Raw genomic sequence first — 108,177 nt, forward strand, 5'->3', positions numbered from 1 at the left:
TCAAGAGTGTCAATTGGTTGACATCATATAGTTTGTAGCCTTTTCAAATTGGCTTCTTTCATTTAGTAATATGTGTCTAAGCTTCTTCCATGTCTTTTCACGGCTTGATAGCTCATTTCTTTTTAGTGCTGAATAATATTCCATTGTCTGGATGAACCACAGTTTATTTATCTATTCACCTACTAAAGAACATCTTGGTTGCTTCCCAAGTTTTGGCAATTATGATAGAGCTGCTATAAACATTCACATGCAGGGACTTCCCTGGCAGTCCATTGGTTAAGACTCTGCACTGTCAATGCAGAAGGCCTCGGGTTCCATCCCTGGTCGGGGAACTAGGATCCTGCATGCTGCCTGGCGTGGCCAAAACAAACCAACCAACCAATGGACAATAAAAAAAATTCATGTGCAGGTTATTGTATGGACATACGTTTTCAACTCTTTCGGGTAAAAACCAAGGAACACAATTGCTAGGTCATATGGTAAGAGTATGTTTAGTTTTGTAAGAAACCACCAAACTATCTTCCCGTTTTGCATTCCCACCAGCAATGAATGGGAGTTCCTGTTGCTCCACATCCTCGCCAGCATTTGGTGGTATCAGTGTTTCAGATTTTAGCCATTCTAATAAATGCATAATAGTATCTCATTGTTGTTTTAATTTGGAATTCCCTGATAACATATGATGTTGAGCATCTTTTCCTATGTTTATTTACCATCTTCTTTGGTGAGATGTCTATCAGATCTTTTGCCCATTTTAAAATTGAGTTGTTCATTTTCTTCTTGTTGAGTTTTAAGAGTTCTTTGTATATTTTGGATTACAGTCCTTTTATCAGATATGTCTTTTGCAAATATTTTCTCTCTGTCTGTGGTTTGTCCAAATACTACTGTTTAATCAGAAAAAAAGAGCTCTTCAGATCCAACACAATACACATCACCCAGGCGAGTGCCTCAACACCTTAAACACCTCCATCACCCAAGAATCCTATGATCTCCCTGAGTCCCACACTAGGATCCCCCTCACCTGCTCCCAGTGGCCTGGCTAACATCTTCCCTCAGCCACTGCCCTGTCTAGCCTTCCTGAGCTCAGCTGTTCTCTCTCACTTCCTCTCAACCATGCTCTGAGGCTTCTTGCCCCTTCTCCCAGGTCTGAGAATGAGGCCATATTCCAGTGATACTCCTAGCAGCCAAGAACCAGCCACCTGAGAGTGGAGTTTGGTTTGGTCCTGAGAGGCAGAGGGAGGGGGAATGGCAGCGTGGAAGGGCCACGGCAAGAATCAATGAGAAGAGTCAGGTGTCAGGTCTGGGATGAGGGCTCCTCAGTCCAGCTGTGTGGGGCTGCCCTCTCCCATGAGGTCAGAACACATCCCCAGCACCCAGAAGGCCAGTGCCTACCGGTGACTGCCTGCTCTCTCCAAAAGAGATGAAGAAAAATGGGGGTGAATGAGAAGCAGAGTGGTGAGAGGAAGGAGTCTAGAGGAACGGAGATGGGGACCCTCCTGCTGATGGCTCCTGGGGTGCGGGAACTGGGGCAGGCTGGCAGAGGGTCCCTCCAGGGAGTCCCTGTGTTTCATCTCTTTGTGTCTTTAGCTCCAAGACACAAAGCTTTAGCTCAAAGATTAGGAGTGAATAGGGCAAGGGTCAGGGAGGTCTGCTGCACACACTGCTGTGTAATTTTTTAAAAAAAGAAGAACGGTGCTTTAATCTTTTGACAAGGCAGCTGTTCCCAAATGTCTGCTTTGTGGGCCTCTATCTCCTTGTTTTCTGCAGTCCTTAGACTTAACTCTACCTTACTGTTTTCCAGTGTATCCGATTCCTCATTTGCAAAATGGGGATAATAACAATCCTTCCTCGAAAGAGTCACTGGGACCACTAGATGAGCCCATATAAACAAAATGCTTTGAATATGTAGAAAGGGCACATTGAAATACTTATGGAAGTGTTTGCTACCGTATTACTATGGTATTATGGTTCCAGGAGTGACAAATAAGGCCTCTGGGGTGAGTGGAGGAGGTGAAGTTTGGGGGCAGTGTATAGAAGAGGCTGGTAGGAGATGCGGTACCAGGAGGGGGTGGGGATAAGTAAGAGACGGAAGTGGCTAGGAGAGGAGGATTCCTACCCGGGGATGGGCTACGAGGTGCACTCTAGCCAGCAGGTAGAGGTAAAGAGGTTGCGGCTGGTAGGAGCTGTGATACCATCTGCAAGGCTGATCTGTTTAAGTTTTATAGGACAGAGTCGGCCCCAGGGAAAAGTGTCCTGGTTCTCACATCCCGGTGAAAAAGCACATGCCCTGCTTAGAGCAGAGGTCCCTGCTCTGCCCCTCCCATCCTGCCCAGACCCTTGGACCACCCAGGCTCAGGATAAGAGGGGAATGGGGCAAAAGGTTGAGGGCTGCACTGGGGGCCCTGCCCCTCCTCCCACACAAAGCTCGGCTGGGCTTTGGCTTTTGACAACCTGACGTCTTCCCACAAGTGCCCAGAGAACCCAGCTGTTTCCCGCAGCAGCCGAGCAGGGACCCGCGGCCCACGACCCTCCCCCTCCTGGTGATGCCCCCAGCCCTCAGGTGCTGGGAGGACAGACTGGAGCAGCTGAGGGACCTGCGGGGCTGAGGGAGGATGACAAGAGCCACCTCAGCAGCACCCATGAGCGGCCTGGTCAGGGTGTAGGTGGTGGTAGGCACCCCCCTCTCCGTCTATCGCCAGAGGAGAAGCCAGCAGCCCGAACGAGGGGCCGGCTCCCCCAGCTACCCGTGCAGGCCTCCCTCCTCCTGTGGCTGGGGAGGAACCTCACAGCAATCTCCGGTCCTCATCTCAGCCCTCTTCCCAGTTTCCTGAGACTTGATGCCTTCGTTATGTAAATGGCAAAGTTGATGCTGGGGACACGCTTCTACCTCCCCTACCACAGCACCTGGGCTGGGCGGGGAATGAGGGAGGGGACGGGCTCTGTTGCCTGGGCTGCCCTTCTGGATGCCCTCAGGTCCTATCCCTCGCCCTCACATCCCCTCCCCCTGGAGCGCAGGCCGTGGGTACCAGTGGCTTGTGTTCTACACGTTTCTGCGCTCTGGGCCCTACTCCCACCTGATCTGGTTGCCCGTAGGAGGGGGGTTGGCGGAGCCCCTTGTAAAACTTTTCTAGGAGGAAGGGCACGGGTGAGGGAGCGAACCAGGAACACTATTGCCTCAGGCGGTTGGAGCAGATTGCTTATAACACGCTTCTTGTTTTACTACGTGAAATAAGCCATTCATCAAACTCTACCAATAACAGTAATAGTAATAATAATAATGTGTCTGAAGCAGCCTCACTTGGGAAGCGGGAGACCTGTGTCCCAGTCCTGTCTGGGGCAGAGCTGAGAAGAAAGTTCACCCTTCTTCTTTCAGGGCCTGACCGCTGCCCATAGGAGGGTGAAGTCACGTCTGCAGGGCAAGAACAGGAAAAGCTTGGAGGGCGGAGACCCCCGGGAGATTCAGGGCAGGCAGGCGCTTGGGAGGTGATCAGGGAAGGCAGAGGTGGGCAGTGAGTTGCTGAGGGGAGGAGAGCCCACTTCATCCCGGCCCCTGGGCAAGGCCGTGCTCTGCCCTGAGGGGAGGGCAGCTCCCACTCAGACCCTCACAGCCAGTGGGAGGGAGGGGCAGGGGGTGACATGGGAGGAGGGCAGAGAGTGACCTGCTGTGAGAGCTCAAAAAATACTGAATCACTGACAACGCCAGGGAGAAGGGACCGCAGGTGGATCCTCTAAACCCATGCCGTTCACGGTGTGCACCGTGGACCAGCCCCTCGTCCCAGCGACTCCTCACAGCCTTCTTGGCCTTGGCCCCTGGTGCCTAGTGTGCCAGCAACAGGCCGGTTCAGAGAAGGGAGCCCCGGAAAGGAAGGGTGAGGGCTAGCCCCAGAGCAGGGTTTCTTGATTCTTGGAGGTCGAACTCCTTCTGAGAATCTGGTGGAAATTCTGCTCCCGCTGCCCAGAAAAATAGACACACAACCTGGCACGCATGGTAGGGGGTCCGCCAGAGCCCATCCATGAACCCCAGCCCACAAAATTCTCTCTCTTCTTCCCATCCTGATACTGCCCACATAACTACTCCTCCATACCCCATGCCAGGGCCCCAGGAGCTAAGACACAAGCCCTGCCTCTGGGAGCTTGCAGGCCAGACCAAGATGCACACCCAAGGGACTCAAAGCAAAAGCAGAGGGGCCCATGTGGGAGTTCCCAGGAGGGAGGGGCTCACTTCCAATCTGAGGAGGCAGCCTTGGGATCACAGCAAACAGGCTCTGGAGTTGGCCAAGATCTTCATTTATACAGTGGAGATCAATGACCACCTCACAGGGATGGCGTGGGATAGTGTCAACGGTATTTAGCACGGAGCGAGGCTCAGGTAAACGTGCCATAAACACTCCCTCTAGCACTGGCCCAGCTGGGCATGGTAAGTTGAATAATGGCCCTCCAAAACTGCCCATATCCTAAGCACTGGAACCTGTGACTCTCTTACCTTAGATAGCAAAAGGGACTTTGCTGATGAGACCACATTAAGGGTTTCGAGGTGGGGCCGTTATTAAGGATTATCCAGGTGGACCCGATGATTACAAGAGCCCTTACTAGACAGAGGCAGGAGTGTCAGAGTCAGAGCAGATGTGACAATGGAAGCAGAGGTCAGAAAGGCAGGGAGATTTGAAGATGATGCACTGCTGGATTTGAAGATGCAGGAAGGGGTCCAGAGCCAAAGAATTCAGATGGCCTCTAGAAGCTGGGAAAAGCAAGAGAAAAGATTCTCCTCTAGGGCCTCCAGAAGGAACACAGCCTGGAGGATCCATTTTCATCTTCTTTTTTTGTTTTTGTTTTTTGTTTTTGTTTGGTTTTTTTTTTTTTTTTTTTTTTGGCCACACTGCGTGGCATGCGGGATCTTAGTTCCCCAACCAGGGATCTAACCCGCACCCCGCCCCCAGTGGAAGCACCGATTCTTAACCACCAGACCACCAGGGAAGTCCCCATTTTCATCTTCTGACTTCCAGACTATAAGATAATAAATTCGTGTTTTTTTTTTTTTTTTTTTAAATTTTTATTATTTATTTATTATGTTTATTTTTGGCTGTGTTGGGTCTTCGTTTCTGTGTGAGGGCTTTCTCCAGTTGCGGCGAGTGGGGGCCACTCTTCATCGCAGTGCGCGGGCCTCTCACTATCGCGGCCTCTCTTGTTGCGGAGCAGAGGCTCCAGACGCTCAGGCTCAGTAGTTGTGGCTCACGGGCCCAGTTGCTCCGCGGCATGTGGGATCTTCCCAGACCAGGGCTCGAACCCGTGTCCCCTGCATTGGCAGGCAGATTCTCAACCACTGCGCCACCAGGGAAGCCCATTCGTGTTGTTTTAAGAGGCTAAATTTGTGGTAATTTGTTACAGCATCCGCAGTAAACTAATACACCAGGCCTCGCCAGGGGAGGCCAGAGCCTGCTGGGGCGAGGCTGTGGTGCAGGAGGGAGGCCGGAGGGGGAGTTTTGTAGCCGGCAGGGCAAGGAGTGAGACTGCGTTGGGAGGGAGGAGGGGCTGGGCATGGAGTGCTCAGCCCGTGACCTCACCCTTGGCCAGCCAAGCTGCCCTGGCATCCGGACGCCTGTCAACCCGAGGTTATATGCCTCACTGGGCCAGAAAGGGATCCCCGTGTAGCCAGGCCCCGGGCAAGGGTGGGGTTGTGGCAAAGAAGGCTGGTGCCAGGGGAGGGAGCCCAGTCAGCCCCTGGGGCTGCAGAGGCCACATGAGTGGAGGGGGAGGCCAGCAGGGGTTGGCAAGGTGCCCTGTCACCCAGGGCCCCCTGCCAGCTCGTCCTGGTCTACCTCTCTCCTGTGGGGCACGAAGCACTCCCTTCCTCTCTTCTTTTTCCCTCTCCACCCCTGGGCTCCCCTAGGAAAGTGGGAGGAGGAGGGACTTGGGGGCTAGAGAGCAAGTGACGGGGTCACAATCTCAGCTCAGTGGCTGAGAAGCTGGGTGACCTTGGGCAAATCACGTTGTCTCTCTGAGCCTGTTATCTCCTCTGGAATTGAGGAAAGAGTCTCCACTTCATGGGGCTATATTAAATGACACAATACAGTTCCCAGCATAGAGTAAACCCTCCAAGTGCAGCTGGTCTTTTTCTTATCACATGTATACACGCCACTGCCCACAGATAGAACATCAAGTTTATCTGCCCTGCTACGTGCCTAGTTCCTCCAGGGAACATGGTGTCCTACCTATCTTTGCATCTCAGCATTGCTACAATTATTGGTGTGTATTAGGTGATGAATATGTGTTTTACCTATTCCTTCACTCATTCAACAAGTACTTATGTGTAACACTGCTTTCGATGACGAAGACATATGAGGGAAAACAGACCGTATGCATATAAACAGAGAGTATGTTTGTGATGTGTTATGAAAAACAACAAAGCAGGAAGAGGGAGTGCCAGCGGAGGGGGAAAGGGAGCGGTTTGCTATTTTGTACAGGATGTCAGGGAAGGTCTGTCTCACAAGATGCTGCTAGAGCAGAGACCCAAGGGAAGTGAAGGAGTGAGCCCTGTGGATTTCTGGGGAAGTGGAGGGTTCAGGCCTGGTGGAAGCATTCAAGGACAGCAAGGCTGGTGTGGTGGGATCAGAATGGGTGAGGGGAGAGGGATAGAAAACAAGGTCTGACATAGTTGGGGCCAGATCACACAGGGCCTTGCAGGCCATAGTAAAGCCTGGGTTTTACCAGGATTTAATATGGAAATTTACTATAGAATGGAATTGCTATTCTCCAGACAGGGTAGATTTAAGGAAGAAAGGTCTGGGAGGATAGTGAGGGAGTGTGATGGTTAATTTTATGTGTCAACCTGACTGGGCCATGGGGTGCCCAGATATTTGGTCAAACATTCTGGGTATTCGTGCTGGTGTTTTTGGATGAGATTAACATCTGAATCTGTAAGACTGGGTAAAGTGGATTGCCCTCCCGAATGTGGGCAATCTGCTGAAGGCCTGAATAGAACAAAAAAAGGCTAAGAGAGAATTTGCTCTCTTTGTCTAAGTCTTTGATCTGGGACATGGATCTTCTGCCTTCAGACTTGGACTCAGACTGGACGGCTCTCCTGTTCTCAGGCAGAAATAAATATTGTGTGCCTACCTCCTACTGGTTCTGTTTCTCTGGAGGACTAACACAGGGAGCCAGAAGTCGGGTGCTGGTTATGTTCAGCACGAGATCCTACTCAGTATCCTGGTGGAGACATGGAATAGGCAGAGATATGAGATCACAAGGGACTGAGAGCAGATTCGATCACTGAACTGAATTTGAATCCTCCCGATCTCTGTCCCTTGACCCAGTTGAAGCCAGTTTTCTCCTCTGCACAACTGCTGAAGTGGAATCCTTTCCTGCTTCTTCTCCCCACAATAGCCCCGGGCTCCAGCTTTGTGTCCTGCTTGGAGAGCTCTCCTGTCCTTGGCTTCTCCAGAGGGTTCACATAACCTCCAGAAGCCCTAAATCCCTTCCCCCTCCCCAACTCTGTGGTCTTCTGACAGAGGAGAGCCCCTGCAAGGTGAGGGCAGCCCTGAGCAGAGGGGTGCCCCACCCAGGCCAGGAAAGGACAGCCGGGCTAGCAGGGGTGGATCTGTCTTCACTGCTGCTCTCCTGGTCTCCCAACAAGTGCTGGCCCCCAGCACCCCCCATGCCAGCTTCCCTTGGGGGCTTGGACACTTCACACCCACCAGGAGGTGCAGTGGAGTGGAGGGGGACATCCAGGCTGGCCCAGCTTCCTAACTGGGTGTACCTCTTATCAGCTGGTGACCTGGGCAGGACACTTTGTCTCTCTGAGCCTCATTTTCCCCATCCATAACAAAGGGATATGTGTGACTGCCTTATAGGGTTGCTGAGGGTAAGATGCACCTACCACAGTGGCTGTTGCTTAGTAATAAATGACAGCAGATGGCGGGTCTTTCAGACGCCTTTCCCCACCCCCAGCCAGCCTCTCTCCTTTCTGAGAGATTAGATTATATTACCCCCATCCTGTCCTTCAGAAGCCAAATTTTACTGTGGACGCGGGCAACCAGGGAATGGTTGCCAAGGGCAGGGCTTTCAGAAAGGCTGCCGGTCGCCCAGGAAACTACCCCACTCGGGGTTCCCTGGGGTCCCACAGGTCGTTGGGTTCTTGCGCCACCTGCTGGATGCAGTGCCGCACTGCTCCTAAAGCACCCAGACCCGGGAGTCCTGCATCCCCTAGCAGAGAACACTCTCTGCCCCGGCCCTCTTCTCCTCACAGCATCTCCACCATAAAAGGTCCTTCTTACTGTTTGTCCCTAGATTTTCCCAGAGACCAGAGGCATGGAAAGGAGTTGGAAGCACTGTGAACCACAGGGAGGAGTGGGAGCAACGTCCTTCCCGGAGAACGACGAGGACGGGGGAGGGCTCTGGTAGTGTGGGGTCCGAAGGAAGTCCCTCCCCTCAATTGATTTCCTGAAGCTCGGACTCCGCAGTGCAGACACACGTTTTGTTTCTCATTAGTCCACTTTCCACCAAGAGGGAGCAGTGGGGAGGAAGAGGTTAAAATTGGGGGTGGGAGAGTGACGTGCAGGGTCACAGCCAGGTCCTTACGCAACATCCCCTCCTGGCTCCCTCTTCCTTTCCAGCGGCTCAGCCCCTGATGCCCTAGTCCTGACTTCTCTTTTCTTCTCGGGGGAGAACCTCCCTACCTACCTTGATAGCCTGTCAGACAAACCCCTTGGAGCCTCAGATCATCCTGCCTCCAAGGGAACTCCCGGGGGCGAGGGGCAGAAGAGGGAGAAGCAAAAAGCCCTCTGTTATGAAAGACAAGGTCTCCTGGGTTGGATTCCTGCCTGAGGCAGCCCCTGTGCTTGGCCATCCTGAGGTCATCCTGCCCTGAAAGGTGAAGGGTGAGGTGGAGCAGCTGACGTGTGGGGTCAAAAGACAGGAAGCTGTTGGGGTGCCTGGGGGGGCGGGGTGCTCCTCTTTCCCCGGTTAGGATCACAAGTAGAGAAACCGAGGAAGAGGCACACGGAGAGGGAAAGGTTGGTCTCTACCCGTCCCAGGGTAATACTGCACCTTGCAACCCACATGCCTCCTCCCAGACTTCAACTGCGCTGAGGATGTGGATGCCTTGGGAGCCAGACACCCTGGCTCCCAGCCCAGAAGCTGAGGTCGCCAATGGGCTTAAGAGGCCGTGGAGCTGCAGGCTGGGGACCAAGGTCTCCCTGACCCCGCCCATCTTCCCTCCTGAGCTGAGCTGCAAGGAAGGTAAAGGAGGAGGCTGATGGAGGTGAGTCCAAACCCTGCAGGTGAGGGGCACTGCCCTGAAGACAACAGGTACAGCGAGCGGGGTGGTAGGGCAGGGGCCCGGGAGAGGTTGCATCCTTTGACCCTGGCACTACCCTCTGACCAGATGCCCTGACTCCAAACTCCCCTCAGCTGCAGGCAGAAGGGCGTCTGGGGGTGCACTGGGGTGGATAGAACTAGCCCCTTAACCTCCAGATGGGGGGCAGCCTGTGGGTAAAGCAGAGGGGGGACCAGAGATGCTGGAGTTGGGGCATGTGTAGCCCTACAAGCCTGGAGCAAAGCCTGAAGGAGCAAAAAGCTCTTCATAAGAGTGGAGCGGGGCGCTGCCTCCCCACCAGCCCCCGGGGCTGGTCCCGCCTCCTCTCCAGACTGCACTTCCGGTGTGAGCGGAGCGGGTGGAGGGAAAGGTTGAGGGCAGCTGAGTCGCACGCAGCTGGGGTGCTGACCCCTCCTCTCTGGGCTGGCTGCCCAGTTCCCGATTGGCATTAGAACCACAGAAGCTTAAAGGGCCCTCAGAGGGCTAATCCGACCTCTCCTGAGCTACCCAGTCGTGCCATCTGAGAGCGGATGTGTGGGGAAAGGTGGTTGAGGGCCACCCACCACTCTTCATCTGTCCTCCCGGGTGCACCAGCCACGGCCCCACTGCTCCCCACCGATGTCACGGCGACCCAGCTCTCCGCTCCATCCACCTGTACTGCAAGCCGGGCCCCCCAGGGTCCCCGGGGCCCTGCCCGATGCTCCTGCTCCTGCTATGGCTGGGGGCGCAGCCAGCTGCCCAGGCCAAATACCTGCAGCTCTACCTGGCCTGCGGCTTCGACGTGCTGGCCGTGGAGAGCGTGCTGAGCCGCTTCCTGTGCCCACACCGGGGCCTGGGGCAAGCTGCCCGAGTGCTGGCGCTGCTGTGAGGGCCTGGGCCACTGGCCAGCTGCCCACTGGTGATGCACACGCTCTCCCTGGGTGGCTATACCTTTGCACAGACGCTCCTGCTCAGGGGCCAGGACCTGGGGCGCCACAGCAGCGTGGCCCAGTGCCTGAGGTGCCGTATTTCCGACAGCCTGGTGGTGGGCAGCCTGGACCACGTGGCGCTGGGTGAGTGTGCGGGGCAAGGGTGAGGGGGCACCTGGGCCACACAAACCAGGCTGGACTCCAGGCGGACAGGCAGTTCTGCCGACCAAGGGGTCTGCAATCTGCATCTGTCCCAAATGTGGCTCTGGGTTTCCTCTGACCGTCCACCTGATGTGGCCTTCCTACCCGGAGCATCTGTTGTTTTGTCCCATCTGGGCCTCCCCCACTGTGGCTGAATTTACAACCCAGAGTGATCGTGTTGTCTGGGTCCAGCCTGGCATGCCTTTATCTGCAGCCTCTATTAAGGCTAATTTACTAAGCGCCTATAACTTTCCAAACTCACTCACATAATCGCCACAGTGAGGCCATGAAGTAGGTGCTGTGCCTTCTGAAATTCTTTTCTTAGGACACATGCTTTGCAGAGTCTCAGAAATCATGTACAGTTGACTCTTGAACAACACAGGTTTGAACTGTTGCGCAGGTCCACTTATATGGGGATTTTTTCAGTAAATACGTACTATAGCACTACAGGATCTGAGGCTGGTTGAATCTGCAGATGTGTAACAGATATGCAGATATGGAGAGCCAACTATAAAGTTATATGCGATTTTCGACGGCGTGGAAGGTCAACACCCCTAACCCCCGCGTTGTTCAAGGGCCAACTGTAACTGGATGCACAGGTTTCCTCTAAAACAGTGATTTTCGAACTTTGGTAAATATCAGAATCACCTGGTGCTGAGTGATGATTCAGAGGCCCAGACCCTATCCTATTTCAGTGAGCCTGGGCCTCTGGGTTTTTAAGCTCTCTAGGTGATTCTGATACCCACCACAATTTGAGGACCACTGTGCTCTAACTTCCTCTAGAAGGACCAAACTAATGCTAACATACCTCAAGTAACAGTAAGGTCATTGTTACAAAGTAACCCATTCTATTCCTCAGCTCTAATTGACCAACTACATCTAGTTCAAAAGGAAAACTCATGCAGAGTGACTTGGCATTTCTCTAAAAATCCTTAGATCTTTTCCATCTCAGTTGCTGGTCAAATTGCTTCCTGTACGGTTTTTGTAAAGCAGTGTGCAAGACAAACCATGAAACATGGCCTCGTTCTGGTCCATCCCTTCTCATCTTTTACAATCCCCTGGTATCCAGACATCCTTCTCCCACCCAGCTGGGTCACCTCAGACTCCTAGGTGCTCACCAAGGCCACAGATCCCAGGGCACAAGGCCTCTGGGGACTCTCGATGACCCAGTCACTTGGCAACAACTCCTGGAGCCATTGTTGAACCAGTTCTGAACCCACCCAACAGTCCAGCACTTTCCTCTCATCCCTGAAGATGCCACAAAGCTGGAAAATGCCACAGAGAGAGGCTGACTCCAGACCACGTGGTTCTTTTAGGAAGGGCCTGGGAGAGGGCAGTTACAGGCCCAGGATGCCAAGAGTGGGCTGAGGGAGCCCCTCCCTGGCAGTCACGGGGGTGTTTCCAGCTCTTCACTACCCACAACTAGGGCCTTCTGCCCCCTCTGCTTCCTGCCACCAGAGCATTCCCAGGCCATCTTCCTTGCTTCTGCCCCGAATGGTGTCTGTACCTGGTGGGACAGCTGGGTGCCCGCTGCCCAACTACAACAGAGGCAGAGAAGGCAATGTGAACATCCCAGGACCCCCAACTCTAGGGATACACAGCAGCCCATGTGTCAGTGCTGTCCCCACCAGGAGGCGGGTCCCGAGCCACACATGACAATGGCCGCTAGCCCCCTCTCCCTGGTACCCACAGGTGTGTCTCAGCTGATGAGACCGCAGGCCCTGGGCCTGGTGGTCAGGGCCACAGCCATGCTCTACTTCCACCTGTGCGCGAGCTGCACCATTCAGCATCACGAGGCTGCAGTGAGCGCTTTCTGGCAGCCGCCCGTGAGGCTAGTCTTCTACGCTAGTCTTCTACAGCCACGATGACCCCCTCTGCGACAGGGCCTGCCTGCAGGAGCTGCTGGCCAGCTGGCAGCAGCTGGGCAAGCCGGTGTGGGCGCAGGCCTGGGAGACCTCGCGCCACGCGGCCCACCTGCGCCAGCACCCCCTGGAGTGCCGCAGCACTCTCACCACCTTCCCGGGGAGGCTCGGCCTGGCGAGCCCCGCGGCCCGGCTCTGATGGGGCTCTGGGCTCCAGCTTACCACCAGGAGAGGGTCTAGCCGTCCAGTGGACAAGGGACAGAGACAGGATGGCAGAGGCGTTGAAACCTCTTGATTTATTCAGATTATTTAACATACAATGACGCAACTGTGACCCCAAAGTGTGCAAAGTTAAAGCCTTCAACTGCAGCTGAGAGGAGAGGGCAGGAACGGTACACCTGGGGATGGGGGTGAGTCAGGAATGATGGGCAGCCTCCTCCCCAGGGCCAGGGATGGGGCGGCCTGAGGAGCAGGGCCTGGATAGTCCAGGGCCAGGGGTAGGGGGCAGAGACCTCCCTCTGGCCTAGGTCAGGAGCCCAGAAGTGCCACATGGCTGAGGGGGCAGCAGCCCGGGAAGGGGCCAGAGGCAGAGCCAGGAGAGCACCAATTCTGGGATGGGGGTTAGGGAGGGAGGTGCCCTACAGGAGAAGCCAGGAGGGGCCACCTGTCCCAGGGGTGAGAGCCGGGCCGGAGCAGGCTGCAGCAAGAAAGACCTGAGGCAGGCGCAGGGCCTGAGAGCCCAGGCTGGCTGGGCTCAGGGGGACTGAAGAAGGGGGAACCCGGGGGGCTCCCAGGGCAGCCCGGCCTGGGAGCAGTCCTGACTCTGCGGGGGAAGCCCAGGGAGGGGCCGCAGACCCTCAGGGCCTCCCCTCCTCTCTCCCTGGAAAGGAGCTGGGGAACCAGTAGTGCAAATCTGTGGACCACTCAGTTATGGAGGGAGGCTGTACCCAAAGGGGGACCCTGGGGCATGACCCCTCCGCCGCCTCGGCCTCCACCACCATCCTCAGTACAGCCGCTTCTCATAACTGTGGGCACAAGGCAAGAGGGAAACTGAGAGTGGGTATGTGGGAAGGTGGCCTCACCTCCCCAGACCCCCTTGCCCAGGCCAGCCCTGGGCCGCCGGGCGGCCCCCAGATTCAGGAGAGGCAGTGAGCTGCAGAAGCCTCTGCCTCTCAGCCACAGGGGGCGGGACGGAATGAGAAGCAGGCCACGTGCCTCTGTCTGCCTCAGGCCAAGGCTCCCGGAAGAACCATGCCAGGCCCAGGGACAGCCATGCTCCTTCTGGCCACAGCCGCAGCTGGTGGACTGTCCTCAGTGCCGGGGTGGAGAGACAGCTCAGGAAGGCACGGCCCATCCTCACAGAGCAAGGTCAGGCCAATCTGAGCCTCTGCTTCCCACGTCTCCACCCCACCCCTGAAGGCACTGTGGCCTAGGTCCCTTGTGGTCACTGGGTCCAGTCCAAGACAGGACAGCCTCAGGCCTGTGGTCAGGGACATCTCTCTGCACCCCGGGAGGGGATGGTTCCTCTGGAGGAGGGGCCACCGCCAGCTGCCCCAAGCATGATGCTAGTACTAGGGCCCATGTCCCATGATTACACCCCAGCACGCCCCCAACCCAACGCCCCGCCCCAGCCCAGGCCCCACCCAGACTGCCCCTGCTCTACTCTACGCCTGGCCCGGGCAGCGCGGTTACTTACACGGCAGAAAGGTATAGCTACGGGAGGATGGGGCAGAAAGAGACACAGGTTAGATGCCCGCCTATGCCTGGGGGGACAGGCCCTCTCGACCAGGGCGGGGCCGCATGCCTGCAACTACTGCTGCCAACTAGCACTGCCCCCGCCCACGGTCGCCCCAGCGCCGGCCCTGGCATCTGTCTCTCTGCCCTTCTCCCCGCCAAGGGCTCATGCCCCCAGCCTCCACCTGCCTGCCTGGTGCCGCCACCAGCCAGAGCCCAGCACCGCCAGCCCCTGCGACCAGCCACCAAGCTTCTGAGCAAGCAAGGGCTGGGGAGCCCAGGAGGGGCTAGAGGCCGCATCTCCCATGCCTGGCTCGGGGGAGATGCCCGAGGGGATGGGAGGGCCTGCCTGGGTGGGGACTAAAGGACAGGGTTCAAGGGTGGGCTGGGCCCTGTAGGAGAGGGTGATGGGGGTCATCCTGCAGCAGCCTCCATCCCTGGTGCAGATGGTCCTTGGGGTCCATGAGACCTCGGCTCAGCCTCTGAACCATGGCCCCACCTGCCTGACCCAGTGCCAGCCAGCTGGGGCAAGGAGGCTGCCACACTTACGAGTGCAGGCCGTGGACACCACCCTCGATCTGAGCTGACATGGTCCGCTTCTCAAACTTGAGCTCCCCTGAGTACATCATGGACCTGCAGGCAGGGAAGTGGTGCAGGTCAGGGGCACCAAGGGTGGAGGAGAGAGAGAGAGACAGAGAGAGAGAGAAAGGAAATGGGAAATATGGGGGCGCCAGGAGCCTCCCTGCTGCCCCCCACCTGCTGCCCCTCTAGTCACAGCACTCACCGCAGGACAGACAGGCTACGGGCACCGATATCCTGGCAGCCATGCTGGATCCCCGCTATGAGGTAGGGCACGAACTTCTGAATGGAGCCTTTGTCCTGGATGGAGCCCGAGACACCCTGCGCGATCTTCACCTTATCTCCCTCGCTGCACGGAAGGCGGGAAGACTGAGCCCTGCCACCCATGGCTCAGGGGACCCCACCCCACCTCTCAAGGGTACCAGCAGAGGGGCTACCACCCAGAAGTACCCCCAAAGCCGCCACCCCCTGGACTACAGCATAAATAAGCATGGATTCCGAGTCAGGTGGCCCCGGCACCATCCCAGGTCTGCAACTTGGGCCCTGTGCCTTGGGTTCCAGAACTGTAATGTGGAGACTGGGTGCCACCTTGGGCAGTCAAAGGCTCGGGTGGACCTGAGGGGCTGGGAGCTGCTCTGCCTGGGGCCAGGGCTGGGGGCAGGCACCTGAAGTAGCGCTTCTGGCTGCTGCTGCTCTTCTCCATGGCGTCCAGCGAGCCCATGCCGCGGTACTTCTTGAGCCTCACACCATCCGAGAAGAAGTACTCGCCGGGGGCCTCCGTGGTGGCGGCGAGCAGGGAGCCCATCATCACTGCAGTGGTCGGGGGGGGTCAGTGCCTCTAGCCCCATGGCCCTCCCACCGCCCCCCACCGGCCTGCTTGATCGCCGGCAGACCTGCCCCCTCACCTGTGGAGGCACCAAGGGCCAGGGCCTTGACCACATGCCCCACGGTCTGGATGCCACCATCGGCTATGACTGGCACCCCGAAGCGCCGGGCGTACTCGGCCACCTTGTACACGGCAGTGCCCTGGGGCCGACCACAGGCCATCACTGGGGACAGTACACAAGATAAAGGCGTCAACAGCAACGGGAGCCAGGTGCAGTACAGGCCCCTTTCTCCTTGTGCCCTACCTCCACTTGGGAAAAGGGACAGGGCTGGATGTTAATGCGGCAAAAAAATAAGTGGCAGCAAATAACACTAGGTGAACGCGCTCCAGGAACCTGGACCACCCCACCTACAAGAGCACTACGGGGACCCCGGGGGCAGCATCAGTACTGGCCTCAGCCTCACCTCTCTCCAGGCACTAGTTCCCTTACAAAGTTACTAGAGTTAGGTACTCACAGCCTCCTTTGGGATACTGGCTTGTATTTCTTTAAGTTTAATTGTCCAAGGTCCTTAAGTGTTACATTTCTAAGTGAGAATTCTAAGGAACCAGCACTTATCTAAGGATGGATGCAAGGCTGGATAAAGGAGAAAAAAAAACTTCTCTGGCGGTACCTTTGTTTGTTTTGTTCTTATTGCACCCCAAGGTTTAGAACAACACCTGACACACAGTAGGTCCTCAATTAACATTTGTTAATTTGTGGAGAAGGCCCACATCTCACCTCAGGGGTCAGCTAATGCGAAGGTAGACAGTTAAAAGCAGAGGCTTAGAGACCAAACTGGGAAGATGTTTTGGGCAGAGAAGACCAAATGGGTCATTCAGCGTTTGGGAGACATGACCAGACATGACCAAGGGGCCAGATGCACCAGTCTTGGGCCTGCAGATTAGACTTCCTTGACCAGAATCTGAGAAGCAGACTGGCACACACCCCAAACTCACGGTGACCTCATCTTACACCTGCCTCCCCCCAAGTCAGTGGGCTAGACAGGCCGAGTCTGAGCCTGGGTCACCCCTGAACCCACCATCCCAGAAAGGGGCCTGGCTGAGTGAGCACTCTGCATGCATCTGTGGAGCGAGACTGAGGCCCCAGGGCCTGTGGAGGGCGACTGGGGCGTTCTAAGTGGCAGTCACTCACTCTCCTACTGACACCCACCTTCTTGGGTGATGCAGATGGAGCCGCAGCCCATGCCCACACGTAGCCCGTCCACACCAGCGTCAATCAGGTTCTTGGCCTGAGCTGCTGTCACCACTGGGGGGGAGGGGGAGTGGGAGAGGAGGAACAGTGTGAGGATGGGTTGCCCCTGCCCCGCCCGGGGGCTTCCTGGGACCCCAGTCTACACCTCCCCTTCACCTGCTGTGACCAAAGCCCATTCATTCAGCTCCCTGCCCCTCCATGCCAAGAGCGATGCCATCACCAGGGAATGCCAAAGGACGTAGAAAGGTTACACAGTGAGGGGGCAAGGGCCAGCACTCACCATTCCCCCCAATCACCTGGAGGCGGGGGTACTTCTGCTTGATGTAGTGTACCATGGCGATCTGATACACAGAGTTCCCTTGGGATGAGTCCTGTGAAAAGGGCGACAGGAAAGCTTAGGCTTGGAGGCTGAGAATCCTCACTGAGGGAGGGGGTCTTAAGTGGACAAATCCTGAAATTGTATCAAAGATGTACGAGGATACACCTTTGTCTTTTTCTGGGAAGACACTGGACAGTTCTCGGCAGAGTCTCAAAGGGGCCTGCCTTCCCCCAAAGGTTAAGCACCACTAACACAGAGTCTCAGAGCAGACAAAGCCCTTTCATACCCACAATATGGACTGGTTCTCACAGCAAAGAGATGGTGCCTGTGGTCGTATCCACTTCCCACCAACTCACGAACCAAACAGAATTACTTAACCTCTTGAGCCTCGGTTTCCCCCTCTGACAAGTGGGCATGGAGATTGTACCTCAGGGGGCTGCTGTGAGGGCTGAGTTCATCTGCATGAACGCCTTAGTGCAGCGCCTGGCAAGTGGGAGGTGCTCACTGCACGTGAGTGGTAACTGTTAGGGTCAAGTTATGAGTGCGAAGGGCCCCCAGAGGGGTCCACAGTTTGTTCTGAGCTGTCAGAGTACCAGTGACCCTCCCAATTCTGACCCCGGGCTTAATTAGAGGTGAAGCTGGTCTTCATAAGCCTCAACTCTACTGAGCCGCCCCTGCTCCAGGGCAGTGTCCGTACCAGCACTATGACGTCGGCGCCCGCCTGGGTGAGCAGGTCCAGGCGGTACTTGTCATCCTCACGGGTGCCCACGGCCGCCCCGCACAGCAGCTGCTTGTGGGAATCCTTGGAGGCCAGAGGGTAGTCCCGGTTCTTCTTCAGGTCAGTGCGGGCAATGATGGCCACTAACTCATCTCGATCATTGACAATGGGCAGCTTCCCTGACAAGGAACGCAGGGGTGAATTGAAGGAGCAGGCTTCTGAGAGTGGGGTAGGGGGGTAGTGAGAATGAAAATGGACCAGGCCAGATTTCACTGCAGTACCCAAACCAACCACTAGGTGACAGCACCCACCCAGGAAGCGCTCCTAGGGACCTGGCTCTCTGCCCAAGGAACAGGAAGCAAAGAAACCCAGTTCCTGGAGCTCTTCCTGCCCTGTGGCCTGGCCAGGCTCGGTGGGCAGCCCCTGAGCACTGGCAGCCTTTCCCCTGAAGGGCCACAGGCCACAGTGGTCAAAAAACTCACAGCTAGGGCACAAACACGAGGCTATCCTGCAGGGCGAAACATGTGTCCTGCCCAACACCACCCCAGAGAACGATCCAGTATGGGCCAGGGGAGCATTTCCCAGTGGGTCCCACAGGGACCTAATGGATATTATGTCAACAGCCTCAATGTCAAATAAATTTAACCGCAAGACTTCTCAGAGCCTTTGATAAAGTAACATACAATTCCTTATGCAAGATGGGGAATACAGAAAGCAGCGTTTTTCAGACTTGTAAGAACACGGAGCCCTTTTTTCATGATGAGTGTTTCACAGGACTAGTCGTTTTGGGAAATATCCTGTGAAGATGCCAAATAAGGGATGGGCTTTCCTGAGTCAGGAAAAAGACCTCAGAAGTCATGCTCCAGCCTGACGTTATTCAAGCCTTCCCTGAGGCCCAGACTAGTTGCAGGGACAACCTGCAAGGCTGTGAAGGAACAGGGGGCTCTGGGGGTACAGGGAGCCGGGCTGGGGGAGGGGGAGTTCTTGCATTTTCCACCTCCTCCCTGGTACCTTTCTTGCTGCGCTGCAGGATCTCGTTTGCCTCTTTCAGTGTCACACCCGCTGGAGCCACCACCAGCTCATTCCGCGGTGTCATCACCTGTGGGGCCAGGAACATTTGCCTGCAGGTTGGCAGGTGAGAGAGAAGGGAGCCAGGCCTCCCTCTGGTCCCTGGTCACAGGCACCGGCCTGAGGCCCCGGGACGTGCGGTCCTCTCTGCCCCAGCCATGCTCTCCCTGCCCCGCGGGTACCTCACTGAGGAGGGTGGTGTGGTCCTTCTCGGCGAGGAAATCGATGTCTCGGGAGGTGACGATGCCCACCAGCTTGCTGCCCATGGTGCCCGTCTCAGTGATGGGGATGCCAGAGAAGCCATGCCGGATCTTGGCCTCTAGCACGTCACCCACGGTGTGCGAGGGGCTCAGCACCACAGGGTCCGTGATGAAGCCCTGTTCAAACTTCTGCGGGCAGAGACAGGGGAAGGAAAAGGCTGGAAGAAAGCTGGAGGTGTGTACAGTCTGGCCACAGGGGGCCGAGGGTCTCCTGGCTGTGCCACAGGGGAGCCAGGGCCCGCCACGGGGCAAGAGGCCAGTGGGGAAACGAGGGCTGCCCTGCGCTCCCACTGTGGAGAAGGGCAGACAAGACCCCACAGCCACCAGCCAGGGAGCGCACCGGCCCGCAGAGCTGGCAATGGGAGGTTGGGAGGGCCTGTGAGGCGGAGGCTGCCAGAGGGCATCTTCTTTCTCAGGACGGGCCTGGTACTCGCCTTGACCTTTCGCACCTCGTTGGCCTGGAACTCTGGAGTGCAGTTGTGGTGAATGAAACCGATACCGCCCATCAGCTGGGGTTGAAGGGAAGAATGGTCAGAGCCAGGGGGCCAGCCCTCCTCACTCTGCAAACCCCGCCTCTGATTCCAATTCCTCCTGACGCCCACCCCACTCGGTCCTCTTGGCCCTGGGGTCCCCACCCAGGTGCTCAACTCACAGCCATCGCGATGGCCATGTCAGCCTCTGTCACAGTGTCCATGGGGGAGGAGATGAGTGGCGTCTTCAGCGTGATCTTCCGAGTCAGGGCTGAAGTCAGGTCCTGAAGATGGAGACACAGGCTATGTGAAAAGTTTTATCATTCATTCGACAAACATTTACTGAGCTGCTACATGTACCTAGCACCAGGACAGGCCCTGGGGATACAGCAGTGAGCGAGGTGGATGAGTCTCTGCTACCTCTTCCAGAGCTTATACTCGGAAGGAAAAACGACACACACGAAACGTGCACAAGGTGATTCCAGTTGGGATGACGGCTCCAAAGGAAACCAACGAGGCAAAGTGACCACTGGAGAAAGAATGTGGGGATTAGGGAAACCTCTTTCTTGGGAGGCGACAAATGAAAACTTATCAAGTTAAAGTCCCCAAAGAGGGACTGTTGTTCCAGGCTGAGGGAGCTGTGTGTGAAACCCCGCCTCTGATTCCAATTCTCCCTGAGGTGCGTTTAAGAAAGAAAAAGCTAGTAGAGTGGAGGGGAGGGAAAGAGGCAGCAGCTGAGGGCTGAGAGGCAGGGGGCGGGTCAAGGATATGCAGCCTTGAAAGGAGCTTGCATTCAATTTTCAGATGAGAATCCACTGGAGGACCTCAGGCGGAGGAGAGACATGATCTGATTTAAAGAGGTCACTCGGGTTCCGATGTGGAGGTGGGATTCCAGGTGACAAGGCGTGAAACAGAGAGACCACCAGGGAGGCTGCTGACAGGTCCAGGTGGGAGATGCTGGGCACTGGGAACGTGGAGGCGTGGGAAGCAGTCTATTAGACATCCAATCCACGGGAGTAGGTGACTAAGGGTCTGCAGCTCAAGGGAGAGCTCAGGACTGCAAGGATATTCAGGAAGCATTTGCCTGTGAGTGGCGGCCAAGGCCAGATCACAGATTCCTCTGAGATTCAGGCCAACAGCTGTGGATCCTAGCCCACAAAACCCTCAGACACAGACTTTGCTATATAATTTTTTGGAGACACAAAGGCCCCTGCAGTCCATTCCCAGACTCTGGCTGAGAACCCTGGCCCTGCAGTCTAGAAAACTCCCCCTTCTCCTCTCTGATCCTAGCACAGGAGAAGAGCCACAGCCTCCTGACATAGGCCACAGGACAGGGAGACCCTTGACGGCCAGGGGGGCTTCTCCCAGCCCTCTTTTCCTTGCACCCTGCCCAGGATCTGGCACAAAGCCAGGGTGCTCAGAAACTGAACAGCCAAACCAAGAAGGCTTCCTGGTTGCTGTCACAAGGGGAATATCCAGAATAGTCCTAATTTCCCCCTGAAAAATCTGTCTGGGTCAGCACTGGCTACACAGGCTGGACATGAGCTTCCCCAACGTATAAGTGATCCAGGGACACTCGGGCCCTCTGGCATTTCATGACAATCAGACCTGAATACATATCAATGATAACAGCAACAGAAAAAAATTTTTTTTAATGTGTATTAATTCATGATAGAATAACCTAACTTTTCCATGAAATGACTTACACCCATCAGCATTAGCTCCTGGGCTCCTGTAGGTTTGTCATATGTTAATTGTGTAAAGGACATTGGTCATTCACCTGGTTTATTGCTGAGCCCCTCCAGTTAAGGGAGGCACTGTTTCCTTGTATTTGTCCACAATCTAACTTCTTTTTTTTTTTTTTAAACCTCATCTCTTTTTCTTTTTTTTTTTTTTTTAATATTTATTTATTTATTTATTTTTGGCTGTGTTGGGTCTTTGTTGCTGCACGGGCTTTCTCTAGTTGCAGTGAGCGGGGGCTACTCTTCGTTGTGGTGTGCGGGCTTCTCACTGTGGTGGCTTCTCTTGGTGAAGAGCATGGGCTGTAGGTGTGCAAGCTTCAGTAGTTGTGGCACGTGGGCACAGTAGTTGTGGCTCGCGGGCTCTAGAGCACAGGCTCAGTAGTTGCGGCGCACAGGCTTAGTTGCTCCGCAGCATGTGGGATCTTCCCAGACCAGGGCTCGAACCCGTGTCCCCTGCATTGGCAGGCGGATTCTTAACCACTGTGCCACCAGGGAAGTCCTTTTTCTTTTTTTTAATGTTTTTTATTTTATTTATTTATTTTTGGCTGTGTTGGGTCTTCGCTGCTGCGCGCGGGCTTTCTCTAGTTGTGGTGAGCAGGGGCTGCTCTTTGTTGCAGTGTGCGGGCTTCTCATTGCGGTGGCTTCTCTTGTTGCGGAGCACGGGCTCTAGGCACATGGGCCTCAGCAGTTGTGGCGCGCAGGCTCAGTAGTTGTGATGCACGGGCTCAGTAGCTGTGGCGCAGGGGCTTAGTTGCTCCGTGGCATGTGGGATCCTCTCGGACCAGGGCTCGAATCTGTGTCCCCTGCATTGGCAGGCAGATTCTTAACCACTGTACCACCAGGGAACCCCCATAATCTAACTTCTTCAAACCCTCTTGCCAGTTCTTATATATCATGGATCCACAAACAAGTCTGTCCACCTCTTCCAAAGTCTCCATAATCTTACTGGCTTCTATGATGTCTTTGCTTAGCACTTCAGACAAAATCCAGTAAGTAATAAAGCAGCCACACCCACGTGCCTGCCCACCCCCTCCCTGGGCCTTTCTGAACCTCACCTCAGGCTCTGTCAGTGAGCCCTCTGGCCTCAGGCGAGGCCCCACTCTCAGGATACCCCCAAATCCCCATAGCTGTCTCTAACCCATTAGGCATAATCCACTGACTGTGCCAGTTTCTCTGACAGCACTAAAGGTTACATCCACCACATTCCCAAGAAAAGTCTCTCCCGGGAATTCCCTGGTGGTCCAGTGGTTAGGACTCTGCACTCTCACTGCTGAGGGTCCGGGTTCAATCCCTGGTTGGGGAACTAAGATCCCACAAGCTGCAAAAGAGGCAAGGTGTAGCTTTTAAAAAAAAAAGAAAAGTTGGGCTTCCCTGGTGGCGCAGTGGTTAAGAATCTGCCTGCCAGTGCAGGAGACATGGGTTCAAGCCCTGGTCCGGGAAGATCCCACATGCCACGGAGCAACTAAGCCCGTGAGCCACAACTACTGAGCCTGCGTTCTAGAGCCCGCGAGCCACAACTACTGAAGCCCGCGTGCCACAACTACTGAAGCCCGCGCGCCTAGAGCCTGTACTCCGCAACAAGAGAAGCCACCACAACGAGAAGCCCTTGCACTGCAAGTAGCCCCTGCTAGCCGCAATTAGGGAAAGGCTGCGCGCACAGCAATGAAGGCCCAACACAGGAAGAAAGGAAGAAAGAAAGAAAGGAAAGGGGAGGGAAGGAAGGAAGGAAGGAAGGAAGGAAGGAAGGAAGAAAGAAAGAAAGAAAGAAAGAAAGAAAGAGTCTCTACCACACCCTGCCCTTGAGCAAGAGATCAGCCTCTGGCACCACAAACACATCCCCTCTACCCCATCAGTGGAAGAGATACTCACCACCTCATCAGCTGTGAAGTCTATGAATCCTGGGAGAATCAGGAAATCGCTGTGAAGAGAGGAAAGTGACTGTTCCTGGGTGAGGAGGGGTCCCTGAAAAGGGCAGGGCCTGCCACACCAGGGGAAGCAGCACGGGGGTGGGGAGATGGGCAGAGCCTCCGAGCCCTGTGCCATGTCAGGACTGAACCACCCTCATGCCCCTCACTAGCATCTTGTCGACTTTAGCCCAGAGAGCTAGAGCCAAAGGTGGCGTAAGCTCTGTGGTCCTAGGGCGCCACCAAGGCAGTTGGCCCCAAATGTCCATTGTCTTCAGGGCTCAGAGTTCATCTAGGAACCTAGACGTTCCCATAATGCAGCACACAGCAGATAAGGTGCCTGCCCTTGAAAACTTCTCGATCTTGAGAGGGGGAGACAATAAATAAACACAGAATACACCTGAGAACAGTTTAGTAGGGCAGCATGGCATGAACACCACACAGCACAGGGCAAGCTGCACAGCCCAGTGCCAGGGCTGCTGAGTCACACAGGGTTCAGAACAGCACAGAGGGACCCCAGGGGGCTGAGTGCGGGGCATGTTCTGACAGAGCAGGCATTGGTAAAGGTTTGCCCAGTTGGACGGGAGCAGCCAACAGACATGGCCTGGGATGGGAAAGGGGAGGAAGGGGCCTTATAGTTAGGACCAGGACACTGGGGGCCCAGCCAAAGCACAGTAGTGGCCAACACTAGCGTGGAAAGGGAATGCAGGCCTGCATGCGTAAGGCAAAGCACAGTGCCACTGCCCAGGAGCCCCGACGGGTTCAATCTCCCTGAAATCACAGGGCCTAGACAGACACAACCAAAAGCACATGCCCCATGGTGTTCAGGAACACCCCCAACCAGACTAAGCAAAGCCATCGGGCACCCCAGGGCAGGAAGGAAAAGCTACAGGGTGGATGGGAGGGGTGGGGTCTTTAATTTGCCCCAAGGCCTAGAACAATTTCCCTAGGAAGTTTCCCTGGGAGACTCCACGGAAACTATATCATAGATACTCTATCCCCCCTCATCAAAGACCACCAAAGAAATAAAGAATCTTCACTGCCCCTGTCCCTAGGCAGCCCTTCTTCTGTACAGTGAAGAGGCCTCTGTGGCTCACTTAGAGGCAGGGAAGAAACGCTGGAGTCTGGGCCCCTTGGCATTTTCTAGGGATTATATACACCCCTCACCTGGCCCACACCCCAGCTACTCTGACAAGGAAGAGGAGACACTCCTCAGGACTGACTGGGTATCTTGGTGTCCAGGGAAACCGCCTGCCAAGCAGGAGTGCTTACAGGCAAAGGCAGGAACTAGCAGGAGACAGGGCAGGGATGCTCCTGGCTCACCAGCATCCTCACTCCACCCCAGTCCCAGGTCCTGATGCTCTTTCCTGGCATGGACACAGTCCTGCAGGCACAAGAAGAGCCAGTGCCCGGCCTGCAGCCCACAGGACAACTGGCCCAGGGCCCACGGAAAAGCACGTTAAGCCAGAGGCAAACGGATAGGTCTTGCCCTCCTCAAAACTCCTGGGCGAGGTGGGCTTGGGTGGGTGATAGTCAAAGAATACTCATGCCCGGGGGGCACCAGTACTAACTTGTAGGCAGCCAGGGGCACAAGTGGAAAGAAGACTGGACTGGACGGTGGAAAAAAAGAGCCATCCCATCTGCCCAGCTGGGCATCTCCTGGGGGCAACACCCAAGCAGCTGCCTTAGCTGGGCTCCAGGGCCCCCTCTGCCCTCGTGGTGACGCTGGGAGTTGAGAGGGTGTCGTGGACCAAGGTCTGGAAAGTCTCCATTACTCCCACATCTCGCGTTCCCACACGCCCCAAGGCCCCTCCATGCGGCCAAGATGCCCGTGAGAGGAGGAAGGGGGCAGGCAGGACCCGGATCTAGCCAGAAACGGGGCATGGCACCGAGGGCCGCGATGTCGCTGTGCCACGTCCGTCTGCTCTCGGCGCGGGCCGCCTTCCTTCCCTTGCCCAGCCCTCCCCCACCCCGCCCCCCGCCCAAGTCGCTCGAATCGGGCCGGGGACGCGGGCGTCACCAAGGGGGGAGCTGTGCACGTGCAGGGCCGGGGCCGGGAGTCGGGGGGGGGGGGTCACGGCGCGTTAGTGCGCGCACCCAGGTAGGGCCGAGGCCCCCAGCGCTTACTTGTAGGTGAGGCCGTCGGCGTTGGCGAACAGCTGCTGCGCAGTGAGCCCATCCTCGGGCACGTAACCGGTGCCGCCGCTGATCAGATAGTCCGCCATGCTGCCAGGAGACACCGCGGCCCGACATAAACACCCGCGCGGGCCGCCCCGCTACCGCTGCTGCCGCTGCTGCTACTGCTGACGCCGCGCCACGGCCACGCTGCCGCCGCGGGCTGGGAGGGCCGGGGGCGGGGGCTGCGGCAGCGGCGGGGCGGGCCCAGGGCGCCGCCCTCCCCCGGGAGCCCGCCGCCTCCGCCCGGAACAGCACAAAGAGCCCCGCGGAGCCCGGCCCAGCCGCCGCCGCCGCGCGCACGCCCAGGGCCGCCTGCAATGGCACAGCGGCCACTCGGGACCGGGGCGGGGGAGGACGTGTGGATCCAACGCGAGGAGGGGGCTGAGCCAGGCCGGGACACGCCCCCTCCGCCGCTCCACGTCCCGCCTCCTAGGCTCCCCGCAGCGCCTCCCCCAGGCCCGCCAGCATCCTGGGCCACCCCAAGCCATCCGACCCCGCCGGCCTGAGTCTCCCCTGGCCCTACTCCCCAGCCCCAGGGTTACCTCTCACATGGTTTACCTTTCCCAAGACTAAGGCTCAGACTTTAACCAGGGCCTGGAGCCCTGAGGAACTGGTTTGGGCTGACAGCTCCCCAACACAGCAGTTTGAGGTTGTGCCCTCCCGGCAGTGCACCCGCCCGCGCTCCCCACAACTGGGCATCAGTCCTAGGGGTCAGGCATCCTTAACAATGACAATCCCTGACCTTTGGGTGGCCTTGGAGCCCTCTGCAGTTTACAGGCGTTTTTCATAAATGATCACATTTACTCTACAATCTAGTAATTGCCAATTATTAGGTGTCCCACCCCACCCCTGCTTTACAGATGCAAAACCTACAGTTCAGGGGGGGTTGGAGACAGGTACTACACCTGACTCCTGATCCAATGCTTCAGTCTTACATCCTGTCTCATCCCCAGCTCAAAAAGTAGTGTGGATACCGTGGGTTTTAACCCCAGAGGGGAAAGTTTGCTTTTATTTGGGAGGGTAGCATGGTGGGAAGGTGAGGGAGGATCACAGGCCTGGCCTAGGCAAGTATGTATACATATAAATTAGGGCAGAGGCTAGGGAAGTTTTGAGAATTTCCCAAAGCAGACATTTGGTGGCCCTGGATGCCCAGCAAGACCCAGATTTCTACATGAAGGTAGTAAGATTAGGTAGCAAGTTGACTCACATGGGAGGAGGTGGGGTGTCAGGGGGCAGACCCTCCCCCTTTGCGTGACCAGAACTACTAACGCTACTGCCTGACCAGAAGCCAGAAAGCGGATTTCCACCCCTCCCCCACACCCTCTGCCCCAGGCCCAAATGCCACGCTCTCCTCCCTCTGTCCTCCTATGGTCCCTACGGCTCATTTCTTGGTGAAGTGAGGGAAAGCTGGGCCAGGGACACAGTCCTCTCCCTGGCAAGGTGGCTGTCTGTGGTACTCCCTCCATCCCCAGCCCTCGAGGCTGGGTTTGTTTACCTCTCCCCAGTGTGGTGGCAGCCAGGCCCAAGGGAAACTCCCTGGGATGCCCAGCCCCCCCAGTGACGCCCCGGGACCCTGCCAGGAAAACACAGCCTGTTCCATCTATGTGCAGAGGGGAGGGGAGGCTTCCCACAGAGCTGGGGTGATGAGGCCCATGAGGCTGAGAGTGCTGCAGGGGGCTCACAGATGTCCACAGTGCCCTCTTTCTTACTGTGGGGGGACCAGAAAAATCACAGGCGCCCAAGCTTCCCTCTCTACCCAGGGAGCCCCAAGGAGGCTCCTGATGGGGGCCTCTGGAGGCCCTCTGGTGTTGAGAAGTGGGGGAGAGGGCCTGCTGGGGTTCTTTGCTGAGTGGGGATTGGGGCCAACTTGCTAGGGATGCCTGGGACGTACTTGATCCCTCTGCACTCACAGACTCATCCAGAGGGCCTGAGCCATATGGGGAGGAGGGTCATCCTGAGGCGACCAGCACTAGGACCTCCTACTGGCCACCTGGAGGCAGAGCAGTGAGACCAGCCACAGAAAGCACCTGGCCACTCAGGGCTGTCCTGGGCACCTTTCTAGCCATAGAAGGATGGGGCTAGGATAGCATTGCAGGCACAGCACCCGGGCTGCCCCTGTGGTCTCCCTGGGTCTCTGAGGGACCTGCTCTGGGTCACTATCTCCTGCAACTAGGGTACTATTCAAGGTTCCACCAGGGCTGGGGCCCAGGACAGCAGCTGGGTTCTGCCATCTCAGTTGACCTTAGTATGACACCTGCCCCAGCGTAGAACTCAGAACCAGAGGAGGAGGCTGCCAGGCTGAGTTGTGGGGAGAGTCCTCTTCCCGGTGGCCACAGACCTCACAGCCCCACTCCCGTCTCCTGCTGCTCCACACCTCCTCCTGCTTTGACCTGTGTCAGGGCTCCTCGTTACTCTAAGCTGCTGAGCTCAGCCCTGCGTTAGGCTGTCCTCTTCCAGAAACTGTTAATCCCCCCCCAGCTTTCCTCCTCCCTCTTCCTGATCTTCCCCCCACTGCTTCCTCCATGGGGAGGAGACACCAGGCAACCAGCAGCTTCCTCAGCTCGAGGAAGGGCTGTTGGTCCCCTGAGGCTCCACACCTAGCAGCTGCGAGGGCAACGGAACAGAACAGACCCAAGCCCCTTCCTTAGGACGGGGGGGGGGGGGGCACCCATATCCAGGCAGGGAGCCCAGAGGTCTCTTTCTAGTCTGGGGCTATTTGAAAGGACAAGATTTCAAAACACTTCCGAGGGGAGAGGTGGGGTGGGGGAGTGCTAATAACATTGTTGACCTGGGTTAGGGGACATAGTTTGCCCAAGTTCAAACCAGAGAGCAATAACTCTGGCCTCAGACCTAGACTTCTCATGGAACCCTGTCCTCTTCCCACAGCTTTAAGCTAGTGATGGCAGATGGAGGTCTAGCCAGTAGGTTTTGAATCTCATTACACCACCTGGCTGGGTCTCAGGTTTTACACAGGCTCTTCAGAGTCTGGTGGGGGTGTGGGGATAGTACAGGTGCAGAAGTACAATCTGGAGAAGGGATGTTCCTGGTGTTCTGAAATGATACTTTTGCAATACCTTCTCCAACCAAGGCACTGCTTCCATCAAGGCCCCGTGTGCCCCAGCACACTCCCTCACCTCCTGTAGCTTCTCTCTATTGCCCTGGACCTTGAGCCCCAGTAGCTGGATTTCTAGGATGGGAGGAAGGATACAGTTGCCAGAACCACAGTCAATTCTAGAGAGCCAGCCTGCGGGGGCAGGAGGGGCCAGCCTTCACCCAGCAGCCCCTTAAGCCGTTAAAAGTTCTTACATAAGAGGCCAACCCCTGGGCAGAGCTGCAGGGCTAATTCCCCCAGACCACCGCCCACCCCACCCCCCTCAAACCCAGCTTCCAGGTCACCTCCCCAAGCTGCTGAGCACCAACAGATGGGACAGGGAAAGAAGTCCAAATCCTCTGGACCGGAAGGACAGTGGGATTGCATTTCAAGCTGCGATACAATCCAGAGATTAGCCACTGTCTCCTTTTCAGTCAGTCCCCTGGGACCCAGATCAACACCTCCACTCTTCCTCCAGGGACCCTAACAGACCCCAGCAGGGTAAGGGCAGAGGGGGTTTTGAATCTTAGGAGAGACCCTTGGGTGAGCTGCACTGGCCGCCTCATCAGACCTCAGTGAATGGTGAGGAGGGGACGGTGTCCTCACTCGACTCCGAGGAGGCCCTCCATCTGGTCACCTACACCTGCCAGGAAGACTCTGAAGATAGTTCTAGGAGGAAACGGCTAAGGAGGAGTAAGCAAAGTTGGACATGGACTTCAATAGGCTCGGTCTGAACCCCGGGAGTTGGAGCCACTTGGCTCGGGTGTGTAGTTGAGGTCAGATCCAGGACTAAAATTTTAGGGATCGTTCTTCCGACCTGCTCCCCGGTGCAACACAGCACTGAACCTTTTTCCACAGTGCCCGCCTGCATCCCCCAACCAAAGCTGGGTGCGCGGAGCGTCTGAGCCCGGTTTCAGGAAGTTAGAGCTTAAGGTGGTAAGAAGGCATGGGTGGTGGGACCTACCCTTCCCCTCCCCCGCAGCGCTGCCTGGTTCCCAGAGCCGCCGCGCCCGCCCCGGATGCGCCCCGCGCGCTCTGCCCTGGGCGTCACCTCTCAGGCTCGTAGCCGGCCTGCAGCAGGCGGGCGCTGTACCGCTGTGCCGCCGTCTCGTGTCCCGGGTGTTGCCGGGCTCCGGGCTCCGGAACATCGGCGGCTCCGCCTCCCTGCAGCGGCGGTGGGAGCGGCCCCGACCCGGCTGGCGGAGCGCGCGGCTCCTCCATGAGGACGCCGCGGCTCAGGGAGGGTGGGCGGGAGCCTCTCCGCCTAGAGGCTCCCCGGCCCGGGCTAGGGAGTGAGCGCAGCCCAGTCTGGTCTGGGGAAGGGGCGGGGCCGCCGAGGCGGGGCCTGCGTGCCGGGGGCGGGACTCGAGTCCCGGGGACCGGGTCGCTCGGGGGAGGGAGTCCGCTGGGCTTTCCGCGCTGGCAACGCTCTCCCACCGGCCACTCTACGCGGCTGCCCAGATTCAGCCCGTCTCTCCCATCCCCGGATCAGCCACAGGATACTGGGAGACGGAAGTGGAACTACAGAGGACCTCCACCCTTTCCCGCCGTCCGGACCTTCCAGTTTCTCCTGGCCCCTTCTAAGGAAAACCAGAAAAGAGCGCAGAGTATTATCAGCGGCCGCAGTTTTCTTCGCGTCTTGTGTGGGCGCCTCTGCCTCTTGCAAACGAAGGCACGGTCCTTTGAATCGCCTCCTACCGGCCAGCGGCAGACCTACCTTGCTAGGGCAAGATAGGCGGGGAGATTATCCATCTTCCTTTGCCTACTGCCCCCTTTGCCTGCTCAACACACTCCTTTAGACAGGAGGAAAACAGATTTTCCTTAGCCCTTACCTGCCACTACCTGAGGAAGGAACAAATAAGACTGCAGGCTCCTTAAGGAAAAGGGCCTTGTCTTCCCTTGCCTGGGGTACCCCATAACCAGGGAGTGGGGTTGAGCACACAGGTGCTCAAACTTCTTCATCTGCTGACCAGAAAGCATACTTTTTCCTCTTTCATAATTGTTATGACTAGCAACAGTGATTGAGCACCTAGCAGAGTTGGCAAGTAAGAGTCCTTGCCCTCAGGCAATTTCTTTAAGGAAACAGAATAGATAGAAAATAAACAGTTGACAATTCTCATACTATATATATATTTTTTTTTTTCACAAAAATCTGACAATCTGAGGGAGCAAATGGTAAACACTAAACGACTGTGGGCTAAGATGCATTTTAAGGAGGCAGAGTTAAGGGTCAGACTTTTCAGCAACTATTTCACAAAGGAAATTGAATTTACGCAATGGTAAGATCTTGGATTTTATCCTGCCTGGTACCTTTTCCTATACATGTACACACCCACTCCCCAGATTCGAGATCAAAACAATTTCTCTGACAGCTCAGCCACGTGAATGCCATTATAGACAATCATTTTTGCTACAGACTGAATGTTTGTGTTTCCTCAAAAGTCATATATTGAGGCCACTGTCACTTTCTGAGATGGCCCACACTCTGTCTGTGGAGTGTGTTTCTCTCTAAATAAATCCACTTCTAAAAAAAAAAAAAAAGTCATATATTGAAACCTAATCCCCAATGTGATGGTATTTGGAGGTGGAACCTTTGGGAGGTGATTAGGTCATGAGGGTGGAGCCCTCATAAATGGGATCAGTGTCCTTATTAAAGAGACCCCAGAGAGTTCCCTCACTCTTTCCACCATGAAAGGACACAGCGCCTATGAACCAGGAAGTGAGCTCTCACTAGACATCAAATCTGCCAGTGCCTTGATCTTGGACTTAGCCTCCAGACTGTGAGGAAAAAATGCTTGTTGTTTCAGCCACCCAGTCTAAGGTATTTTTATTATAGCAGCCTGAATGGACTAAGACAATTTTGTAGAGCAAGATTATTACCATGTTCCTGCAGGTATCGCAAAGAGGCAAGGGCAGACTAATCGAAATTATACGCAGTGATGAAGTCATTTTTCTGATCCCTATTTGTGAACTGATCATTCTAGACACAGAAAGAGCCAAAACACAGGTTTATGACTGTAAACAGGAGGCGTAGTATATCAAAGAGGACTGGGACTGGCAGTTAGGTGGGCCTTGGTCCAAATCTGTGCTTCTTACATATATTATATTATATATAATTCTTATATAATTACCCAAGTCACAATCTCTCTCTGAGCCTCAGTTTCCTCATCTTTCAAATGGAGTTACAATAGGTATCTCATAAGGTTGCTTTGCCATTAGTGAGATAACACAGGTAAACTTCCTGGCTCATGGTAGGCTCTTAATAAACAGAAGTAATGATTATTTTAAGCTAAGTAAGCTGTGGCTAAGTTCTACGCTTTTGACCCACAACTAAATGCAATATATTATAATTTCTATTACATATTCATTCAATAAATGCTTATTGGGCACCTCCTATGTGCCAACTGGGAGTGCATGGTGAACAAGATGGTGATTGTCTCTGCTGCCGTGGGCCTTAACGTCCCCTGGGGCAGAAAGACAAACAGGCAGTGAGAGTACAATGTGAAAAGGGCTCTGACAGGGGAGGACCACTCTCCACACAGCCCAGACTCCTGGGCAACGCACAGAACACAGCCAGTTGTTCTGAGAAAGAAATGAGTCAGGGTCCACTTCAAAGGTCCCTGGAGGTAGGCAGAATATGAAAAATAAATGACACACACATACATGGTAAGTGGGTCCCAGCAGTGACTGAGACCTGGTCTCACTTACAGAGTGGCTCTGTCTTTTCTCCAGAGTTTGTTGGCTACAAATGAGATTTACCAGCAAACTATTCATTAAAACAATCACATAACCTGAGGGCCTCAGTGTGTCATATGAAGGGATTTTACCTGTAGTAATTTCTATACCGTGGTTCTCAGGACATTTGTGATGTCTGGGGACATTTTTGAATGTCATAACTAAGGGGGGAGGGACTATATTACTGGTGTCTGGTGAGTAGAGGCCAGAGATGCTGCTAAACTCCTACAGTGCATGGGACAGCCCTTCACAACAAAGAATTATCCAGTCCCAATGTCAGTAGTTGATATTGAGAGACTCTGGTCCAGAGGAACTATTTGAAGAAACGGGAACTAAAGAAAAACTACTTAATTTTCCTAAAGCCACAGGACAATGGACTGTTTTGGTTTTTTGTACGTGAAAGAGTTATGTATCCTCACGGGGCCTCCTCATCTGAGAAATGAGAGTATTGGATTTGATCTTGTAGAAAGTCCTTTCCAGTTTGAAAGTTTATGAATCAAATACATTTATAGGATTAGGATGCAATTAACATGGGGCTATAAGACTGAGGGATGGTGGTCAGTCCAGGTGCTAGTGTGTCTGCATTTCTTTACCTTCCAGACTTCCTGAAGTCAGGTGCATAGTCCATTCATCAAAAACGTATGGAATGAGGGCTTCCCTGGTGGAGCAGTGGTTAAGAATCCGCCTGCCAATGCAGGAGACACGGGTTCGAGCCCTGGTCCAGGAAGATCCCACATGCCGCGGAGCAACTAACCGTGTGCCACAACTACCGAGCCTGCACTCTAGAGCCCGTGAGCCACAACTACTGAGCCCCTGTGCCACAACTACTGAAGCCCACACGCCTAGAGCCCGTGCTCCCAACAAGAGAGGCCACCACAATGAGAAGCCTGCACACAGCAATGAAAACCCAACACAGCCAAATATAAATAAAATAAATAAATTTTTTAAAATTACATTAAAAAAAATGTATGGAACGAGGGATTTCCCTGGCGGTCCAGTGGTTAAGACTTTGCCTTCCAATGCAAGGGGTGCGGGTTCAATCCCTGGTCGATCCCACATGCCTCACGGCCAAAACACTAAAACATAAATAGAAGCAATATTGTAACAAATTCAATAAAGACTTTAAAAACGGTCCGCATAAAAAAAAAACCTTTAAAAAAAAATGTATGGAATGTGACTTCCCTGGCGGTCCAGTGGTAAGACTCTGTGCTTCCACTACAAGGGGCATGAGTTCAATCCCTGGTCAGGGAACTAAGGTCCCGCATGCCAGTGCGGTGTGGCCAAAAAAATAAAAAATGTATGGAACACCTATGGGCAAGGTGCTGTGCTTGGGTGTTAGAGGGGTGCAAAGAGGAATTAGATACAGCTCTTGCCCTAGAGTTACCTACAATGTAGGAGGGGGGGAAAAGCAAGGATAACTATAAGACCAAATCAAAGACCAAAATTAATTGAGTATATATGCATCAGATACTAGGATAGACACTTGGCATACTTTTCTCATTAATCCTACTTCCCATTATTTATTATTTTTCAGGCAGGGAAACTGAGGCTCAGGCAGGGTAAGCAGCCTGTCCACAGGCAGGGAGCGATGATTGGTGGGGCCCAGGAAAGGCCCTGGGCCTGTTTCCTTCAACACCTGAGTCTTTAAATATCTTCCTAGTAACTCTCATCTTCTCTTCCCGCGTACAGAACCTGACACCATCAGGGGAGAATCTAATACAAGGTATATAGCCCATCGCAGGGAACTTCAAAAGATAGTTCAGATTATTTTGTGATTCAGATTTTGATCTAAGTATCACTTGAAATAAGTGGAGTTTAGCTTGGAAATATTTTTATTGTGGGTTCCATTTATTATAACAAAGTTTCTGCAGTTGATAGAGCAAAGTTCCTTGCCAACAATTGTTCCTCAAGATCTGATGGTGGGAAGAAAGTAGACTGACCTTTTAGAAGCAAATATGAATATCTCCAACCCATAAAAGCGTAACTTAGGCCCAAAGGTAGCTATCATAATAACTTCTACTTGCACTTCTAACATTTGTAAAGTGTGCATTGATTTGTTCAACAGATAATTATGGAGCACTTGACGTGTATAATAGTGTGCTAGGCACATTAGGGCACACAAAGGAATCTAGCCTGGAAAATGAAATATTAAAAGCTAAATAACAATATAAAGTAATGGTTCCCAGCTGGGGACAATTCTGCCCCCAGGGTTCATTTTGAGATGTCTGAAGACATTTTTTGGTTAGGGATGCTCCTGCGTGTTCTGAAATGATACTTTTGCAATTGGTTTTTTTGGTTGTCACAACCAGAGGGGTGCTGCGGGCATCTAGTGGGTACGGACCAGGGATGCTGCTGAAATCCTAAAATGCACAGGCTAACCCCTTACAACAAAGAATTATCCAGCTCAAAATGTCCATAGCACTGAGGTTGAGAATCCCCAATATAAAGCAATTACGTTCTCGTTGGTAATGCCAACTATGTTTATAGAAGTTGCAAGAAGAGACCCAATGCTATAGCTGGAGTAATCAGGGACAATTTCACAGAGGAAAAAGGACCTGCCTGGGTCTCTGAAGGAGTTAGGATTTAGGAAGCGAGGGGGCCTAGAGGGGACATTCCGAGGAGGGAATATTGCATGGGCGAAAGTGCTGAGGTGAGGTGGACTAGGAGGTTTCTGGAACAGTGAGCGGGCCATCCTGGATGGAGCATTATTTCCACTCCACATTCTGTGGGTTGGGTCAGGCTGGTGGTGTCACATCTCCAGGTGACAGATGAGGAAACCAAAGCACAGAAAGCTTCAGAGCACATCCTGTGATGGTCTCTGAGCTGGAGAAGAAGCCAGTCCTCCTGTTGCCCGGGCCCTGGGCTTTCACCACCGTAGTCCCCCTCACCTGAGCCATGGTCCCACCCTGGACCGGTATCTGCCATGAGACGCATCACCCAAACAAAAGCTTCCTTCTGTCCTGAATCCAGCTGTCCTACTCTGGAAGATCACTATTTCTTTATTTGAAAGGACACCCTGTAGAAATCTAAACACACACACACACTCACACACTTCTCAAGCCAGAAATGGAGAGAAAGGCTGGTAGAAAATGGAATCACGTTCTAAAGAACACTAACTCAAAATTAATAGTCAGTCAACAGGCTAGCTGGGGGAAGAGCAGCCAGTTGCTCAATAGAAACAGAGCAGCTTCTGGCTGGCTGTGGTGCTGTCACATGGTCACCATGCCCGGGAGGAGGGGGACGGGGGAGGGGGGGCGAGGAGCGGGGACAGGTAGGTCTTAGGTAGGTCTCCAGAACAGATGAAATGGGGAGAAAATCTCACCTGGTGGAGGGAAAGGGAGAACCAGGAGTTTCCCACTCAGACACTCTGAGGAGACTAGACCAAGGCGCTGTGAGGACAAAGGCCGATGCTGATCTGAGGAGGAAGGGTCCAGGGTCCTGGGGAACCATCACAAACCCCCCTTCCTGAGTCTGTTCTGACCACGTGGAGTCTTTCCTCTCCAGTGTACATTTAGGGAAGAAAAGACCCGGAGGCAAAGCATTTGGGAACAGGGTCAGAAAAGGGTGAAAAGGAGAACAAAGGGCAGGTGTTCTAGGCTGGTTGAGATGATGCGGGGCCTGGGACTTGGGAGAAGCACCAAGTGGATTGCCAGGGGCAGCTGCAGGCTTCACAGAGTCAAGGAATCATTCACCTGTGCCCTAAACATTGAGGAGGAGGGGTGAGCTCAGAGGAGGAGGAGCATCCTGGAGATTAGCTTCGAGGCCCTGCGGGAGGCAGAGCCCCAAACCTGGGTCTCACTCCCACGCCTGCCGGCCATCCACACCCAAGGATGGGGTCCATGGGAGGAAGTGGGACCCCGGTGCCGGCCTCATGACTCTTCTCCCTCACCCCTCCTTATCCCAGGGCTTAAATAGATTGATAGCTTTGCCATGTGTTACCCAGTTATTGATTGCTTTTGCATCTCCAGTGAGGATGAGGCTCTGGTCATGTAGGGTTGGTGCATGGGGGTGAGCGTGGAGCGTGGATTGGGGCGGTGGGTGGAGATCACTGGTCCAGGAAACATCTATGCCAAGACCACAGCAACTCCTTGTGCCCACGCCCACAGCATCCTCTGCACTGGATCCCCACGGAGATGCCCTTCCCCTCACCCCCAGGGGCACAGGTGGCACCAAAATCCTGTCTTTGAGGACAGTTTGTCCACCCTCCCACTCTTTTAGTTCCAACCATTTCCCAGCCTGGCTGCATAAGAAAAATGTAAGCAATGTGCAGACTGCACTTTTCTCCTGCCTGGGAGGCCCTGACATTATCACAGCCACAACAAACCCCGGCCTTCACCCCAACCCACTCCTGCCTCTTGCCCGGGGCTTGAGCAGAGGGACGCAGGGCACCGGTGGGGCCAGTTTGGGCCCAGGGTGTCAGGGCAGGCCCCCCACCCTGGTCACTGCATGGTGTGGCCTGGGGAGTGGCTACGGTGGGTGCTTCTCAGTCCCCAGGGTGCCCCGAGGGAACTGAAGGCGGGAAGGGGATGATGTGCCCATCCAGGGAGGGAGGGTCATTGGGGATCAACTTTCCCAAGTCTGGAAAGAGCCCCCCTCTCTCCCTGCCTGCCAGCCCCTGCCTCTTGCCTCCTGCCAGGTCACAGTGGGCAGTGGGACAGAGGGCAGTGGAGAGAGGTGAATGGGGCCTCCACCTCCTCCTTGGACTGGAGGCCTGGATGTTGGGAGGGAGGGAGACAAGGGGGAGGGCCCAGTCACAGGAGTGGTAGCCCCATGCCCACCTCACCTCCCCAAGCCTCCCTCCACCCCCAGGCATAGCCTCCCACTTGCCTAATCCGTCCAAGGGTACCACTGGGAGTGTCACCTCCCCCCTGCTCCCAGGCCTTGAGACCCTGCTGGTTCCCACAGGCTGTACTCCCTCCTGCCCCACCCACTCAGTCTGTGACTATGAGGGGATGCTTGGAGAGGAATCATCTGCTCTCCTGTTTCCACCCCTGCCCCCAAGTCCTCCAGCTCCGACCCCAACTCCGTCCTCAGGGTGAGGGCTGCCCAGGCTCCCTGCTGGAGACTTGGGCCTCTTGGCAAATCCCCAGGGCCCCTTGCAGGCTTCAGCCTCACCTGGTTACCTGCAGGCAGGCCCTGTACCCACAGCACCGGCTTCCCCTCCCTTAGGTGCAGCTGGACCTCAGCCCAGAGCCGCTGGGGGAGGCTAAGGCACCAAAGTACCCGAAAGGGCAGCTTGGGGGTGAGGTGGGGAGGCAACAGTTCTCCCCCTCAAAGGTACAGAGGTGGGCCTGAGGACCCCAGGCCAGGGTGAGATCGCGCTGGGATGCCCTAGGCTCCTTCTCCCTACATACACTGAAGAAAGGAGAAAGGGCGTTATATCTGCAGTCCTAAAATGCTGGGAGATACTGCCCTGTTTAGCTTACAGCTAACAAAAAGAACTCTCCCAAGACCGAGAGCATATTTAGGAAGTGGTTCAGAAAGCTTACATCACCACTGACCTTCAGCCTAGAAACCTGAGCCAGCTGGGGGAGGGACCCTGGAGCGGGGTGTCTTTGAGAAGACCACCGAGCTCACTGGCAGTTCTGCCATTGCCGCCCTGGCATGGGGCTGGTGTGGGGAGTGAGTTCCTGGCACCTGGCCCCAGCCCTGGGCAGTGTGTCCCTAACATCGCGAGCAGGTGGGAGTTGCTGCGGCCACGCTGAACCGGGGCCTCTCTGCACGTGTGTGTCCACTCCCCGGCCCATCACACCTTGGCTTCTGCTTCCGGTAATTCATCATTTGTTTTTCTGAAGCTTGATTGTCATTGTGACGGAAGATATTAAACAAAAGGTGAGGTAACTAATGAAGTAAGTTACTTGAAAGAGCTTTGACAAATGTCAAGAGCTGCACATACACATTATTATTCTTAGTGCTTCCAACCATCAAGGAGTGTTGTTAAGTCCTTGCCAGACTCAGAGGGATCTGAGAGTTCATCTGATCCAGCTCTTTCATTTTGCAGACGAAAAATGTGAGGGGTGAAGTGGTCTTCCCAAGACCACATGGAGCGGTTCAGCCAGATCTAGTGTCCTGGCAGGAGCTAACTGTCCACTGAGCGTCCAACACTATGCTATACTCTACTTATATTAAATCATTCCACACGACAAACTATCAGGTAGAAATATTAATTTTATAGATGAGGAAACTGGCTGAGGAAGTGTTTTTTTTAAATAAATTTGTTTATTTTATTTGTTTATTTTTGGCTGCGTTGGGTCTTCACTGCTTCGTGCGGGCTTTTCTCTAGTTGCGGTGAGCGGGGGCTACTCTACGTTGCGGTGTGTGGGCTTCTCACTGTGGTGGTTTCTCTTGTTGCGGAGCACGGGCTCTAGGTGCTCAGGCTTCATTAGTTGTGGCTCGCGGGCTTAGTTGCCCTGTGGCATGTAGGATCTTCCCGGACCAGGGATTGAATCCGTGTCGCCTGCATTGGCAGGCAGATTCTAAACCACTGCACCACCAGGGAAGTCCCCGCATTACTTTATGCTGCCCCTTTGTAGCCAGCTGTACCCCTGCCACCCCTGGTCCCTGGCAGCCCCTAATCTGTTTTCTGTTTCTATAACTTTGCTTTTTCCAGAGTGTCCTATAAGTGGAATCATACGATATGTAGCCCTTCAAGTCTGACCTTTTTCACTTAGCATAATGCAGTTGAGATTCATCCAGACTGCTGCCTATATCAGTAGTTCCTTCAACCACAGGTTGTTAATCCACTTATCATCTGAAGGACGTTTGGTAGTTATGAATAAAACCTCTAAAAACATTCACGGGCAGTTGGCCCTCTGTATCCACAGTATTCAACCAACGGTAGATAGCTTGGTTGGAAAAAAAAAACTCCAGAAAGTTCCCAAAAGCAAAACTTGAATTTGCCATGTGGAGTCTATTTACATGGCATTTACATTGTATTTATAACTATTTACATTGTATTCCGTAACATAAGTAATCTAGAGATGATTTAAAGTATATGGGAGGATGTGTTTTAGGTTACATGTAAGTACTATGCCATTTTACATAAGGGATTTGAGCATCTGTGGATTTTGGTATCTGCTGAGGGTCCTGGAACCAATCACCTGAGGATACTGAGGGACGAGGGTTACAGGTTTTTATGTAAACATAAGGTTTCATATCCCTTGGGCAAATAGGAGTGGGATACACAGCGAGTGTTGTTTAATTTTATAAGAAACTGCTAAACTATTTTCCAAAGTAGCCATACCATTTTGCATCCCCAGTTCTAGTTGCTCTGTATCCTTGCCAATATTTGGTATGGTCAGGGGTTTTTGCTTGCTTGCTTTTTTTGCCATTCTAATAAGTATGTATGAAGAGGGTTTTAAAATTTGCTTAAAATCATACGTATAGTGAGTGGCAGAGATGATATTTAATTGTAATCTCTCTGTCTCCAAAATCCATTCCCCTTCCTCTACACATACTGCTCCTTAAATAATCCAGTTCCTCTACCTTGACTCAGAGCAAGTAGCTGGTAAACCCACTCTGCCAGTCAGAATAGCCTAGGTCACATTGCAGTAAGAACAACAACAAAACCCAAACCCCAGTGACTTCAAATAACAAAGGTTTCTTTCTCATTTATTCTGCATATCCTCTGTGAGTCAGATGGGACCTCTACTCCATGCTCTCCTCACTCCAAACTCAGGCTGATGGAGCAGCCGCTAGCTGGGGCTTTACCACTTGCTCTGCAGAGGGGAAGAGAGCTCGGAAGGGCTCACAGAGATGATTAAATGCTTCAATCTGGAAGTGATAGCATCACTTCCACTTCCACCAGATTGGCCATACCTAGTCTATGGCCACCCCCAATCACTAGGGACCAGGGACCAGTCAATGCCATCCTAGCATGTGGCCAGAAGGCAGAGAAGAGGAAAAATTTGGTGAACAGCTTTAATACCTACTATATGTATTGTAGATAATTGTTGATCATTCAGAAGATGCAAGGTAACGCTAAATGAAAAGTGGTTCATATAAAGCATCGCATTATTCTAAAGGTTAGTCTTATCCAAGATTTTCAACATGCTTTTCACAGTTGCCTCAGAAAGCCTTGGCTGGGTGCAGAGGCCCTGCCACTACACAGGCAGGCCCTCCTGCTAATATTTTCCCTGGATTCAGGAAGAGCCCACATGGCTTCTAAACATAGTTTCCATTAAGGCCCAGCAATGCACTGAAAATCCAACCCTTCGGCCCCTTACTCTGTTTCTCAGATTCATATTGTTATTCCAGCCACTCCCTAATTCCCCTTGATTTGTGACTATGGGCAAAGCCCTTCATTCTGGGAGTAGCTGCCAGGTACCCTCTGAGCCTCAGGGTCATAAAGCTATAGGGCAGCTCAGGTGTGCTAGAGCAGGGAGCTGTGGGGAAGGATACCTCCTCTACATGGTCCTGCCTAAGTTCTTGGACCAGACCTCAGACAGTCTCCAAGCCAAAGCTACCGGGATTAGAACAGCTGAGTATGAGTACTAGAACAGCTCACGTGAATTACGGTGAGCTGGGCAGACAGAAGGCCTCCCTCATTCCCCCCACATCAGCTGTGTGCCCATGAGCAGAAATTCTCTGAGTTGTTTCTTCATCTGGAAAATGAGGAAGATCATGACCTCTGTTAACATGCTATGAGGAATAGTTTGTAAATGAAGCATCTGGCACATAGTACTTGCTTAATAAATGGTAGCTATTATCACCGTGATACTTAGAGCTAAATAGAAGCTCTGTGCATTTTCAGTCAAACTCTGCAGTGAGTGAGTTCTAGGGGCCTGGGACTTGATTTCCCTTGACCTTGGGGTATGCTTAGAGTGAAAGGATGGAGTATTATTGTTAATTGGTTAAAACTAGTGCTTTGGGGCTTTCCTGGTGGTGCAGTGGTTGAGAATCTGCCTGCCAATGCAGGGGACACGGGTTCGAGCCCTGGTCTGGGAATATCCCACATGCCGCGGAGCAACTGGGCCCGTGAGCCACAACTACTGAGCCTGCGTGTCTGGAGCCTGTGCTCCGCAACAAGAGAGGCCACGATAGTGAAAGGCCCGCGCACCGCGATGAAGAGTGGCCCCCGCTTGCCGCAACTAGAGAAAGCCCTCGCACGAAACGAAGACCCAACACAGCCAAAAATAAATAAATTAATTTAAAAAAAAAAAAGTCCTTAAAAAAAAAAAAACTAGTGCTTTGTCTCCTATTGAAATAACTATTTCAGTTGTTGTTTTCATTACATGTGCACACCTAATTTGCATGGCTGATATATAAGCCCAGTATGAATAGAGATGTAGTTAGCAAAAGTCCAAATGGTGATTAAAAAGAAATCTAGAGAAACTTTTTCTAAGATCTACTGCCAAAGAGCCTTAAGCAAGTAAAAATAAGCTTTCATGTCTTTTACAGTTTTTACATTGCTGTTCAGGTTTTAATTTTCGAGTTTGTAATTATTGAAACTTTATGTATTATGGTATAGAGGCTAATACAAATAAATAAAATCTGTGAACATTCACTTCAACTTTTCCAAAACAAAATGGGTCTGTCTGATGGTTATACTCAAACCTGTCTGGGGCTGAGACAAGGCTGCCCCCTTCTGGAAGTTTCCAGTACTGTAATGATTCCTTAAAGAGGCAGGCTGTGGGCCTTCCACCCCAGCTGAGAAGGGGCCCATGTGTTTCCATCATTTCAGCTGTGGGTCTAAAGGTCTCTCCATGCTGCACAGAACAGCAGACACGGTGGCCTTCAAGTTTCCTGGGGTTTTGTTACTCGTTGAGGAAAGCGATTACATTTTCTACTTCCCCACGATACGTTGGTAGAGTGCTGTACAGTTTAAAGAGCAGTTTCACGCACTTTACTTCACACGTCATGATAACCCTGTGAATTAAGACTGGACAAAAGTTTTTGTCATTTTACATGGAAGAACAGAGGTTAAGAGACGGCAAGTGATTTACCTAAGACCACACTACCCCTAAATGGGAAAAAGTTCTAGAATCCAGGACTTTGGTTACCTAGGTTTGTGTTCTTTCTGCCAAACCATAATAAAAATATTACTTTTATTTTTAAAATAGCCTGTTTACGATGTGACAGGTCAGTGATTCTCAGCTTTGACTGAACATTAAAATCCCCCGGGCTACTTTAAAAAGTAATTCCCATGCCTGGGCACCACCCCAACCAAATACATCAGACTCTGTGGGTAGGGTTCCAGGCATCCATGAGTTTCATTAACTCTCCCAGGTGACTCCAGTGTAGAGTGTCACGCGTCATTGTGTAGGTACTTTATAAACACCTCATTTAAACCTCATTACAATCCCATCAGCTAGGCATTGTTACCCACATCACAGGTGAGGAAACCAAGGCACAGAAAGGATAAGTCAATTGTCCAACTCACCTTGGATAGTCCCTATTACCACAATTCCCAAACTGTGTGTCACGGTGCTCCAAGTTGCCAAAGTGAGGTTCCACAGGATATTTGAAAAATTTCAGGGATAAATACTCGTCATCTGTCAGGCATCATGTGCACTACTAGCTCAAGGCAACTCACCGCTTCTACAGTAGATGGCGCTACATGCCTTCCAATGACGTCACTTTTTTTTGCAAAACTGGATTTTTCAACATGAAATCAGTGTGGAACAGGAAATGAGTCTGGTGGTGTTCACTCTGATTCCAAAGTTAGAGAAGCAAGGCAATGCCCAAGAGTCATAGATATCCCATTAGTAACTGTGGTAATTTAAGAATGAATTAAAATATTTTCTCTTTCAACTTCTGTGTCGTTTTTTCAAATGGCTATGCTGTTAGGACAAAAATATGTATTAAGTTGTTCAGACCTGACTACTTAATAAAGGAAAATTTGCGGCATTTTGGGAAAAAAGGCACTGACACACCAAGGGCATCCACTCTAATGTCAAAGTCACACAGTGAAGATGCAGAGGGAGGATTTGAATTTGGTCAGTCTGAACTGACCCAGAGCCTGAACAGTTAACCTCTCCTCTTTTTTAACAAAATATTTATTTATTTATTTGGTTTCGCCAAGTCTTAGTTGTGGCACGTGGGCTCCTTAGTTGTGACATGCTAACTCTTAGTTGCGGCATGCATGTGGGATCTAGTTCCTTTGACCAGGGATTGAACCCAGGCCCCCTGCATTGGGAGCGTGGAGCCTTAACCACTGCGCAACCAGAGAAGTCCATAACCTCTCCTCTTAACTGGGCTCAGTCAGTGCTTTACTTCTGTGTCCTGTCCTAGATGCCAAACCTTAAACACTGAGTTAGGAGTCAGCCTGGAAATGGTAGAACAGACATAAATTGAACATTACTATCAGGACCACAAATTATTACCATGTCCTTTGGCAAGTTACAGAATGTCCTGAGCCTCAGTTTTCTCATCTGTAAAATGGGGATAGCAACATCTACACTACGGAGTTGTGAGGATTAAACAAGATAAAAATCATAAAGCATCTGGTATAGAACAGGTACTCAATAAATGTTCTTTCCCTTTCTTCCCTCCTCACTTCCATGACAGACCTGGAGGCAGAGGGACACACCAGTGTCCACAGAGGTGTGAAACACACACATGTAATCTAACCATCTGCCTGTGCCCAGTCGTCAACCTCAAGCACATTGTATATACATACAAGCACATTGTATATACATACATATATACCTATAATCACAGCACCTTGGCGATTAAATCAGCACAAAATAAACTGACAGAACAATGAAGCAAATAAAGTTCTTGAACTCACTCCCCTTTCTCCACATGGCCTCCATGGATAGCTACTGCTATGGAGAGATCCTCTGCCAGCCCCACGGTATCATGCAGACTCAGTTGGATCCACGCCACCCTGCCTCTCCAGTTGCCCAGTATATCACTGCATGTGACGCTGGACCAAAGGGCTGCTCAGGACCTAAAAACATCCTCCATTTCATCTCAACACACACACCCTCCCGCCACTGGTTCTTAGCAGCGTCAGCCCCAGAACAGATGACCACCTTCCCAACATGTTCCTCACAGGAGGAAACCCCTACAACCAGCCAAGGTACCTGAGCTTTCACCTTTAGATATTATTTCTTTGGGCTTGAAGGCTTTTTATAAAATAGAACGCTCTCTGTAAGAGGTAAATCTTATGTCTCACCTGGCAGGTGGTTAAACTTCAGGTCAGCTTCTGGGGAGGAAGTGAAAGAAGAATCAGTGTCCCTAACACATTCATCTCATAAATATCTAGTGAGCATCTACTATGTGGTAGGCACAGGGGCATGGGCATGAACAAAGTGCAGTCACTGCCCTCAAGGCTTATGGTCTAAAGGACACAAACTAGGAAACAGGTAATTACAAATCCCATGTGTTATACGCTAATACAGGAAGGAAGTATAGGCATATAGGGGCACATAAGAGGGAGAGAATCCAGACTTAGAGAATCAGCAAACACTTCCTGGAAGAAGTGAGATCTAGATTGAAACTTAAAGGATGAAAAGGAGTTAGCCAAGTGAAAAAGGTGGGGAGCATTCCAGGTAGAGAAAGCAGGAGTACACAGGATAAGGTCCAGGGATAGAAAAGCGTAGTGGGAATTAGGTGCCTACAATTGTGCAAAGGGTTGGGACATGGTTATGACCTGCTTTTGAGTCTTTTCAAGTCCAAACCCAGGCAAAATTTTCATGTAACAACTATTTACTGAACTCCCACCACTTGCAAAGAGTCTCCGCTGATGTGGGGAGGGTGTGTGTATGTGAGGAAACCTACATAGCACAACAGTAGGAGCCCCACATTAACCTTCCCTATCTTGCCATGTCTGGACACCACCTCCTTATGACTCTCATGATCCCAGACTGGCATCTTACGTTGATGGCAGGCCTGGTTTGAGTCTTGGTTCTCATGTGTCCTAGCTATGGACATGCTTTGCATTCTGGCAGCCCTGATGAGAGAGTTCTAGGCTCAGGCAGGGCTTGTATTATTCACCCCTCAGCTTCCAGAGGCAGTGGGTCAGAAGTGAGGGGACAAAGCAAGGTGGCACTGCACCCATTCTGAGCTTGAGAGACCTGGAGACATCTCATTGCTCCTATCAGAAACTTAAACACAGGGAAAGGTGGCAAAGGTGATATTTACAAAAGTAGCTGAGGGTTGGATGCCAGCATTCTGACCACAGCTGAGGAGAGGACTTGGCGTATTCTATTTAAAACTTTGGAGTTCCCAGGTTGTGCAAGGCAGAAGGTCGGGGTGTTGTCAGAACAGCCAATCTCAACATGCTTGCTAACTCATGTCCACGTGGTAGCTTCTGGCATGATGTCCTGGGCCAGTCCTGATGTCCACCCCACCCTCGACTCCAAGTACCTAAAACACACACCTCACCACTTTTGTAAAACACCAAACTCACCATCTTTAAAAAGAAAAAAATTATAAGTAAAATCAGTCAGGCTAGAAATGGTCCCCAAGGAGACAGTGCTTCTGAGAAGCCACTGAAGGCTTCAGGCCTGGCTGCTCAGTCCTTGACCTACTTGTAGGCAGGCAAGACCTATGCCCTTCCCAGCTTTTGGAAAGGCTCAGTCACTCTGGCCTTGCCTGCCTAGCCCAGCTTTGCTGACCTCATGGGTGCAGGTGGAAGCTTAGAAGGACCTTTCACCTCCTTCCTGCCCACTCATTTCCCTGCTGCAGCCAGGTCCCTACAGAGTGCAGGCAGACACCTGTCACACACAGCCTGACTCCTCTGATGTGTGTTAGAGACGGGGAGGGGAGGATGGTGTGCTGGACCGGGGACAGGAGTTTGACAGGACTCTGCCACCCTACAGGGATTTATGATTCTGGCCCACCCAGGTTTGGGGGGCTCCCTAGGGCACGGGTAGCTGTGTGACCATCCTCAGGAAGGTGGAGCAGCTGCCTCACTGGGTTCTGGGACCATTGCCTGCTGGAGGCCCCTCCACGAGAAGGACGGTCTAAGACTGGACCCAAAGGCACTCACAGACAGACCCCTCTGCTAAGACCCAGAAGAGGGTGGCCTCTGAGGTGCCTTGGAGTCCCTGTCTACAGGACCCGGGCAGACCTGGTGCCCCCAAACCACCTCCAAACCCTCCTACCCTACCCCGCCCAGCGAGCAGGAATACTGGTTCCTGCGGTAGGTGGGTAGATCGGTGACGGAGGGACTCTCCCCGCCTCGACGTCTCTGTTCAGGGTAAAGGTGAGGACAGGCTCCTTCCCCTTAGGGCAGCCCAGAGCAGTTTCCGGCTGAGTCAGTTTCGCGGGAAGAGCGGCTCAGGCCAGCTCAGGGCTCGGCTCGCCAACAGGGATTTGTCCACTCCCCTCCTCCGGCGCTGGGCAGCCCCTGGCGCGCCCCTGGGCCCCTGGCCGGTGGATGGGCGGATGGACAGACGGCCGCGGGGGAGCCCCAAGCACCAGCCTGCTAGAGGGGAGCCGGGAGCAGGTGGGTGAGTGCGGGGTCCTGGGCCCCTCGGGTTGTCGGAAGCCGGCGCTGTCCAGCCAGAGAAGGGACTCCTTGACGCCAGCAAGTCGGGGCCCTGCTTAGATTTCCCTTCCCATCTGGGACAAACTTAGTATCCTCCAGGCGCTTGCATTAAAGAGTGATATTTCCCCGATCAGGACTTTCCTAGTAAAGTAACTATTGTTGCTAGAAGGAAGAAGTTGTTGCCTCTGATGGCCCCTTCCACTCTCAAGAAGCACGAGGAAAAGATATCTAGACACCTGAGGCTTAAGTATGAAAGGGAGTGTAAGGAATAGTTAAGAGTATGGATTCTAGCATCCTGACCTGGGTTTTAGTCCTGACTTTGCCATTTTTTTTTTTAATTTTTATTTATTTATTTATTTATTTTTAATTTATGGCTATGTTGGGTCTTCGTTTCTGTGCGAGGGCTTTCACTAGTTGTGGCAGGTGGGGGCCACTCTTCATCGCTGTGCGCGGGCCTCTCACTATCGCGGCCTCTCTTGTTGCGGAGCACAGGCTCCAGACACGCAGGCTCAGTAATTGTGGCTCACGGGCCCAGCCGCTCCGCGGCATGTGGGATCCTCCCAGACCAGGGCTCGAACCCGTGTTCCCTGCATTAGCAGGCAGATTCTCAACCACTGCGCCACCAGGGAAGCCCCCTGACTTTGCCATTTTTTGAGCCGTGTCACCCAAGGTGAGTTTCTGTTGTTTCTCAGAGGCGAGTTTTTTTCATCTGCAAAATGTATAATAATTCTTACTGCACCTGTTTCTTAGGATTGCCATGAGGACTGAATGAGACAAACGTGGAACACGCTTAACACGGTGCCTGGCACATAGTGCCAACTCAGTATGTGGTTGTAAAATGTGCCTTTTATTGGACAGCACTTCATCCCAAAGAGTGGGGATTTCACACAAAAGGAAAATATATTTGAGCAGGCGTGTTGTGTATGGCCGCCCAAATCACAGAGTAGACTACAGAATGTTTCCCACCAGCCACTTCAGTTTCCCTCCTGGATAAAATGTAAGCTAGCAGGACCCTATGGGGCCTTCCCAGAACAGGACTCCCCCTCTTTCCCCCCATGTCCTCTGCCTGACTTTCGTCTGTAGAAAAACTAGTCAAAGAATAAATCTAATCAGAGAGGTGAGAAAATGCAGAAAGAAAGAAAAACAGTCAAGCAAGACAACGTCAAGGACCTTTAGTTCCTCCTCAAGGGCAATAGGTAATATTCTGAGCCAGGTCCTTTGAGCTGTTTTGCAGATACTGAAACTTCTTTGTGGAAGAAGTTAACTGTATGCCACCCACAAGAATAGAGACCCCAGACCAGCTGGAATCAGAAGGCTGAAGATATCCACTCCCACCAACCCATCAGAGGAATGTCCATGAGCTGATCACACACACCGCAATCCCCCTCCCTCACACTGTCTTTAAAAACCTTTCCCTGAAAGCCTTCAGGGAGTTCAGGTCTTTTAAGCACTAGCGACCCTGGATTCCTTGCTTGGTGCCCTGCAATAAAAGCTGCACTTTCCTACACCACCAACCGGGGTCAGTAGATTGGCTTTACTGCACGCGGGCAAGCAAACCTGTTTGGTTCGGTAACAAAAACAGTCCTAACTAAAGGCATCTAGGAACTAGGAAGCAAAGAGTGCTTCCTAAAACTCCTAAAACGACCAATCCTCCCATCTGCCACTCCCCACCCCTACCCCCCGCCCTCCGCCCCCCACAAGGTCTCAGCCCAGTCCCCCAGAGCCACAAGCCAAGAGGCAACGTAGATGTCTCCATGTTGGCTTCATACAATGTCTATTATTTGTTTTGTTTTGCCACTCCGCTTGCGGGATCTGAGTTCCCCAACCAGGGATTGAATCTGGGCCATGGCAGTGAAAGCCTGGAATCCTAACCACTAGGCCAACAGAGAACTTGATATTTGGTTTTTTAATCATAGAGTATAGATTCTTCCCCTCCCATTTGTCCTTGTAACTTACCGTTGTCTAATCTAGAGTTGGTTTCTGGAGGCATGAAAAATCTCAGCTGAGTCTGAAAAGATAAATAAGAGTTCATCAGATCAAGAAAGAATAGGGCATTTCAAGTATTGAGACGAGCACGGGCAAGACTCAGAGGCTTCCCAGGACATGTTCTGTGGAATAACATGCGGCTCTGTGTAAAGGAGTCTAGGTCCCGGCTGAGGCACTATGGCATAAGAGCTTAGCACGTGAACTCATGGGCTATACTGCCTGGGTTTGAATTCCAGCTCTATTACTTATTAGCAAGTTACTTAAGTTCTTTGTGCCTCATCTATAAAATAGAATCATAGTAATAATACCCAGCTCCTATTGTTGTTGGGATGGTGAAATAAGTTGGTATATGGAGAGAACTTAGAACAGTGATGGTGCATAGTAGGTGTTTCATAAATGTTAGATGTTACTATTCCCAATTCATATGTAAGCTTTGGAGCAGCCCACCTTTTTCTTTCACCATTCAACCCAAGTACACCCTATACAAGAAACTTTCTTTGATTAATCTGAAATGCCTATATGTTGCATACCAGCCAAATGCACTTCATGTCTGGATATCAACATTTTAACAAACTCATTCTCTAACACTACCCTGGGGAATTGGTCACATCAATAGAGAAGGAAGTTTACTGCAGGAAATCAATGAGCTGTCTTGTGACACAATGACTCAGTTATACATTCAACATTCTGTCAGCAAGTATTTATCGAGCACTTATTACGTGCCAGGCATCATGCTTCACGCGCCTTCCCCTAGAGTTCCACACAGGAGAATTAGGTGGAGGGTGATTGATTTAAGAGTCTCAGAAAGACCAACCTTTGCCTCCAATCTTTCTCCTCCTGACTGCTTGAAAGATTTAGCACTGATTTCACTTCTTCAAACCCTGCTTAAGGGTGATGCATTCTGGTGGGTCAAAGTTCTAGGTTACCCAGAGAGATCATACATTAGATATTTAATAGCAGTGAGAATTCCATTATCTGATTAACCCATTTTCTGGAGCAAATGGATCCATAAAGGGCTTTGGTGGAGCTGTGAACACTGGAAATCACGTGTTTGTCAATTTGTGCATTTTTCCCTAGGAGTTCTATGTCAGAAAACATAAGAATTAGATAACAGGACAATCTTCCCAATACAAAACACCTAAAACATAGCAAAGATTCTTTTACATGCATAGCAGAGCTTGAAGAAAAAAAAAGGTGGGGGGAATCTATAGGGGCAAAAGACAAACAAACATACAAAGCAAAGAACAAAACGAGTGCTGTTGCAGGTGTTGTCAGTGAAGCTGTGGCTGTCCTGAGGGTGCTGACCAATCCTGATAACCGAAAGGCTACAGCAGGGCCCTCAAGGCTATGCTTTCCAGGAAGGGTGGGCCCGGAGGAATCTGGCCACCAGCAAAGGGAGGGGTCAGTGATAAGTGTTTGTCTCTACCTGCATTCTTGACTTGAATAAACAGTTTCCTGTGAGAATTTGCGATTCTGTACTTCCGGTGAATTTGAGAGTAAAATGTATACTACGCGTGGTCTGGGAAGACACAAGAGGGAACATTAACAAAAATTGGAAATGGATTGGTGGTTCTTTGAAGGAGCTTTGTACAAAGCTTCTCTGGAGGAGTTCCCCCTCACCCCAGGCTACATAGGATTCCCACACAAAAAGTTTGGACAAGTAGAGCTCAAATTAAAAAAAAATCTAGGGAATTTCCTGGAGATCCAGTGGTTAGGACTCTGCGCTCAGGGTTCAATCCCTGGTTGGGAAACTAAGATCCCTAAGATCCCGCGCAAGCTGCAAGGCACGGCCAAAAAAAAACAAAAAAAAATCTATAAAAACATAGAAAAAATCTCCATGAGCAAATGTCAGCAGACCCAATAAATAGCTGCATAAGAGCCTTTCCAACTCTGATAATAGAATTATTAGGTACAGAGTAAAAAAAAAAAACAAACTTTTTTTTAATGTTTAAAGAAAACTAAGAAGAAACTGAAAACATGAGAAAAGGACCATATGCTACCAAAAAAAGATGAAGGAAGTTTGAAAAACAAATCAAATTGAACATCTAAAAATGAAAGCCATAATAATCACAATTAAAAACTAAATGGGCAAGTTAAACAGAAGATTTAGATAGAATGGAAGACAAAATTGGTGAACTAAAAAAAAAAAAAATCTAAAAAATTACACAGAATGTAGTAGAGAGAGACAGAAATAGGGAAAATATGAAGGAAAAATTAAGGGACATGATGATCAGAATGAGTAAGACTAATATTCATCGAACTGGCATTCTGTAAGGAGAAAATAGAATAAAAAGAGGCCAAGAGATAGTGGCTGAGGATTGTCCAGAAGCAATGAATGACATGAATCCTTACCTTCTATGATTAATGTAAGCTAGATGACAAAGGAATAATATATATATATATATATATATATTATTTTTCACCGTGGTCTCCAGGGCCTTTATTCAGGAAGGTACAGAGCACCTGCAGTCTGTTTGACAGGCACTGTGCAGGGGTTTGTAACAGCTCAGTTTTCTCCAAAGGTGTAGTGGGGAGAGGGGTGCAGAAGGAAGGAGGACGCTCAGGGCAGTTCTCTCCTCCAGAAAAAGGCACTGGCAGGGCGTGCGCACCCTGCTTCTTCCCAAGCAGTGGCCCGGGTTATATACACACGGGGCTTGACCAGACGCCGAGAAACGCGAAGCTAAATACAGCGAAGCGTGGAAAGAGTCCCTGGAGCGGGGTGGAGAGGAGGGGAGGCGGGGTGGCAGTGGCCAGGGCTGCATTTGGGCTCTTTCCATTGGGTGGAAAAGGAAGTTCAGAAAGAAGGCAAAGCTTTAAAGGAGAAACAGAATGCAGCCTCTCAGACTTAGTGTTCCGTGCAATTAAAAAACCCGACAAAATAAATACAACCTAAAAACTTCTTACATGACACTAAAGGCACATCTGGGACAAGCAGTTGAGAAACCTCCTCCACTGCTGAGCAGTGTTGAACCCCAAGAGCCCCGGGGCCCCACGGGGACAGGGCGGAAAGGACGCCCACTCACCTGTGCGCAGCTGTGCACACCTCGTCCCACCCTCCTGGCACCTGCACAGCCAGGACCCAAGGAGTCCCTGCCTGGACCAGGCTGGCTGGGGAAGGTTTTCAGACCGCCTGGGCAGAGGCTCTGGGAAATCCCATTCCAGGATCCATCTATCCCGCTCCGTCAAGGGAGTGGGGGACAGAAGGGAGAATGGGTTGAGAGAGAGGGTAGGTGTGCAGGAGAACTAGCATGGGAACTACAAAACCCCCAAACACCTAATAGAATAACCCTAGAAGATGCCACTTTCTACCATTCACATATATACTGTAACTCAAAGCAAAGGATTGCCAGTAAGAGGCCCTATGGGTCTCCTTTAATAAACAAGTCACTCGCATATTAGCACACTGTTTGCAAACAACTGGTGCCTACTTAAAGTACTTGGAATGTTTGTCCTCTTAAGTTGGTTAAGCTGGTTCCCTCTAATTTTTGTTCATAGCATTAATTTGCTTTCGCAAATTTTTTTCATAGATAGAATGAGGGTAACTTGGCCAGCCGAGAGTTGTAGAACTTTTACATCTGAATTAATGATGTCCCTTCCCCACAGACAGCTGCAGCACAGACCCCGGGGTCCCTTCTGACCGAGCTGACTACAGCTCCCAAGACCCCAAGCTGACTTTGGCGCTTCTGCCTTCTAGGGTCATAAAAATATGGAACGTTTCACGAATTTGCGTGTCATCCTTGCACAGGGGCCATGCTAATCTTCTCTGTATCAAGGAATAATATTTTTAAATGTCTGAGAGTAAATATCTAGCAAACTAGAATTTATACTTAGCCAAATTAGCATTTAAAAGTAAGAGGGCTTCCCTGGTGGCACAGTGGTTGAGAATCTGCCTGCCAATGCAGGGGACGCGGGTTCGGGCCCTGGTCTGGGAAGATCCCACATGCCGCGGAGCGACTGAGCCCATGAGCCACAACTACTGAGCCTGCGCGTCTGGAGCCTGTGCTCCGCAACAAGAGAGGCCGCGATAGTGAGAGGCCCGCGCACCGCGATGAAGGGTGGCCCCCACTCGCCGCAACTGGAGAAAGCCCTCACACAGAAACGAAGACCCAACACAGCCAAAAATAAAAATAATAAATAAGTAATAAATTTTAAAAAAAAATTAAAAAAAAAAAGTAAGAACATACATGGAATGGGAGAAAATATTTGCAAACCATGTATCTGATAAGGGACTTGTATAAACAATATATAAAGAACTCTTACAACTCAGCAATAAAAAGACAAATAACCCAATTTAAAAGTGGGTAGAGGAGTTGAATGGACATTTCTCCAAAGAAGATATACAAATAAACAATATACATATGAAAAGATGCTCAACATCGTTAGTCATTAGGGAACTCAAAATCATGATGAGATACCACTTCACAACCAGTAGGGCAATGGAAATAAAAAAGGAAGACAATAAAAAGTGTTGACAAGAATATGGAGAAACCCTTATACATTGCTAGTAGGGTTGTAAAATGATGCAGCCACTTTGGAAAACAGTTTGGCAGTTCCAGGAAATAGTAAATATAGAGTTACCACTCTTAGTTATACACTCAAGAGAATTGAAAACATATGTCCATATAAAAACCTGTACACAAATATTCATATCAGCATCATTCATAACAGCAAAAGAGTGGAAATAACCCAAATGTCTATCAGCTGATGAATGAATGAGCAAAATGTTGTATATCCATAAAATGGAATATTATTTGAACATTAAAAGAAATATGAAATTCTAATTTTTAAAAATTGTGAATCACTATATTGTGCACCTGTAACTTATATAATATTGTACATCAACTATACTTCAGTTAAAAAAAGATATGAAATTCTGATACATGCTATAGCATAGATGAACCTTGAAGGCATTATGCTAAATAAAAGAAGCCAGACACAAAAGATCACCAACTGCAGGATTCATTTATATGAAATATCCAGAATAATATTCCTTTGAATAGAATTTTTAAATTACACCTTTGCAAATCTATGTACCTATACATCTATATCTATAGATATCTATATATCCATAGATATCTAGGTTTTTGGGGAAGGATGCACAAGAGACTGTTCAAAGTGGTTGCCTTTGGAGATGGGAGATTCATGGATAGAGCACAGAGATGGGTTGGAAACCTTGTTTTTATTATTGAGGTACAACAACATACAAAAATTCACCCTTTTGAAGTATACATTTGCTGGGTCATACAGTAACTCTTCTTTTTTTTAATTTTTATTTTGTATTGGAGTATAGTTAACAATGTTATCTTAGTTTCAGATGTACAGCAACTGTGTTTAATTTCTTGAGGAACTAGCAAACTTTTTTCCAAAGAAGCAACATCACTTACATTCCCACCAGCAGTTTATGAAGGTTCCTATTTCTCCAAATCCTTGTCAACACTTGCTATCCTCTTTTTTGTTTTGTTTTGTTTTGTTTTGTTATTGCCTCTGGGTCTGAAGGTCTATGAGAAGTGGCATAAATCTTGCTTTTATTTTATTTGTATTATAGGGTCTGTGATCTTTGTGTAGGGGTCACAAGGTTAGAAAAAAAATTTGCTCTCTGTTCACCCTTCAGAATTAGGAAATCAGCCTTATCCACACTAAAAATTTCCCCAGGGCTATTTTTAATATTTCAAAAACCCTGATATAGGACTTCCCTGGTGGCACAGTGGTTAAGAATCCGCCTGCCAATGCAGGCGACACGTGTTTGATCCCTGGTCCGGGAAGATCCCACATGCCGCGGAGCAACTAGGACTATGTGCCACAACTACTGAGCCTGAGCTCTAGAGCCTGCGAGCCAAAACTACTGAGCCTGCGTGCCACAATTACTGAGCCTGTGTGCCACAACTACTGAAGCCCACATGCCTAGAGCCCGTGCTCTGCAACAAAAGAAGCCACCACAATGAGAAGTCCACACACCGCAACAAAGAGTAGCCCCCGCTCGCCGCAACTAGAGAAAGCCTGCACGCAGCAACAAAGACCCAATGCAGCCAAAAATAAATAAATAAAATAAATAAATTTTTTTAAAAAATTAAAAAAAAGAAAAAAGAAAGTGCTTTGACAACTAACAGTCCTCTGCATATGTAAGGGATGATTACAATTCATTAATTTTCCAAACATATATTGTTGTGCTCTTCAGTGGAACAAGTAATTTAAATTTCTGCCCTCAAAGAACTTATAATTCAAGACTTTACTTGATTTAAAGTTACTTTTCTCAACAAGGCAGTTCAGGAAGGGATACGAGGCCATGTGTATAATTGAAACTATCTGAGTTTGGTGTGGAAAACTCAAATCTCATTTGATCAAGTGTGGCAGTGGGAGTTGAATCAGGGTATTAGATCCCTGTGGGTAGAATGGGGCAAGGACCCTGTCTTGTTCATTGCTGCATCCCCAGCACCCAGTACAGCCTCAGGCACATAACATAAGGATAATAATAACAAAATATAACTAACATCAGTTGAGCACATCAGTGCCAAACACTGTACCAAATGCTTTGCCTGCATAATTTCATTTATTCTTCAAAACATGGGACTTCCCTGGCGGTCCAGTGCTTAAGACTCCGTACTCCCAACGCAGGGGGCACAGGTTCAATCCCTGGTTGGGGAACTAAGTTCCCACATGACGCATGGTGCGGCCTAAAAAAAAAAGAAAAACAAAAAAAAACAGTCTTATTGGAGTAGGCATCATTAATCCCACTGAGAGAAAACTGATGAGAAAACTGAGCCTCAGAAAGATTAAGGAGCTTGTCCAACGTCACCTAGTCACTGAGTAGTGGAGCTGAGTTTCAACTCAGGTCCAGTTTTCCTGGAGGCCACTGCTCTTAACCCTGAAACACCTACATGAGAAATCCAGTCCTGTTGTATCTCTTCGTGGAGGCACAGTGAGGACAGCAGGCTGGTGGAGCTTGGCGATGCTCACCTCCGAGATGCCCCACCAGCTCCCCCAGCTCTGATTCTACTGCTCCGAGCTACCATCTGTCATGTTTTGGATCCCCAAATGGACTTCCGTACAGAGGAAAGAAAGCACTCCTCACTGTGAGTTAATAAATGGAAGTCAATCAATAAGTATTTTTATGTCAATTTCGTGTGAGTTTTACTAATACTGAGTTATAATAACTAACTCTATATTTTAAGTTAATTTTCCAAAATTTTATTAATGATATAAGTGAGCTATATATAAATTTAAGTGATAAACCTTAAAGAAAATCAGAGCTTTATCAACTAAAAGTATGCCTATACTATTAAACTTCTAGATCTATAAGTTGAATAATTGGGGTAGGAGGGAGGAAGAGTCCTAAAGGCAAGTAGTTTAGTCTCCAAAATGCTTCACCTAATGTTTATTCGTAGTGACATTTAATAAATAGTTGTTGAATAAATGCGTGTAAAAAGGAGGAAATAATCATAAACAAAATTAAAAGCAAATAGATGGGGAAATATTTTCATAAATACAATAAGAAAGGGCTCAATATATGAAGAAGGGCTCAAATATATCAAGAACTTGGAAAATATATCAAGAACTTGGAAAACTGATACAAAAAATATGAAATCTTTAATAGAAAAATGAAAACACCAAATAAATGAAGAATGAATTAATGGTTGGCTTGGAGCTACCGGAGAGATGCCTCTCTTGGAGGTTAGCACCTTAATTTTGCAAGACAGCATTGGGGACCATATGCGGACAAGTGGACTTCAGGAATGTGAGAAGAGGGAAGTAATCCGAAAATGCATGGCGTTTAGCAGGGGAGCTGGGTTAGACCTCTTTCAGACAAGCGAGAGAGCAGGAGAGGGATTGCTCTGGGGACTGACTGGGTGATCAGATGTCCCAAATTGGGGAAAGCAGCCAGAAAAATCAGAGATATTTGGAAGCAGGAATGTAGCTTTACTGGGAAGGGGTTGGAGGGTGAGCTCACCCTCTGGGGACGAAATTCAACTCTAGCAGGTGGACAGCAGTCTTGGGGAGAGTGCTTGGGGAGGGGCAGGGCCAGCTCTGTCCTGCCCTGACAGGTCACAGGAGCCCAGCCTTGGGAGCAGGGTGAGTTGGAACCTGGGCTCTGATGATAGTAGCAACGTGTCTGGCATGTGAAAATGTCTTTTCCTTGTGAGAAACCAGGTGAAGCGATGTGACTCAGGGGCTTAGCAAGTGCAGGACTGGTTACTGAGCTTGCTTCCAGGCCCTAGTCCTGTCTCCAGATCCTGGAATGACTTTGACTTTATGCCCTTCCCATTAGGGGTCTCATAACTGAGAACTCATCCCCAGGAGATAAGGGTGACTTTCACAGTGCACACCCTTTGTGGGAAAGGGGCTGTTCAGGTGTGCTGGCCTCTGGAGCTTGGGGGACTTCCCTCCTTTCCTGGCTTGGAAGAAGTAAGGGAGCTTCAGGCAGCCCATGTCCACTATTTATCAGGTGATTCACTAATCCAACTAAAGAACCTCAACTTCCTGCAGTGATGAGCCCAGCACATAGTTTCAGGTACACATATCACCAATAGTCACATTCCCCTTGACTAAGTGACCTGCACAAGGAGGCTGCGAAAGCTACACGCCCAGGCACTTCGGGCATCAGGAGTCACACTGACAATGAGAACATCCACAGGCTTGGAGCCACTGACAGTGCAAAGGTTCCTAGTGTGCACACGCTTGCCCTGAAGCACACACACCCATCTTGGTGTGCACACTCAGAGCCCCCTGAGCTCTACATCCCGCTACACACCAAGCTCATTCTTTTGGGTGGCCCCCATTTTGAGCAAGTCCCAAAGCTGCTTGGTTCTTTTGCTGTGAAAGGAGATTCTCCACAACCCTCTACTCTTCTTTCTTCTTGACTTCTCCCTGTTTAGCAGAGAGCGAAGAGGCAGGGGACAGCTATGAATTCATTCCAGAAGGCTGAGAATGGGAGGCTGCCAGGACCTCATAAAAGCACTGAGTTATAGAATCTCATCAGCTGGAAGGAACATTACAGAGCTCGGTCCATTTGTTTTATTGGTGAGGACCCTGAGGCTGAAAGGAGAAAGAGACTGGCCCATTGCTCTGGGCTGGGCAGGGCTGAGCCTGAGTTTGGTGATGTGCGTGGGATGGGCAGAGAGAGTACAGGTTCAGTCTAGCTAAAGGGTTTGGTGAGCTCAGGGGGCTTACTGATCTTCAGTGCTTGCATGTGATAGGAGATTGATCAACAGATAACCCCTGAGCATCCGGTTTGCACAAGGCATAGACTAAGGCGATAATACATCTTTAAGTCTTAAAATAACTCTTCCTCTCAAAGTGTTTACAATCTAACAGTGGAGAGAAATGAATAAGCAAAATGCTTGTGATAATTTTTAGGAACAGTACAAGAGGTTCTCTAGACAGAACATGCTTATCAATTGAGAGGCATAAACACTGAATGCTATGACATCAGGAAGCAACACTTGAATATGTAAAAGAACCACTGGTGACGGTCTGGGGAGGTTTCCAGGGCCAAAGAAGAGAGCTGGGAGCCTAAGATACTGAGTAGTTTTAGTTGCCTTTCAGGATCTGTCAGGCCAGGGGGTTGGTGGGGGCAGGCTCAGGAGGGACCGGGCCATCCTGGTTGAGGGGAATGGAGGCGCAGATTCTGGCTGGACAGTGTTTCCCCACAGCAGCTTCTGCCCTTCTTGGCTGGGATAAGAGGCAGCAGGGCAGCCCGCATGTTCACTAGCCGACTTGGAACAGAGCCAAGGAGTTAGTCAGCTGGCAGCAGAAATGGCTGGGCATCTGTGTCTGGGGGAAAGGTGCCAGCCAGCCAGGAAGAGGAAGAATGCGCCCATGGGTGCACATATATGTCAATACAGGGGATGTATGTGTAGCCACACCCAGAAGAGGGGGAAGTGTTATTGTAACTATGAATGAAAACAGCACAGAAATCAGGAGAACCCCATTGCCTCCCAAGTTCTCTATCCCAACTGCCAGCTCCCTGATAAGATGGCAGGACACCTGCCACCTCCTGTAGCTCCCGCAGCCACTTGCCAGGTGGCATGAAGCTCCCTCCATGCCTGGCTTGGTCACAGCTGGCCTGGGCTCCCCTGCTCTCAGAGAGCCCACCTTGATCACAAGACAAGAGGACAGGAGGGGGAAAGACTTCGTCTTAACGCGTAATAATTTTATGATTCCATGAAGGAAGGAGAGAGCAGAGTGGCAACACACAGATTTACCCCAAACTCTTGGATGGACATAATTTGGTAGATAGCACAGAAAGAGAAAACACTTTTAAATACATGTTTTGAGTGAGTTTCCCCTTTGATGCTTATTACCTACAGAAGAGAAGACTAGACCATCCACAAGCTTTTACTGAGATGGGGAAACAGGGTTTCTTCACCCCAAATCCTTCCTAAGCTTTTTCTTTCTTTTTTTTTTTTTAATTTATTTTATTTATTTATTTTGGCTGTATTGGGTCTTCATTGCTGCGCGCGGGCTTTCCCTAGTTGCAGCGAGCGGGGGCTACTCTTCGTTGCGGTGCGCAGGCTTCTCATTGCGGTGGCCTCTCTTTGTTGCGGAGCATGGGCTCTAGGCACGTGGGCTTCAGTAGTTGTGGCATGCGGGCTCAGTAGTTGTGGCGCACAGGCTTAGTTGCTCCGCGGCATGTGGGATCCTCTGGTACCAGGGCTCGAACTCGTGTCCCCTGCATTGGCAGGCGGATTCTTAACCACTGTGCCACCAGGGAAGTCCCCTTCCTAAGCTTTTTCATTAACATTTTTTCAAAACATTCATTGATTTTTTTCTTATTATTATACAATATATGCTTATAGTAGAAAATTGGAAACTATAGGAAAGTATAAAATGAATCCATAATCTACCATCCACTCACTTTAAGAACTTCCACAGGCCCTCGACATGCCTATCATATGATGCCCCCCATCACATTAAAATACACCCACATCCCACATTGATGGTTATCGAGATGAGTTGAAATTGTCTAGTTGAGATAATGTCATATTTTGCAGACTTTTGATTAAATGTTTTTTCATTTTAATTTTGCCTTCTTAAAAATTTTGAAGCCAATATATTGTGTTTTCCACATCTGAAATACTTTTTTCTTCTTTTTTTAAATTTTATTTTATTATTTTTTTATACAGCAGGTTCTTATTAGTCATCTATTTTATACATATTAGTGTATATATGTCAATCCCAATCTCCCAATTCATCCCACCTCCACCTCCCCAACTCCCCCCGCTTTCCCCCCTTGGTGTCCATACGTTTGTTCTCTACATCTGTGTCTCTATTTCTGCCTTGCAAACTGGTTCATCTGTACCATTTTTCTAGATTCCACATATATGCGTTAATATAAGATATTTGTTTTTCTCTCTCTGACTTACTTCACTCTGTATGACAGTCTCTAGGTGCATCAGCATCACTGCAAATGACCCAATTTCGTTCCTTTTTATGGCTGAGTAATATTCCACTGTATATATGTACCACATCTTCTTTATCCATTCGTCTGTCGATGGGAATTTAGGTTGCTTGCATGACCCAGCTATTGTAAATAGTGCTGCAATGAACATTGGGTGCATGTGTCTTTTTGAATTATGGTTTTCTCTGGGTATATGCCCAGGAGTGGGATTGCTGGGTCATATGGTAATTCTATTTTTAGTTTTTTAAGGAATCTCCATACTGCTGTCCACAGTGGCTGTATCAATTTACATTCTCACCAAAGCGCAAGAAGGTTCCCATTTCTCCACACCCTCTCCAGCATTTGTTATTTGTAGATTTTCTGATGATGCCCATTCTCACCGCTGTGAGGTGATACCTCGTTGTAGTTTTGATTTGCATTTCTCTAATAGTTAGTGATGTTGGGCAGCTTTTCATGTGCCTCTTGGCCATCTGTATGTCTTCTATGGAGAAATGTCTATTTAGGTCTTCTGCCCATTTTTTGATTGGGTTGTTTGTTTTTTTAATATTGAGCTGCATGAGCTGTTTATATATTTTGGAGATTAATCATTTGTCTGTTGATTCGTTTGCAAATATTTTCCAACATTCTGAGGGTGGTCTTTTTGTCTTGTTTATAGTTTCCTTTGCTGTGCAAAAGCTTTTAAGTTTCATTAGGTCTCATTTGTTTATTTTTGTTTTTATTTCCACTTCTCTAGGAGGTGGGTCAAAAAGGATCTTGCTATGATTTATGTCACAGAGTGTTCTGCCTATGTTTTCCTCTAAGAGTTTTAGAGTATCTGGCCTTAAATTTAGGTCTCTAATCCATTTTGAGTTTATTTTTGTGTATGGTGTTAGGGAGTGTTCTAATTTCATTCTTTTACATGTAGCTGTCCAGTTTTCCCAGCACCACTTATTGAAGAGGCTGTCTTTTCTCCATTGTATATTCTTGTCTCCTTTGTCATAGATTAGTTTACCATAGGTGTGTGGGTTTATCTCTGGGATTTCTATCCTGTTCCATTGATCTATATTTCTGTTTTTGTGCCAGTATCATATTGTCTTGATTACTGTAGCTTTGCAGTATAGTCTGAAGTCAGGGAGTCTGATTCCTCCAGCTCCGCTTTTTTCCCTCAAGATTGCTTTGGCTATTCAGGGTCTTTTATATCTCCATATAAATTTTAAGATTTTTTGTTCTAGTTCTGTAAAAAATGCCATTGGTAGTTTCATAGGGATTGCATTGAATCTGTAGATTGCTTTGGGTAGTATAGTCATTTTCACAATGTTGATCCTTCCAATCCAAGAACATGGTATGGCTCTCCATCTGTTTGTGTCATCTTTGATTTCTTTCATCAGTGTCTTATAGTTTTCTGAGTACAGGTCTTTTACCTCCTTAGGTAGGTTTATTCCTAGGTATTTTATTCTTTTTGTTGCAGTGGTGAGTGGGATTGTTTCCTTAATTTCTCTTTCTGATCTTTCATTGTTAGTGTATAGGAATGCCAGAGATTTCTGTGCATTAATTTTGTATCCTGCAATTTTACCAGATTCATTGATTAGCTCTAGTAGTTTTCTGGTGGCATCTTTAGGATTCTCTATGTATAGTATCATGTCATCTGCAAACAGTGACAGTTTTACTTCTTCTTTTCCAATTTGTATTCCTTTTATTTCTTTTTCTTCTCTGATTGCTGTGGCTAGGACTTCCAGAAGTATGTTGAATAACAGTGGCAAGAGTGGACAGCCTTGTCTTGTTCCTGATCTTAGAGGATATGCTTTCAGTTTTTCGCCATTGAGAACGGTGCTTGCTGTGGGTTTGTCATATATGGCCTTTACAATGTTGAGGTAGGTTCCCTCTATGCCCACTTCCTGGAGAGTTTTTATCATAAATGGGTGTTGAATTTTGTCAGAGGCTTTTTCTGCATCTATTGAGATAATCATATGGTTTTTATTCTTCAATTTGTTAATATGGTGTATCACATTGACTGATTTGCGTATACTGAAGAATCCTTGCATCCCTGGGATAAATCCCACTTGATCATGGTGTATGATCCTTTTAATGTGTTGTTGGATTCTGTTTGCTAGTATTTTGTTGAGGATTTTTGCATCTATATTCATCAGGGATATTGGTCTGTAACTTTCTTTTTTTGTAGTATCTTTGTCTGGTTTTGGTATCAGGGTGATGGTGGCCTCATAGAATGAGTTTGGGAGTGTTCCTTCCTCTGCAATTTTTTGGAAGAGTTTGAGAAGGATGGGTGTTAGCTCCTCTCTAAATGTTTGATAGAATTCACCTGTGAAGCCATCTGACCTGGACTTTTGTTTGTTGGAAGATTTTTAATCACAGTTTCAATTTCATTACTTGTGATTGGTCTGTTCATATTTTCTATTTCTTCCTGGTTCAGTCTTGGAAGGTTATACCTTTCTAAGAATTTGTCCATTTCTTCCAGGTTGTCCATTTTGTTGGCATAGCATTGCTTATGAGCAACGCTCATAAGAGCGTAGTAATCTCTTATGATGCTTTGTATTTCTGCAGTGTCCATTGTAACTTCTCCGTTTTCATTTCGAATTTTGTTGATTTGAGTCCTCTCCCTCTTTTCATTTATTTATTTATTTATTTATTGGCTGCATTGGGTCTTCATTGCTGTGCGTGGGCTTTCTCTAGTTGTGGCGAGCGTGGGCTACTCCTTGTTGTGGTGTGCGGGCTTCTCATTACGGTGGCTTCTCTTTGCTGTGGAGCACAGGCTCTAGGCCCGCGGGCTGCAGTCATTGTGGTACGTGGGCTCAGTAGTTGTGGCTCGTGGGCTCTAGAGCGCAGGCTCAGTAGTTGTGGTGCACAGGCTTAGTTGCTCTGTGGCATGTTGGATCTTCCTGGACCAGCGATCGAACCCGTGTCCCCTGCATTGGCAGGCGGATTCTTAACCACTGTGCCACCACGGAAGTCCCTAAAGTCTATTTTATCTGATATGAATATTGCTACTCCAGCTTTCCTTTGATTTGCATTTGCATGGAATATCTTTTTCCATCCCCTCACTTTCAGTCTGTATGTGTCCCTAGGTCTAAAGTGGGTCTCTTGTAGACAGCATATATATGGGTCTTGTTTTTGTATTCATTCAGCAAGCCTGTGTCTTTTGGTTGGAGCATTTAATCCATTCACATTTAAGGTAATTATTGATATGTATGTTCCTATTACCATTTTCTTAATTGTTTTGGGTTTGTTTTTGTAGGTCCTTTTCTTCTCTTGTGTTTCCCACTTGGAGAAGTTCCTTTAGCATTTGTTGTAGAGCTGGTTTGGTGGTGCTGAATTCTCTTAGCTTTTGCTTATCTGTAAAGCTTTTGATTTCTCCATCAAATCTGAATGAGATCCTTGCCAGGTAGAGTAATCTTGGTCGTAGGTTCTTCCCTTTCATCACCTTAAATATACCATGCCACTCCCTTCTGGCTTGTAGAGTTTTTGCTGAGAAATCAGCTGTTAACCTTATGGGAGTTCCCTTGTATGTTATTTGTCGTTTTTCCCTTGTTGCTTTTAATAATTTTTCTTTGTCTTTAATTTTTGTCAATTTGATTACTATGTGTCTCGGCATATTTCTCCTTGGTTTTATCCTGCCTGGGACTCTCTGCGCTTCCTGGACTTGGGTGGCTATTTCCTTTCCCATGTTAGGGAAGTTTTCGACTATAATCTCTTCAAATATTTTCTCGGGTCCTTTCGCTCTCTCTTCTCCTTCTGGGACCCCTATAATGCGAATGTTTTTGCGTTTAATGTTGTCCCAGAGGTCTCTTAGGCTGTCTTCATTTCTTTTCATTCTTTTTTCTTTAGTCTGTTCCACAGCAGTGAATTCCACCATTCTGTCTTCCAGGTCACTTATCCATTCTTCTGCCTCAGTTATTCTGCTGTTGATTCTTTCTAGTGTATTTTTCATTTCAGTTACTGTATTGTACATCTCTGTGTGTTTGCTCTTCCATTCTTCTAGTTCTTTTTTAAACATTTCTTGCATCTTCTCGATCTTTGCCTCCATTCTTTTTCCGAGGCCCTGGATCATCTTCACTATCATTATTCTGAATTCTTTTTCTGGAAGGTTGCCTATCTCCACTTCATTTAATTGTTTTTCTGGGGTTTTATCATGTTCCTTCATCTGGTACACAGTTCTCTGCCTTTTCATTTTGTCTATCTTTCTGTGAATGTGGTTTTCGTTCCACAGGCTGCAGGACTGTAGTTCTTCTTGCTTCTGCTGTCTGTCCTCTGGTAGATGAGGCTATCTAAGAGCTTGTGCAAGCTTCCTTGCACAAGGAAGGGAGGGACTGGTGGTGGGTAGAGCTGGTGTTGCTCTGGTGGGCAGAGTTCAGTAAAACTTTAATCTGCTTGTCTGCTGATGGGTGGGGCTGCGTTCCCTCCCTGTTGGTTGTTTGGCTTGAGGCAATCCAGCTCTGGAGGCTACAGGCTCTTTGGTGGGGCTAATGGCAGACTCCGGGAGGGCTCACGCCAAGGAGTACTTCTGAGAGGTTCTGCTGTCAGTGTCCTTGCCCCACAGTGAGCCACAGCCACCCCCCGGCCTCTGCAGGAGGCCCTCCAACACTAGCTGGTAGGTCTGGTTCAGTCTCCAATGGGGTCATGGCTCCTTCCCCCTAGGTCCTGATGCACACACTACTTTGTGTGTGCCCTCCAAGAATGGAGTCTCTGTTTCCCCTAGTCCTGTCAAAGTCTTGCAATCAAGTCTCGCTAGCCTTCAAAGTCTGATTCTCTGGGAATTCCTCCTCCTGTTGCCGGACCCCCAGGCTGGGAAGCCTGACGTGGGGCTCAGAACCTTCACTCCAGTGGGTGGACTTCTGTGGTATAATTGTTCTCCAGTTTGTGAGTCACCTATCCAGTGGTTATGGCATTTGATTTTATTGTGATTGCATCCCTCCTACTGTCTCATTGTGGCTTCTCCTTTGTCTTTGGATGTGGGGTATCTTTTTTGGTGAGTTCCAGTGTCTTCCTGTCAATGATTGTTCAGCAGTTAGTTGTGATTCTGGTGCTCTCACAAGAGGGAGTGAGCTCATGTCCTTCTACTCCACCATCTTGAACCAATTTTCACTTCTGAAATATTTTTGAGAGTTGTTGTAAAGTCTATAGGCTGCAGGCACTGTGCCTGTTGTGACTAATGGATACAAGGCCCTGCTTAGTGAAAAATATTGTTAATGTTAATATTTAAGAGTATATCCTATCAGTCTCTCAATATATATAAATTTTTCACTGTTAACTTATATGGCCCATATAGTTTTACTTATTTATTTATTTATTTGTTTATTTATTTTTTGGGTGGCGTTTGGTCTTTGTTGCAGCATGTGGGCTTTCTCTAGTTGGGGCAAGCGGGGGCTACTCTACCTTGCAGTGTGCGGTCTTCTCACTGTGGTGGCTTCTCTTGTTGTGAAGCATGGGCTCTAGGTGCGCAGGCTTCAGTAGTTGTGGCACATGGGCTCAGTAGTTGTGGCACACAGGCTTAGCTGCTCCGCAGTATGTGGGATCTTCCCAGACCAGGGATTGAACCAGCATCCCTGCATTGCCAGGCGGATTCTTAACCACTGCACCACCAGGGAAGTCCTATAGTTTTATTCATTTATTTATTTAATAAATTCTATTATTTATTTATTTTATTTATTTATTTATTTATTTATTTTTGGCTGCATTGGGTCTTCATTGCTGTGTGCGGGCTTTCTCTAGTTGTGGCGAGCGGGAGCTACTCTTTGTTGCAGTGCACAGCCTTCTCACTGTGGTGGCTTCTCTTGTTGTGGAGCATGGGCTCTAGGCACGTGGGCTTCAGTAGTTGTGGCTCACGGGCTCAGTAGTTGTGGCTCGCGGGCTCCAGAGTGCAGGCTCAGTAGTTGTGGCACATGGGCTTAGTTGCTCCGTGGCATGTGGGATCTTCCCAGACCAGGGCTTGAACCCATGTCCCTGCATTGGCAGGTGGATTGTTAACCACTGCGCCACCAGGGAAGTCCTATAGTTTTAAATACTGTTTTTCCTACTGTGAATGGTTCATCCAGCATTTCCCAAATGGAGACTGGGGACAGAGGTCTATTGTGCCTTCAGGACTCTCTCTCTCTTTCTATAACGCAGACACATACACACACACTATCCAGGCTGCAGCCTCTGAGTGCAGGTTCTGGAACCACAAACCTGTGAGGTAGAAAGGCGTAGAGATAGCTCATTTCCCTTAGTCCTGCATTTCACAGAAGAGGAAACTGAGGCCTGGTGAAGTGACTTGCCCCAGGTCAGTGGGTAGTTAGTGCCAAAAGCAGACTCAGAATTGAGATCCCTGGCCTAGATAGGGGTGAAGAAGCCACTGTTTGCCTCGGGTGCCCTCTGCCCATGTTTCAGGGCTGGCTCCCCCCTCCATGGGCACCCTGCTCTGGTGCTCTGCACTGCCATAGCCCTCCCATGCCCTCCCACTTCCTACAGCTCCCGGGGCTCTTGCCCTGATTTCCCCATCCAAACTCACTCGGCTGTTTTCCCCTCATTGCATATGTGTCATTGTCACAATGCTGCATAAGCAATTAATTTACAAAATGTTAGTTAAGTTAAAATTTTTCTTCTAATGGTATAAATAACAGTTGCATATGGGAGAAAATTTGAGGAAAAAAAGAAAAAAGAAGCCCATAACCATATCACCCAGAAATGATCATTGTTAAAATGTTGTTGCACAATAAATACAAATAAATAGAACCAATCATTGAGCAGCTGTTCTTTTTTTAAAACTGTCAAATATCTGATATACAAAAATTATTATTCATTCATTCAATAAATATTTATTGAACACCTACTATATGTCAGACACTGCTCTGGGTTTAGGTATAAATTAACTGACAAAATAGTCCAAGTCCTTGTCCTCAAGGAGCTACCTTCTAGTGAGAGAAGATAGACGATTAACTAGGAAATATAAAATAGGTTTGGTGGTGTTGAGTACTATGAAGAACAAATGAAGCAGAGTCAGGGAGATGGAGAGGGTGAGGGGTGTTGCTTTGTGTAGGGTGATTAGGAAGCCCTCCCTGAGAAATGACATTTGACAGGGTCCAGGAGGGAGGGAGAGAGTGAGTCCATGCATTCAACAGAAATACATCGAATGATGTTTTAGTCACTGAGTATACAGCAGAAAATAAGAGAGACTTTCCACCCTGGGCCATGGTCCTTCTCTTTACTGCAAGACGCCTGCTTTATTCTACCCAACGGCTTGAAGACTGAATTGTTCAGGAAGGGAAGGTTGAGGAAAAGCCACACTTAACATTTTAATAAAGACTTCAAAGGTCTAAAATTAATCAACATCTACCTTCCTCTTATATAAGAAGACAGGCTCAACTTTCTCTGCTCACCAGTCCTATCTTAAACCTTCACAATTTTTTTTTTTTAGTTCATCTTGCTGGTTTTATTTTGCCAAAGTAATCATTATCATTAAAAATGGTTTTAAGTAGTCATTATTTGTTTAGATTTATTCATATGTTTTCTAAATGACTACTCACGTTTTCTTGCATCTGACTATTTCCTTCTAAGGTTCAGTTTTCTTCTTAGGTACATGCTTCAGAAGTTTCCCTAATAAGGGTCTATAGCGAATTCCCTGGTGGTCCAGTGGTTAGGACTCCGCGTTTCCCTGTGAAGGCGCGAACTAAGATCCCACAAGATGTGTGGCGCGCCCAAAATAAATAAATAAATAAATAAATTTTAAAGGCTCTATAATGGTTAATTCTGTTTTTGTTTGTCATCTGAAGATATCTTTTTAAATAATTTTATACAATTTCAAAGTTACTTTCTGAGAATGGATACATGCATATGTATGGCTGAGTCCCTTTGCTGTGCACCTGAAACTATCACAACATTGTTAATAGGCTATATTCCAATATAAAATAAAAAGCTAAAAAAAAAGGTACTTTCCACTTACAGTTATTGCAAAATATTGGCTATATTCCCCGTATTGTACAATACACCCTTGAGCCTATCTTACACCCAATAGTTTGTACCTCCCACTCCCCAACCCCTATACTGCACACACACCCCTGCCACTGGTAACCACTAGTTTGTTCTCTGTATCTGAGTCTGTGAAGATGTCTTTAATTTGTCCTTCTTTTTAAAGAATAACACCTATTATTCAGATATAATTCACATGCCAAAATTCACCCTTTTAAAGTGTGTAATTCAGTGGTTTACAGAGTTGTGCAACCATCACCACGGTCTAATTTTAGAACATTTTCATCATCCCCAAAAAGCTGTCACTCCCCATTCCCCTCTCCCTCCAGTCCCTGGCAACCATTAACCTACTTTCTGTTTCTATGGATTTGCCTATTCTGGACATTTCATGTATATGGAATCATGCAATACGTGTCCTTTTGTGTCTGACTTCTTCACGTAGCGTAACATTTTCAAGGTTCCTCCATACTGTAGCATGTCTTAATACTTCATTTTTATGGCTAAATAATATTCCATTGTACCATTTTATTTACCTATTCATCAGTTGATGTACATTTGGGTTGCTTCCATTTTTTAACTGTTATGAATGATGCTGCTATGAACACTTGTGTACAGGTTTTTGTGTAAACCCATGTCTTCAATTCTCTTGGGTATATACTTAGCAGTGGAATTGATGGCTCATATGGTAACTCTATGTTTAGCTTTTTGAGGATCTGTCAAATTGTTTTCAGCCGCAGCTGCACCATTTTACATTCCAAAGAGCAATGTATAAGTGTCCCATTTTCTCCACATCCTCATCAACACTTGTAATTTTATTTTCTGCCATCCTACTGGGTAGGAGGTGGTATCTCATTTTGTACATCCTATCTTGTGAGTTTGTTTTAACACAAACTGTAGCATACTCTACACCCACTATACACTTGCTTTATCCATTTAATTTTGTGGAAATCATGTTCATATGTGCAAAACTACTTATTCTTTTTCGCTGGCTTCATGGTAACCCATTGTATGAATGTGCAATTCTGCTACTGGTCATAGACTTAACCAGTCCCCTACTGATAAGCTCGCTGTTCTATTTTTTTTCCCCAATCTTTTGTTATTACAAAAAGTGCTGCAATGGCTGCCTCATATTCTCTTCTTCACATGCAGGAGTTGCCTGTAATGATCATTCCTAGAAGTGGAATTCTAGATTAAAGGGCACGTGCATTCTTTTATTTTTATAGGTATTGCCAAATTGATTTCCATAGAGAGTGTACCAATTTATACTCATCAGCAATGTGGGCACATGTTCTTTAAATGGACCCAGGATCATAAGATCAAATTTCTGAAGTTAATGTATTCTTGGTATGTACTCTTGTGTGGGCCAACTATTGAATCACTTCTTTTGAGGGGCTTGGGGATAAGGACACACCTTATATGGAGCTTTCCTTGGTTAGCAGTTCCCAAGGAGGAGGTAGACCCTGAAGCGGGTTTGTCTTGGAGCTCTATCCACCCTTCCTTGGTGGAACAGTGGGGACTCCCTGAAGACGCTGGGCAATATAATCATTTGTTCATTTATTCCTTCTATCAACAAATATTTATTGAAAGCCTCCAATGTGGTGCTAGATGCTAGGATGGAATGGAAACAAAATCAGACCAGATACTCCTTGCATTGACGTTTTCAGGTTCTTGAAGGGTAGCAGACATTAACACAACTAAGAGTAAGGTAACAAACAGTGAGTGAAATGTATATCATGCTACTGGAGCCTGTAGCAAGGGTCTGAGGGTCAGCAAAGTGTTCCCAGAGGAAACAGGTTTGAATTGAGATATGAAGGATGAATAAAAGACTAGCTAGAGGGAAGTCTCTTTTTCTTTTGGTGGAAAAAGCATGGTTAACACATAAAGAAAGGAGGTAATAATAGCAAACTCATAGGGTTGTTATGAAAATTAACTTAAATAATTTATGTGCTGTATTTAGCAAAATGCTTAGCATGTCTGTTACTTGGAGAATGCTTATTTTGTTTCCACTGTTCCATTCAGTCATGAGGAATATTAAAATTCCAGACCCCCAAGCAAAGCACTGCCACCCTAATTATGTTCTTACTTCATTTTTCTCAACCAGCCAGTTCTCTCTCTTCCTCCATTTTTGGGCTCCCAAGCACTGCAGTACATCTATAACAGTCCACCTTAGAAGCTAATAAGATTAATAACTACCACTTATCTTGCCCTAATCTACACTAAGTACTTTACATCCATTATTTAAGCTAATCTTCATAACAATCTTTGTAGGTAAGAACTATTACTACTCCCATTTTATAAATGAAGAAACCGAGGCAAGCAGAGCCCAAGGACAATACTTAGCAAATTGCAGAGCAGGATTCAAACTCAAGTCTGACTAATTTCTAACCACTACCCTACCATGACTTGGGTTGCTAGTTATCTTTCTTAGGTCTTGTTTACCCAACCAGGTGACAAGCTTATTTTAGGATAAGAACCCGCCTTTATACTTTTTAGTAAAGCAAGAGCTAATATTTATTAATCATCTACTATGTGACACATACTTTACATGCATTATTTCAAATCCTCACAACAACTCTTTTATATATTATTTCCCCCATTTTACAGATTAGGAGACTAAGGCTCAAAGGGATTAATTAACTTGGCCAAGGTGCTGGAGACAGGACAAGAATCTTGATATAGGTAGGCCCGATACCTACCCAGAGATGATGGTCAATAATATTTGTAGTTGATAGATGGGAAAGCACTGGGCTATATTCACCCAAACTCTGGTTGTTTCCACCTGGCATGATGTTTAGACAATGGCAGTGAATATCGGGGACGGAATTGTTGGAGAGGTGCCCATCTCTTCCTTTGAGTTATGTGAAAATAAAATTTTAGAGCTCCCAATAAGCAGAGCCCAAAGGGTTATTGTGGAATTCCTGTTTTCACTCACTGAACATAGTCTACTGTGAGCAAAGTACCTCACTGGGAGTTTTGCAGTAGAGGATACAGATAATTTTAACACATACACAATGTTTTCTATGTGCCAGGCACCATTCTCAGTGCTTTATGTCGATTAACTCATTTAATTTCCAGGAGAGGACTGTTATTATCCCATATAATAACTGAGGAAACTAAAGTACCTAAAGGTTAAAGGATTCGCCCAAGGGCCCTAACTAGCAAGGGTGGGGGACACCGGGTAATGTGATTTCAGAGCTGGAGCCTCTCCTAAATAACAGTGCAAGAGAAGAGCCACTGAGTCCAGCGAAAAAAGAGACGAAACTCTAGTACAATGAAGAGCCAAAAATTCCTGCGGGCTGAGTAGAAAAGTTAATTTCAAAGTGCCTGCCTGCCTGCCTGCACGTCTCCATCTCCAACGTTCTCTCTTCCCGCCTTTCCAGCCCCTCCTCCTCTGACAGCAGACAGAGCCAGGAAAGTAGGTTAAAGGTCGCAGCCGGGATTTGGCTCTTCCCGACTCGTTCCGTCCCTTTCCCGCAGAGCGAGACGAGGGAGCTCCTGGATTGTCACTCGTCCAGTCCAGGCACGCGGAACCGACAGTCCTAGAGCTCAGTGGACCTGCTAGAGTCACCAGCCCCCGAGCTTTGGCCCTCTCCCCTCCTCCTCCCCAGGAGGAAGGCAGTGAAACCACCGACAGCATTCCGCGTGGACCTTCCTCCCCAGGGGCCTCCCCACTCCCAGCGTGTCCCCAGCACTCTATTTCCCGAGATCCGCCATTGGGTGCTGTCACGACAGAACATCGACATTTCTTGGGCTGGGAGGGTGGTGCTTAATATGGCTTCCCTGCCCCCAAACCTGGGCATAAAGTTGGACTGTGACCGCCTAGCTCTTTGGTTCAATCGCAAAGCATCCTCAAACTTCATTTAGTGGCCACATTTTAGACGAGGAAACTGAGACTCAGTGCGTGCAAACAGACTCACTCAGCCACATGCAATTAAGCGCAGGCACCAGGGCCAGGTGAGTAATTCACATTTTCTTAACGTGACAAACTCATAGAAAACGGAATTTATGTCGTAAAAAGGTCTCACCATTCCAGAGATATCAATGGCAAATTAAACCTCAGGACTTGGAGGCTGAGGGGGTGGCGTCTGGAATCCTCGTACCTCTAGGAAGTGAAACAAAGTCGGCTTTTCAGTCCCTGGAATGGAGAAAACTGGGAGCAGAGGGTAGGGTGGAGGTCTGAGGCCCTCTGACAATCTGTGCTTTGTTGAAATCTCCGGTGAAGAACCCATCCCCCGCCACCCGGATTTCATCCCATACAATATGCGGGCCCTTGGATTGGGGCGTCTCAGGTGTATTTTCCACCGACTTGGTATGAGGGAAAAATGACCTTTCTGATTCGTTCAAAAGTTTCCTGCAGCAAGAAAAGACAGTCGAATTTAACCCACACGTCTAGTCCCATTGCCCACCTCAATGACTCAGAGCCGCAGGACGTGTGTTTTTCGAAACAGCCCAGACCACAAGCGCAAAGAACCGCCCCGGACCCCAGACCGCCCCCGCCTAGGGGCGGGGCGGCGGTCTTGCGTGAGTCAGGGCTCCAGTGCGCGTGCGCGGGCTTCGGGCCGTACCGCGACTATAAGTGCGTGGTGTGCGTCGTGTTCCGCGCTTTGCTGCGGGCTGAGCTTTTGTCTTCGGAGAGGCTTTTGGGTTGTCGTCTCGCGCTGCTGGTTGGCCGACTTTCCTTCCGACTCCGCACTACCAGATATTACAGCGAGCGGGCCACTCACGGCCCTTCCTCCTGGAGGTGAGCGGCCCTGTGGGCTTCCCGGCTGCCCGCCCCCATCCCCTAGGCTGCTTGCGCCGCGCGCCGCCTGGCAATTCCCGCCTGGGACTACGCTGCCGGGAGCGTTCCCCCTCGCTTCGCCGCCACCCGGGGCCCCACTCAGCCGCCCAGCCCTGCTTTCTCGCTGGCTTTGGCTTAGGACCCCATGCCGTGCCCTCCCAGAGCACCCTTAGCATCTCCTTACTGTCACAGCCCTTGGCGGGTTGTTGTAGTAACCGCCTGTTTTCTTGCCTGTCGCCCCTGGACTGTTAGGCGCATGAGGGCCGGGTTCGTGTCTGCAGGGCCTCCTCCGGTGGCCTTAGTACCTTCCAAGGTGCCTCACACGTTGTGGGTATTCAAGGTGTGCTTGTTAAGTAGGTGAACTTGATAGATTTGACTCCCTTAGAATTATTTTGACTTTAAAAAAGTTTATGGTTAACTCGAACCTGACTGAGGTGTGAGGGAGACTTCGAGGCAGGTTGCTTTTGCTTTCTCAAGGGCGTCTTCTTATATTCCCACCTCCGCCCACCCTCACCCAAAAGGACTGGGTTTTTACTTCAGGAAGGTTTCTGGTCCCTGGACTGTGGAACAGGGATTTTGCATACCCTACAGGAGAAGTAAAAGTTTTAAGGAATGCTCTTGAATTAGTCCAAGAAGCTAGACTAGTTCCCCAGCCATGGAGTTTACAGTGTAAATATACTTGGAGATTCTGCTGTGGTCCTTGTCCCCCTGGCTGGCTGAGCCTCCTGCTTAGCTCCAGGGTCAAGGTCAGAGGCACGCATATCCCAAAAGGCTGGAGATTAACCTCGCTCTCTTTCCTCAGGATCCAGAGGCCTTCCAGAAGCAGAAGGCAGCTCTACTGCTCTACAAAGGAGTGGGATCCTTTGAGCCATGAAGCATATGCTGAACCTCTATCTCTTAGGTGTGGTGCTGACCCTGCTCTCCATCTTCGTTAGACTGATGGAGTCCCTGGGGGGCTTACTGGAGAGCCCATCTCCTGGGAGCTCCTGGACCACCAGAGGTCAACTAGCCAACACAGAGTCCCCAGGGGCCTTCCAGACCATCCATCCGGAGGGGTGTGATAAGACCTCCCTCCACCGGCTGTAACCTTGGAACACTGGCCTAAATACGTCCAGCTGTACCAGTTCCTGGGTAGGCAAGCTCAGCATCAGTGTTATCAGAGAACTAACTGTCACTAGGCCCTTGAAGGGCCTCTCCACCTGCATACTCCTTGCTCTGGAAAAAGCCTGTTTAATACACAGATGTGAGTGGGTCGCCTGTGGCTGTGGAATGGAGTGATCTCACTCTTCTCCCCAGTCCACCATATGCTTTGCTGTCCTTGGCAGCATGGCTCTGTCTTCTCTTAGATGGGGACTTGTGCTGCAACTTCCGCTGTTGGGAGATCGTGTTATTTTCAGCCCTACTTTCTAAGCATCTGCCAAGAGTTCCTTTGTGCTTGAGTGTCTTATGGTCAGTTTATTTGGTGTTAAGTTTCTCTTCCATGAGAGCTCCTCTGTGTGCGGATAACAGTTGAAGAGGTTTGTGGGTTGGCTATAGGAAGGGGGAAGGTGGAGTATTCTATGTGCCATTCTCATTGTTTTACATTTTTAAGTCACTCCTCCAACATAGCATGTATGTGTGTGTGTATTGGTCTGAAGAGGGCAGTGGGATGACAGCATCTGCTCAGGACATGGGCATTTTGGCCACCGTGTGGCTTAAATAAATTTTTCTAATGAAATAAAGTTGAATGTATATTTCTACAATGTGTCTTGTTGACTTCTGCCCTTGAAATCAGTGGTAGGGAAGGGTCTTAATTCGCAGATCTGAGGTTTCACATCTTAAAACTTTGGAGCAGGAAAGTACAGAAAATGCTTTGTTTAAAATAAAAAGTAGGGATTTCCCTGGGTGGTCCAGTGGTTAAGGCTCTGTGCTCCCAGTTCAGGCATCGTGGGTTCGATCCCTGGTCGGGGAACTAAGATCCCACATGCTGCATGGTGTGGCCAAAAAAACCAAAAAACCAAACCAAACAAAAAAATATGAGGTAAATAAACCTCTGAACTTGGAGGCAGGCGTGCTTGGGTCTGCCCTGTATTAACCAGTTTTCTGAGCCTAGGCCAAGGCCATTATAGTTCTCTCTTGACTCTGTCCATATCTAAAGAAAAAGAAAAATGATCATTTCTTCCAGCCCCTCACCTTCAGTCTCTGGAAAAAAGAAGACTATCAGTCCAGTAGGCTATGGCTTTTTTGTCTGTATTCTTATCCACCAGAATGATTACTCAGTTCCGATTGTTCTCCAGGTCAGCTGGTGAAATGTCTGGACCTCACAGACGATTGTTTCTGCTCTCCCAGACCTAGCAATTTGGCCTTTCCATAAAACTGGAGGTCTTTTTTTTTTTTATTCTTCAATTCACCCCTCCTCCATCCCCACCCCATGTTGAAGCACATTCCCTCCTCTGCCTATGGTAATTTACACACTCGTGTTGGTGTACACATCATTTTGTTTACGGTGAGTTTGATTTACTTTTGCCAAAGGGTTAAGAATGGTGCATGGTGTCCTCTGCTAAGTCAGTTTTACTTCCTGAGTGTTCTTAAGCTTAAGTGCCACTACCTTAGAAACCAGTGGTTTGAGCATCACTTTTATTTATTGCACTATGGTAGTCATTAGTGCTGTTTACATATATTTCCAGCTTCCCACCTTCTGGGCACATGGTAAGATTGTACTCCCTGGTCTTGTTTTTTTTTTTTTTTTGTACTCTCTGGTCTTTTGTGGTTGGCTGGGCTTACGTGACTTGTGTTGGTAACAGAGTACTCTCAAAAATATAGTTGGCTTTTTATCTCTGATTTCAGGCAGTGTCATGTGCCAGTAGCTGCCCTTTTCTAGACATATTTCTTAAATTTGATGTCTTTTCTCATTCTCATGCCTCCCCAGTTACTTTGGGGCATTTTGATCTTTCAGTTGGAGAGCTGCACCTGAAGTCTCTTCCCCAAGCAGTTTAGCTTAATTGAAATGGTTTACTGGGTGCCACAGCCTTCGTGAGGTCTTGGCTCTAAAACAATTTAAACTACTCAGAGGTTTTAACAAAGATATGATGGCCATACCGTTGTTTTGATCTTTCTTATGAGTAGGGTAAGCAACTGTCCCTGTGCCTGGCAGGGTTGCAGGACTTTCAGTGTTAAAACTCGGACAGTTCTGGGCAAACCAGGACGGTTGGTCACCCTCCCTGCAAAGCTGAGTTTGAATTGTCACTGGAGTTTGAATTGTCATTTGAGTGACTTCCAAACATTTCTCCATTTTATCTATTCCCACTTAGGGATGAGAAGCAGTTGCTTCTGTGAACCCGTATGATTTCCGTAGTCTCTCTGGATCCCTATGCCTACTTGCAAGCTGGCCAGTTCTCTTCTGAACTCATCCTCCAGTGCTTTGTCAATGCAACCAATTGTATACAATTCCTGCTGCTAAAATTCTGTTCTCTGACGCTTTCTCCTAGTTTATTAGGTAGATTATTAAAGTATGACTTGTAAGTTACTGCAGGCAACAGTTTCACCAAATACTTTGCCACTATATGACATGGGTTGCCATCCTTCGAGCCTCCAATAAGATTTCTTTGCTGCCCTCCACGTGTTATTGTCATACTATTAGGGTTTTTTGTTTTTGTTTTTGTTTTTTTGTAGTATGCAACACCCCCCTCTAGATTCCAATCTCCGTATCAGTCAGGACAAATTAGGTTATGCTGCAACAACAACCCTAAAATCTTCGCAGCTTCAAACAGAACAATTGCCTAAGGATGCCCTCCCAAGAAGCAGAATTGGGGGCTAGTCAAGAAATATTCCCTTCCCTCAGGGTAAGGGGCTCTCATCACATCTGCAGAGTGGGACATCACAATCACTAGGCTGCTGTGTCTCCCACTTGTCCCCTCTCTCCTTACTGCATTTATCCTGTCCCTGTTCCACCAGTGTCTATTAGGTGTGTGGCACATGGCTTGTCTTTTTAGTTTATAGTTCTCTAGCTCACGCCACATCTGAAACTGGTATAGGAACTACTGTGCATCACTCAGAGTCTTTAATTTGAACTTGACGTTGTGACTATAGGGAACTCTTGGGTTGCTTCCTTTGGTGGGGGGGAACATATAATGAATATATTCCACCTGCCGAGGAATAGTGAGCTGGGAGATAATACTGACTAGAAGGGTCATTAGTAGTCCTCATTAATGTTCCCCAAATATTTCTGCCCTTGTCTTCCAAGCACATGATAGAATCGTACTTCCTGACATCCTTGTGGTTGGATGGGGCCATGTAATTAGTTCCAGCCAATAAGCTGTGAGTAGAAGTGACTTGTGTCAGTTCTAGGTTGGAGCATTTAAGCACAGGTTCAAAAACCTCCAAAGCCCTCTTTTTCCTTCTGCCACAGTGACCAGCAGTGCTCCAAATGGAACTGTTCCATTAGTGTAGGTCCTGGAGTGAGGATGCCATAGAGTAGAGCTCTCAACTGGTTCCTGATGAACATGTAGTGGATGTGAGAAAAAAACCTTTGTTGTCTTAAGCTACTGTGACGTAGGGTTTTTTGCTAACTTTGCCTATCCTGACTGATACATTGCTTACTGCCCCTACTGGGTGCCAGGCATTGACTAAGATCTCATCACTACCTACCTCAGATAACATATACAAGATGAAAGGGGGGATGCATGTAAACAAATAATATTTCATGGTTTTATTATAGAATAATGTGTATAGGACAGTGGCTACATAAAGTTGTTTATGGCAGGAGATGGATGTTAAGGAAAAGCTTCTTAGAGGATCTGAATTTTATTTTATTTTATTTTTAATTTTTTTATTTTGGCTGAACCATGTGGCTTGCAGGATTTTAGTTCCCTGACCAGGGATTGAGTCTGGCCCACAGCAGTGAAAGCGCCGAGTCCCAACCACTGGACTGCCAGGGAATTCCCAGAGGATCTGAATTTTAAAAAATGAATAGGCTATCAAGTTAGGAGAAAGTTTCCCAGTAGAGCAAACAGTGTGAGGAAGGGCATGGAGATGAAACTAAGCACAACATATTTAGAAAACTGCATGTATTTAAATATTTTAAAATATATATTAATTATTAGCTTGAAACCTTAACTCTAGTGCTATCTCGTGGAATGGAAGGAAAGGAAAGAAATACTTTAGGTGTATGCCGTGTGATGCTTTCTGGGTTTGAAGGGCTGCACTCCTAAAGCTTAAGGTAGGTATCAGAAGATTAAGGACTGGAAGATATGATCTAGTTTAGCACTGTCCAGTAAAGATATAATGTAAGCCACATATATTATTTAAAATTGTCTAGTGGTCGTCACATTGAAAAGAAAAATAGGAAAAGGTATTTTAAACAAATTATAGTTAACCCAATATATTAAAAATATTTCAATATGTAATCAACATAAGTTATTAATGAGATGTCTTACATTCTTTTATTTTTGTACTAAGTGTATATTTGTACTGGTGAGTATTTTATACTTACAACACTTCTGCCTTTGGATTAGCCGCATTTCAAGTGCTCAATCACATGTGGCTAGTGGCTAGTGTATTGGATGGCGTTTTTTCATTTTACTACAGAGGAAACAGAAGGAAACTATATGACTTAGGCAGTATCACTGAATTAATTGGTGGTCTATTTCCAGTATGCAGCTCTTTTGTCTACAGCATGATTTTTTTTTCTTTTTCAAGGATTCCTCAAAATTCAGTACAGCAAAATATGTCAACAATGAGCTTTTTCACCCCTGAGGTAATTCTTATGTGGGCACATGTGAGATTTTGTTTCTAAGCAAACTTCCTGTAACAAAATTAAAATTATAAAATGGCTATAACTTACAATGTTTATTTTACATGCTGCTTTGCTCATAGAATATCAGTAATGCCAACAAACTTGATTTGCTTTACATGGCAAACATATACCAACTTAACTCATAATTCATCACTTGAGTGCTGTCTTTATTACTGTTTCTTTTTTTTTTATTACCCTTTTCTCCTAGACCTTGTCCATACACATCAGGCATATCTACATTGTAAAAGTATGAGGTCAATTTGGACTCCTTTTCCCCTTTTGCTTAATATGAAATGCAGAATTAAATAATTGATAAAAGCAGGTAGTTTTATGTAATCTGAGGAATTCTAAATTGAAGAATATTATATTCATAAGACTTATTAGAATTAGAATATTTATGTAAGAAGGGGTAGGAAAAGTTAAATGTACTATATTGGCATAAATATGTAGAAACATTGTCTAAAAGGATAAACGAGAGATGACAACAGTGGCTTCATTTTGGGAGAAAGATGGGAACTGAGCCAATGATGGGTGGGAAGGAGACTCTTCGTCTCCCTTTTGATACTTTTTGATGTTTGTGTGAATGTGTTACTTGTTCAAAATTTTATTTTTAAAAATGCCTGTAATCAATCTTTTCCTTTTATAATGTCTATTTTTAAAAGCCTTCTGGACTTTTTTAAGATAAATTTATTTATTCAATTTATTTTTGGCTGCGTTGGGTCTTTGTTGCTGCACATGGGCTTTCTCTAGCTGTGGTGAGCAGGGGCTACTCTTCGTTGTGGTGCACGTGCTTCTCATTGCGGTGGCTTCTCGTTGCGGAGCATGGGCTCTAGGTGCGTGGGCTTCAGTAGTTGTGGCATGCGGGCTCAGTAGTTGTGGCTTGTGGGCTCTAGAACGCAGGCTCAGTAGTTGTGGCGCACGGGCTTAGTGGCTCTGCGGCATGTGGGATCTTCCCGGACGAGGGTTTGAACCCCTGACCCCTGCATTGGCAGGCGGATTCTTAAGCACTGCGCCACCAGGGAAGTCCCAGCCTTCTGGAATTTCGATTGGTATTTTATTGAATCTACAGATCAATTTGGGGTGAATTGTCATCTTAATATTGAATCTTCCAGTTCATGAACATGATATATCTCTCCTTCTGTGGTGTCAATAAGGAATTTTGTGTCTATGTTCACAAGTAATGCTGGTCTGAGGTCTGTTGCTTTCTTTTCTTGTATTGTCTTTATCTGGTTTTGGTAATGCTGGATTCATAAAACAAGTTGAGAACTATTTCCTACTCTGTTTCCTGAGTTTGTATTACATTGACATTATTCCTTAAATGTTTGATAGGCTCCTCCAGTGAAGCCGTGTGGGCCTAGAGTTTTATTTGTAGTGCGATAACAAATTCAGTATCTTTGATGGATGCATATATTTGATTTTTCCTAAATCAGTTTTTTAAAAGTCAGTCAAAGGAGCTTCCCTGGTGGCGCAGTGGTTAAGAATCTGCCCTGCCAATGCAGGGGACACAGGTTCGAGCCCTGGTCCAGGAAGATCCCACATGCCGCGGAGCAACTAAGCCCGTGTGCCACAACTACTGAGCCTACGCTCTAGAGCCCATGAGTCACAGCTACTGAGCCCACACGCCACATCTACTGAAGCCCACACACTCTGGAGCCCGTGCTCCGCAACAACAGAAGCCACCGCAATGAGAAGCCCGTGCACTGCAACAAAGAGTAACCCCCGCTCGCCGCAACTAGAGAAAGCCCGCGTGCAGCAACAAAGACCCAACGCAGCCAAAAAATAATAAATAAATAAAAGTTAAAGTTTTTTCTAAGTCAGTTTTAGTAATTTCTACGTGATGCCATTTGTATAGCACATCTAAGTTGCCAAATTTATTGGCATTAAGTTGTTAAAACTATTTCCTTATTATACTTTTAAAATCCCCAAGCTCTGTAGTGATGTCTCTTCTTTCCTGGATTGGCAATTTGTGTTTTCTCTCTTTATTTTAGATCCCGCTAGCTACAGGTTTCTCAATTTTTATAAATTTTATTGCTCTTTAAAAAAATTTTAACTTTTGGTTTCATTGATTTTTCTCTGTCCATTTTCTATTTCATCGATTTCTTTTTATTCTTTACTTCATTCTATTTAATTTAATTTGTTCTTTTTTCTAGCTTTTTTAGATGGAGCTTAAATAATCGATTTTTGGACTTCTGCTATGAGCATATAAAGCTATAATTTTCCCTCTAAGCACTGCTTTAGTTGCATCTCAAAATTTTTGATATATTGTGTTTTCATTTTATAAAAAATATTTTATAATTTCCCTTGTGATTTTTTCTTCGATGATGGGTTATTTAGAAATATGTTGTTTAATTTGCAAATAACTTGACATTTTCCAAATATTTTTCTTTTATTGATTTCCAGTTTAATTCCATTATAAGAAAACATACCCCCTGTAATTTTAATTATTTAAAATTTATCGAGACTTGTTTTATGGCTCAGCGTATGGTATACCTTGGTGAATTTTTTAAAATAAATTTATTTATTTTTATTTATTTTATTTTTGGCTGCGTTGGGTCTTTGTTGTTGCATGCGGGCTTTCTCTAATTGTGGCGAGCGGGGGCTACTCTTCATTGTGGTTCACGGGCTTCTCATTGTGGTGGCTTCTCTTGTTGCAGAGAACAGGCTCTAGGCACGCAGGCTTCAGTAGTTGTGGCGTGTGGGCTCAGTAGTTGTGGCTCACGGGCCCTAGAGCGCAGGCTCAGTAGTTGTGGTGCACGGGCTTAGTTGCTCTGTGGCATGTGGGATCTTCCTGGACCAGGGATCGAACCCATGTCCCCTGCATTGGCAGGCGGATTCTTAACCACTGTGCCACCAGTGAAGTCCCTTGGTGAATGTTTAATGTGCACTTGAAAAGAATGTGGATTCTGCTATTGTTGAGTGAAGTGTTCTCTAAGTATCAATTAAATAAAGTTAGGTAATAGTTATTCAAGTCTTCTGTATTCTTAATGATTTTTCTGTCTACTTGTTCTGTGAATTTCTGAGAAAGGAATGATGAGATATCCAACCCTAATTATAGATTCGTCTGTTTCTCCTTTTAGTTCTATCAGTTTTTGTTTCATGCCTTTGAAACTCTGTTATTGGATGTATATACATTTAGGTTTGTTTTGTCTTAATAAATTAACCTCTTTATCTTTTAAAAATGTCCTTTATTACTTGTATTATTCCTTGTCATGAAGTCCTCTTTGTATGATATTAATATAGCCACTCCAGCTGACATATGATTAGTGGCTGTGTAGTTTATCTTACTCTAGCCTTTGACTTTTTAACTTATTTCTTTATATTTTAAGTGGATTTCTTGTACATAGCTGTGTTTTTTATACAGACAATATGTGATTTTTAAAAAATATTTATGTATTTACTTATTTGGTTGCACCAGGTCTTAGTTGTGGCAGGCGGGCTCCTTAGTTGTGGCATGTGAACTCTTAGTTGCGGCATGCATGTGGGATCTAGTTCCCTGACCAGGGATTGAGCCCAGGCCCTCTGCATTGGGAGCACAGAGTCTTATCCATTGCGCCACCAGGGAAGTCCCAATATATGATTTTTAATTGGAGTATTTAGGCTATTTACATTTATTATAATTATCAATAGAGTTTAAATCTATCATCGTTATTCTTTTTTCTAAGTTTCTTCTGTTCTTTGTTTCATTTTTTCTTCTTTTCTTTCTTCTTTTGGATTAACTGAGAATTCTTCAGTGTTCTATTTTACCTCCACTATTGATTTATCAGCTATACCTCTCTGTTTAATTTTTTTTAATGGTTCCTCTATTCTAGGGTTTACAATAGACATCTTTAACTTATTACAGTCTACCTTCAAGTAGTATTATACTACTTCATGTATAATGTCAGAGCCATGCAACAGTACACTTTTATTTCTTCCTTCTCAACCTCTGCGCCATTCTTGTCATGTATTTTACTTCTACATGTGTTCTAAATTTGATGTTACATTTTACATTGTTGTAATTTTTAAACAATTGTTATTTAAAGAACTTTAAAAATTGTATGCAATATATATTTTAATATGTATATTTTAAAATTTTACTTACATATTTACAATTTATAATGTTCTTATTCTTTGTATAGATATAGGTCTATATTTTTTATTATATTTGGAAAGTTTCCCACCCTTATTTCTTCAGATATGTAGCTAAGACAGCCCTGACCATGTCCACAACTCTAATCAGACTACATTTAGTGTTGTAGTGATTCTTCCAGTATGTGGCATACCTTGTACATAGTATCTTCTCAGTAAATATTTGTAGAGCCATACATAGGATATTTCTTTAATGCATTTTATTTTAAAATTTATTTATTTAAAGAGGAAATACAGGCTCATAGTAAATAATTCAAACTAACAAAAATATATATACTGTGAAAAATAAGTCCTTTTTTTCACCACAGTTACCAATGCCCTACCCCTCCCAAGGCAACCACATTTTTATCCTCCCAGAAATTTCTGGGCATGTTCAAGCATGTTCAAAGAATATATGGATATATATTCTTTTAAAATTCTTTTTACCCAAGTGATAGCATACTGTTCTGCATCTTGTTTTAACTTAATAGGTCTTGATAATCATTCCATATCAGTATGTATAAAGCTACCTTATTCTTTCATTGGCTGCAAAACATTACATCAGGACTTCCCTGGTGGCGCAGTAGTTAAGAATCTGCCTGCCAATGCAGGGGACACGGGTTCTATCCCTGTTCCGGGAAGATCCCACATGCTGCGGAGCAACTGAGCTGGAGCGCCACAACTACTGAGCCTGCGCTCTAGAGCCCGCGAGCCACAACTAGAGAAAGCCCGCATGCAGTAATGAGGACCCAACGCAGCCAAAAACAAATTTAAAAAAAAATTACATCATATGGGTTATGGTTAGGGTTAAGGTTAGGGTTTGTATTATAATTTAACTGGTGCCCTGTTGATGGATTTTTGTTACTGCAAACAATGTTGCAGTGAATATTCTTCTACTTATTTCACACTAGAACTGTCTACACAAGTAAGTGAGGTACTCTAGCACATGTGGTCATACTGATGTTCTCTGTGTCATTTTAATTTTTGGTTTATGCTACAAACATTGTAAGAGAAATTTCCTATTTTTTGTTACAAGGAAACGAGAAAAAATGTCAAGAACAGAGAGCACTGTGATAAGAAAGCAAAAGTAATAACCTTAAGTGTGTTGGAATGTTTAAATGCCTGGTATTACAGACTTTGCATCAATAAAAAGGAAAAGTTTTCTCTTCTAATGAGCAAGTCTTAAGAAGAAATGAGCTAATGAGATATAAGCTCCTGCTTCTGATGCAACAGCTTTGGGAAAACAATGAGAAGCAGGTTTCCCTCCTGATGATAAGAGAAACACCAGGAGATTTAACCCCAGTCATGTGTGGACTACAACAGTGTGTGTCTTAGGAGTCTAAAAGACAAGAGAACTAACTTAACCCCTTGGCTTTTTCCTTGAATAAGTGCCAAAGTGCGAGAGCCTGTAGCTGTACAGCCGAAGTCTGAGAGGGATAACTGATGGCTCATCCCTCCTCAACTTCATGCAACCTGAAGAAGTCTTTAAGTGAAAGTTTCTTGTCCTGATACTAGGGACAGGAGACTGCAGTGGGAGGGGAGGAGTTCGTGCCACTACAATGGTGTGATAGTAAATGTTTAACAACCAGCTTTCCGAGGGAAAAAAATATATATATAATATGTATAAGTATACATGTTTTGTTTTGTTTTTTAATAAATTTCTTTGTTTATCTTTTGGCTGCATTGGGTTCTCGTTGCTGGGTGCAGGCTTTCTCTAGTTATGGCGAACACGGCTACTCTTCATTGCAGTGCGTGGGCTTCTCATTGCAGTGGCTTCTCTTGTTGCAGAGCACGGGCTCTAGGCATGCAGGCTTCAGTAGTTCTGGCACACGGGCTCAGTAGTTGTGGCTCACGGGCTCTAGAGCACAGGCTCAGTAGTTGTGGCGCATAGGCTTAGTGGCTCCGCAGCATGTGGGATCCTCCCGGACCAGGGCTCGAACCCATGTCTCCTGCATTGGCAGGCGGATTCTCAACCACTGCACCACCAGGGAAGTCCAGTATACATGTTTTTTTTCTTAGTAAATTTTACTTTATAAAATTTTACTTAATAAAATTTATACATAGCACACAATTTACAACTAACAATAGAATATACAATACTCTTTATTGTAATTTTCAGATAGTCAGTTGATTTTCATAGAAAGCTTTCATGGATTTTTGTCAAACTTTGTATTCCTAGCCAACCTATGTAACTGACAAGCCAGTGTAGTTCTGACATGAATGTTGGCTGATTTTTCCACTTACATTAATGAATAAGGGGAATGTGAAATAAAGTTGCATGTTGGAATTGATCTGTTAATGTTAAAGACAAGCAACTTCTTTGCTAATTTAGATAATACCTTTCAAATACTGGAAGATCATTTCCTCAGATTTCTTTTTTTTTTTTTTTTTGGTGCCCACAATATAACAGCTACAGACACACTTTTAATCGGCACCATTGGCATTTTCTCTTATCACTTTAGACAATCAAAACAACAATAAATCAAGGCCAAATTTGTAGCATTGGCTGATTTCCATGGTGTAAGTAACTCCCAGCATGGCTGGTCTCAAGACAGTGACCACCATGAATTTTCCGTACATGAGAAGAGAGAGGCAGTGGTAGCACAACATTATGTATCATTTCTACCATGTAGATGTAATAGATGCAGATAACAAGGGAATAGAGAGACATGAAATACAGTAAAATAATTAAGAAGTGATGAGTTTGGGCATTTATTACCTTGTTTTGTTTTTTTAAAGGGAACTCTATTTTATTTATTTATTTTTGGCTGTGTTGGGTCTTCGTTTCTGTGCGAGGGCTTTCTCTAGTTGCGGCGAGCGGGGACCACTCTTCATCGCGGTGCGCGGGCCTCTCACTATCGTGGCCTCTTGTTGCAGAGCACAGGCTCCAGACGCGCAGGCTCAGTAGTTGTGGCTCACGGGCCTAGATGCTCCGCGGCATGTGGGATCTTCCCAGACCAGGGCTCGAACCCGTGTCACCTGCATTGGCAGGCAGATTCTCAACCACTGCGCCACCAGGGAAGCCCTATTACCTTGTTTTTTATATAACTTATTTAATTGTAAGTTTATATTATTAAATTTTTAATAATGGCTGTGTTTAACAACTGACTCATTAAAATTCCTAGAGATTTAACAGTTGGTTCTCATGGTCTTTTTTGTGATGCTCCAGCATACACTGTATCACACTTCCTCATTTGCTCAGTTTCCAAATAAATAAACCTTTTTGGTTGGTTAATAGCCTGGTGTGAAAAAAAAGAAAAAAAAAGAAAAGAAAATTATCCCATGCGATGGGAGAGGGAAGATTGGGCTGAACTGCGGGCCCCATCTTGAGCTCTCCTGGCCCAGTGACGGCCTGACATTAGGCAAACAGGTCACATTTACAGAGAAAATTTTTGTGAGAGGCGTCGCCCTGAGTGGGGAGGATTGAAGGCTGTGGGTTTCCCGATAGCCTCCCTTGCTGCTGTGGCAGCTCGCAGTCTGGCCATAACCTTGGGAGAGTTGTTTTCCTCATGTGTGTGGGGAGATTGACTGAAAAATGGAGCAGGCTACATTATTGCTAGTTTGTAGTGAGTAGGAAAGGGGAGAAAAACATCCTGCTCACCCCCAGTCCTTCCTTGCCTCTTCTTTTTTTTTCCCTTTCCTGTTGTTACCCGTCACATTCCCTGATGTCATTCCTGCCATTGTGAGCCGACAGGCCCTTCCCAGCCTGGGGGACAGCCGGTAAGTCAGGAGGGGAGGTGGAGCTGTGGAGGTAGGGGAGTGGTGGTCACACCAACACCCTGGAGTTGGGCTGGGTCTGAGTGGAGCCCCAGGGATGTTCCCCAGCCCATCCTTCCCAAGAACCAATGAGTAAAATTAGGAGCCTCCCACCTGAGGTCAGGGAACCAGGCCCTGGAGTGGAACTTGGGGTTGAAGATGGCCTCCTTTGTCAACTGATTCATTCTCCAGAATTCAACTTGTTCTCTGACTCGGTGGTGTTTGAAAGCAACTTTATCCAGGTACCCTTGGGCAGCTCAGGGCCAGCTCTCCTTCCCTTTCCAAACCTGTTCCCGGGGATTGGTCCAAAAAATGCCGAGGCCTTTGAAAGCCCTGGGGAGGAGGAAGAAGCCAGGAGAGCCAGAGAAACGAGAGGGTCTGGGTCCCAAGTTCACCTCAGTTTGTGCCTCCAGCATCACGGGACTCCCTGCAGGTCAGATGCTTTCGGGAAATAGAGTTACACCTGCAGAAGGAGACAGCAGAACCCACTCTCCAGGCAGGGTTCATAGGCACCCTCCCGGGGCCGCTAGTCCGCACTGGCTGATCAGAGGGGCTGAAGGCAGCTGTAGGAATCCCTGCTCTGAAACCCAACCTTCTTTCTGGGATATTATTATACAAATACCCTTGCATGAGACCAAGGTCCCTGGATAAATTAGCCTTGCCCAGATTCTACCATCCCCCAGAAGAGGAGTAATATGACCTTTGGAAGTGAGTGTTTGTGGCCCGGGAAGCATGGAGATACCAGGAGTGCGGGGCGGTCATTTCAATCCCTGTGACATCTTACCAAGGTGCTACCCCGTTCCCTCCAGTGGTCTGGCTGGTGACCACCTGTGCTCCGTTGCAGGTATGGCATAACCAGTCAGCAAGCTGTGTGAGAGGCAGGAGATGCAAAGAGAGATCAGACAGTGTCCCTGGACAAGAAGCTTGTGAATTTGTAGGTTTAAAGGACATAGTATAAAATGGGAGCTGTTAAGAAAGCTCTGTGTCGGAGGGTTTGGACCAGCTGAACCCCAAAGCATGAGCAGAGCACTCCTTCAACCTGGGCAGTTGTGGAAGGCTTCCCAGAAGACGGGGTCGTAAGCCATTCTTTGAGGTCTTGCTGAGACTTTGGTAGAAGAGCAGGGGGAGGACCTTCCAGGCAGAGGGACTTCAAGTTCCTGGGTGGAGGCAGGAGGCTGGAATGCACGGGAGGGTCTGCAGTCAGGAATCCATTCGGTGGAGTTGAAGAGTGATGAGGAGTCACAGGAGAGAGGGTGGGAACAATTGGAGGTGGGTGTTGGGCTTAATTTGGAGACCCCTTCACAGAGCAGCGAGCTACTCTCTGACGAGGTCCCCCAAAGGTTCATGGCTCTGGGTGCTCCCTGGTCCCTGCGCTGCCCCAGGGAGCTGCATAGCTGGGCGATCAGCTGGCAGCATGGGCGGCGTGGGGGGGGGGGTGTGCTCATGCCTAACACACACTCAGAGGAGAATGAGCAGTACCGTGGGAAATCCAGACTCAAGATATCAAATTCTAGTCATGTCCTTGGGTGTGAGATTATGGCGGCAGGTTTATTCTCCTAATACGTTCTCTTTGGCCTAGTATTAAAACTGTTTAGATTCTCTGGATGGACGCTAGGCGACTCAGGCAGCAAGAGACTCAGACTGTGCCAGGGAGGGGGGAAGACTGCCTGCTGAAGCTGGCCCACGGCAGAGCTAAAAGCTGCCTTGAACTGCTCCAGCCCACGTGGTTATGCTCTTCCCTCCCTTCCCTCTCCTCAGCGTCACGTGACATCACTATCATCACCGCCAAGAAACATCACCCGCAAACATTTATTTATTACTCTCAGTGTGTGTGGCCCTCTGTGTTTTGTAGCACATATGAATTTCATTCCACAACATGGGCTCCAAGAAATGTTACTTTTTTTTTTTTTTTCAAAAATCAAAATTCACTTTCCTTGGGGCACCATCTATACTCATGCTTGTGGGAACTAACATTTCAGTCATTCCTGGGGCTTTCCCCTGGTCCCCAGTTCCACCACGGGCTGTGAATGGCCCCGATGGTCTTGCAAAGCCTAGGATATTGGGAGAAGGCCCTCTGGGCGTAGGGGTCACTCCTCAGATGTTCCTTACCCTGGTCCCTGTGGTTCCTTAGAGGCCACAGACCTGGTGCTTCTCTGCCCGCCCTGGAGAGTGAGGTAGGGGTGTCTTAGCTGAGACACTGTGCCCCAGTGCCAGGCCTCCATCTCCCTGTCCTGCCACAGCCCCGAGTGCTGCAAGAGAACAGGTCCTTATTACACTCAAGACCTAGCAACAAGCCCGGCACTCTCTCATCCTGGGGGAAGCTCCCCAAACCTCCCTCAAGTTGGGCTGCCTGAGTCTTCTCCGTTCAACAGCTCTTTCCTCACTCTCCTCCCCTTCTGGAATTTTCTTCTCACAATCTCCCTTCCAGACCATTAGAAACCTGTGCTGGGGCTTCCCTGGTGGCGCAGTGGATAGGAGTCTGCCTGCCAATGCAGGGGACATGGGTTCGATCCCTGCTCCGGAAAGATCCCCCATGCCGCGGAGCAACTGGGCCCGTGCTCCACAACTGCCGAGCCTGCGCTCTGGAGCCCACGAGCCACAACTACTGAAGCCCGCGCGCCTAGAGCCCGTGCTCCACAGCAAGAGAAGCCACCTCAGTGAGAAGCCTGCGCACCGCAACGAAGAGTAGCCCTCGCTCGCCACAACTAGACAAGAGCCTGCATGCAGCAATGGGGACCCAACACAGCCAATAAATAAATGAATGAATGAAGAAAGAGAGAGAGAGAGAAAGGAAGGAAGGAAGGAAGGAAGGAAGGAAGGAAGGAAGGAAGGAAGGAAGGAAGGAAGGAAGGAAGGAAGGAAGAAAAAGAAAAAGGAAGGAAGGAAGGAAGAAAGAAAGGAAGAAAGGAAGAAAGAAACCTGTGCTGGCTTCTTACTAGTGCATCCTTTTAAAATTAGTAATGCAAAGGACACGAAGAAGGGCAGCACAGCATTCCTGTTGCCAATGAACGTAAGTCTCTCTGGGGAGACCCACAGGAAGGATAGATTCAGGTCATGACCCAGTCCAGTGTGCCACACACCTGCAAGAAGCACAGGTGCTCTAAGCCTGTCGCCAAGTTGAAGAGCCATTTTCTAGCATCTGTAACCTTCCATCCCTGTCTCTGCTTCTCTCTGACCCATGTGCCTGGGGCTGATTTCTAGGTCACTAAGCTTGGGAACTGGATGGATGTCTGTGAAGGGTCTACCACTGTGATCCTCGGGGTGACCTCCTCGGTGCCCTCCTTGCCACTCCCCAACGTCCTCCTGATGGCCAATGTCACCTGGCCCCAGGGTCAGTTTTCCACCTGGAGCACACCTGGTAGTGCCCCAGTCATCACCCTCAGCAGGTAAAGAAAGGCTTGAGGGAGGGGCCGGAAGGGGCGGGATGAATGACTGCATTGTTTTGCAGCTGGACTTTACTTATATATTTTTTTATTTTGTTGCCTTTGTGTTTGTTTTTTTTTTTTTTAGCAACATAATTTTCTTTTTTTAATTGGAGTAAAATTGCTTTACAATGTTGTGTTAGTTTTTGCTGGACTTTAACTGAGAAGAAAGGACAGTGTCCTTTAGCTGATGAACTATGTAGAGACTTCATTCATTCATTTAACAAGTATTTACTTAGTATCTATGTGCACCAAGCGCTGTGCTTGGTGCTGTGGTAGAGCACCAGTCCCTGTCTCGGCCTAGTTTTTGAGAATCTTGGCTTCCTTTTGCTTATTTTTTTTTGTCAATATCGACTTAGAGGTTTTCAAAAAGAAAGGTGAGCGATATGATAGTCAAATAGGATTATGAGGTGTTGAGATTGAAAAAAAAATACTGGATGTATAGGAGACCTCCGTCCATTTTCTTAATCTTTCAGCACAGTTAATCAGGATCTAGGGAGGAGGAGACCTGAAAATAGAGCCAGAAAACCTTAGTTCCATTTCCTACTTAAGAAGGTCTAAACTTGGGTAAATCACTTAGCTTCTCTGAGCCACAGTTTCAAATTCTGTAAAATGGAATTAATACTACTTATCTTTCCTTCATCAACGGGTTGTTGTGAGGACTAAACAAGATATTATACATCGACTCTCAGCCATTGTTATTGGTGTGGGCAGATTCTTTAATAACTAAGGCCCTGGAAATCAGAGAAGAGTCGGTCTTAGTGATCATTCCCATTCTCAGACCACGAGCTTTCTCCCTTGGGTGTCCCTCACGCAGAGGTGAGCGCCTAGTGAGGTTGACCCAAGCTCTAGGAAGGCACCAGCTTGGTTGATTAAAATCACTGATGCCTCTGCCATGGGAATTTCCTGATTGTGTCCAGGATTCTCCCACTGAAGTACGTGGAGCTACGAATCTGCGACCGGCTCCAACGCATCCTGAGGGTTAGGACAGTGACTGAAAAGATCTACTACCTGAGGCTCCACGAAAAACACCCAGATGCTGTGTTTCAATTCTGGATCCGCTTGGTGAAAATTCTGCGGAGAGGTCTGTCTATCACCACAAAAGACCCGAGAATCCAGTTCTCTCACTGCCTGGTGCCCAAGTTGCCCTGCAGCTCCACCGAAACAGTAAGTTTCACCAAGATCCTGCCAAGAGATCCATAGGGTCAGCTGGGAATCGGAAACATATCACCTCCCGAGAATTGATGGGTATTACGGTCTAGTGTTGTGTGGGGATGAGCAGACTTCTTTTTCAAGGGTCAATGATACGCACACACCAAATTGAGGTCTACAGACATAAAAAGTAAATTAACTTTGTTTTCCAAAAAAAGAGCTATAAAGTACTTCACTCACTTAAAAATTGTTTGCTGTTTTTTGCTGGGGTTTTTTTTTTTCAGTGTCATAAAGGAATAATGCTCACTGAAGAAAATCAGAAAATTACAGAAAAATCACCCCTGCTTCTCTCCAGCCCCAAGCAATCACTTGGAACATTTTGGCATATTTCCTTCTATTCTTTCATCTTAATTTTCAATTTATATATTTGAGGACATTAAATATATATACATTTCTGAATGTTGCTTTTTTTTCCAATTTAGATATCATAAGCATTTTCCCATTTCTTTTAGAAGCCCTTTATATACGTCATTTTGGTAATTTCATGCTATTCAGTTGTATGAATGGGTTAAAATTTACTTCACCATTCCCCTAATATCATTCATTCAGAGTTGTTTAACATTCAGAGTTGTTTCTGACTTTTCATGATTGTAACTGATGCTACAACAAGCATTTACGTATCGTCCACATTTCTGATTGTTTTCTCAGAATTGATTTTTAGAAGCAGAATTCAAAGGGTACAGGCATTTTTAAGACTCTTGATACATACATACTGCCAGATTATTTCCAGAAAGTTCATACCAAATTGTACTCTCTCCAATAATATGAGTGACTATGTCACTGTATCCTTATCACAATTGAGAAGTATAAATTTTAATTTTCTAGTATGATAGGCTGAAAAAAAGTGGATTCTCTGATTTTTCAATGAATTTGAACACTGACCTTTTCTTTTTTGCATTGGCTCTTGTGTTCTTTGGCCAGTTTTCTATTGGCAGCTTTGCATTTTTCTAAATTGATTTGTAAACCAGAGCTTTTTATATATCAGGATTTTTAAGCCTTTAATCTCATGTTTTTGCAAATATTTCCCCTAAGGATTTGCTTTTCCCTTTTAGTTTATTTAAGGATTTCGTTTCTTTTCTTTTGACCCATAGAAGGCTTTCCCAGTACCTGCTTAGGGTAGAAGGTCAGGAAGGAAAACTTGATAGATTGGATAGCCTTAAACCTTCCGATTTCAGGATGGAAACACTTTACTCGTCTCATGTAAGTGGCATACTTTAGGCACTCTATCGCTGACTTTGAAAGTCAGCTCTGCTGCTCTGGTTCACAAGGTTCAGAGCCTGTGCTCTGGGCAGATGGCCACAGCAGCCCATCAGGGAGAGGAGGTGATCCTGCTAGGGCCCCATTTTTGGTCTGATGATTCGAGGGCTTGATGTTGAAGGAGCAGGTTCCCAGGACTAGGCTGGCAGACACAAGTGAGTTCCTTCAAGGTTATGGCCCCAGGAAGCCAAGGGCTATCAGGGAGCAGACCTGGCCATCTGACTGCACGTTTCTCCATCCAGTCTGGAAGCAGCCTCCTGTCATCCTGTCAGTCCAGTGAAAGCTCCATGAAAGCTCTTGGCAGCCGAGCAGACCAGTGACTGTTTCTCGAATCTCTCAGGAAGGTCCCAGCTCACAGCAGACAGGTGGGTCCTCCGTGCAGGCAGCGCCGACATCCCTTCCCGCAGCACAGAGCCATGGCGCGGGGAGGGGGGTGGGGGCGGGGCGGCGGTCAGTGACACCCTCTGCCTACCCATCTCAGTTCCTTCTTTTCACTTTAGACCTTTGCATGTGACGTGTCCCCTTAATTTTATTATAAGCCTGTCCTTGGGAGCAGGGTCAGTGGCTGATTGATCTGAATAATCCCTAGGTAAACCCCAGTGTTTTCATATGGAAGGTGTTCAGTAAAAGGAGTGAGGCATGAATAAATTAATTCAAAGAAGGGCAATAAAGCAGGCTCATGGAGTTATATATTGACTATCTCCAGTCCCAACTCGCAAGGGTCCCTTGGGTAAGACAATCCCAAGGCCTCCTTGCCTCACTTGTCTATTCTGTAAAATGGACAGAATAGACATTAACCCACATGGGAGACCACTGCTGGCTCCGAAGTTTTACTAATCTACTAAGTCATTGTGTTAGATTCTTTCTGTAACAAGAGATAGAAAACCAAAGCAAGATTGTTCAATCGATACATTGAAGAAGTACAACTTGTAGGGTATCATCAAAATGCAAAATTTTTTCCTTTCCTTTATAATTTTTTCAGCGGGAGAAGTTGTCTTCTTGCCCCTGGATAAAAGCTGGTCTCTGGGCAGGCCCCATAGCATATATGGGCTCCCTCTTAGAATATAAAAGAGTTCTTTGGTCCCTTTAAAGTGCAAAAGCAGCATCAGTTCTGAAATTAAAACATCCAGTGCCTGAAAATTATCAAAACTCTAAAGTGGTCACATCACCCCCCTTCAGTCAGCTTGGCCTCATATTAAGATGGCCCTTCATTATGGGGACTGGACTGTCACTCCTCTCCTTCTGCTTCCTGATTCTAAAGCTGGCTTTTTCTCTCAGGAGCTTTCTTGGGTTCCTTGAAGTCCTCACCCCAATGCAAGGCCCCCGCTCAGGCCCTGGCTCTGCAGGCGTCCACGCACTCAGGCACTAGCTGTCAGAGTCCCCTCACCTTTAAGGGAGTCCTTGCGGGTAGGGTTTACAGTGGCTCCAGGCGGGCTCTTTCTCTCCGGTACAGTTGACATCTTGTCCTCAGGAAATGTCCTCTCAGACTTTGACCGGCTACTGGAGGGAGGACTGTGCCTCCTGGACACAGAAGCAACTCCTCTTCACTCTGTCATCAAAGAAACCTGCTCTCCTGGTTCTGCCACCCTCCATGTTTCCTGGGTGGGAGTTGTGCCCCGCCACCTACTGGGTCTCCCAGACCCCAGGGGCCACTGCTCAAGGTCTCTGGGTGTTCCCAGGAAGCCTCTGTTGTTCAGCTAGAGGGGAATGAAGGAGCAGCTCTATACAAAGGACTCTCCACACATCCTCTCTCTCAGTGCTTTCATAGCCTTGCTCTGGGGCAGGGTCCCAGCTGTGGTCATGCTGGGTCAGTTCTCCCAGGTCATGGTGCGCCTTTATATGTACTTTCCAGTCTTTTTTTTTTTTTTCAACTTCAAGATAGTATTCTTGAATTATAATGTAAAATTTTCCTCTTTGGGAACTCTTACTGTTTGTATGTTGGATCATCTTTGCGTATCTAATTACCTGCCACTTTCTCTTTTTTATTCTTTTTTTTTTTTTTTAATAGTTAGTGGTTTTTTTTTTAATTTATTTATTTATTTTTGGCTGTGTTGGGTCTTCGTTTCTGTGCGAGGGCTTTCTCTAGTTGCGGCAAGCGGGGCCCACTCTTCATCGCAGCACGTGGGCCTCTCACTATCACGGCCTCTCTTGTTGCGGAGCACAGGCTCCAGACGCGCAGGCTCAGTAGTTGAGGCTCACGGGCCTAGTTGCTCCGCGGCATGTGGAACCTTCCCAGACCAGGGCTCGAACCCGTGTCCCCTGCATTGGCAGGCAGATTCTCAACCACTGCACCACCAGGGAAGCGCCCTCTCTTTTTTATTCTTGAAACTCTCCTGCTTTTACCCTTCTGTTTCTCTTAAGGCATTATCTGCTTTGTTTGTTTGTTTTTCTGTTCTTTCTGGCTTTAGGCTTCGTTTTGGAAGTAATTTTTACTTCTTTAGAAATGTCTAATTCTTTTCTCAGTTTTATCACCGCATTTATAAATCTTTTATTTATATTTTTTTATTTTTATTTTTTAGGCTGCACCACACAGCTTGTGGGATCTTAGTTCCCCAACCAGGGATTGAACCCGGCCCTCGGCAGTGAGAGCACAGAGTCCTAACCACTGGACCGCCAGGGAATTCCTATAAATCTTTTAAATTCTGACTTAGTTTTTCTTTCATATGTTCTGTCATTGTCTTAACTTCTTTTAGCTCATTTTGAAATGCTAGGTTTCACTTTTCATTTGTTTTGCAGGCACATCTTTTTAGTGTGCATCCATCGTCTGTAAGGATTTATGATGCTTCATAGCTTCTTTTCTTTTCTTTTCTTTTTTTTAATTTTTGGCCGCCTTGGGCGGCATGCAGGATCTTAGTTCCCAACCAGGGATCGAACCCGCACCCTGCTGCATTGGCAGGCAGAGTCTTAACCACTGGACCGCCGGGGAAGCCCCAACCTCTTTCTTCCTTATATAATTTTGTGTTGCCTTGGATTATGATCTCTGATGTGAACGGTTTTCCTGAACCTTTGCGGGTGAGAGGCTGGTCAAGGCAGCTTTCTGGTTTGGGCTCCAGAGCTCCCTCTTGTGTCATTTTTGTGAAGTGTTTATGGCCTTGTATTTTTTAGGATTCCAGGGCTGTGTTCCTCTCTCCTATCTTTCCCTGACCTCTCTCTTTCCTTTGCTTTTATTGTTCCTGTCCTACTCAGTTTGGGTTCCATTTCCAGTGGTTTTTCCTTGTTTGAGGACGCGTCCTGCAAGGGAGAGTGTTCTGGTGGTTTTGAGAGTTCTTAAGGCACATACTTCACCAGCCTCTTCGGACTGTACCACGGACCCCTTGCACTTACTTCCAGTTTCCTTCTTCTCAAATTGGCTGGCTGCACTTACCACTGAGAAGCTGCGGGAGATGTAGGAGCTCTCCTGTTTACAGGCACATCAGATGCCCTGTTGCTTCTCTCTGCTTCCTCTCACACAGATACTGATAACCTGTGGGCCTTGGAGCTGTCTGTAGCTGTAATATTTTATCTGAGCTTTTCTCAAACAGGCCTTTATCTGTGGGACTCATGTTGGCCTAAATTGGAGGGGCAGGGGTTAACCCCAAAGAGCCATTGTAAGTTTGATTCCATATCAGAGATATTACTGGCTCAGGAGAAAAAAAAATTTTTTTTTTAATGTAAAATTTATTTATTTATTTATTTTTGGCTGTATTGGGTCTTCGTTGCTGTGCACGGGTTTCTCCAGTTGTGGAGAGCAGGGGCTACTCTTCGTTGCGGTGCACGGGCTTCTCATTGCAGTGGCTTCTCTTGTTGCCGAGCACGGGCTCTAGGCATGCGGCCTTCAGTAGTAGTGGCACACGGGCTCGGTAGTTGTGGCTCGTGGGCTCTAGAGCGCAGGCTCAGTAGTTGTGGCGCACGGGCTTAGTTGCTCCGCGGCATGTGGGATCTTCCCAGACCAGCGCTCGAACCCGTGTCCCCTGCATTGGCAGGTGGATTCTTAAGCACTGCGCCACCAGGTAAGTCCAAAAGTTTTTATATTAGTTTCTCAGCTTGGAAGTTCTTGTACCATATATCGTTTCAGACCTCAAACCAGTATTGGGACAGTCCCAAAGATAAGAATTTTCAGCAGAGACTTTTGTTTTGACCCAGAATCCAAGTTGATATAGATGAGCTTGTGGCACTGGACGGATTTCTTTCTGGTGTCCCTTTTTGCCGAGAAGGTGGCTTTGAAAGTCCTGGACTTATGTAAATACCTCAGTTAATGCCCTACCTAGCTCGGGCCCAAGACTTTATCTCCTGTGTCTCATGGCCATAAAAACCCAAGGCCTGGGTCACCAGGACTGGCCAGTGCCTCAGGCAGCCCCACTTTAGCTCATACTTCACTGATCTTTAATTTTGGTCCCTGGGATTTTTACTTTACATTTTGTGAGTTTAACAATGCATTTAAAATTGTGTGTGGATTATATTTTATCCAGCATTTCTAGGTGTTTTGTGGCAAAGACATTTTTAGATTATTAGGCCATATTGCCGGTCTCTGGCTAAATAACCCTAAAATTAATTTCACTGGGAAAAAAAAAAAAACAACTCACTGTACTTATCTCTGAATAGTAAGTGTGAGTGATTTTTATTTTCTTTTGGGTGCTTTTTTATAGGGTTTTTTTTTTCATTTAAAATAAACATGTATTTCACTTGAAATCAAAATTTTTAAAAATTTTAGCCCAATGTTTGTTTTTCTAGACACACAAGTGGTTGTGATTTTTTTTTTTCAGTTGTTATTGTTTTGGAGAACTGTCTGAGGTTTTCTTTGCACTTATGCTGATACCTGGCAGGCTACAGTGGGCATCAGGCAGATCCCAGTGGGTTCAGGTCTTGCCTTTGACTCATAACATGTTACATTCTCAACACATAAAAGCAAGGCTTAAGATTTGGAGGGGTATCTGTTCCACTTCAGCAGAGATGCCTTCGCTCCCGCCTCCCTCCCACTTGGCTTTCTCTGCTCAAGTTGCTTGTAAGTACCTCATGCCATAAATACATGTTGCCACTGCCCATCATTTCCATATTTAGATCTAGGTTCAAGGCACTTATGCTGGAAAAGACGTAATTTAAAAAGTTTTAAAATTAGATTCTTAACAATGCTTTCTTTTTCTTCTATTGCTTTCAATGACCCCGACATCCTGGGCTACTCCAGAAACACCGATACCACCGCTGAAATAGATAATTTCAACTGCTATGACAAGACACCCTCTCCAGTGGCATCCCCTGTCAATTCGAATATACCCATGAGAGCCACCTTGAGCCACAGTCTCTGGGAACAAGAGAATCCAGAGGAGCACTTCCTGCAGGTTCCTGTAGCCAGTTCCCTAGGAGAGAACTTCCTGGGACCCTAACACCTAGCCAAGACAGGGTCATTTTCCCAGGCTTCGTTCAGTCCACTTGCTACAACCTTCTATAATGCTCTTTTCCTATTGTGGCCCAGATGACCATGGGAGAGGTAAGATGGTGTTTATAACAAGGTGCTTCAGTACTTCCACCAATAAACCTCCAAGTGAGTCCCTAATTGTTGTAGTTTGTGCCATGGGGGGTGGAGGTGGGGAGGGGCTGGAGAAGGACTAATTAGGAGCAGTAGCTTACTCCTTGGGGAAATAAATGGAAAAACATTCTGTTAGCTCAGTTGAAACCCCCAAACAGCCAAGCAAAGCCAAGAAAGCCAGTCCGGAGGAAAGGACCTGGGGAGAAATCCAACTTCCTCTTACAAAGGGATAGGGGGAAATAGAGACAGGGCTGCTACAAGCCCAAAGTGAAAGAATCCTGAGAATGATGGCGACCAACTAGGAGATGTTTTTGTGTTGCCCCACTTACCTCAAACAAGAACGCGAGTCTTCCTGCCCCATTCCCTGTGTTAATGTAAAGCTATGAAAGCTCATCCTGGCCATGCAAACTTTGGTTGCTAATGAAGATGGGGCTTCTGTCAAGGAAGATGGTGACCACCCATCACTGGAAGTCCTAATTGATTGACTCTTCCAACCCAGGACCTAATGAAACCCAAGTGGAAGACACAGTGTCTGTGTATATCAGGGATAGAACAGGACCCTTGACCAACCTCTGGACAAATGGGGAATACTGACTTGAGAAATACTACCACAACATTCAGTAGGCATTTATCAAGCTCTTGCTAGGTGCCAGACACTGCACTAGTTGCTGGGTATATTAGAGAGAACAAGACAGATGGACATGATACTTGCCTTTAGGGAGCATATGGGAGAGATACTGAGCCCTGTTTTGGAGACACAGGGAAGCCATTTAGGTTGACATGATGTTTGAGCCACCTGGTCTGCAAATCAAGGCTGGAGGACCTGCTTCCCTATAGTTCACACGTGGGTAATACAGTGATGGAAGGAGAAAGAACATGACTGCCCTCCCCTTATGCATGCTCAGTTGGGCTGAGTGGTAAATCCTAGCTAGACTGGGTCAGAAAAGACTCTGAGCTGAGAGGATGCCTAGTGTTTGTTGATTTCTTCCTGCCTCCCGTAAAAATTAAAACAACAAATTTCCTTTCAGCATGTTACAATCAAACAAGCTGAGCATTGTTGCTGCTGGTGAGGGACATCTAGAAGCAGAACTTAGAAAAGACGAATGTGAAGGGTGACCACCCTTCCCAATTTATGCCTGTTGTTCTAGTATCATTATTAATGTGTACGCATTCCACTCTCAAAAGTATCCCTAATATGGTATGTTTACAAACATTTAGGAGATCTCCATCCTCATTTCTATTGCCTTGGTTTAAGCCTCCATCAGCTCTCACCTAGATTATTGTGGTAACCCCAATTGGTCTCCCAGATTCTGTCATCATTGTAACAATTATAGCTAATTTCATTAGAAACTTACTATATGCTAAACACTATGCTAAGACTTTACAAAGATCACTTAAGCGACATGCTCATTAGGAGGTAGATACTCTATGATCACATTTTACAGATGATGAGCCCGAGCCACAGAAAGGTTCAAGAACTTGCTTAAGGTCATATAGGGAGCGAGTAGCAGAATCAGGATCTGAACCCAGTCCGTCTAACTCTGAAGTTCATACTCTTATGAATTCGATTTATTCCCAAGCCATTTACCATCTATACTTCTAAAAATCCATCTTTCTGAAACATAAATCCATCACTTCACCCTTGATAAAAGCAAACTCTTTGATACAAAATGACCAGGCCTATCTCTCCAGCCTCTCCACTGGCCACTGCTCCCCTTGAACCTCATGCTTCCACCATGCCAAATTTCTTGTGGTTTCCATAATACACCATGTGTTTAGATAGTGCAAGGATGTTGCACATCCTTCACTCTATTCAAATACCTGTCCTTGCATTTTCTACCTGTTGCTCTTATGATACTTGTCCTTATTGATGGAGTTTTTCTATGCTACCATTGTGCCCTGCGTGTGCCCATTTTACAGCATTTCTCACACCCCTGTAGTTGCTTACCTGTCTGTTTCCTTGGTGGGACTATGAGAAGAGATACCATTTTATATTAAAGTTTTCTGATTGCCAGTAAGAGAAGCTGACTCTAATTTAAACCAAAAGGAATTTATTGGAAAAATATGAGTTGGCTCACGGCATCAAAGGGACAGCTGAAAAGTCAGTCCTGGAACGCACTGATACCAGAACAGCTCTGGGGATTCAGGTAAGGATGGCTAATTGAACATTTCGTCAAATGCTGCAGCAGGCTGGGTGGTTTCCCCAAAGGAAACTGAGGGCTGTTACAAAAGAACAATTAGGGGAATGGATGTCTGGTGGCTGATAATAACAAATGTCCACCACAGTCTGACTTTGTGTTCAGAGAGGCACTCTGCCATGGCCTCAAGCATCTCTGTATATCCTTGCTGAGGAAGCCAGATTTCAAGGCCTAACTGTCCTCTGACCTTGAGCCATTTGTGTAGCTAGTCACATAGATAGTTAAATAGATCAAGGTGACTAACACATGACTACCTTACGATGACTTGCTCTTGGGGAAGGACACTGGTTTGGTTACTGTTTAGTTACTGTTTGCTGAGCCCTTAGACCTGGGTTCCTCAGCTGCAATGCAATCCACTGCAGGCATAGCCCTCACCTGGGCCCATCATGTTGCCCTGTGGGGACTGGGGGCTTGGCACTGCCATGCTGATGCTCCTGCTGTTTGCTGTGCTGTTATAACAAACTGTCTTGCTTTGATCCATTGACTCCTTTTTTTTTTTGGCTGCATTGGGTCTTTGTTGCTGCACGTGGGCTTTCTCTAGTTGTGGCGAGCGGGGGCTACTCTTCGTTGCGGTGCACAGGCTTCTCATTGCGGTGGCTTCTCTTGTTGTGGAGCACGGGCTCTAGGTGAGCAGGCTTCAGTAGTTGCAGCACGCGGGCTCAGTAGTTGTGGCACGCGGGCTCTAGAGCGCAGGCTCAGTAATTGTGGCACACAGGCTTGGTTGCTGTGCAGCATGTGGGATCTTCCCGGACCAGGGATCGAACCCATGTCGCCTGCATTAGAAGACGGATGCTTAACCACTGTGCCACCAGTGAAGTCCCGATCTATTGACTCTTGCTGTCTACTTTGGGCAACTTTGGGCTTTTGGTAAGTCCATCTGATTGCTTCCTTAGTCGTTTTCTTTGGAGTCATTTTTTGTCTGTGACTATTCATAATACTATGTACATTGAGATAGAATATAGATTTAATCAAAGATAGCAAGAACTGTATTTGGAAGATGGGTGAAAGGCAATTGTGTGGAGGTTGGGGGGAAGGTGTGGGAGAGGAGGGAGGTGATAAAGAATACATCTTCATCTTTTATAGTTGGAAATCAGTAGCTAATACCCAAAACTGAAAAATCAAGAAGTAACAATGTAAGTGTGTTTTTGAGAGATCCAAGGATAACTATTCAAAGAAATATCTAAAAGAGTTTAGTCATTTCTGAGAAATGAATGAGGTAATGGAGGGTATGTGGACAAGTGACTGCTTTTTTTTTTTTTTTTTTTGGCTGCGTGACATGTGGGATCTTAGTTCCCCCACCAGGGTTTGAACCCACACCCCTGCAGTGGAAGCGTGGAGTCTTAACCACTGGACTGCCAAGGAAGTCCTGTGACTGCTATTTTTGATAACAGGCCTTGATTTGACTTTGTATACCATGTTCATGTAAAATGCTGATGAAAATAATTTAAAAATTAAGATAAAATAGAAATTATACAGGAGAAACTTGCATCTTGCTATGTAGTTTATGAACAGAAATATTGGCTGTACAGCTGAGGTCCCTCTGTCACCCTCCTCAGTTAATCAGTTAGATCCTCAGTTCCTTGAACCCCAGAGGTGATGATTATTATCCTGAATTTGCTGCTTATAATTTACAATTTAAAAAAATTTTTATATATATATATATATATATATATATATATATATATATATATATCCCTTTAGAAGTCTCCCTGCCCTTGTGTAATACCCCCAATCCTCCCTCCCCTTGAGTGTAGGCTGGATTTTTAGTGACTTGCTTCTAATGAATAGCAAGTCACTTTCAAGTGGCTTGGATTATAAGTCTGTACTTCCATTTTGCTGGCATTCTCTCTCTGGCTGTTCTCATATGCGTGCTCCAATAGGGAAGACCACCTGGCCAGGAAACAAAGGTAGCCTCCAACTAACAGCCAGCGAAGAACTGAGGCCCTCAGGCCAGCAGATGGTAAAAAATTGGATCCTGTCAACATCACGGGGTGAGCTTGGAAGTGGATCTTGCTCTAGTTGAACTGTAGGGTGATGGTGATCCTGGCCAATACTTTGATTACAGTCTCATGAGAGACCCTGGGCCAACACCTTGATTGCAGCCTCATAAGAGATCCGAAAGCAGAGACCCCAACTAAGCCATGCCTGGATTCCTGTCCCATAGAAGCTGTGAGATAATAAATGTGTGTTTTGGGGATAAACATATGAAGTTTTGGGTGTAATCTATTATGCAGCAATAGATAACAGATAGATATGTATATCTATATATATCATTATGTATCTCTATATCTGTCCATATATTATATCTGTATATCTATCTACCTACCTACCTACTTACCTACCACCTACCTATCTTTGAGTGGTTTGTAGGTGGTTTTACCCACGTGCATGTTTTGGATAGGGATAAAATGTTTAGACAGATGATGTTATATTCTGTATGTTCCTCTGAAACAGTTTTTTTACTCAACGTTGAATCTGAGGCATTCCATTTTGACTGGCAGACTACACAGTAGCCTTTTGGGTCCCCCCACTGGTGTTAACTCAGAGTCCCCATGGTCCCTGAATGTTTGTGCATTTCCCTTTTACGAGGGCACATTATCCTTGTCAGTGGCTTAAAGTCTCTTTGGGGATGCCCAGGAGAAAGATTCATAGTAGGTGCTTTATGGTGTTTATAACAAGGTCCTTGGTTAAGGGTTCCGGCCTTCCCTTCATTTGAGGAGCTCTGGGTCTGAGTATTGACTGAGACTTGAAAAGTGGTGAGCAGCCATGATTCTGTAACCATATTCCTCAGAGCTAGCTGTCATCATTCTTTTGATGATGCAAATGACCTTAGTCACTGCCTATCAATCTTATTCCTAGAGAACTTAAGTCAGCCCTGATTTTTTTAGTTGTCAACAACCAAGTCTCACTAGTTCAGGCATAAAATGAACATTGGACAGGCTATCCAATAGCTGACACACTCTGCAGAAAGGTAAGAGAGAAATGGCTTGAAGGCTTATGCAGCCAGGACAAAGAACGATGGCCCAACCACAGCAGGACTGCTCCAACAAAGACCCCACTCCCCACTACTGCACATACACTACAGCCCCCACCAGTGACCCTGGGCCAGGAGTCTTCTAAAATCAGACACTTCTGCTGCCACCTGGCCCCAAAAACGAGACTCTGTGCAGTGCTGACTTCCTTATGTTCTCACTCCCAAGCAAGCGAGTCTGCTTGGGAGAACCCAGGTTGCAGGATGTACCTGAGCTGAAACAGAGTCTAGCTAAGTAAGGTCTGGCTTCCTCCCAGGCGAAGTAAAACTCACAAAGTGTAAATCCCCAAACAGAAGTACCAGCAGCTAGAAGCCACGAAAAATGTCCCCAAAGCACCCTTAATTAATTAACTACAGACCCAGGTCTCAAAAGGTCAAACCATTCTCAGCTCTGATTACCAAGCCTGACTATGCTTCTGCTCCTGGAGTGCTTCCCAGAATCCTCTTTTCTCCACCGAGATCTCCACTGGAGCCCATTTACTGGCTTGCAGAGAGCCTATTAAACATTCTAATGCTTTCTCAAAACCTTGGAGATGTACAAGTATTCAGGGTCTTCTCAAAGGACAGAGCTGGATGAGGACAGGTACATGTTAGATGAGTCAGTATTCTTGCCTCCCAAAGCCTTTGAATTCCTCTTTCTACATCGTATCAAGGAATTTCTGGCCTCTCACTGTTCTTTTTTTTTTTTTTTTTTTTTTATGGGGGATTTTTACACTGAAAGGACATTTGCCATCACTTGTATATTTTACACATTTTTAAAAAATATTTTAATTTAATTTTTAGTTCTTTCTTCACGAGATTTTTTCCCCCCATGTGTTGTACAATTTATCCTTGTTGCTTATTTATTTATTTATTTTTAAATTTTACTTATTTATTTATTTATTTTTGGCTGTGTTGGGTCTTCGTTTCCGTGCGAGGGTTTTCTCCAGTTGCGGCAAGCGGGGACCACTCTTCATCGCGGTGCGCGGACCTCTCACTATCGTGGCCTCTCTTGTTGCGCAGCACAGGCTCCAGACGCGCAGGCTCGGTAGTTGTGGCTCACGGGCCTAGTTGGTCCGTGGCATGTGGGATCTTCCCAGACCAGGGCTCGAACCTGTGTCCCCTGCATTGGCAGGCAGACTCTCAACCACTGCGCCACCAGGGAAGCCCTACACATTTTTTTTTTAATTTTTGAATTTTATTTTATTTTTTTATACAGCAGGTTCTTATTAGTTATCTCTCATTGTTCTTTAACGTGAATTGCGTTGAATCCAAGCTCACTTTAACCAACACAGGAAACTATTAGAAACATACAGAGCTGTGAGAAATAGCACAATCATATCAGTATGATTATGCACAACCCATATCAGTAAAATCAATCCTATCTAAAATTATGTTCTCCCTCTTTGATGGAGTGCCTTAAAATTTATTCTAATAGATACTCCCAGACTTTACAGATACAAATTGTCAAATTTCTACAATATGTTTTCCTGGGTAAATACTTTCTCTTCCCTACATTTATTTCTACACTTATCTACCCAACACCCACTGGACATCGTGGAATCGAATTCTGGTTATCAGCCTCCTAACATTGAGGGGAATTTTTAGCAGCCTCCTGCAAGAAGGGAAAGGCTTCCTCTCACAAGGGATAGGCAGTGGGAAATTTCCAGAAGGATTTGAGGATTTGGGTCTTCCAAGTCTTGTCAGCTGTTCCTGTTCCAGTTGTTAGAGATTCACTCTGTTTCATTGTGCCTCTCTTTTACATAAAAGACTGGATTGAAGCTGTGACTTCGGCAGTCTTCAAAATTCAGCAACCCAAAGAACCAGATTTTGAGTTCTTTGAAATTTTTTTCTCTTTCTTTGAGTTATTCAGTGTCATCAGAAGCAGCCATTGTACCCCAGTGTCCTGGAAGTCTTCATACCCTTTATATTGTCCTAAGACAGCAGCCACCTTGTTCCCCAGATGCCCTCAGCCAACAAATGGTCCTCATTATCAACAACTTATAATTTAATTAGCTGTGGGCCATTGACAGTTAACTTCCCCTCCCAGAATTTTGCTGGAATCTTGCTGCATTCTATTCCATCTTGTTAGGGTAATCAACTCCCTGGGGACCTATAACCTGCAATCCACTCTCTAGTACCAATTTCGATATCAGAGTCCTTCAGCTGCAAGCAATAGGAACTACTCTATCTTCGGCAGAAAAAGCTGGGGTTTTGTACCCACCACCCCATGCCATTGGAGGCTGACTCACAGAATCAGAGACAATTGAGAAACAGGCTTAGAAAATGCAGACCCAGAGCAGCACCAAGGATGTAGGACTTGGATTTAATGTACACTTTGTTTGGGACACTGTCACTGGCTTTAATGTCTCCACCATGTTTTCTGTCCTTGTGGTTTTCCATTTAACATTCAATGACCCAGGAACCTAGCTTTGGCCTTGTGCCTACCTGTGCCAGTTACCTTCCCTTTTCCCTCCAAACTCCCTCTCTCCCTTCTCCACCCTCTCCATGCCCCAGAATGCCTATGGTTCCTGCCTGTTGCACAAGTTGATCTGTATAGCCTACATCAAAGGGCCCGTTGCCTGGGGTCTCCAAGTGGGTTTGGCCAGTGGGAAGTCCAGGTAGGAGATCAGAGGGAGGGGGGAGGATGGGGTCAAGACAATTATTCCCTCCCTTGTAGTAGCATAAGGCTGGCTGTGTGTCCCTTAACAGAAGGAAACTGCTCCTCTCATGGCAGCCTCTTCCAGTCAACTATCTCTTTCTGGTTCCAGTCACCATTGCCTCCCCTCACCCTTCAGGTCCATTATGGACTTAGCTAACTGGATGCCCCCTCCTGAATTTTATACCTTGAGCAAGGATGTCGCTCATCCCCACAAACGAAGGTGTGGCAGTGGGGACAGCATCCTGACCAGGCACTGCTGGCTATGTGACAGGGGCCGGGCATCCATCCAGCTTATTGCTCCTCTTTTGATTCCTGACAAGAACCCAAAATCCCCCGAGTCTGGTTCCCTTAACTTTCAGCTGTTGTCAAGACCTCCCAATAGTCTTCCAAAGAATTCTCTTTGGCTTAGGTTGGCCTGTCATTTCCTGTGCCTACAACCATGAAGTCTAATTGATGTGCTGCTATCCCCAGAAAAGTGGATGCTATGTAAACATGGCAACCACAGGTGTCTTATTCATTTGTGTTTCCTCCAGTGCCTTGTTCCTGCCATGTACCCAGTTAAAGGTTAAGTAAATCCATTTCTGCCACAGCCAGCTCCGGCTGCCCCATGTTGTTCCTCCCCGCAAACGAGGGAAGAAACTACAGCCTTTGCTGAATGAACTTAGTGAAATTGACTTCCCAGAGACTATTTCTTAGATGAAAATAACACAACATAAGGGATTGGTAAAGCTTTTAATGGCCAATAAACACATCATTTAAAAGGGAAAAGGGATAAAACATTGTTATCCAGAGTCATTTAGAGCCCACCAGGACACGACATTTGCAAAAACAATCCCCCAAACAATGTAAGAATGCATCTTAAAGTTTCTGAAATGGAATTCAGAGAAAAGAGAAAATGTCCTCAAGGAATAATACCAAGATGGACCCACTTAAAATGTGTGATGGAAGTGAGATGAAAGCTTCACAAATGCCCTCGTAAGTCTCAAGAGAAATAATCAACAGCGGGTCCATTGAGACTCTAGTGGTATTGATGAGACAGCAGGTAGGGGAAGCAGAGAACCTGGGGACAGTGAATATGTAGAAATGAGAGGTCCTGACCTGCATCCTGGGGCCACCAAGGGATCCACTAATGAACTCTCAGAACCATAGGCCGTTGATTTAGAAAACAAAACAAAACATGTCTTATCTTCAGCAAGAATCCTGTTGGTCAGTTTAGCCAGAATCCTCCTTACCCCTGATGCTTCCTCTTAGTAATTTTCCATCCGCTTCTCCTCACCCTGCTCCTTGGCTATAAATTGCCACCTATCCATCCTGCATTCAGAGTTGAGCCTGATCTCTCTTCTCCCCAGCTGCAAAATTCCATTGCGGTGGTCCCTCTACCTGTTGTGTTAGTCACCCCACCCCTCTTGTCCCAAATAAAGTCTTCCTTATCTTGCTTAAAAAAAAAAAACCAAAAACCACAAGGGGTCAATCTTGAGAAATCCAAGACTATGGTTTCAAAAGAAAAACAACCACTGAGAATGGTAAAGCTTCATAAAATGAGCATTTTAAATGAAAATCTAGGGACTTCCCTGGTGGCGCAGTGGTTAAGAAATCCGCCTGCCAGTTCAGGGGACATGGGTTCAATCCCTGCTCTGGGAAGATCCCACATGCCGCGGAGCAACTAAGCCCGTGCGCCACAACTACTGAGCCTGCGCGCTAGAGCCGGCGAGCCATAACTACTGAGCCTGTGTGCCACAACTACTGGAGCCCACGCGCCTAGAGCCCGTCCTCCGCAACAGGAGAAGCCACCGTAATGAGAAGCCCGCACACCACAACGAAGAGTAACCCCCGCTCACGGCAACTAGAGAAAGCCCGCGCGCAGCAACGAAGACCCAATGCAGCCAAAAATAAATAAATAAATAAATAAATAAATTTTTATATAAAAAAAAATTACCAATGGCAATTTAAAAAAATAACAAATGAAAATCTAGAATTATTAAGGCTAAGGCCACTTTCAGGAGCTATAACTTGAATGGAAACAACCAGAAATACAACAATCTAGAAATACACCAAGAGAGGATGGTTCAGGTTTTCGAATCTGTCTCTGATTCCTGCCTGACTTAGGATAAATCAACTCATTTCCCCATTGGTGAGATACATTTTTTTTATTATGCCCCCAAGCAAAACCTTGTTTTTGAATGTTAATAGTTGCAACAATAACCGGAAACACACCATGTGTCCATGACAAACAACGAAGTAGTCATAATTTATTCTAAGTTGGTCTTATAGCCCCCTAAAGTCTCCACGCTGCCTTGCACAAAGAACGAAAGGAATTTCTGTCATATCTATCCCTCCCCTCACCACCATTCAAGGACCATGCCTAGATGCAAGAAGAATGTGGCAACTAGTGGTATCATATCATCACACACGCACACTCGGGACATTCCATTTGTAAACGCTTTGCATTTTTCAAATTGTCTCCACTTCTACAATCTAATGTAATTTTCCCAATTGTGTGAGATAGCTGTTATTTTGAACTATACCTTACAGATGAGAAAAGTAAAGCCCAGAACAGCTTGGCAGGAACTTTGGGCAGCTTGTG

At 47.6% G+C, this 108,177-nt stretch overlaps 3 protein-coding genes and 1 long non-coding RNA gene across 8 annotated transcripts; 2 read left to right on the top strand and 2 right to left on the bottom strand.

Moving 5' to 3' along the window:
- Positions 1-12,553: 12,553 nt before the first annotated feature.
- IMPDH1 (inosine monophosphate dehydrogenase 1) lies at positions 12,554-29,727 on the bottom strand. 4 transcript variants are annotated; one of them, XM_082472335.1, is made up of 16 exons: positions 29,471-29,723; positions 25,278-25,376; positions 23,116-23,164; positions 19,687-19,788; positions 19,469-19,543; positions 18,957-19,163; positions 18,718-18,805; positions 17,686-17,885; positions 16,950-17,040; positions 16,628-16,723; positions 15,497-15,640; positions 15,257-15,401; positions 14,797-14,940; positions 14,562-14,645; positions 13,975-13,991; positions 12,554-13,303 (listed from the first exon to the last, which is right to left on the bottom strand). In XM_082472335.1, the coding sequence occupies exons 1-16, from the start codon at positions 29,638-29,640 to the stop codon at positions 13,203-13,205; spliced, it is 1,812 nt and encodes a 603-aa protein (XP_082328461.1). In that variant the 5' UTR covers positions 29,641-29,723; the 3' UTR covers positions 12,554-13,202. The 4 variants fall into 4 exon arrangements, with proteins under 4 accessions (XP_082328461.1, XP_082328462.1, XP_082328463.1 ...); XM_082472334.1 differs by lacking the exon at positions 12,554-13,303 and adding an exon at positions 13,310-13,583 and having other exon boundaries at positions 29,471-29,727; XM_082472336.1 differs by lacking the exon at positions 13,975-13,991 and having other exon boundaries at positions 29,471-29,720.
- Positions 29,728-35,486: 5,759 nt separating this feature from the next.
- On the bottom strand, positions 35,487-72,312 carry LOC309665759. Of its 2 annotated transcripts, XR_014266669.1 has the most exons (4): positions 71,939-72,312; positions 48,551-48,602; positions 44,276-44,305; positions 35,487-43,420 (listed from the first exon to the last, which is right to left on the bottom strand). It is a non-coding gene; the product is annotated as an uncharacterized lncRNA (long non-coding RNA). The 2 variants fall into 2 exon arrangements; XR_014266670.1 differs by having other exon boundaries at positions 35,487-44,305.
- A 133-nt stretch (positions 72,313-72,445) lies between these two features.
- On the top strand, positions 72,446-74,435 carry HILPDA (hypoxia inducible lipid droplet associated). Its single transcript, XM_082472447.1, is given in 3 exon segments — positions 72,446-72,654; positions 73,496-73,711; positions 73,714-74,435. Coding segments are annotated over 2 exon segments (189 nt in total). The 5' UTR covers positions 72,446-72,654; positions 73,496-73,563; the 3' UTR covers positions 73,755-74,435.
- A 990-nt stretch (positions 74,436-75,425) lies between these two features.
- GARIN1A (golgi associated RAB2 interactor 1A) lies at positions 75,426-97,750 on the top strand. The gene is given in 7 exon segments (XM_082472414.1): positions 75,426-77,890; positions 78,370-78,427; positions 89,531-89,715; positions 90,672-90,918; positions 92,463-92,510; positions 92,512-92,585; positions 97,382-97,750. Coding segments are annotated over 6 exon segments (783 nt in total). The 5' UTR covers positions 75,426-77,890; positions 78,370-78,397; the 3' UTR covers positions 97,581-97,750.
- The last annotated feature ends 10,427 nt before the right edge of the window (positions 97,751-108,177 follow it).

This window comes from Balaenoptera physalus, assembly GCF_965194825.1.
Source record: "Balaenoptera physalus genome assembly, chromosome: 8".
Classification (NCBI taxonomy): domain Eukaryota; kingdom Metazoa; phylum Chordata; class Mammalia; order Artiodactyla; family Balaenopteridae; genus Balaenoptera; species Balaenoptera physalus.

What these genes read in the sequence shown, in the direction of transcription:
- IMPDH1 (XM_082472334.1), bottom strand. Translation starts at nt 29,640, where the DNA reads ATGGAGGAGCCGCGCGCTCCGCCAGCCGGGTCGGGGCCGCTCCCACCG. An exon ending in CCTGCAGCGCAGCAAGAAAG is followed by an intron (nt 17,886 to 18,717) that starts GTACCAGGGAGG and finishes GTTCCTTGTCAG; the next exon opens with GGAAGCTGCCCATTGTCAAT. An exon ending in GCGCCGACGTCATAGTGCTG is followed by an intron (nt 17,041 to 17,685) that starts GTACGGACACTG and finishes CCCTTTTCACAG; the next exon opens with GACTCATCCCAAGGGAACTC.